At 38.2% G+C, this 144,179-nt stretch overlaps 8 protein-coding genes and 1 long non-coding RNA gene across 18 annotated transcripts in view; 4 read left to right on the forward strand and 5 right to left on the reverse strand.

Annotated features, from left to right (window-relative positions):
* The first annotated feature begins 1,257 nt into the window (after window positions 1-1,257).
* Window positions 1,258-50,219, forward strand: LOC6562344 (dual 3',5'-cyclic-AMP and -GMP phosphodiesterase 11). Of its 3 annotated transcripts, none has more exons than XM_032735722.2 (17): window positions 1,258-1,328; window positions 10,172-10,269; window positions 37,418-37,916; window positions 39,412-39,558; window positions 39,798-40,203; window positions 41,250-41,389; window positions 42,391-42,541; window positions 44,284-44,439; window positions 44,752-45,273; window positions 45,379-45,555; window positions 47,054-47,140; window positions 47,202-47,369; window positions 47,434-47,543; window positions 47,614-47,802; window positions 47,864-48,080; window positions 48,220-48,303; window positions 48,370-50,091. In XM_032735722.2, the coding sequence occupies exons 2-17, from the start codon at window positions 10,209-10,211 to the stop codon at window positions 49,408-49,410; spliced, it is 4,155 nt and encodes a 1,384-aa protein (XP_032591613.1). In that variant the 5' UTR covers window positions 1,258-1,328; window positions 10,172-10,208; the 3' UTR covers window positions 49,411-50,091. The 3 variants fall into 3 exon arrangements, with proteins under 3 accessions (XP_032591613.1, XP_001988525.2, XP_032591614.1); XM_032735723.2 differs by lacking the exons at window positions 1,258-1,328; window positions 10,172-10,269 and adding an exon at window positions 34,067-34,254 and having other exon boundaries at window positions 48,370-48,588; window positions 48,663-48,745; XM_001988489.3 differs by lacking the exons at window positions 1,258-1,328; window positions 10,172-10,269 and adding an exon at window positions 33,890-34,254 and having other exon boundaries at window positions 48,370-50,219.
* An 881-nt stretch (window positions 50,220-51,100) lies between these two features.
* On the reverse strand, window positions 51,101-66,190 carry LOC6562343. Of its 2 annotated transcripts, XM_032736341.1 has the most exons (10): window positions 66,002-66,190; window positions 55,514-56,085; window positions 54,702-55,437; window positions 54,353-54,628; window positions 54,067-54,284; window positions 52,440-53,981; window positions 51,908-52,316; window positions 51,691-51,844; window positions 51,384-51,628; window positions 51,101-51,323 (listed from the first exon to the last, which is right to left on the reverse strand). In XM_032736341.1, exons 1-9 carry the CDS (start codon window positions 66,037-66,039, stop codon window positions 51,389-51,391), a joined length of 4,185 nt encoding a protein of 1,394 aa, XP_032592232.1. In that variant the 5' UTR covers window positions 66,040-66,190; the 3' UTR covers window positions 51,101-51,323; window positions 51,384-51,388. The 2 variants fall into 2 exon arrangements, with proteins under 2 accessions (XP_032592232.1, XP_001988524.1); XM_001988488.2 differs by having other exon boundaries at window positions 51,101-51,628; window positions 66,002-66,189.
* A 5,786-nt stretch (window positions 66,191-71,976) lies between these two features.
* LOC6562342 (UDP-glycosyltransferase UGT5) lies at window positions 71,977-75,890 on the reverse strand. Its single transcript, XM_001988487.2, has 4 exons — window positions 75,741-75,890; window positions 73,568-73,826; window positions 73,040-73,486; window positions 71,977-72,943 (listed from the first exon to the last, which is right to left on the reverse strand). The coding sequence occupies exons 2-4, from the start codon at window positions 73,824-73,826 to the stop codon at window positions 72,054-72,056; spliced, it is 1,596 nt and encodes a 531-aa protein (XP_001988523.2). The 5' UTR covers window positions 75,741-75,890; the 3' UTR covers window positions 71,977-72,053.
* A 10,846-nt stretch (window positions 75,891-86,736) lies between these two features.
* On the forward strand, window positions 86,737-100,869 carry LOC6562341 (chondroitin sulfate proteoglycan 4). Its single transcript, XM_001988486.3, has 11 exons — window positions 86,737-86,902; window positions 91,582-91,778; window positions 92,126-92,356; window positions 92,444-92,625; window positions 93,055-93,643; window positions 93,701-94,729; window positions 95,263-96,671; window positions 96,735-96,888; window positions 97,005-97,668; window positions 97,752-98,655; window positions 98,781-100,869. The coding sequence occupies exons 1-11, from the start codon at window positions 86,824-86,826 to the stop codon at window positions 100,531-100,533; spliced, it is 7,191 nt and encodes a 2,396-aa protein (XP_001988522.1). The 5' UTR covers window positions 86,737-86,823; the 3' UTR covers window positions 100,534-100,869.
* A 216-nt stretch (window positions 100,870-101,085) lies between these two features.
* Window positions 101,086-103,384, reverse strand: LOC6562035 (protein grindelwald). The gene is made up of 3 exons (XM_001988485.3): window positions 102,654-103,384; window positions 101,608-101,901; window positions 101,086-101,533 (listed from the first exon to the last, which is right to left on the reverse strand). The coding sequence occupies exons 1-3, from the start codon at window positions 102,901-102,903 to the stop codon at window positions 101,355-101,357; spliced, it is 723 nt and encodes a 240-aa protein (XP_001988521.1). The 5' UTR covers window positions 102,904-103,384; the 3' UTR covers window positions 101,086-101,354.
* A 2,012-nt stretch (window positions 103,385-105,396) lies between these two features.
* LOC6562034 (mediator of RNA polymerase II transcription subunit 15) lies at window positions 105,397-118,121 on the forward strand. Of its 6 annotated transcripts, none has more exons than XM_032736455.2 (11): window positions 105,397-106,153; window positions 114,002-114,064; window positions 114,155-114,293; window positions 114,360-114,474; window positions 115,220-115,582; window positions 115,949-116,155; window positions 116,222-116,341; window positions 116,484-116,534; window positions 117,004-117,509; window positions 117,569-117,677; window positions 117,748-118,121. In XM_032736455.2, exons 1-11 carry the CDS (start codon window positions 106,078-106,080, stop codon window positions 117,874-117,876), a joined length of 1,878 nt encoding a protein of 625 aa, XP_032592346.2. In that variant the 5' UTR covers window positions 105,397-106,077; the 3' UTR covers window positions 117,877-118,121. The 6 variants fall into 6 exon arrangements, with proteins under 6 accessions (XP_032592346.2, XP_043070500.1, XP_032592347.2 ...); XM_043214565.1 differs by having other exon boundaries at window positions 115,220-115,453; XM_032736456.2 differs by having other exon boundaries at window positions 115,220-115,297.
* Window positions 118,009-118,710, reverse strand: LOC122322439. Its single transcript, XR_006246603.1, has 2 exons — window positions 118,417-118,710; window positions 118,009-118,176 (listed from the first exon to the last, which is right to left on the reverse strand). It is a non-coding gene; the product is annotated as an uncharacterized LOC122322439 (long non-coding RNA).
* Window positions 118,711-120,014: 1,304 nt separating this feature from the next.
* Window positions 120,015-136,604, reverse strand: LOC116805326. 2 transcript variants are annotated; one of them, XM_032736553.1, is made up of 3 exons: window positions 136,318-136,604; window positions 120,237-120,302; window positions 120,015-120,163 (listed from the first exon to the last, which is right to left on the reverse strand). In XM_032736553.1, exons 1-3 carry the CDS (start codon window positions 136,472-136,474, stop codon window positions 120,057-120,059), a joined length of 330 nt encoding a protein of 109 aa, XP_032592444.1. In that variant the 5' UTR covers window positions 136,475-136,604; the 3' UTR covers window positions 120,015-120,056. The 2 variants fall into 2 exon arrangements, with proteins under 2 accessions (XP_032592444.1, XP_032592445.1); XM_032736554.1 differs by lacking the exon at window positions 136,318-136,604 and adding an exon at window positions 123,376-123,654.
* A 4,964-nt stretch (window positions 136,605-141,568) lies between these two features.
* Window positions 141,569-144,179, forward strand: part of LOC6562030 (leucine-rich PPR motif-containing protein, mitochondrial) — a 4,934-nt gene continuing 2,323 nt past the window's right edge. The window contains exons 1-4 of the mRNA XM_001988483.3: window positions 141,569-141,789; window positions 142,117-142,645; window positions 142,709-144,023; window positions 144,078-144,179. The exon at window positions 144,078-144,179 is cut by the window's right edge and continues 1,602 nt beyond it. Of these exons, the coding sequence (XP_001988519.1) occupies window positions 141,650-141,789; window positions 142,117-142,645; window positions 142,709-144,023; window positions 144,078-144,179 (2,086 nt within the window). The 5' untranslated portion in view covers window positions 141,569-141,649. The remainder of the gene's footprint in view (window positions 141,790-142,116; window positions 142,646-142,708; window positions 144,024-144,077) is intronic.

The raw sequence follows: 144,179 nt of genomic DNA on the forward strand, positions 1-144,179 counted from the left end.
CCACAAAAGGGCATTGTTGACTGCCTGAGAGGAGCGAGAGAGGGAGAGAGAGCGAGTGAAATAGAGAGGGGGCAATTTGCAGGAAAGTACCTTTTTTTCTTAGAAGATTTGAGCAAAAGCTGGAAGAAGCAGTGCACGTCACAGCACCAGCACCCAGATGGGAGCGCATGCCTAACGCTCTCTCCCCCTTCCAATGTGGCCTCTCGCAGGGAGTAAGAGCGCAAAAGCGATGATCGTTTTTGGTTGCTGATCAGTTTACGCGGAGAGCTCGTCGCGTGCAGTTCGTTTAGTTGTCTGTCCGCTTTGCCGAAAGTTGAGAACGCAAAAGCAAACGAAGTCGCCCTCGCGCTCGCTGGAAACAAATATCATAATTATCATCATCATCATCATACTGATAATGATGAACTGATCCGGCGGCTGATCGTGTGTCGTGTTTGTGTGTGCGTTTTTTTTTCGTATCTGTAGAAGTTTGTGTTGTTTTAACTGCGGCAAAGTCAGGCAGCAAATAACCAACAACAAAACAGCAACAGAAGCAGCAGAAAAGAAATTACAAATTGTGAAATGAACTTTTGTATTGGGCAGCCCAAGAGGTAAACCCAAAATAAGAAAGAGCACAAGTAAAAGAGCAAAGTGCAAAAAGCAAAAGGCAAAAAGAAGCAGCTGAATCCACCAAAAACTGCGCTGTTTAATTGTGTCTGTGATTGTGTGTGTGCTTATACTAAAAAAAAAAAAACAATGTTTCTCTGTATTTGTTATTTGTTGTAGAAATGTTGTTCAAAACAAAACAGAAAGCAGAGAGCAAGAAGAAATAGTTAAGAAGTTTCCTAAAAATTTCCCCTAAAAACCTCAATTTGGAAGATCCGTGGTATTAATAATAATTATCTAAGGCATTGCAAAAAGAGCGCAAGCGAAAGAAGCAAAGAAATTATTGTGTTTGTTTGTTTGCTGCTTGTTGTTGTCGTCTCAGTCTCCCAAGCACGACATAATTTATTATACAGCGACCTTTTTTTTGTTGCCCCTCCAAAAAAAAAAAAAAGAAACGAGAAGAGGAAGCAGACAACACGCGAAATTTTCAAACGAAAGTTGCGACGAAAAAAAAATCAAATTTATATACTCGTTTAAAAAACCGAGTTCCTTAGTACGAAAGCTGTGCGTGTGTGAGTGTGAGTCAAATGTGAATTTAATAAATGCAAAATAATATTAATTATTATTCTATATATGCTAAATAAGCGAGTATTTTGTGCTTTGTTTTCTTGGTGTGATCATCAAGTGCACTAAATAATAATTAATTAGCTAATAGTTGTAACTAAAAACTGCGAAACTTTACGGTGAGTAAATACAAATGTTATTTTAGTTATGGAAGTATACTATATATATATTATCGGTAATTATGTACATATCATGTTATGTATATTTATCGAGAATAATATATATTGTCATGATGAATATATTTGAAGAAAAAAAACTCCCTTCTATTTTATTTTATATGCTTTTGTAGTTCTTTTTCAAAATGTGATTTCATTTGCTTTATTTCGAGTCTTTACAAGTGAAATTCTTTAAGTTTTGTTTACATTTCTCAACGAGACTTTGCTCCAATTTTTGTTTTTTGTATTGTATATATTCGAATAGCTGCTTGAGACTGTCAAACGTGTCTTTTTTCTGCCTATTCTTTTATTTTTGATTTTTAGCAAGCATGTAAAGCTCGTTAAGCGTATAACGGTACTTTTGAATAGGTGTAGAGAGAGAGAGAGAGATAGAGAGAGACGAGAGAGTTAAATGTGGGCTATATGTTATATGGTCATGAGATAACCCAGAAGCACTTATATTTAGACCCCCCCCCCTCCCCCTCTCCGCCACCCTTTGCCTCTCTTCAGTTACACACTCCAGCTGTTTGCCTCCTCAGCCATTAATTTTGAGACACGTACTCACTAAAATCAACTTTTACAGCCAGTTTTTATTATTATTATTGTTTTTTTTTTTGTTTGTCGTATGTGGAGAACTGAATGACATTTTGTTGCCTTGGCGCATTTTGTTTGGTTTACAGTTAGTTAATAAACGGGAGGGTGAGGGAGAGGGGTGGGGTGAAAAAAGTTAAAGCATTTAAGCTTTACGAGTTAAAAAGACAACGAAATGAGTTGCTAAATGCTAAAATGCAGTGCAAACAACGCCACACTCGCCGTCATAAGTTAACGCACAAGCCACCCAAAAATGCAAATAGATCGTGCGTTGACTTCCCCATGTGTACGCAAATATCAGTATATATATATATATATATATATATGTGTGTGTACTTAAGTGCCACGAGTTGGGGGAACTAGTCGAGCACTTCCTGCTCGATATCAATCACGCGAAAGGTTTCTAGCTGACATTTGCTTTCAACACTTGTTCAATTCCCAGTTGCAGCCAAAACGTGACTCGCATGCTAACTGTCTAATTAATTGTGCTTCATTGTTAGCCGCACTTTAAATACCCTGTTGTCATCATTTGAACTTAGAAGATGAGCTAAAATAACAAGGTTATTAGTATCTGAATTTGATCTTCTGTTTATCTGATTTCGAAGTTTTTAAAAGTTTGGCAGCCTTAAAACATAGCATATCCGATACAAATATGTATAGAATATATCTTAGTCGAACACTTCAATTTGTATATATGTATACATTTAGAATAGGGTGCCTGCTAGTCCATCAATCTACTTTCTTATGGAATCTGATTGCTCTTTACTTTTGACTTCTCTTGCCTTCCCTTCTAGTCTATAACTGTCTTTGTAATTCTTCTCGTTGGCTCATAGAATTTTTAATGATTATGATTATTATGATTGCTGCTGTAGGTTGGTAAAAATCTAATTAGCTCGTTTTGGGTGTATTTTATGGAGTGTTGTTTTTGTGGGCGCCCAGTGCAAATAAATTTAATCAAACTGTCTGTCTGTCTGTCTGTCTGCTTGTCAGTTTTGTCGTCTTTTTGCTTTTTGTGTCTGTTGGCATTCAGTTAGATAGCTTTCAACCGGAGATAAGTGAATGGCTTTTCATATTCTTGACATTTTTTTCGGCACTGAGCTGTGATAATCATTTTAGGCAGTTGGAATGCGAAAAACTCGATTTTTATATGAGATTATCATTTATTAGTGGTCATTTAGAGTGTAAACATAAATCGCTTGAAAGGCACGTTTATTGGAGCTGATGATAAGTGATATTCTTTAATTTTGAAGTATGTAAATTACTAATTAATTGATTGGATAGTGTTAGGTTAAACAGTAGGAAGTTAGTTGGCTCATTAGTGGGTTAAGGCGAAATGCGTGGTCATATATATCTATCTATCTATCTAGATCAGATATGAGTCCCACCATAAGCATGACATGGAATTTTATCACATATAAATGTAATAATAATGACTTGGGAATGTTTCCAAGATTGCTGCTTCTAATCAGCTATCTTTGCTAAGAACTTGAGTTGATTTGTCTTTTAATAAAGCTAGTCAAATTTGAGATTTCCTTTGCACTAACTTAAAATCTAACAATAATTAGTAACTATAAATTTAATTATCTTTTAAAATGCAAGCGAAGCGAACTAATTAATTCACCAAATTGTTTAGCCAACATTCACTAACACATTAGTATTAATTTAGTGCCAACAAAAACTGAGTATTTCTGGATTGTATTGGATATGAATGTGAGTTAAAAGTGGCACAGTGAAGTTCAAAAAATTTCCACAAAATGATTATCTAAACTAGTTTAAAAGAATTAATCATTTCACCGCTTACAGCTCGAATGAATCAGCTAACGAAGAACAGGTGCGAATTGTTTCTTGTAGCCAGTTTGAAGCTTCCTGCACTCGACTCGAAGTTGAAGTTGATTTGCGGAAATTAGCAGAAATCATTTTGAGAAATAACTTTAGACGTCATTGGGCGGCCACTGTTGACGTCACATGGAAATGCGTAAACTTTTGCACCCCACTGTTAATGAAGTGAAGTTGGCCAACAAACACACACACACATACATACAGACAGTTGATCAGCCGGTCAAGTAATGGCCATGAATCATGCATATCATCATCATCATTATCATTATTAACAGGTGCGCCAGTCAGACAAAATACAATATAAAAAAAATAAGAAGAAATAAAATCAACAGTTGACAAAGTTGGGAATCCACTCACGAACATTTTTCAAAAATTGATCCACTCAATCAGCATGTTTGTGTTAATTCGTGAAACGCGTGGCTTTTAGCATTCTTAAGCCGGAATTTTTATATTTAAGCAAGACTTTGTCATCTATGCATTGGGAGAAAAAATAAACATCATTGCATATAGATATCATTGCAAAAAAAAAGCGGTAAATCTTATGCCTTATGTCTTTTCTTGAGCGTCTATGCCAGGCTCATACTGAACGGAAAAGATTTTCGCAGAGCACTGGGACTTCAAAATACTGCCATAGGCTTGAGTTCTTTATTGTGAAGTGGGTAAAAACAACAACAAGTTTTTATTGAAATGGTGGAAAATGTGATGGCAAATAGTGAAATTATTTCGTTGCGGGTATTCCTAATAGGGAAACTTGCACAAAACAACCCAAAAGTAGGTTTGAGGAACATTCGTGTCTCTTTCTAGTCCGTCCAGGACTAAAATCCATCAATCATGTTTGGGCTGTCGTTAAAAAGAACACAGGCTAATGCCAAATCAATAAACTAGGAACAAGTTTGCGTAGTTGGTTAGAAGCTGGATTTCGAAAGGAAAACTAAATTCGATATCTGAGTCTATTAAGACCGAAAGGATATGCAGCTGTTATTCCGAAAATGAATTCGTTATTTGATGCTTAACGTTATTTCATTATTTTAAATGTGCCTTTTGCTAGCTTCAAATGTTTTTTATTCTATTTTTTAAATATACTCAAATACACGAAAGCAGACTGATATTTTAGTGATAGTTTTTTTCTTGTGCAGCTATGTATATATTATTCCAAGTGTAGCACTCTCTGCACATCTTTTTAATATCATGACACACATGACACACAGACACACACACATAGGCATTTTATCAGCACTAACAGCACAAAACAAATCTGCGCAGGCAACAAATATTTATCAGTTAGCTTATAGATATAGTTGTGTATAGTACATAACGGTGTTTATATGTATCATATATCTTATCTATCGTGGCATGATGCATGTCAGCATTTCGAACGACGCACATAACCGCAACTGCCCCTCTCTCCACCCTCCAACGTCCTACTTAATTCACATTCAACTGGTAGTCCCAGGGACTCCCAATTATGAGTATTCATATCGATCAGGGTTGCCATTTGGCATGCAGCAAGTGCTCACCTCAAGGAGACAACAACTAACCCATATCCATATTATTTATATTTATATTTGTATGTGCGCTCAACTTTAAGTTTTATGTGCGAAACAATTACCAAAAAAACAAAAAATCAACTGTTCAAATAATTGCGGAAATTTTGCTATTTCGTGTGCAATGCGCTTTACGAATGCTCTATATTTTAACAGATAAAATAAAAATTATAACAATACTTGAATCATCAAAATCTGCAAAAGTGTTTTGTTTCTTGTAAAGTTTTGAAAGGTAACCTAAAATTGATTGGAAAACAATGTAATTATCGCTCTAATTTGTCAACTTGGAATGCTACTTTGAAAATTAAATAAGTTTAACGTCAGTCGTATGAAAAGCACAAATATTTCCACTCAGAAAATACAGTTATTAAGCAATGACGAATTTTGGATTTTTCTCAGCTATACCGATCCTTATACAATTTAAGACCCACCGCAATCAAAATTGCCATCAAGTTCAGTTTATCTCTCTGTTTATGTTTTCTTAGAGTAAACAATATATTAAAATGCCGGTCATGGGATGTGCATATTTCGGATTGATTGATTTGTTGACCGGGCCAACTATCGTCATTGTGCTTGTTGTTGTTGTTGTTGCCTTGGCCAAGCTGTGAATTTTCTCGCTGCTCGTCTCTACTCTTCTCTTCACTTCCCTTCCCTCGTTTGGTGCTTGTCGACTTTGGTACAGACTTACTATTCAAAACGCCCTCCTCTATTCAAGTCTCACCTATATTCGTTTTTTATACCCTAGCAGATCTACTAGTATAGTCGACTTCAGGATCGGCCGGATAGGCTTATTATATCATATAGCTGTCATAGGAATAATCTGTCGAAAGATGTGTTTTAGTATGAAAATCTTTTTTGTTTTCCATGTTATCCTAACCAAACTCATTTAATATAAGAAGTCATCAACATAGGACTAATTTAATAATAATTATTACGAAAGTTAGATGTTGTTTGTAAAAGATGTAGTATTTTAAACCCGATAACGATTCTCCCATTCGTGCAGAGATAATAAAAGATGCAATAATAGTAAATATACGTTGGCTGTTTGCAAGGGTATTAAATATACGGCGTACTCTATAGGTAGCTGTTCTATATTGTTTTTTGTGATAATATTTGGGTGTTGTTTACCCATCATCAGCTGCTGTTTGCCATTTGTTATTTGTTGGTTTTGTGCGTTCGCAACAATTGCAACAATTGAAACCATAATTTTTTGTTGACGGTCTCGTGGTCTCTGCGCAGTACGTGGCTAGCCATTGTTAATATTTTGATTGTTGTTGTTGTTGTAGTCCCTGCTATAATTGTTAGTATTTTCATGATTACGCATTTTATCGGTTGGTTGGTTTTTTTTTTGGTTTTTTTTGTGTTATATTGGGCGATTTTAGCATGAGCAAAATGGTCAACATTTGATCAACAAACAAGAGCGTGATACGCCTCGCGCCTGTTCAAAATTATTATAAATTATAAGTTTAACATGATTTCGTGGAATTGAGGCCATGATAATGTGATTGCCGATTTCCTTTGTTAATACTATTTGTGTTGTTGTAGTTGCGGCATTTTGATAATTATAATTGGTGAAAAGTTGCTGCAGTTTTTATCGTTGCTTTCAATATTGATTTATTGTCAATCTTTTTTTTTTGATCTTGCGATCAAGAGAAATGCTATTTGAAGTACTTTAAAATTGAGTGAAAAAGTCAATTAGAGTGTGTGAAAATGGGAAAAGGTGAAAGCGACTTTTCCTTTAACTATAATTTTTATGACAGGTCTATTAAAATATAAATCTTGAATATTGAAAAGTTAAATCAATAATTATGTAAATGTGATATAATAAAAAATATAAACATGAAAGCAAAACTGAATTTACATACTTGTAAATAAATAATTATAAATGAATACTGATACCATAAAGTATTTAATTTATAATTTGTTTACCCGCGTTGAATATGTTAAAGAATTATAAAATCTCACATAAATTGAATTTCAGTTAAGATATTTGAAACCCTTTTAAGTTGAGTGCAAACAATTAGATTCCAAGCGGTTGCTATCAACTAATTATACAGTTAGATATATATTTTCAGTTAATTAATTTGCGGTTAACAATTGCCGGCATCTGCCAGTTGCAATTTGTTTGTTATTATTTTGTATCAACTATTTGTATGTACACGTATGTAAACAATGTGCGCAGTTATTATGTAGGTATGTACCGTATACGTTTAGATGTATGTATGTATATCTATGTATTTTTCCAATCCCTGAAACTGGCCTATAATAATCACCGAGAAGTTTTGATCGATACATTCGACAATTGGGCGCCACAATTAATAAATGCTGTGTAATAAATAATCAAATTGAAACAAGTAAGAATGCTCTTCTCGACAGTTAGCTCGATAGGCAGATACCCTGCACGCAATTCTTTGAATGATAAAATGTAAAAATACTTGATCAATTTGAATGATAATATTATGTCCAGATATATACCCAGCCGATTATAAAGATATGTATTTAAAAATGTGGCTTTATTTGTTATCGGAAATCGAATTGTACGGATATTGTGGCAGCGAATAAAGTAATCGATAAAATGAACTAAACTTAATCTGCGAATGGTCTGCGACAAATTGCAGTCCAAATTTGAATATTTTTCAGATAGACTTGTTTCATATAAATGAATAGACACGGATATGGCTAGACCGTCTCGGTCAGTATCAGTAACAGGATACTGATCAATAATACTAAATAATTTATTCTTCCTTCTATCTGTTACATACTTGTGCACAACTGCATTATACCCTTCGTGCACATTTGTAAAGAAACACAAATGTAAATAAACTGTAAAGTTGTATTTTCACTATAATTGTTTTATTTTTCAGTCTTTTTTTTCTTAATAACAAATTGCACAGCGTGAGGCGATTTACAATCTTAACTATTTTTCTGTATACCCTTAAAGGAAAGTTATATCTTATTTTGGAGCTTGTACGAAGAGATATTAATATTAATCTAGTTTTAGATTAGTAAATATAGTTCAAATTATAACTATGTGAAAACAGGTCTTAGTAAAGTTTATTGGTATTGGCAATAATTCACTTTCCAAATAAGCCAAATTTGATTTGATTTTTAGACACACTTTCCAACTGTAAGGGGATGAAAAACATTTGAACTCTTACTTTAGCTTGATGAATCTAATTCTTATTTGTATAAGTTTTACAGTAAATCGATGCCATATGTTTAAATCAAATATTGAATTTCACACTTGCCATATATTATTGCAGTGTATTCGAACTTCCACCGGCTGCAAATAACAATTATTTCTTCATTTTATCATATAATTTTTTTATTTGCTTCTAATTAGTTTCTTTTAATTATGTTTAATTGAATTCGGCAGCGTTGCTTTTGCTTCTGTTGTTGCTGTTTTTATTTTCTATTGTTTATCATCGCCTTCATTTTCGTTTTCGTATTCGTCGCCTTCCTCCTCCACTGTTCCTCAGTTTCTTTTAAAATTTCTTCTATTCTTTTTGTTACTTAGAGTCGCCGCCGTCGGCAACAACAGAAATCTAAACGCAATCAGTGCCCCCAAAGGGCCAGGGGAACAGAGGGGGATGTGTGTGGGGGGCAGTTCATTGACATTTCTCGGATTTGAGGGGCACAATTTGACTGCGAGTGGACATCGATTGAAATGCGGCGCAACAGTTGCCAGAGATAAAAAATAAAAATATTGTCAAGGTCGTTGGCGTCGCTGATAACAGCAGGCGAATGAGAGCGAGAAGTGAAGAAGAAGAGCCGCAAGCACAGCTGATAAGAGCAACAGCAGAAGCAGCTGCAACCACATTCAATTAATTGCTCAACTTAATATAAAGACGCAGAATCGGCGCTATATAGAATATCTAACCTAACCATTCAATTAAACCACATATTTTGCGCACTTCCACTTGACGACTTTGTAGTATTCATTCAATAAAGCATTTCATTAAAACAAAAAAAAAAGAAAACAAATTGAAAAAGAACCGTAAAATATTATTACGAATTTATGGCATTGTTTTTATGACGCAAACCACAATTGACTTCTTTGGAATGATATACACATGAGCATATAGTATACATGGTGTGTGATAGGCTGACTTTGGCACCGTCTTGATTGGTCTACCATATGAATCATAAAATTTGTGAGTGCGTATTTTCTTTAGAATTAATTTTTGAATTACCAAATATGAACAATAGTTTTCCGGTTTAAAGTCTTTGGCTAAATTGCTTAAACCTAAAAATTATATTAATATAATATTAAGTCATCAATGATTTACTATAATAAAAACCAATAGTTTTAAGTACCTGAATTACGACTATCTTTAGTGATCTGTCGTAGCCATTGTATGATTTTCAGTTTATGATGAGATGATTTTGTCATTGAAAAGCCAGCCAACTTTACATAATATTTCATACAAAATACTTGAAACCATTCAATCCCTGCATAAATTTTGTGTAACAAACTCTTCACATTTGGCCTAAACATTGTGTAGCCAACTCTTCAAGTTTGGCCTAATGATGTTTTTTGTCTGGGCTCCATTAATCAGCGCTGTCATTCATAATTTGGCTTTTGCAGCTTTATTTTTTGGGGTATTTCGATGGGGAATTCAAATTTTCTGTTGGCGGATATACTTTGCGGATATACACACAAAAATAATACTGGTTCACAGTGTTGGCGCCCAACTTTTTTGGTTTATTGGGGCCAATGTCAAATATAATTCGCAAACGCAATTAATCAGCAAATTTGGAAATTTTTTATGTTGTTTTTGTGTGAGCCTAAAATATGTCTAATGTTTTGTTTTCTTTTAACATCAATTACAGATATCCGGTTATTAAGGGAATCTATATAGATATAGAAATGGCCTCCTCACCCAATCAAGCTGCACCACCCGTTTTATGGCGTGCTCGTCGCAAGATTGGTAAGTATCCAATAATAATAATATATATATTTAAGTATATATTTTAACTAAATATAAATATAGTAAAAACATGTTCAGTCATCCACTGAATGTTGTACGAGGTTAGATTGAAATGTTATTGGCTCATTGAAGAAATTACTTTAAGAAGCAGATTGTATAATTATTAATTTACAGGGATTATTATAATATTGTTGTGAAGTTTGTAACGCTTTGAAGGCGACAGATTTGAAACATATAGTATTATTTATATATATGCTTGATGGGCGTTAATAATCGAGTCAAATGCTGTCTCTCATTTGTTTTCATTAGCATTCCTATAATTTTCTATCAGCTGATTGCTGTTCCAAGTTTCATCCACCTGTGTTTGACGCTGTCTAAAGCATTGTTTCAGCATGACAGCTCCAATGTGGGCTGTCATTAAATGCTTGTTTGCCCCCAAAATAAACTTTCCATTGTCCAGCTTTGTTTCTTTGGTCTTTAGTCAGGCGTCAAAGTTCATTGGCATCCTTGATCCTTGATGTTTTGTCCTTTAATTCACAGCATGTTTAAGCGTTCATTATCCCGGCATCTTTATCCAGTTTTTGGCGACGAGCAGCTAAACAAGAACTGCTTTGAATTACTCTTAAATGAATGACTTTTAACGTTTGAGTTTCGCTTGAACAAAAAGTTTCTGAGTTTATACGAACACACAGAGCGTATCTGCTGGTTGAACAACCTCAATATCTCTTCTGTTCTGTTCTGTTCTGTTCTGTTCTATTATTCTCATTAGCCCTTGTTGGTTTAAATATTAATGAACTTTGAGTTGCAACAAATTCAGAATGCGAATTGATTTTGTGAGTGGCAAGCAGGTGAAATATACTTTAGTTGTGCAACAAAGTTTGCCAATTGCCAAACAAAGTTTAGCGTTGTTTTGATATTTAACTAATTTACTAATAATATTTCAAATTGAAACCATTCGAAAAATGCAGTTTTTTTCTACATAAAATATAATAATAAGCTTCACATATGTAATGCTGCTTCAGTTATCGAAATTAATGTGGCCACAACCAAAGCCTGTCTGGCTTGCCACTATTTGTGGCCAACTGTTTTTGTTTGGCTTAAGCTAGACGCTTGACTGATTTGCAATTTGCATTACTCAACTTACTCAACTTGTGTGTGTTTGTGTGTTTTTGGCCCCCGATTAATGCGGCGAGGCGTACAATTTATCGCACACAGCTGAAAGGGTGGATATGAATTTTCCGATCAATGGCAAATCAGGATGGCAAAACAATTAAGCCAACAAACAAACAAACAAGTCGAGTGATTTATTGGCGCCAAGACTATGAGTTTGGGTAGGGGACAAGAGGGGCATTGTTGCTGAGGGTTAGCTGGATTTTACTTGAAACTTGTGCTGTGCACACCAATCACAGAAAGTTTTTATTAATCCAAACAAGCCCTAAAACCCAATCAAACAAAACTGAACACAAGCTACAGTGATGGCTCGATAAATATGATTTCTAAATATTTGATGTGCCTTAAAATTAAAATTTGTATATGAAAGAAATTATAATAATTAAACTCTCAACTAATATCAATGTATGCAGTTCCCAGTGTACAGTGAAGTGTGCCTCAAGTGGGGCAGATGTCATCTTGTACGCTTTGTCAACACTTTTAGCAGCGGAAGTCGCAGAAAGTTAGCTGTGCTTTGTGCCTTGTCATCATTTCCGTTTCCGACTCACGCATACAAACAAAGCCACACACACACACAAGCAAACAAAGTAGCAGCGACTGCGACAAGGCAAAAACAAATGTTGAGTTCACCTTCCGTTTGCCGTTGCCGGTAAATTGGCATTGAGCGAAAAATGCCAAAACTTTGCACCTAAAACTTCTCACTCAATTCGTATATCGTAAGCTTACCAAGCTTTTTGGCAAAGTTAAAGCTCTTGCGGGCGCACTTCGATATCGAAAAGCTTCAAACAGCTGTCAGCAGCGCTTTGAGCACTTTTCGCTTGTGTTTTGCCACTCAAAACTTAAAGCCGGTTTCTGTTTTTTGTTGTTGCTTTTGCTTTTGCGGTTGCATATATACATTTCTGGGCTTTGGCTTGGTCGTCGTTATTTTCCATGCCAAAACTGTAGTTGTTGTTGCTGCTGCTGCTTCTTCTGCTGTTGCCATAGTTGGTTGTTGGCTCACTAACGGTGCATTCAATTTGCTTTGTTTGCTGTGCTTTGAGTCATGCTTGAGCGCAGCTTTTGTTGTCAAATAAATAAAAGAAAAGAACGGTTAGCAACAGCTGAGAGGCTGTCTGTCCGTCTGATAACGAATACTACGGCAATTTTTAGGTGCTTTGCATTTTGAGCTATAATTTCGTTATTCGAAAAATAAGAATTTAAAGTCCGAAGTTTTTATAAACATTAAATTTAGTAGTTTGTTTTGAATATTTGCTAATTACATTTGCTAACATAATAGAAGCAATAATCAGAGAATGCTTTCTCATTGCTTTTGCCAACCTGTTGCGCATTGTCCAACTTTCAATTGGGGCACTAATCGAAATAAGCTTTTCCAGCAATGACAGATGCATTGAAAAAAGAAATACACATAAATTTACGAGTGTGCCCAGTCTTATTGGCACACAGAGAGCGGCAATCAATTACGGCCATGGCCACATTAGCAGCAGCAAACAACCACAACAGCAACAACAAGTGCTGCCCATTTCCCAGGTCGCAAGCACTTATACAAAAACTGATAAGAAATCTGGCAACACCAAAGCGAAAACTTACGCTATCAACAGAGGAGAATGTGGACGCGAATGCGAATATGAATGCGAATGCAATTGAAATGGCGAGCAAAAAACTACAAAGCAGAAACTACACACTAACACACAACTGCACAGAGTGAGCGGAAGAGAGAGAGCAAATGAGTGCGTGCGTGCGATAGACGCTAAAGAGAGCGCCCACCAGCTGAAGTTCATTAATCGCTCGGACAAATGTAAATAATACGCAAAGTCAAAACACAACAGCCATCAAAATAGGAAAACAAAAACGAAAAAGCGCTCAATGTTCTTTTGCGCTCGTTTTGCGTTTTGTTGATTTTAGGCGAATTCGCCGCGAGTCGCCGTCGCTGTGGCCCCACAATCTCGTTGAGCGCAACTCGTTTTTAGTATCTCTCAGATATTCGACGTGTTCGGTTGGTGCGCGACAACAAAAGCGGCCCGAAAAAAAAACTGCTTGAAAAAAAGAAACAAAAATAAAAATCAACTATTTCAAACGCAACTCAATTTATTTAGCTCTATTTTTCGGGCAGAGTTTTGTTCAAGCGAAATAAGCAACAACATATTATTCAAGTAAAAACAAGATGCGCGCGTCGTTTTCATTTTTCTTTGCGTTTTCGTTTCATTCTGCGCTCTAGCAAAAAAATACAGCAAAAAAAGAGCAGAAAAAAAGAAACGGAACGATCAACGGTCGCGTGCTCATTCTGCTTTCTGCTTCTTCTACTTCGAGCCCCCTCCTCCAATATCATTCGTGTGAGTGTGTGTGCGTGTGTGTAAAGAGGTGTGAAAATATATCTAACGAGTGAAATAATACAATAAGAGAGTAATCAACTAGGCGCAAAATTATGCACAAAAAGCCACGACGAAAAAATTCGGCAAGCCGCTAAAAATAAATGCAAATAGCACAGCAAACAAAAAAGTGCAAAAAATTACCAATACAATTCAAGAAAAAAAATGCATTTGTGAGTTGAAAATTTGGAGTGCAGTTTGCAGTTTGTATTCGAGTTGAAAGATTGAAAGCCCGACTCTCGGCGCTCTCTTCTACTTCTTGTTGTGTTTCTTCTTTTTTTTGCTTTACACAGCTGATCAGCAGCTGCCGGAGTTAGATTCGCCGCCTTTTCTTCTTGATCACCATCCTCGAAGCTGTGGCGTTGCCAGCTCGTTGCATTTTCTGCTCACTTTATCTTATTTATTTATTTTTTGTCTCTTGCGTGCAAAAAATACCGTCACTTAATTAATTGCACATAATTTTATTTAATGTGTAATATGTGTACATACATATATACATTTTATAACATCTGATGCTGATTTTACGACATTATTTCGACTTCTTTCTTCTGCATTTTTTTGGTGGCATAATAATTGTTGTTAATTATGATTATTTATGGAGCGCATAACATAATTTTGTATTAAGTGTGTGTTGTATTTAAGGTTTTTCCACTCTTTTGTTTGCACAGAGTTGACAAAGAGTGGCGGGAGTGTGAGAGAGTGGGCGAGGGCGAAAGAGTGCGCAACGCGCAAAAGATAAGCTGACTGAGCAGCAGCAACTCTCCTCTTCCCACTCCCCCACCCCTTTTGACTAGTCTCTCGACCACAAATACTTGCAGACAGGTGTGCTCAGTTTGGACATGTCTTTATTGTTGCTGCTACTGAGAGAGAGAGAGAGAGAGCAAGTGAGGTAGAGTTTATATATATGGGTGCACTTTAGTTTAGCTGTTGTTTGAGTGTATTTGTTTTAACTGCTGCTTTGACAAGTTTAGTCATTAAGTCTGTTGTTTTTTACATAAAATGTAACGGAAATGATTTTGTCGCACTTGCTCTTTAGTTACTGCATCTTGTATTCTTTTATTCTTGTCTCTTTCACTGCTTCTAGTTTGAAGTTTGAGTTTTGGAGCTTCCTTTTTGCTTTGACTTTGTAAATATAGCTTTTATTTTGAGTATTTTGAAGGTTATTGAAACGATTTTGAAAATGTAATTTGTGTTCGAGTTAATTGAAATTTATCGTACTTAAAAGTATATTCTTGTGTAAAATAAAATAAAATCATCATTTCAATTTTCAACATATTCGTCATTGCTGTAAATGATGAAATAGCTAGAATTTTGAGCACTTGACCAATTTGACAAAATTTCACCATTATAATCATCTTTATCACAGCAATATAATCATGGCCAATGCTTATTTTGACCAAGTGACGGCATTAAATTTGTTTGTTGTTAAAAAAACCAAAATAAAAAGAACCTTTAAAACTGACCCTTATCAGCATCTAAATAAATGTGTATTTGAAATCGTGCTAATATTCCTATATATTATTCCTCTGGCCATATAGGCCTGATAGTGCATACATTGGAGTCGTGTGAGTAATGTCAAGATTGTAGATTCAGCTGGATAACAATGGTAATTCCTCGTGATGATAATGACAGCCATAAACAGCAAGTCGTGTGCGAGCCAGATATGTAGTATATATATAGCATATAAACCTTATCATTCAGTTTTTACTACGACGACAACCTGAAGGTGCGTTCAGGTGTATTAAGATTCACGCTGGCAAAAAAAAAAAAAAAAAAAAAACTGCTAACTGAATTGGCACATTTGTTTTTGGGTCTAGACAATGAGATATATATGTATGGATTAAACACAAAATATGTGTGAAATTTTTGTTTAAATATAGTTAACAATGAACTCAAATATTTGCATAATGCAAATGTTTTAAAACACACTTGAATTGTTAATAGTGTTAACCAAATTATTTGAGTAGATTTTTATAATTAGTTTCCAATTCTTTCTGTGTTGGAGTAGCACTTCTTAAATCCAAACAGCTAATATTGAAAAGTCTCTTGAGTTATTTTTAAAATGAGAATAAAAATCTCTCTTATTTTCTATCTCTCTCTCTCTCTCTCCCCTATCTCTTTCTTTCTCATTCAACTTGATGGCTAATTACGGTCACAGACTCGATCCCGATTCCAATCCAATCCTGTCCGGATCGCACCGTAAATGTTCAGCTGTAATAGCGCTGGTGATGGATGGAGAGGGCGATTTTAATCGTAGATAAAAGGGGAGGGGTAGGGGATCTGGTTTAATATGCCATACAAAAGATACTTTGGCAAGTTGAGATTGCTTGACAACAACTTACATATATGGTAATTACAGCTGGATTATTATTGTGCGCCTTAAACAGCAAAATTGGAATGCGAAGGGGAACTGTCGGGGAGGCATAGGGGCCCCCTTGGGAATTCTTCCTGTTTTTGTTTTATTTTGTTTTTGGTAGTTGGAGTGGGTTTTGTTATTGTTTGCTTTGACAACTTGTTTTTGACTCGCCGCCTAAGTGGGTTAACAGTTCTTGTGTTAAAGTTTAACAACAAAAATAATAATAAATATATGCCTCTCTCTCTCGTCTCTCTCTCTCTCTCTCTCTCTCTCTCTCTCTCTCTTGTCTCTCTCTTGTTTCTTTTATTGCTCAACTGTTTTTGTTTAATTTATGCTAGCATTCTTTGACGTCAACGCACTTTTTTCTATTCACTTGCCATTATCACGATGATAACTCTTGACTATATTATTATCATATGATTAGTTTTTTTTATATTGTTTGTTTTTATGGGTTTTTAAATGGGCTTCTGCTGCGTTCTCACACATTTGTTGAACTTTATTTTTTTTTTGCTGTATTTGATGTTTCTTCTTCTTCGTGATTTTTTTGGCACCTTTTATTATCATTATATTTGGTTTTGGTTTTGGTTTTGGTTTTTGCTTCTTCCCTTTCTTGTTTTGTTTCTTGTTTTCTTAACAAATTGTCAATCAGCTGTTGTTGTTTTTGCCTTTTTTTTTTGTTTTTGTGGCACGTGTCAACATTGGAGGGAGAAAGATGCTTTAAGAGAAAGACGCGAGACGAAGAAGAATTTCAAGATTCTACATTAGCCAAGAAAAGAAAAAAACATGTTTGCCTCAAATGCATTTTGCACAAATTAAATATTTAAATTGTTCAACAACTCAAATAACATGATTCTTTTTTGTTGTGGCTAAATTAAATAAAAAACATACGTTTTATGGGATTTTAAATTCGATCATGGAAAGTTTTAGCTTATGATTAAAACCCATATTTTAAAATGGATTTCGGAATATTTGGCAACACGAAATCTTGAATATCGCACATATTTAAATAATTCTCAAATAGAAAGAAAGAATCACAAAAGCCAAAAATACACTGTATCTAGAAAGTCTTTTGACACGCGAAAAATTTAAATTTACACATATCTTTTGCAAATTTTTTGACGATTTTTTGAAATACTAAACAAAATAGTAAAGTAATTCTTTGATTCAAACCATATTGAAATATTTAAAGTCTGAAAAAATCATTTTTGTAGAGCCAATCCGGTTACAAATAAACTTTTACTGTTTGTTGAGACTTTCTTCTATTCGATATCACAGATAGGATTATCCATTCTGTTAAAGTCGGGAATCCTTCCCAGAGATAGAAAGTTGCTATATCCGAACAAAAAACGATATTAGATTGGTTGCAACTACTCACTAGAAAATGACCTCGAAAGCACAACAACAAAATTATCTTCAAATCTGCAGGGTAGCAATCAGAAATGTTGTTTTATTTATGTTGCTCAGATGATCGAATCCCCTTCGATTTCTGGCAGCGAGTCAAACGTTGTTTTTTATCTTACACAATTATTATGAGCACATAAAATATATAAAATATTGCCCGACTATTGAGCTACATATATATATACATATAAATATACATATTTGGAGATGGACAGTTCGATGGCTGGCAAGGTTGCCCCGTAAAATGAACAACTAGAATAAAACACATGTAAACATATGTAGAATATATCTGAATACATCTCCTCTTTGGATGGCATCCAGTCGTCGTCTATTAATTGCTCTGACTCAGATTTTGCTTTTTATTAATTACTGTGAATTGTGTTGCATGCAAATTTGACTGGAAATAATGGGTAGTGGGTAAATTTTGAGAAATTGTTGCGGCTGCTGCTGGGGTGATTTTATTGTGAATCATTTGAATGGCATTTCTTGTTAAGTTCAGTGAAACTTGCGTCATAAATCGAACTACAGCAAAATGTGTGCCAAATGGAATAGAAAATACAACAATAGCAAGAATAAGACTTTGATTCGACTTGCAGTTGCCCTGTAAGACGCTTTGGCAAGCGAAACTTGCTGCTAGCAAGTGGAAAATTACTTTTCAAAGAATCCAAATCGATTGTTTCTAATTATCAAAGTGCTCGAAAGTTTTTTTTATAGAGCAGATTATAAATACTCGAAAATATGTTTAAATCCAAAACAAATATTGCTTTTGGGCATATACCACCTCGTCACTATTTTAGTTACAGGGTAGTAAGCAAAGGCGATCGCTTTTGTGCCTGCAATGGTGGAGGAAATGGCGCTGCCCACGCGACATGCGACGTCGACGTCGACGATAACGGCAACAGCAACGTCGGCAGCGACGCCCGCACGCTGCCTGCTTTTATATGTATATGAATATATATTTTTTTTTTTTTTTGGGTCTCTGCCTCTGTTCGCTGTTCGCAGCTGGCTGCTGTCGTCATACCTGTGCTCTCTGTCTTTCGCTCTCTCTTTCTCTTCGGCTGTTGCTCTCGCTACCTTGGCTGTGGTGCTTAATTCGCCGCAAGCGACGCGCGCACTTCGCCGTTGCGGCTGCAGCTTATCAGGCAGCATGCTGCTTGCTGTCTCTTTCTTGCTCGCACGCTCTCTGTTATAGATTTGAGCGAAAAAAAAGAATTAATAAATCTGCATTAATGAAATGTACATATTTCAATATATCTAAATTTTTGGCAGCCATACAAACATATTTAACTAATTGCCAGATAAATGTGTATGTATGTATATATATATACACATATACATATGTGTAGGTATGTACACATATACAATTATATATTTGCTGCTCTTATACATAAGCACATCCCACACACATTGATTATCAGCAATATGACAATTCGTTTGCTCTCTCGTTCGCTCCAACGTCTTGCCCTCTCTGTCACTTAGTCTCTGTTTATTTATGTTTTTGCCTTTTGGCTTTTGTTTTGCGCTTTCTTATTGTATTGTTGTATAGCTTTGCTTTGTTTTAGATGATGATTATTATTGTTATTATTATTGCTGCTTGTTTCTTGTTTTTGTTCACATTTTTGCTTTGCTCTTTTTTCCTCTCGCGTGCACAGCTGATGGAAAATTTTCCAGCGCTTCAAATAAAAGTGTATAGAACTCAAATTGATGGTTTTAAATCCCAAACAGTAAACCTACTTGAGAGCAGATAGAGAAGAGAGCGAAGGGGGAGCAATGAAAGAGCGGAACGTGCACTGTTGGCGCCTCTATAAATGATTTTGTTGTTTATTTTTTGTAAGCGAAGTGCATTTTTTCATTTTCCTTATTGTAGTTGTTGCTTGCTTTGTCTTATTGTTAATTAGTTAATTGCCCTGTAGTCGCCATTTCAAAAAAACGTGAGGCTTATCAGAAGCGGGGAAATACTTGTCGGCTAGAGACCCTTAATAAATGATTAAAACTTGCCGCTTGTAAAATATGTTTAGGAGTGGAATTGGCCGGGGTTGTAATGCTAAAACTTGTTTAATTGTGGTTAAGCTAATTGATCTAGTAATTTTATTATAACCTTTTTTTATGCAATACAAATGCGGTGCTTTGGCATAGAATTTAATTAATTCATAAGTATTTGTCTTAAAATACTTAAATTTTACAATTTATCGATTAATCCCAAGAGAAATATCAAACGATTTTATTCGTTGAAACTTTTCCACCTTTTGGCCAATTTAAACAAGCGTTTCAACCAAATTGGCATTGCTGTTTGCTTGTTTATTTGTTTTTCATATTGTTTACATTGAGTGCCCTCTCTTTTCTTTTCATTCCTGTTGTTTTTTTTTTTTCAAAAGGCGTTTCAAATTTCAATTTCCTAGAAAACGCAACGTTCATTTTCGTTACAGGAAACCTTTTACTCGTTTTGGTTTTTACCAACTGTTTGCTTTCCTCTGTTTTTATTAATGTGCAACATCGTGCAATAATTTGATTATTGTAAACATATACACGCTGACAGACAGACGGACAGAGACCGCCCTCGAGGCATCGTCTTACAATTTATGCTGTGCTCGGCGGCATCGCAGCGAAAACCCAAATAAAAAATTCAAAATAAAAAACCCAAACAGGCACAACCCCAAACTTGAAAGTTGACTGTTGTTTGCCTTTGCCTTTGATAAATGCGAAAATGAAATGAATATATGTATATATATAGCATAAACATTTGAGGCCTCTTGCTTATGCTAGCCAAAAGGACAGACATACAGACAGACGACGACGACGACGCATATAAGCCAAATAAAAAACGGAATATAGAAATGTACAATATTCAATTGAGTTGCATTTTTTTGGTACGCTGTGTTTGTGCAACTTATTGTGAATTGAAAGATTATTGAAATAATTAACATGTAATTTTTGTTGATCTTTTACTATAGTTTCTCACCCACTTTCCAATATATTTTCCACACATCACATCTGAAAAACGCTGCTTGCTTGGTTTTTATGAGCGCCACAAAATAAACAAAGGAAACAATTACAAGTGCCAAATGAAAAGCACAAGTTTTCACATCTCGAAAATTCGCCATAAAACACAAAAAGACCCCCCTCCACCTAAACCTCTTCCCTCTAGCACATTTCAATTACCTATAAGTGAATGCATAAATAAAAAAAAATTCCAAGATAGATATATTATAATGCGAGATTTATTTGCGCACTTGCGTTTCATGGTAATGCGCTCAAATAAAGAAACTGATTTCATATCAATTGACGAAAATGAAGATCTTGTTGTTTATTTATATAGATAATTCACTATGATTATCTTCAATGAATTCTCATGTAAAAAAGTTTCCGTTCACGTTTATAATAGATATTCTGATATTCATATTGATATTGATATTTGAACTTTATTTATTTTGTGACTGGAAAACTTTATATTGATCAGTTCACGTAATGTGTGCGTGAGTTCAACTAATCAACAACTAATTAACACTTGATTAACACGAGACAACACTGTTGGGAATGACTAACTAATATTTGATATTGTGGGACTTGGAAACAAAGCCAAATCTATACAAAAATTTGGTAGCAAGTTGGCAACGCACAAAATTAGCTTATTAACGACTTTTAAAGCCTAAGCTAATTGCTCATAGGGATAGGTAAGGGTTTCCGTGTCTGCCTAACTGATAAAATAAAAAAAATAGCCCCAGTCGTGCGATAAGCGTAATTCTGCGAATTTTGTTTTGTTTTTAATAGCAGACAGCGAGAAGCATAGATAAGTTTTATTGGCTTAATGAAGCCGTTGTTGTTGGGATAATAACTGCAGGCAGACAATGATTAATTTGCGTGAAATCGAAATAATAACTATTGATATTTGAGTAGTTGGTTTGGACTTTACTGCGTAAGTCTTAAATCCACTTATTTTTTCTTATAAAAAGTTAGTTTGGTTTAATAAATCACTATAAAGATCTCAATCAAAAGGCTATCATCTACACCCATCAGAACTATCAGTTCAAATGGTTTTTTTGTTGCTTATATTCCTTACATAATCCAAAGTACCCCAATACTATAACTTACCTTTCCCACGCGATAGTCTCGGGACTGCGCCAACTGGCAGCTGGTCAATGATTTCCCTATTTGTTCGCACAAACTAAATGCCAAATTTTTCACTTATACAAATTAAATTACTATGCAGATAAAACACAAAATAATAAAAAAAATTTTAAATAAAATAAAAGTGGCAAAAACTCGCCAAAAAAAAAGTTTTTTAATTTAAATTGTTATAGTTTTGTGACTTTGTTGCACTTTGTGGAATAGCCAGCTAAAATAAACACAATGTATGTGTATGTGTGTGTATGAGTAAGTGTGTGTGAATGTTTTTGATTAGATTTTCACACATTTCGCATATGGCTAAAATATGTTGCGCATTATTTTGAAATATTCGCTTAGCGCTGATTATTAAGTAAGAGAGCTCTGATCGAGAGAGCTAGACTAAGAAATACCCTGATGATACATAGCGTTTATCAAAGTTAATAAATACCCTAAAATAAATACATAGCTTCTATCGATTTTTATCAATATTATGTAGGAGTTATCGATAAAATTAGATGTGGTATTCGAGAAGTTGAATCCCAAATTAGACGCCTCTAGCTTTTTTAGTCTAGAGTACATACGGACAGATAACCTCGACTATTGATATTGATTGAGAATATATACTTTAAGGGGTCTGAGATGCTTCCTTGTGCCTGTTACTTTTGCACAACTTTATAAATATGTATGCATTTCGAAATTAATGTCTGAAAATACTTTAAGACGGAAATTGCTGAGAAATTCTTTACTCAGGGTATTTCTACTCATTTTCATCATTCATTGCTTTGGAATTTGAAATAATAAATACTTTCATAATTCTAATTTGACGCAAAAATTTCCACTGGGCGTATGAGTAATTTTGCTTTGGTAAAATGTTTATTATTTATTTGCGTGCTTTTTTTTTAAACAAAAATTCTTTGAACTGCTTGAACGCATTTGTGACAGATTTTTATTGACAGGTTTGCTTTTCTTCAGGGTTTTTCTATTTTCCTTCTTGGTGTATTTTGTTGTATTTGATTGCCATTTGCTTGAGTTTTGCTTGAGTTGATTGCACGCCTCAATGCAAAGGACTTGGGGCAAAATGTCAAGTCAGGTGGTCAAGGTTGATGGCTGACTGAAATTTTGTTGAGGTTGCGGCACTCATTCAAGGAAAACTCAAGGCAAATGTGACAGTTGTTAATGAATGATTTAAATAATTGATGTGAACACATTTAGAAAGGGTTAGGCAAGGGTGTAATTAAGTTTGGCATATGTTACACGCAAAGGCAGAAGGAAGTTAAGTATATATACATATATTCTTGAGCTGAATCAAGAGTACCTCAAAAACTAATAGAACTTTATGCTTTACAATTCTCCTGTTTCGCGAATTTCATTTTCCCATCACAATAAAGACCACAATTTTAAGGATAAGGCATTCTAAATTGTTTGTTAATTTTAGACTTTATTCTTTTAAGATCTTGAAAGATTGATGATACTTAAAGATTAATCTGACGACATTAAAATTGTGCAGCAAGGCAAAAACAACGCAATTTGTCTGTCTATTAAAATGAATGAATTCGACAACAGCAAATTGCACATAGCTCAATTTATTTGCATGAAAGTCTCCTTTATATAATTTATTGATAATTGCAAATTGGTTAACGGATTAAAAAATTGCATGTAAAATGCAAATCGGTTTCATATGCATTTTAAATGATCAAATGCATTCTCGCAATATTCGCAATTAACGTGACATATTAATTAAAATCTTTAACAGTCAGTCAGACTGTCGCCCGATATGCCGCTTGTGTGTGTGTGTGGGTTTGTGTGTGTGCGCGGGTGTACGAAGATTGCTGTAGGGAGTGTGTGCGCAATCAGCCGATTAATTGAACTGCACCCAGCGCAGAACTCACAAACACTCATTCACACTCACTCCCACTACGCATTCACTATCCGCTTACAAGTCAATTACATGAAGATGTAAGCAGGGCATTTGAAAAGTGGAAGTTTGTCTGACTTTACAGACGTATATATAGTCTATAGAAAACTGTTGAATATTTGTGAGGCAGGCCTGGAAAATAAATTGAAAATTTATAAAATTTTATTTATTTACTTGATTTTTAGAAAATATTTGCAAAGAACTCGTATTATTTAAAAAAAATAAAACACTCCACCAAATTAAATACAAATAAAACGGATAAATTAATTTAAAAATGACAAATTTAAAACTATAAAGTTAAATGTGAACATCTTCTATTTGATATCTTTGTACTGCAACTAACATACCCTCTCTGCCATGTTAGTGTATACAATGTAAAGTAGTTCAGCTGGAAAGGTCTCTCTGTTTGGGGCGTCATTGTACTCGTGCACAAGAGTATTGTTGTGGGTGTGGCACTCTTGACGGGCAGCAGCCATTCACAGAAATTGCAGCGCTCGTCCGCACTCGAGGCTGGCGTCACTTTGTAGTTGCTGTTGTTGTTGTGCCTGTAACTGGACAATTATAGAGAAGAAGTGCAGAAGCAAGCAAATCGACTTGCAACTGCCACAATAACAACATGAGCTCGCTCGTATCATTTTCTTGTTATTGTCTTAGTGTTCAAAGCGCGAACGCGGTCCATTGAACGACTGAATGACTGAATGAATGAATGAATGAGTACGCAAAACAAATGACACGATAATCAAATAGCAGCAGCAGCAGCAACAACAAAAACAACAACAACAGCTAACGACTCTCGCACTCTCTGTTATTACGCTTACAAACTTGCGTAGTCCCCACTCCTTCACACCCCGCCATTTGACCCACCCGTCTCAGCCAAGACTTGACTATTTTTATTTTAACTGTTGCTCTTGCAAATGGCTAACTAAGGCTATCATGAAGTTGTAGATATCTGCAAATTACTTGAACAATAGAAAGAAATGAGTTGCTGTATGGGTAGACGAGCTATCGATAAATATCGATTAATTATCTATTTTACATGATGCCAAAGGCAACCCATTTATATATATTTTTTTCTTTTTCATTACGCATGTATGTAAGGCGCTGCGTATAGGGTATGTGCGCATCATGCACTCCCGACTAGAGCGCTATTGTTTTATACTTTTTCCTTTTTGCTACGTTTAGTTTTTGTTGATTGTTGTTATTGTTGTTGTTGCTGTTGTTGCTGTTGCTGTGTTTTGTCTCCTCACCCTGGTCAGAGGTTCATTGACTGCTGTTGATTTTAATGGTTGACTTGAACTGAATGCGAATGTGCAAGTGTGTGTGTGTGTGTGTGTGTGTGTGTGAGTGAATTTCTGTGTGAATACTAATACAAAGACGAGTATTTCTTGCTTTTAGCTTGCTTTTAATTGCTCAACTGATGTTGGCTTTAAGTTGTATTTGCTTTAAATTCAACTACAGGTGTGCTTATATACCTGTCTTTCTGTGTATGTGTGTGTGTATATGTGTGTGTGTGCTTCTCTGCTGAAAAGTATGCAAGGCATTTTGCTTGAGGCAAAGTGGCTGCCACTTGTGCAAGCTGAAAAGCCTTTGAATGGCTGCAGCAACAACTGCAGCAGCAGCAGCAGCAGCCTTGAAAGCAACCGACCGCAACACAACCACCCTCTGAACCACCCATTAAACCACCCACCCATCGGTCTACTGGCTGGGTGGCTGGCCTGATTCTTGAACTGCAGCTAAATAAACAACTACTTTATCTTCATTAGTGCGCGTGGAGCTGGCTTTGACGTCATGGCCAAGTGCAAGTCACTGGCGGTCAGCGGTTTTAGCCTTGTTGTCTTGCTGCTAATTTTAGTCCACCCAAAATTAAGACAAACAAGCCAAAAATATTTCCGCGAAATTTGTCAACTAATTGCAGACGATTTCCACGCCAAAAATAAACGAGAAATAACAAAGAAAAGAAAGATAAATATTCTTAAAATTATTTATACCAAATATATATTTTTACTGCTCCATAAACGGGGCTAATCAATTGCTTGGACTTTGTTTCGTATTTACAATTGTTTATTTGATTTTTATAATATGTTGAGCCATTTTCGAAGGGGGTTTCCGGCCAGCTCCCCAATCATAAACACCAGAAGGCTAATTAATAAAAAAATATAATAATATTTCCAATATTTTTTGTTTTGGTTTTATGTGGGCTGATTTATCGAATGTTTTTCTCTAGACTGCCTGCTGGGCGGCTCACGTTCGTGTTCACACGTATTTTTTTATTGTCACATAATTTAATTAATGATTTGTGTATCGAAGTTTACAGTGTTTGCAGCCCGCTCCCCCCAGAAGAATAAAATCAGTTTATATAGCATATCAAAAAATGTTGATAATTATTGTGTATCCCAACTGTGGCAGGAAAGAAAATCGTGGGCGTTGCAATAGTGTCATTAATTATTACTATGCAAAACAGTTTTTAAAATATATATACATTTATTTGCGACTATCATTTATTACTCAATATATTATTATAAATTATTTTTGGGGCCACTGCGACATCAACAGCGAAACAAGCTGCTCCTGTATACCTTAACACTATCCAATCAATTAATCAGCAATTTCCGTTCTTCAAAGTGTAAAAATATATCAAACACGCCACATGATCGATTTATGTTTACTCTGTAAAATGCAGCCAATAAATTATAATGTCATATACAAAGAAAAGAAAAGAAAATATCAACTGATAAGCTTCACATTAAATTGGGCCAGTCAATTCAATTTAATTCAATTCCCGACCTATAGCCGGTAAAGATTCAGATCAAGCAAATACTCGAATTTAATATACCTATTTAATGGCCGCAGCTGACAATAATTTTGCCGCAGTATTAATCATAGGAGCAAGTCGCCGCAAGAACAACAGATTGAAAATATTAGATAATATACCCAAGCACAGGGCTATGCTTAATGTGATTTTGGGCATGCGACACAGCTGTTGCCATCTCTCCCATCCTCCTTTCTAAACGAAGTACCCACTTCTCATGCGATTGCACACACACACATAAAATTGTTTAATCAAAATCTTAAATGTGCCATTTAAATTCTTGGCAATAGCCGAATGCTTTTTCCTGCCGCCCTATTCCAGTCTCCTTTCCCTAGGGACCAATTCAATAGCAGCAGAGTGGAGTCAGTCGTGAAGCGATGGACAAACAAACTAATTTTGCTGCCGACATGTTTCAGGATGTTGTCAAAGCTCTCTTCCTGTGGCTACGACCAAGTCAAAACTGTTGAGTGGGCGCAATCAGCCAGTGCCACGCCCCCCTCTCAACTGGATGTTGACCTCAACGTCGCCACACAGTGTGTTTGTCCGTTTGTCAGTCGAGGCACGTTTGTCATTGGTAATTTTGAGCATGTCATAATAATAACTCAGAACGCAATACAACAAAATGTGAGCAGACTTTGGAGCTACTTATGTAACTCGGATGCTCCCCCTTCCCTCTCTTGGCGCTGATGCTGATGCACACTGCAATTATTAAATTAGAAAAAATTATTTCGCATGTGATTAATTTCGTGTGAGATTAAATATAAAAGGGGAGCGCGTAATTTTGCTTTTTGAAGTATTCTTCATACTTTATGCGACTTACGTATATGTATTTACTTGCACAGCAAGTATTATATTTAAATTGTGTAGTGCTTTTTTCTTTGTTCATACCCTGTAGACTTGTGTACGGCTACAAAGGGAAGTTGGTCTCAGAGGCTACAGATTTTTATATGCTGATAATAATTAGTATTGTAGCCTATCTCTAATGCCGGAAAGAGTTCTGCACGAGTGAGTATGACGATAAACTAATTTAATTCTTAAAAATATAAATTAATTGAGTTCCCTGCTTAAACAGCTTTTGCTGAACAAGGTCAAGCTGTTGCGATACAGAAAATTAAATAAAAACAGCCCACAATTATATATAAATATTTGACAGGCGAATTGAAATTGCTCGATAAACAAATATGTACGCATGGTCTACATTATTTTAAAAGAGGTATTCCCGCAGTCAATCTTAATCATCTCATTTCTCACTTGTTTCTTGCTTCCTTTGGTGTCCAACAAAGCGTGGCAACAGGAGACGGGCTAACTGGAAGCTCAAGGCACTGGTGTAAACGAACAGCGAGCGGTGGGGCAAGAGCAGCAAATAAGTTTATGCGACAAAAAGATTTATGTTAAGAAAACTAGCTGGCAACGCCTTAGCGCCATTTGTCGCTTCTTGCTTTTCGCTTCTGCTATGCTTAAGGCTCTTTTGCTGCAAGCATAAAATTTCAATATTTCTTCATCTACGGGGAGCAGCTCGAGTAAAATTGAAAATCTTACTCAAGTTGCCTCGGCTGACAGCGCGTCGAGGCACCATTTTCTCGGGTTGTGTATTAAATTGGAAACGTGATAGGCGGCCAGAGTCAGGGGAGTGCAGGCAAACTGAATTGTTGAAGAAAGTTTTTGTGTTTAAAAACCGCAAAATGCCAACGAAATTGCTTAAAAATTGTTTATTTCCAAATAATTGCAAAAAATATATGAAATAATAGAAAATAACCGAATTGATTGCGCATACGGCGCGTGGCATACACTTTAACGATTGTGTATATGTGTGTGTGTGTAGGATCGAGAGGGGAGTGGACACACTCTCACCCCTCCATAAGCATTGAATACTACAAACCATTAAAATAGGCTATAATTAAAGTCGTTTCGCATGGAAACAGCAATTAGATTTTTGTTTCTTATGCGAAATTACTTATTCGCAGTGTGTGTATATGGTGTGTGTGTGCGTGTGTGAGAGTATGTGTGTGCGACAAATGCGGTCATTTAAAAAAGTAATCGAAAGTGGAGAAATACAATTTGGAAGGTCTCTTCTAGGAATATATAAACGCTGGGCATTAATCTCTGCTTGATGGCTTAATAAATCTCATTTTAATAAAGTTGTGTGTTCTGAGATTTTGCAGTTTATTTGAAGGGTTTTTAATAGTTAGACAAACTATCTTTATGAGTTATTTATGTTTTTGAAAGCCGATATATAATTCTTTTTGTTTCTTAATTCCAAATGCATTTAAGTAGTTATTTTTAAATTTTATTAATGGTAGATAATTTATTTTTATGGCATGCATTTTATTTCTTTAGGTAGCCGGTTGAGTTTCTGTTTTCAAGGCAATGCTTCCACCTAATATTTTTTATGAGATTTTCCGTGTGTGTTGCTTAGCATTTCCTTTATGTGAAGTAGCGTTTTGATAGCCAGACATAACAGTTTGGCTAACAGTTTGCAGTGACCTTCAATAATAGCACTTAACTAGCCGGCACTAAACACAAATGCATATAAAAACATATTTAAATAGCCAGTGGCATAACAATAAAAATGACTACATAAATTCAGACATATAGAGTATAGAGTATATATATGTCTATATATGTGGATATATATTCATGTTTTGATAGTTAGATGTCAAAGCCATCCGGCATTAGCCCCACTTACAGTCGCCAGCAGTCGCAAACAGACACGCGCCCTGTTCTCTCACACTATAGTTTTGTCATCCGTCTGTCCGGCTGTCAGCCTGTCCGTTTATCTGTTTTGTGTTTTTATGAACATCATAAAGCTGTAGTTGCCACACCCCGCCCCCTCTGTTGCGCCCACGTCAACGCAGCTGTACTGTCCATAAAATTGCACATTTAAAGCCAAATTGCAAATGGTCAGCAAAATGTGTTTTTGTTCGCTGTAAATTCCACGTACAATTTTCAATGCACGAAATGATAACTTTAAAAATGATGACATATGTGCCCAGGCGAGAGAGATGGAAAAACAGGTAGAGAGAGACAGAGAGTAAAAGAGAGAGACAGCTGCTCTTGTGGCATCGTCTGCTGATACATTGATAAGCGGCTTTTTATCAAGATGTTTACCCGCTTCTCGGCGTCTGCTTTAATTGTCTGGCTTTTGGCTATTGTTTCCCCCTTTGAGAGCCTTAATATGTTAATGCCATGTATAATACCATGATCACGAAATGTGTCAGCCATTGAATATGTATCGATTAGCCGCAACCAACAATGCGATATAATCATTAAAGTTTAGCACTTTAAATGGGAACTCATCTTAACTTTATGAAACTTTTCAAAGAGGTTTCATCTACTTTTATGGCTTTTTGAATGTAATTTGTTGAAAAGTTTAGACAATATTTTTCATTTCTATAAAGAGCTTTACTGAGACTCTCATCTTAAGGGTCTTTAAAATTCAACACCACATAAATATCATCTTTCTGTGTTTTATTTTGCCTATTGATATTTGCAAGTATTATGTAGCATTGTCATCTGCCAGACAGCAATTTTGTTTGAGTTGTTGGGTATGTGTGTGTGTGGCTTTTGCTTGTTGTGTGATAATAATTGAATGCACGAGCACAGCAAATGTGATAATGAGATTTATTGTTTATTTACACAATTATTATTATTAATATTTAAAGGCAGTAAGCAGCACAATTCGTCGATGCTGTTTAACTGCCTCTCTGTCTGCCAACTGCTGCCAGTTATGTGCTCCACTTTAATAAAATTGCTTCTTCTTTTTTCTTTTTTTCTTTTTGATACCCGCTCACAAATGCTGAAACGCGTGCTTCGGTTTAGTATACTCTTGCATTTTTTAGTATGCTATTTTTTTAATTTATTCACAGCCTCCCGTTAAAATTAACGCAATAGGTGTTTTTTATATCACGCATACGCATCGTTGACTTGGCTGAGAAAAATGTAGAAGCCAAGCGAAAGAAAAAGAAAAGAGAGTCTATCTCTATTTCTCATTCATAGTTGAAGGCTATAACTATAACAAGAGCAGCGCAACAGGTTATTGATCCAACAAATTGAGCATTTCATGCAAAATGCGAAATGGTTAGGTCCTGTAATGTCCTGCGTCCTGCGTTCCACTCCGTCGTCGTCCTACACTAATCGATGCTCAAGTTCGTGACGCGTTTCTCAACGGCGCCTAATGACACTTATGCCCACACCAGTTTTTGCACAGTATCTCTGAGTGTGTGTGTGTGTGTTGGAGTGTGTGTAGACATTGTTGTCTGTTTGCATTGCCACAAAAAAAACAATGAAATGACATGAAATGTAATGAAATGAAATGAATGAATAAAGGAATGAAAAGGTCGACCCCATTGAATGACAGGTACAAGCTATAGTTACTATGTATGCACTGACAAAAATAAAAAACCTAAGAAAAATAATTAATTATTGGTAATAAAGGTAAAAACATTACGTACATTTAGACTTCAGTTAAGGTCTGTGAGACTTTAATGAGAAACAATAAAGTTAAATTACTAACATTTACATATTGTTCAGCTACTAAGTTTGTTTTCTTTGTTTTTCTAAATTAAATTTGTATCCACTTTTTGTTATTGCTGGAAACATTTTTTGCAGTGCTGCATTTGTTATCTGTTAACTTGGCTTTGCTGCTCGCCAAACTGTGGCGTGCGCCATTAATGAACATCGTTTGCTTAGCCAGACACGGACAGGCGGACAGTGCCCGTTACGCCCCTCATCTCCACACTGCCCCACCATTACTTTTACCTATGCTATTGACATAATGTAAGCGAATGCTAACCGACGAACACCTACCCCTTCCCTTATCCCTACCTCCGCCCATTCTCAGTATTTGCTGTGTGTGTGTGTGTGTGTGTGCAACTTTATATATATTTCTGTGAGTGTCTGCGTGACGCTTTTGCGGTTGTCGCCATTGGCATAAAAATAGTTTTTGTGGTTTGCTTTTTTTTTTTGGTTTCAGTTTGTTTGTTGTTGTTGTTGCTGTGGTTGTTGCTGTGGTTAGCCACCGGTTGCTAGGGGTAGATTCGAGTGAATCCGAAGAGAGTACGGGCAGAGAGATACAGGAAAAAATAGATGCAAATCGCTTAAAAGTCGGCGTCTATGAATGCGGTGCGCTGTGTACGGGCAATGTGGCAACAAATTGCAAATTGCTGCAAGTTGTCAGTTGCCAGTTGCTGCTGAGGGAACTCCTCGGTTTTAAATGGTTGACTGCCAACTGCACGACAGATACTAATGAATATTACTTTAGAATATCTCTAATTAAAAAATTCTTGGTTTAATTACATACTCTTCGCCAGAAACTGTAGGAAAAAGTTTCTATCTTGAAAGTGTATTTTGTATGCTCAAACTTTGACTTTGATGGCCTTTGGTTGCTCTGTGGACTGTACGAAATAGTTATCAAGTTGTTGCTTCCTGAAATAGTTCGATGCAAAAACTTTTCATCGCCTGCGGCATTTTTACAGTCGGTTTGGCAGAGCATAACACAAATATTTTATAAATTCTTTAAAGTGTTTATGGCCTTAGCCAAAAGCAAAAAACCAATCTCCATTCGTTAGTGAATTCTCTTACTTTCTATAATATAAATATATATCCTCATATTCAGACTGTTAAACTGTCATTTTCCCGTTACTCTCTGTTTGTTACTAAAAATTCCATCTGTCAAGTGATTTAAATACATTTCCACAATTACATTAAAATCCTTTATGCTTTTATTCTGCTTGTGTCAGCTGACCAAAGGCAATTTCAGCATTTCAAGTGGCAAGTTGCAAATGCAGTAAATCGATGCTCATTGCAACTTAGCAATCAACTTGAGTCAACATCATCAATACCCCAACAATGGCGAAATGATGTTGCTACTGCTTTGTGGCCTGCCACATGCCCAAGTCCCTTCGTTGATAGCTCCATTGTTGTCGACTGCTCCTGCTGCCGTTGCAATGCTGCAGCATTGTAAAATTGGAAATTTTATCATTTCCGCTGTCAAACTATCAGTGAGTAAGAGCAGAAGAACGAGTGGCAACTGCCAACAAGTGATGCAACAGCTGGCAACAGCTGAAATTAAATCAGTGCACTGAAGATCTCTCTTCAGTCACTTCACGGGTGTTGTCAGCCAATGGATGGCGGTTTATTCAATATACCCATTGTCAAACACTCGGCTATTGACTGACAGATTGACGAACTGACTCACTGCTAGCAAGAAGAGTGTCTGGCTGTGTCGGTGTCTGTGTATTTGCTGTTTGTGACTTGTCTATTGTTTCTTTTTTTTCTCTCGCTTTCGCTCTCAATTTTTTTTTTTGTTGGCCTTCATTTACAAACACATTTCGAGTGGCGGCAAACCAAAAACCAAAAACCAAACCAAACCAGATGCTAACCGAACCAAACCGAATTCAGAGCACACAAATTTTCACCTCTGTGCAGTTTTTTCATTACCTGTCGGGCGAGCTTAGGGCATAATTGGGGTTATATGTTTATTTACAGTTGTGGATTTGTTGAAAATCCAATTTTAAAGAAAATTTCATATAATTTTAATATACGACAAACAAATACCAAACTCTTGCAAAAAGTGATTATTGTTTTGTTTGCTGACGTCTAATTAAATGTCACATTCGATATGATTTGTATATTGGTAATTAACAATATAAATCTTAACACAGATCTTATTAAAGTTATTTCAATATCACCATTTTTCTCGATCTTAACCATATGTGTACGATTTTCAGGTTCTTTTGACTGAAAAAGATACAATCCATTACTTTCATGTAAATTACAAGAGTATATAAAACAACAACAGGGTATTTTCACGTCGCATCCTGATCAAGTGCTGCCCTGTTTGCTCTTGGCTTACATGGGTTTGCGCTTGTATTTGGCTGGTTTGGTCCGAGCCATTTGTTGGCACTGTTGATTTTATTTAACTGACATTTCGGTGCTTGCCTACGTGGGTTTTGTTGCATTGTCTGTCTGTCTGTCTGTTTTTCAGCCAGTCACCCAGTCAGTCAGTCGTGTGGCTGCAACCCACACTTTACTCTCTGCCACGTGCCCCACGCCACACCTCCTCCTCCTCCGCCTCCGTCTCCGCAGCGCTTGTTGTAATGGTACCCAAAGCTTTTGTTTGTTCATCAATTGGCGTCTGTCTGCAATGCATTTGGGGTTGCGGCTTAAGTGTTAATTGAATTGCCCCGAGGCCAAAGCCGTAGCTTAAAGCGACAGAATGGAATACGAAAACTGCAGCAGGAAGCGTGTAAAATGAGTTTTATGCAAAATGAAGTGCGAAAAGTTGTTCTAACATTCTCAAAATTGCCAACAGCAGCTGAGAGTGTCGCAAAAGCAAAAGCCACAGCTCAAAACACTTAAACTATAAACTCTAAGCAAACAAAAACACATAATTCAATTAACAATAAAAATAAAAACATAAACAAAATTTATTATGCAAGTGCAACAAATTAATAACAACAACAACGACGACAAACAATACCAAAGTCAACAAAATTCGAAAATAAACATCAAGTTTCTGTTGTCATTTGGCGGCCATTTGGCGGCAACAAAGCCAACAAAATTGAGTCCTCAACTAAGACAACAACAACAAAAGCCAAAATCAGCAATACCAACAACAAATACAATTTTCGCTACGCGGCGGCTTTGCTTAAAGTTGACAAAATTAAATTCATTAAAACGGAGGGTTTAACATTCGCATTGCTTGCGGGCCCCATGGGCCAAGCGGCAAGTATGTGTCGATTTCGTGGTTGTCGCTACAAAAATAAGAACAAAAATAGCAAGCAACAACAGCAACAACAACAACAGCAGCAGCAACAACAACAACAACAAACACCAACGCATAGTCCGCAACAGGAGACAACAGGTGAGAAAAACAAACGAAATAAAACTCATATCAAAGATGACTTTGGCAAAAACTTGCTAGCGACAGTAAAATTTACGACACATAAGCGAGTGCAACATTTTTTCTAGCCCCATCGATCCGCTGTTGCCCACGTGTCACTCGTATAGCGTCTAAAGAGCAGCAAGAGAGGAAAAAAATGGTTCTCTTTTGCACATTTGCCAACTTTCAATTTGCATTTGACTTCAACAAAAAACGAAAACAAAAAATAGAATAACCAACACATAACATGTGTGTATCTGTCGGCAAATCTCATATGCCCTTTAATCTGCACATCAAAGAGAGAGGGTATTCAATTGCAACTGTGAGGCTGTTCCAATCTAGCCGAAGGTTTTTAATTTTAACCAGTTTGAAAGTTGAGCTGACGCATATTTCTCTATTAATTAGAGAGTCAACAAATTTAGCAAAGCGACTTTAATATGTATTTATAATTGTAGATTTTGGAAACAAAAATTAAAAATATGAACTTCAGTTTAATAAAGATTCGACTTTAAGTAGATTAAAGTATATGAAAGATTAACTTTATTGGCTTCTAGATTCTCATACGATATTGTATAGTCTAAAAAATTTGAAACTCACAAAAAAAATCATATCACAAGAAATCCACAATTTCTATAAACTCTAGCATAAATCGAGTATTCTTATGTTCTAAAAAATACCTTCAACTATTCCAAAATGAGTAACATATTTATCCTGTAGTCGTGCAACTCTGATAAAAATGTGCATATGTTTGTTTGCTGTTGCTTTTGCTACCAAAAGTGAAATTCCAAAGCAATCTTGTGTACAAATTTGCCAGAGCAAAGACTCTGGGGCCTGGGGCTGGGATTGGTACTGCAAAACGGGACTGTGAATGTGAATGTGACTGCGACTGTGACTGGGATGGGAGTGGAACTGGAAGTGGAACTGTGACTGTGACTTTGACTGGGATGGATGTCTTACATAAAGCTGACGCTTAATGAAACCGCAGCACAAAGTGCCAATGTTTTTTGCCGTTTCTGTTGCTGGGGGCGTGACGGCGCCCACTCAGCCATGACGCTGTCATTTGACTTTGAGTGGTTGAAAAGTGAGGGGTGGTGGCACTTTGAGTATTGCAGCCAAATGCTTTGCAGCAGCTTAAGCATGTTGCATGTTGTCTGTGCAAGGCAAATGCAGCTTAAAAGATTAAGTGTGGCGTATGACGCTGAAGAGCCAGAAGAGGGCCAGCAGATGGAGTCGGTGCAGGGGAGGGAAGAGGGTGACACATGCATGTAAGTGCTGCACTTGCTCATGTCTGTTTTTCTCTCTCCCCGCTCATATGCCCTGGTTGCTCATAAATTTCTCAGCATTAAGTAGCTGACTTTAAGCTGCTATTTGCAGCTTAAGCTCTCTCACAGAATAGGAAGCCAACAAAAATTGAGAACAACAAAATGGAAAAGGGAAAATATAATACCAAAATGAATGTCATCTGATAAGCTTCAATTTTCAGCAATAATTGTGGACAAAATATCTTTTCGCAGAAAGAAAAAGTAATTTAATATTTCGACTGGAATACTTTCACATAGCAAACTTCGCTAAACTGAAAGTTCAATTTAATACTGTGAAAATGAATTTGGCAACAATTTTGTCTGAATTTTATTACTTTGTTTCTCAGAAGAAATTGCAGAGGTAATACTTGGAAATGGTAGATTAAGTACCAATTTCACTGAAAGTTTGTAAATATTCATGAAATGATTAATGGTTAAAACACCTGCGATATTTTACTCTATTTGAAAAACGGATAATTTTACAGCTGTTGCTTAATCCAAGTTTATTGAAATTTACTTCTCTGGGATAACTGCCTTGTTGCATGCTACAAATTTTGGGGGCTACAATTGAAAAGCCAACCACAAAGGCCAAGCTCATAAATCTAAACCAGAAAGTTGACACAAGAAACAACAGCAATTTGTAAATGCTTCAGTTTGTCAACTTATCCGGCATAGTCAAATTAGCTGTTGACAGGAGCAACTCGTTTTATTTCTGCTTGTGTCAGTGTGTTTGTGTGTGTGTGTGTGTATCTGTCTGTGTGTGTATGCGTCTGTGGATGTGTTGTTTGGCTTATTCGGTTGCTATGCCAAAAAGTAGATAATAAATCAAATTTATACACCCCCTCTCAACCAGAGATGGCGCAACCCCAGCTGTTGAGCTTTCACAATTTGCACTTGGGTTGGCAGACTATAGCGCTGATATCCTTAGATATCCATCACAAGGATACAAGTATTTGTATCTATTTTTAGCACTTAATCAGGCGCACAATTGGCGCCACATGGGGTTGCAATGGTGGATGGCGTTGTGCGCCCCAGGGTGCCCCATATTTCTCGCCAATTGCCAATATTTCCGGTTAATGTGAACTTGACATATGTATATGATTTTAAGCCCTTTAAGGGCCAAGGCAGGCCTACCCTGCCTACCCGTAAAGTGTCTGATGAGCCTGGTGGCTTATTTATGCCCATTACGTATACGCAGCATGTGGCGAGCGACTTAAATGCTCTTAATTGTCGCACTGACATGCGATAGCTGGAACCAAGCAATTTAGCAAAATTTATGTATGTGCACAATTTCTGAAAAGAATATTTTCTCTGCGCTGCTAAAATTATAAATTTAAACAGCAAGCGTGTCAGTGTTTTTTCCACTTTCATGATGATGATGATGATGATGATGCTACAGCTATCCGGATTTGCATACAGTCTGGAGCAAGGGGTGAACCAACACTCACCCCTAGCTTTGGTGGGTTGCGTGTGACGCGTGACTTTTGCAGCGGGCTTAAAGGATATGTTGGCCATTTGCAATGCAAATGTTGTGCAATCGAATTGGAGCGTGCAGATCACATAAAAATGTCGTGGGGACATGCAAGAAAAAAAGCAGAAAAAGTGTGTTTTAAATACCCTAAAAGACAAATTGCAATGCGCTGGTCGAGAGTTCCCTATTGCGACATACCCTTGCGCCAAATAATTGAATAATCCAATTCGAGCAAATTCATTAAAATAAACTCAAACTGAGATGTCAAACAATTTTGATAAGCTTAATGATTTATAGAATCAATCAATACAAATCGGCTGCGTTATGTTATTCATATTAAATTTAATATATTTACCACTTTATTTTTGTGCAGGCCTGCAATTGCGGAGCATTGAGGAGCCGGCGTCGACGCCGCTGCAGTTGGCAGCTCGAATGCCTGCGGAGCAGGGGGGCACAGGGTACGGTATGAGTGAGCATAGTCTGCTCATTGCCACACGCACCGGTGTCCCCCTGCCGCTATCACAGCAACAGCAACAACCCGCCCACTATCACAACTACAACAACAGCAGCACTGGCAGCAGCAGTGTCATCAATTGCAACAGCAACATCAACGGCAACAACGGCAGCAGCAGCAACATCAATGGCAGCAGCAGTGGCTATGTTGCAAGCACAGCAGCCGCTTACCAACAGCAACAGCAGCAGCAGCAACAGCATTCGTACCATCAGCAGCAGCAGCAACAACATCAGGGGTATTCCCATCCCTATCACCAGACAGCATCGCCACATCATAGTCGACCCTATGATCCGGAGCATGCGCGCATGGAGGCATGGCTGGATGAGAATCAGGAGTTTGTACAGGATTATTTCATAAGGTGAGCTATCAACTTTAAGAAAAAAAGTTATTTAATATGATCTCGTTGTCAAGTTAAGATTGAAAATCGAAATTCTATTTAAAATGGAAGCCACAATATTCTGTCATAATTCATGGCATTGCGAATCCACTAAAGTTCTTGTGTAGTAATACATAAATTGAAATATGAATATAAAAATGGGCCAATCAATGTATAGTTTATATATGCTTTCCATACATTCACTGATTCAGTAATGCTTGAATAATGTGTGCACTTCTGGCGACCCTACGCTTTATATGCCCTTTAACCGATCTATTATTTAAATCTATGTAGATGACAACTTTATTATGGCAAATATTATATGAAAATATAAGTCGAAACTTGTGTTGTGTGTCGCTTCTGAAAGGATGTTTTAAATTGCACTGTTGATGCCAATGGCATAGTTTGGGTCATATATTTATGAGAAGCCATGCGGCTGGTGGCCGGCTTTTTCCGTCGTAAACCGGAAATTGGCTTTCGCACATACACACCATAGATACAAGCAGAGATAGTCCAGGCCAAATAGATAAAGTGTCTGTGTGTGTGTGTGTGTAACTGTGACAGGCACATTGTGTTTGTCGGCCTTTGGCTATGACACATAATAAAAATCACTAACAACTAAAACATAAATTGGGCTTTATTTTCATGGCCATCAGACTCAGTTTGTTGGCCGCCGCTGGCACTGAGCGTATGTGTGTGTGTGGCTAACATTAAACGAGGCAGAAAAAGGCTTCATTTTGTGTACTTTGCATAAGAATATGTCAGGCGCATGGACATTTAGTTTTGCCCACAAGCCATGTCCACACATATTTTTTTTCCTACACAGCACAAAATTCGTATCATATATTAAAGAATTTTTTTTTATTCTCAATAAATAAATACATTTTTTTTTTACTTCGAGCAGCACCATGAACTTCTAGAAGTCCACTTGGATTTAAATGAAATCGACTTGCTAATAAATCGAATTTGGTTATTTCTACTAAAATATTTTAGTGTATAACTGACTCTTTGAGTTGTCAGTTTAACAGTGTCCCAGTCTCCCCTTTTCCTTTCCTAACTTGCACTCCCCTTTTTTGCATAGAATTGTGTGCTGTGATTTCTAGAATTTTTATGCTGGTCGCGCGTGTCGCCCATGCCGCATGTGTCCTTGCAGCACAACCAGCAAACCCAACCATCCAGTAAGCCAGGCAGTCAGTTCGCTAGCCGGGAGTTGGCTTGCAGAATGACGCAAAAATATTTCGCTCGCTGAATATTTATGAGGCGCTGGCATTTTATTAGACAATTTCACCCCACACACACACATGTGTGTCTGCTTTTGTCGCATGCATGTAGAATAACATCTCTGACCAAACAAGCGCTTAATTTTTAATAGCATTTTAATATGTTTGCACTTTAACTCGCACTCACTCCCATTATTTATCTATCTTTCTCACACACTCTCTCTTTCCCTCTCTCTCTCTCTGTTTCTTTCTTGCAGAAAGGCGACTCGCCAAACAGTGGATGCGTGGCTGGTTTCGCATGCGACCAGCGCCGGCAACGATGTCATCAGCAGCAGCTCACCCACGCATCCCAATGGCCAGACGAGCAGCTCACGCGGCGGCTCCGGCGCCACAACGCCAGTGCGGTAAGTAATACAATAGTCCGTGGACTCTGTTGAAAAATATGCCCCAGAATTTAAATAATCGCTCTGAAAACTAGAAAAAGATTTTGCTGAAATGAGCTTTCTCTTTAATATCTTAATTCTAGTTAGAGCTTACACACGCTGTATGACGAAGTTAGAATTTATGAATTCAAGAGCATATTTTTTCATTTGATGCCTTTGCCTTGCACTTGTTAATATTATTGTACGCTTCCTCGTTGCAGCAAAATTTCGGCGCATGAATTCGAGCGCGGTGGCCTCTTGAAGCCCATTGTAAATACGATCGATGGAACGCTCACATTTTTGAGCATTGGACCGCAGATGGATAATACGAGCGGCAGCTGCGGCAATCTGCAGAATGTTGGCGGCATCGCAGCCGGTCAATATCAGTATCAGCCACAGCATCATCATCATCATCACAATCACAACAATCAGCATTATCAGCACAGTTATTATCAGGCAGGCGGCGCTGTCGGCAGCAGCAGCAGCAATTGTTGTACAACCATCAGTGCAACAAGTCCTGGCGGTAATCAGTATGCGTATCCTTATCATCATTGCATTCAGCGGCCGCAGCGTTTATCCCGCAACGAGCTGAAACAGCTCGATGAGAAGGAGCTGATTTTTGAGCTGGTTTGTATTCTATTTGATATCCATAATCGATATATTAATCATACTTGCATAAGACTCGTTAAATATTTCAATTAATATGCGTCATACGCCCCGTTGTACAATGGTGATTTCTTTATGGGCAGACAAAAGCCTGCCCCCACACACCACAATAAGCCAGAAAACAATGAAATGCATTTTTCCAACGAATTTTCATATTTCGTGTCGTCAACACGCTTGTGCGTCATAAAACGTGCGACATGCTGCACGTATTTTCATACTCAGTTTTTTTGGAAATTGGCGACTATTAAATTTAAATAAAAAACAAATGTTTATCCAGTGAACAAAACATGATGTATGCCACTTCAAATATTTATTTTCAAATGTAAAGTCTACGCTTCAGCTTATACCCCATTTCTTTTGAGACTACAGCCTTGACGTTGTTTTTTCTTTCAAATCTCAACACTGATATGTATACGCATTTGTGTTTATTTAAATTTATGTTTAACTTCTGCAATCTGTTTTAATTCTTGGAACCCACTACTTAGAATGTTTTCGCCAGAGCACTTGTTATACTTGTTTATATATATTAGTGATCTAGCTCAACAACTGACTTAACATGTCTGCTCTTTAAAAATTTGATTCAATTTGCTGCAGGGTATCTTTCAGTTCAGCAACATTGATGATCAGAGCAGTTTCTTAATATTGTTCCAATTGATTTTGCACACACCCAGCGTATATTTGCGGCAGCTGCTGACGTTGTTATCAGCAAACAGTTAAGAGACTTGGCCACATACACACAGGAGCGTGCTAAATTGTCACAGACGTCACTCAGTCATTCAGTCAGCCAATCATTTCATCAGTTAGTCAGTCAGTTAGCTTGTCGCCAATCTATTTGGCTGATTGGCAAGTTTGCTTAAGCAGAACCCACATTAAGTGCACTTGAAACTGACTCACTTATTGAGAAATTGCAATTTTATGGCACACTTTACTCATAATTCCGTATAAAACACTTGCGAATCGCTTTGAAGTAATGTTTTTCCGGTTGGTTTTTCCTGCTTTTGTTACAGGTAAAGGACATTTGCAATGAGCTGGAGGTGCGCACATTGTGTCACAAGATTTTACAGAATGTTTCCATATTGTTAAATGCGGATCGCGGTTCATTGTTTCTGGTGCAGGGACGCTATAGTGGCGCCGATGGACTCAAAAAGTGAGTACAACAACAAAAACAACAACGGAACACACAAAGTTAATAACCCATAATATAAGCAGTTTATTGTTTCCTTGTTCAAAACTGTCAAGTACCACGACTTCGTCAAAACTGACTTCTACAATAAAACTGCATTTAAATTTGAACACAACATTTTCACTCCAAATTAACTTGACATTAACTTAACTTAACATTAAAAATATTCACAGCTAAAACTTTCTCAGAACTGAAAACGGACTTAAATTTTGAATTACTATTTTAATTTTATGACAAAATAAAAGTTTGTTTTTTTACCAAACTACTTAAGCAGGTTTATACTTAAGCTCAATACTTGCATTATAACTTGTTTAAAAACAAACCTCAACTTAGCATTAATGTTGCATTAAAAATACTTATGACAAGTGCTTGACCATAACGCACTTTAAAATCTAGCAAATCTAACTTTCAATGACCTAAGGCGAACTGTAAATAAAATGCAGTTATAAATAGCTAGCAGCATTGCAACCAATTGACGCACCAATTTAACACTAACAGTTGCTGGAAATTGAATTTGGTAATCAGACAAGTGCTTTGCTAGCTGCTACTGGCTGTCAGCTACTGCCAAAATGGCGATGACTTCATTGGCCCAGAGCCATTTAGTTGCCAACTTTTAGCGCAGCTTCAACTTTGTCTGTGCAACATTTTTGATGGTATTTATTTTTGGCATTTTATGATTGCGCGAATGCATTTTTTGGCTTCATAACTGTAAAATATACGTACGAACACATAAACATACACATGTACACACACACATACACACACACGCATGCCATGTCCGCGGGGGCCATTTTGTGTGTTGTGTGTGTGGCGCCGCCATTTTGTATTTCTCAACTAATTGCAAACATTTTCGGTAAATTCAGTCGAGTGCAGAACATTTTGCTCGCTCTATTTATTTATTGTTTGAAAGGATGCTAACAAACTAAAGTGTATAATATTATATGGCTTTAACTATCGTTTTGCAGGTGCCTTGTATCGAAGCTATTCGATGTCTGCCCACGCAGCACTGTCGAGGAAATGGAACAGCAGGAGGAAGTGCGCGTTGCATGGGGCACAGGAATTGCCGGTCACGTGGCCGAGAGCGGCGAGCCGGTCAACATACCAGATGCTTACCAGGTCAGTTTGTAAAAAACGAAAAAAAAAAAACCTTAAAAAAAATAAATAGAAAAAAGAACCCAGAATGGAAAGTTTTCCATTTTCCGCTTTGCAGTCAGTATTCAGCTTCATCGTCATCTTCATCTGAAATGTTAGCCTCAGCTCGTATCGCTTTGACAAATTTGAATGCGATGCCGTCTGTGACCATAAATCAACTAGCTAACGAAACTTGAACATTGGCAAATTCGAGACTCACAAGATTTATGATGCAGGCAGTCAGTTGTGCTTGTGGCACTCACAACACAGCCCCATTCAATTTCCCACGCCCCCGTGCCACATTCGAAAATAGGAGTTTAAGTGCTGTAAATTGCTTCTGTATGCCCTGCAATCAATACAATTGTTTCACAAGGTTGTCCAAATAGTGGCTAAAACTTGCAGCAGTTAAGATGTTTGACCTTTGAGCAAATATTTCATTTATCTGTCTGTCAGTCGGTCGGTCGTCAGTCAATATATTGACAAAATAGAAGTCTTTTGTATGTACTTGAGAATTCTAAATATCAATGGAAAGCTAGGTATTAAGAAATTCTTTAATAGGGCACACAACTACTAGTCGAGCATACCCGTTTGCAGCATTCTGACATTGAGAAAGTTTTAACTTTGCACAATGAACTTACCTTCAAAAGAACACAAATACTCTGTCCATTTTTATTTTTGTGCTACTCCTGCTCAGAGGCAATTGGACCGTAATTAATCTTGTGGCCAAAAAACCACTAGTTCAGAGGAGGGAACCGATTTCCCAAGGCTATGTGTGTTAGGCAATGTTATTATGTCATTGCTGATATGAATTGAATACCTTTTAAAGGCTTTAAGCTGCGGGGCCAAACAATACTATTGCTCCCCAGTTGGTGCTCGTGTCTTTTATCTGTGCTGTTAAAGTCAACTTAAGGCTGGGCCAACAATCGCCTACAATAAACAGTTGGCAATAAGTGTGACGCATGTGCGAGACTTCTGCCCCCACTCTCAAGTGGGGTGGTGGTGGTGGTGTTGGCGGTGGTGTTGCTGATGATGTTAGCTCTTTGATCGAAACATTTTAGCACAATTAAGTAAATTTCGCAGACTGATTGACGGGCAAATAGAATAGCTGAGAGACAACTCTCGGCAGCAGCTGGCGGCAGAGCGCTGACTGATTGGAGCAGGGAGAAACTAAAAAAAAAAATAATAAAAAAATTCAAAAGAAGTTAACACGAGTTATGCGTTCTCCGCCTGACACCGTTTGTACGAACCACACAAAAATGCCAGTCAGCGACAATAACTTGATGACCTAGACAAATACCTGAATTAACAGCTTTAAATGGAATTGGAAAAAGAAAAGAAAAATAAGAAAAAGAGAGGGAAAGATTCTCATATTTCCTAGTTGACAGAAGTATGTCTTTTATGTCAGTCTAGACACATGTTTAGATAGAGGCATTTGCCCAAATAAAGTTATATTTAGAATAAGGTCTTCTATAAATATGTCTACTACCTATTGTCTAACTTTGCAGAGGCCACAAAGAATTTTGACAAGCGGCACATTCTCACATTCCCACATTCCTCACTCAGTAAACACAAATTGGCAAGCTTTGTTTATAAAGTTGTCAAACTTCTGCGGATTTTTGAAGTGGGTTTGTGCCCTGATTTCGCTGGGCAACTAAATCTGAACATATTAAATAATTCCTTATTCCACACATAATATAAATCCAATTCAACTTTTGCATCTCTTGCAGGATGAGCGATTCAACTGTGAAATTGATTCACAGACTGGCTATCGAACGAAGGCGCTGCTTTGCATGCCCATCAAGGATTCGGGGGGTGATGTGATTGGCGTGGCGCAGGTGATTAACAAAATGAATGGCGAATGCTTCTCGGAAATCGATGAAAAGGTGAGTACTGCTAGCATCATCAAGCTGCAAGACTCTTTGTTTCAATGGCATGTGCAATGGCAGTGCCAGTGGCAGTAGCAGTGTGGCTGACATATGTAGATTGCAATTATTTATGTATCAAAGAGAAAAATTTTGTTGAGTCATAAGCTTTTTGCGAGCATGCAATAATCCCATACTTGGCAGTGGAAATTGCTTTCCGATTATGACCATGTCGGCGCTTAAGCCGCTTGCCAGCACAGAAACTGACAGCAACAGCAGCAGCTGATGGATGCATGTCTGAATAATAATCCTTAATTCCATTCATTCTCGCAGGTCTTCGCATCGTATCTGCAGTTCTGTGGCATTGGATTGCGCAATGCGCAATTGTTTGAGAAATCTCAGCTGGAAATTAAACGGAATCAGGTGTTGCTCGATTTGGCGCGCATGATCTTCGAGGAGCAGAGCACCATTGAGCATATGGTCTTCCGCATACTCAGCCACATGCAGAGCCTGATCCAGTGCCAGCGTGTCCAGATCCTGCTCGTCCACGAAGCCGACAAGGGCAGCTTCTCGCGCGTCTTTGACTTTGAGGCCAACGATCTGAGCGAGGAGGAGGCCAATTCACGCACCAGCCCCTACGAGTCCCGCTTCCCCATCAACATTGGCATCACTGGCCATGTGGCCACCACCGGCGAGACGGTCAATGTCCCCAATGCCTACGAAGATGATCGCTTCGATTCGAGCGTCGATGAGAACTCCAGTTTCAAGCATCGATCCATACTCTGCATGGCCATTAAGAACTCGCTGGGTCAGATAATCGGTGTCATCCAGCTGATTAATAAGTTCAATGAGCTGGTTAGTGATTACCTTTTGCAAATGAATTATGATTCTAAAAAGTGCAAATTTAATATAACATAACATTTATATTCATGTATAATTTGTAAACCATTTTGCTTTTAGGACTTTACCAAGAACGATGAGAACTTTGTGGAGGCATTCGCCATATTCTGCGGCATGGGCATCCACAATACGCACATGTACGAGAAGGCAATTGTGGCAATGGCCAAGCAGAGTGTGACACTGGAGGTGCTCAGCTATCATGCATCTGCCACCATGGATGATGCTCATCGGTTGCGAGTAAGTTATTCTTCTTTTCAAATGGCACCCCAGGGTGTCATTCATTTGAGCGTACATTGGAAAGGGTATTGCATTTAAATGTTTCATTTTATTTGCGTGCACGCTTAATTTGTATGTGCGAACGGTTCTCAAGTCAACCAGCAACAACAACAACAATAGCAAAAAAAGAAGATAACTTGGCTCATTTACTTGGCTCATTTTTATGCCACTCCATAAATTCTTGTTGCTTGTGTTGGCCTTCTGTTTTGTGCTTCCATGTTTTTATTATTTTTGCGTGACAGTGGCTGAAACAGCCGGCAGAAGCAACACCAACCTGTCTTCCCCATATTCCCCTTCCCCGCAGAACTCTTGGCAAATGCGGGCATTCTGCCGGGCCCAACGTGTTGACAGTTGTAATTAGTTTGTTCGCACAAGTATGACAAAAAGAAACTTTCGCACACTGGGTAAGAGTATTTGTTAGACGTGTCCCCCCTTCTCTAACACAACATGAACAACAACAACAAAAACAACAACATCAACAGGTCCACCCACTCTGCACCCCTAAACTATACCCCTGCCAGACTGCCTCAAGTTGTCGCATCATTCTGTGTCTCTGTGTTTGCATTTGTGTTTGTTGTTTTGTTATTGTTGTTGTTGCTGTTGCTGTAGTATCTTTTTGCCTGTGGGCCTCGGTTTGTTGGCTCTCTCGACACTTTCAGTAATTATGCTGGGCTAAAATTATGGCCGCCTGTCTCCTTGTCAACCAACTCAACTGTCGTGGACAGTTACTATGACTATGCAGGGTTATTAATTTTAATTAAAATTATGTCATTCTATGCGCTACGTTTACCGAGAGCCTCGGCGATTATGCCATCACAACGCAAGCAAGTTAAGTTAACGAGTCGAGTGCGGGGCAGAGAAGTAGGCGTGAAAACCCCTTTTTTTTGCGGTACTGCATTACGGTGTTGGAGTGCTTTATGAGCTGCTGCTGCCACTGGTGGACATCAATTAACATTCCTCTGACAGCTGCTGGGCGCACGAGTTTCAGGTTCATATTTCTCGGTTCTTTTTTTTGTTTATTTTTGGCGGATTCCATTTTGACATTTTGGGTGCTGTAAATAAAAGCTGAGGTAGCCAAGATGAAAGCGTCGCAAAAATGAAAATAACTAAAAATAAAATAAATGCAAATACTGGGATAATTATGACACAAAAGGGTTGAATTTCACGTTAACAATTTAAGCAGAAGTAAATAAGGATCAGTACAATATAACATTTAGAATTTATGAATATACAAATTTAAAATTGTATTATTGTATTTTGAAGTCTTTTAAATTTGGAAAAAAGAGCAGTCCTGCTATAAATTAAGCTCACCTAAATTGGAATATTAATACGTATAATGAGAGTTTATTGATCTTCTAAGCCATATCATATTAAAGGAATATATATTATCTGTTATGTTATCGATTACTATTAAACCGCTATTTAATCGTTTACATTATTTCTATGTTTTTACCTATAGCGCCTTCGGGTTCCATCCGCTGTACATTTTCGTCTGCACGATTTTAAATTCGATGATATACACTTCGAAGACGATGACACGCTTAAGGTAAGTTTGATATTCGATCAAAATATTATGCAATTTTCTAATAGTCGTCTTTTTTTCATAGGCCTGCTTGCGTATGTTTCTGGATCTCGATTTTGTTGAGCGTTTCCATATCGATTACGAAGTGCTTTGCCGTTGGCTGCTCAGCGTCAAGAAGAACTATCGCAATGTGACCTATCACAATTGGCGACACGCCTTCAATGTGGCACAAATGATGTTCGCCATACTAACAGTAAGTGTGGCATACGAAAAGAATACGAATTATACAATTAATATGTACTTTTATCTCAAAATAGACCACACAATGGTGGAAGATCTTTGGTGAAATTGAATGCTTGGCGTTAATTATTGGCTGCCTGTGCCATGATCTCGATCATCGAGGGACCAACAACTCCTTCCAGATTAAGTAAGTAAAAATAACCACGCAGAAAATTTGATTAAACCCTTAACTGCTGTGTAAATGTTGCTAATTGTAGAGCATCTTCGCCGCTGGCACAACTGTACTCCACATCAACCATGGAGCATCATCATTTCGATCAGTGCTTGATGATACTGAATAGTCCTGGTAATCAAATCTTGGGCAATCTGTCCTCAGATGACTACTGTCGCGTCATACGCGTACTCGAGGATGCCATTCTCTCAACAGACCTCGCTGTCTATTTCAAGTGAGTGAAAGAGATTTTGTTGCTATAGTTATGGCTCTTACATATTGATTAATCTTTACAGAAAACGCGGTCCGTTCTTGGAGAGTGTGCAACAGCCGTCGAGCTATTGGGTTGCAGAAGAGCCGCGCGCCTTGCTGCGTGCGATGAGCATGACTGTCTGTGATTTGTCGGCCATAACAAAGCCGTGGGAGATTGAGAAGCGAGTGGCCGATTTGGTTAGCTCCGAGTTCTTCGAACAGGGCGACATGGAGAAACAGGAGCTGAATATAACGCCTATTGTGAGTTTTCTTTTGTACTGGAAATAATTATTACTGCAAACTAACAAAATATTTAACGAAATGGTTTTCTGTACCGATAATAATGAATAATTTAACAAATACATTTATAAATTGTCACACATTTGCCTTTCTTTTACAGGATATCATGAATCGTGAAAAGGAGGATGAGCTGCCCATGATGCAGGTGAACTTTATTGATTCAATATGCCTGCCCATCTATGAGGTAAGTTGTCAACTTACCACAGAGTGCTTAGTCATTATATATTTATTGTCCTTAACGTTCTTTTAGGCCTTTGCTAAGCTCTCGGACAAGCTGGAGCCACTCGTTGAGGGCGTGCGTGATAATCGCGGCCATTGGATTGATCTGGCCGACGATGTGAAAACTAGTCAGGATCAACCGCAGCAGCAGCAGCAGCAAATTGTGATAGCGAATGGTGACAGCAAGCAGGCGTTAACTGAGAATGATGATGTGGCTGTAGCTGTAGCTGTAGCTGAAGCTGAAGCAAGCGTAAATGGCCTGAATTTTGCCAAAAGCAGCTCAGCAACTAATAACAACATTGCCATCGCTTCTCGCCCCAGCAGCAACCAGCCCAGTGATGATGAGGATGAGGATGACAATGAGAATGAGGAGGATGAGGACACCGAAACGGATGTTCACACAAGGAATGGATATGTCGCCCAGAGCAGCCGTAGCAGCAGCTGTTTGTCCTCAAGTAGCTCCTCCACCGTCTCCAGCCGCCTCTCAACACCGCCGCCAACTGGCGAAGATGACAGCACTCCCGTTTCACCCTCAAAGACGCTCCAGGCCCAACTGGTGGCAGCCAATCTCAATGCACTGACCCAAGGCAAGGCAGCGACAGCACAAAAGCAGCGCTGCAAGAGCTGCCTTCAAGTGCGGAAGACGAGCTCGCTGAAGGGAGCGCTGGAGTTAAATGGCTGCTGCAGCAGCCAGCATAAGGATATGGCGCTATGTAAAAGCGCGCCTACAATTAGCCATCCACACAACCACAATAATCATTACCATCATCATCACCATCACCATCATAACCATTCGCATTTGCACCACAATCATCATCAGCAGCAGCACATTATTGGCGGCGGCATTGGCAGTGCCAGCATTGGCGGGAGCGGCCTCATTGGCCTCAGCAGCAGCGCGGACAGTGATAAAATACCAAAAATTGTGGGTAAAATGGGTCAACTGGAGAGTTTGCCATTTACAAATGGCCACAATCTGCCACTCTACCCACAGCATCAGCAGCAACAACAACAACAACACCACCACCACCACCATTTGCTGGCGCGTCGCCACTCGGAGACAGCAGACAAGTAAAATGCCAGTCGCCACAGCCCCAACTTTTGACTGTCATTAAACAATTATAATTTGTACATAGGCCACATTTCTCACATCCATTTTGTATATATTATAAAAAAAAAATAAACCACATCGCAACATTTGAGCACAACACAGTATCGTAAACAATACAAAACAGATAATAGAAAAGCAAGAAAAAAGAACATACCATACGCATAAGCAAATTGTGGCATAGCAATTTGATAATATAAAACTAAATAGCAAGATTCCTATAAATTATATATTTACAACTATATGTGTAAACTTATACTTACATTAATGTATATTTGACACTATCTGCTGTGTGTGTAACTTCAATTTTAGTTTAGTCCAAACATATATACTATCCATATAAATACGATACTAAAAGCAAAGAAGTCAAATTCTCTAGACACTTAAGCACAAAATGTACCAAAAATACAAAAAAAAAATGCAAATTAGTTAATTGTTGTTTGTCATGCGAGTTGTTGCAAATGCGAACAACAACACGATGCAACACGAAACACATGAAAAGTATTGTATTTTGAATGCCTATTTGTCATATGCACTGCGGCAATTAGTTGAATTATCTGTGGTTAGCACAATTAGCACAACAGCTTAAGCATGTTTAACAACAGCAGCAGCAGCAAGAACAACAACAAAAACAACAACAAACCAACAACATCAACAAGATAATATTAATATATACAACATATAAAATACTAAGCGCTTTGTATTTTTCTCTATGCGCTCTATTCGAATTTAAATAAATGTAATTAACTATTATAAACATATGCGATAATAATATATATAATATACCATCTATACATATACAACACATATGTCTATGTATGTATTTATGTAACAGAGTATGACTAATTTGGGGTTGGCCCACTGCAAAGCCCAGAAAAATGCAAAAGTTAATATCGCTTATTAAAAGCGTTAAACACCTGTGTGCAACTAAGAGCATTTCTAGCGTCTGTGTCTAACATCTTTTTTGTCAACAAACAAATTTAAGAAAAAACTAAATACATAAATATATATACATACATACATATATGCATAGTAAACCCTCTTTAGATTTAATCGTACTTTGTGAGTTTTGTTATTTATTGTCGGCATTATAGAGATCTTATCTAAACTACACAAATTATTTGCTGTAATGGAACCACGTTCAAAGAGCAAAACTAAATAAAGCAAACAATTATTTAAACAAACGATATGTTTTCTTTCATAAATAACGGAAAAATCAATCAATAAGTAAATCAAATAACCCAAATCAAAATGAATCAAATGTTCTCGGTTCCTGATAATGAGCTGAATACAAAGCATAATGTTAGGCTATAAAATTGAATGACTAGTTGGATTCGGTTTGATACAACCAATGTGTTGAAGCATACTTTTAGGGGATTCAATAATAGCTTCAGCGCTTACCGATTTTCGAAACTTAGAATCTGTGGTTGATACAACCAATGTTTTGAAGCATACTTTTAGGGGATCAAAATACTTTTCACTTTTCAAATAATAGCTGTAGCGCTTACCGATTTTCGAAACTTACAATCTGTGATCCGAGGGACATAGGGATAGTCCTAAACAAAAGATTCCTTTGCATGAAAACTTCCTCTTTCTCGGTTTGTTTATATTGTTTATATTTTTATTAATTAAGTACATATATTTGACAATCATACGGTTTAGGTAAAAAATATATTACATACAAATATAAAAATGCTAATTAGTTGTCGCTTAACTTACAATAGAATCACTTATTTGGGTGGTGCCGAAACAAGAATTTGTAATTTGCGAAGATTCACGAGCAATGCAATTGGTTGGATATCTTTTTCTAGTTTGAATAGTATCTAAGATTAGGGTATATGCTTCGGAAAAGTCTTCTTCGGGTAAGCGAATATAAGAAACTAAAGAACGCAAAAGTTATTTACAAAACAATGTACGGAAAGCCGGCTTTCTCTGGTCACCTCATTTACAAGGATGCGATGAACGGCGTCAAGTCGGGGAACTTGAAGAGGTTCTGATTCCGGGAACGAGTCACACGCGACTGGGCATGTCCCTGTCGCTGCTGTGGAGTAAAGCCCGAAGCCTGTTGCCCGGTCAAATAGATGCCGCATTGTGAATTGCACACCTCATCGCGCAGAATGGCATCCTTGGGCCACTGACGGATCAGCTGGCCGCAGTCCGTGATGCGCAACGAAGCGCACTGGGGCTGTAAATAGCAATGGGGATAAGTTAGAATTTAGAATATATTGATTTTGGGTAACAACTTACGCCTTCAGCGGAGCAGACGCAGCTGGTGCAGGGTGAGGGGAAGGCGGATTCGCCAACCCGCACATTGCGACTGCCAATTTGACAGCCTTGGACATTCTCGCGCCAGGCATTCAAATCAATTTGTGGCATGGACTGGCAGGGCACTCGTGGATTACTGTGGCAACACAATCGAATTAGTTGATTATTCTAAAAGGAATTAAAAACTATTTTGACTTACAGGAAATTGCTGGGCAAATCAAAGGCGGCACGCTGCATATCGCCCTGAATCTCCAGATTCTCACAGACGATCTTGGCCAGCGTAACCTTACGTAACTCAGCCAGCTGAGCCTCGGAGAATTTGACTTCCGGATTTTGATTCTCATACCAGAAGCGATCGCATTTGCGTAGCTGCCTGAACTGAATTCCAATGATGCATGCCAGCGTGGGTCCAACGAGGCCGCCTTGCAACGGACGCTCTGTCATGGCGCCAGGGAATAGGTCGATGTCATCCACGCTAGCATAGACCTTCTGGAAGCGATTGATGACTTCGGTAGGTATTTCGCGACTCAGATCCGTCCAGGTGGATGCACGCTTCAGATTGCACAGAGCGCGATAGTTGTTGTATGATGGAATACCATGATCACGAGCTATTAATAAAAGTTTTTCGGGAAACAATGTAGACTACTTATAAGAAAGCTCGGCTTATGATTTAAAATGTTGACTACTTAAAATCATCCTTTTTCCATATTTTACTGATTAACAAAACTTACCGCGTTGAATGTTGAGAGCAATCAGATCAATGCCGGAGAAGGGAATCTTGCGATCCTCAAACAGATGATTCGTCACCTCGCCGGTGATGAACTGATCCAGTGTTTCCATGGGCGTCGCGACTAGACCACGCAGAATCTCATCAATAATGCCTGGCTGGAGCAGGATGTCCATGCGGAAGAAGCCATCGCGCAACAGCAGAGGTGGATCCACAGGCTGATGCTGGACACTGAGCCGGGGAATATGTGGACGGAGGAGTGAGTGGCCAATGCGGAAAGCAGCAGCAGCAAACTCATTGAATACAATTGGACTGCACGATGGATTGTAGTCCTTGTAGTAGCCTTGTGGCAGTAACTTCAAGCCATAGAGATTGACAGCATTCCAGCTGAGAATGCGGGGCAAGAACTCATTGAACACTGTGTGCTGCACCTGGGCGCTGATGATACGACGGGTATGCTGATACAGCTGCTCCCCGTTCCAGTGTGGATTCACGCCGCGCAGACCCTCGACGACACGATTGTGCTCGCGTAGGAACGCTGTATGGATGGCAGTCAAACCTGGTTGCTCGGATGCGCGATCATCGCCGCCAATGAAGCAAAGACCGTTGCGAGATTTGCACTCGGGATGTGTGGCGCTTAATGGAAGCAGTTCCTTGCCGCGCACCGGATGCACCGTACTGTTCAATCTGCCGGAGAAGCCACGCAATTTATTCGCGATGCACATATTCTCGCCATACACCATAGAAGCATCCAAAAAGTGGGTATTCTGATTGATCTGATCACGCGGTCCGAGCGACTGCTGGCCGGGCAGGGATCTCATCGAGGGGAAGCACAAACGTTCGCCACTTGTTACATTTACCTCGGGATAGAAGAAGTCGCCGGATGGCACCGGGAACGGATTGCACTCGGGATGCACCGTCTGGCGGGAGTTGCAGGATCGACAACTGGGTATAGACTCGTGGAAACCTTTGTGAATAGGCGTTAGTGTCACATCGTGATCAAGAAACTGGGCAAACTGCATCACCATCAGTGAGTAGCGTGTGTGCAGATTCGAAATATCCGGATGTATAACTGTCGAGATCGTACGTGGATTTGGCAGTGGGGTGCCATTCACACCGGTTATCTTGGGCGCGGAGATGCCATCCTCATACTGTGCGGGCAAAAGACGTGAGAAGGTCGTCAAGGACTTTCCCCAATTAGGGTTGCGCAAATTGTTGCAACGTCCGGAGAGCGTACGGAATGGCGTGTTTGCATCACATTGTTGTGAGGGCTCTGGACATGAGTCCAGTGCCTGCAGAGATGCACCAATCAGTGAACTAATATCCACCGTTTGCAGGGTATCAGTCAGTTCGTTGCGATTGAAGGCATTCTGATTGGGATTAAAGATCTGACGCTTGTGACGCGTTATGGTGTTCAATGACTTGACAATCTCATTGGACGCGAGCTCAAAGATCAAGGAGGAGTTCGCCATAATCAGGGCAGCCCGATTGGCCTTGCTGAAAGAAGCGGCGGTACCATCGGGTGAACGAGCACTGATGCCGCCCTCTATAAAAAGATATGCAGGTAAATATTAGATATTAATTGCCATATATAGATGATCTTTCAGATTGAAGTTGTCAGTTTAACTTACGTGAACGCCACACTTCGTATTCAAAACGTTTGCGTTCCTCCAGTTCCAGCTTGGCGCGCTCGACGGCAGCTTCAATCAGCTGTGGACTCAGCTCACTCATGGCTTCCTTGGTGTCGGGTTCCACTTCGACGTGCTCCAACTGGATCTCTTCTTCGGCATTCATCTTCCACGGGCGCAGATCAAACTGAGGCAGCTGTGTGCAGTCCAGAACGGAGTTCCTACGCGAGATGGAATAAGGCTTATTAGGAAAAAGTAAAATATAGTTTGTTAGCTGGAGTGGACTTACAGATAGTTATCCTCACGTATGAAAGCCTTGGACTGTGCCGTTGTGACTTGATGGGAACCGCAGAGCAGACCAGACAGCGACGTCTGGCGTATGCTCTTCAACTGCTCAAGACTGAAGGATGAAGGTGGAATCTCATTCTCGTACCAGAAGCGATCGGTTTGCTTGAGCAGCTCAAACTGCTGCTGCATCAGACAAGTGATTGTGGGTCCAAACAAAGAACCTACAGCGGGATCCTCCAGCAAGGCACCTACCAGCAGATCAATATCCGCAGCGTTCCTAAAGAAGAGGTGACCAGGGAATGGTTAGGACTTGAATCATTTCTGTGAAGCTATTTGATATACAAACTCACTGATAAATGTCACGCAAATTGGTCACATGCTCCTCGGGAATGTTGGTCAGCTCTGCGAGATTCTCAAAGGTCACGTTGGCAGCGCCGCTTTGTGCGAAGCGACGATTGCATATATCCAAGCCATGCACATAGGAAGCAATACCATGATCACGTCCACGATGCACGGCCAGAGCCAACTCGGTCCAGCCCTCGTCATTTGTCTGGCTGGGCACCAGAGACTTTTGCAGCGCTGCAATCGAGAGTAGCTCGTGGGCGGAGCTCTTTTGGGAGAGCATCTCTGGGGGATACATGCTCCAGAAGGCAGGCATGGCACTGGTCGCAAACTCGTTGAAGATGCCAGCGCGTATAGAGCTGGAGTAGTTGGTGGAATGTTTCTCGGCGGTCAGTCTTAGAGCCTCCTTGGCCGTCGTCTCCTGACCCAGCACCAATGGCAAGAATTCGTTGTAGGTAATGTGCTGTATGGTAGCGGTTATAATACGCCTAGCCTCCAGGAAAACATCCTCCTCGGACCAATCCGCATTGATGTGCGCCAGCCGCTCGCCAATATTGTTGTGCTGTTGCAACAGTGCACGATGCAGTGCACCAGTGGCCCCAGCCACCTGGCAATAGCGACAGGACTCCACCTTAACACCACCGCTGATATACGTGCGCAGCTGATCGAATTCATGACGAGTAACGCCATACAATCCAGAGCCATCAATATACGCGGACGCAATGTTCATCTGCTCGCGAACATCTGCATTTAGAGCAAGAAATAGAGGTTAGCAAAAGAAGGAAGATAACTAATCTGTGTATATTTCAATATCATTTACGTTTCTTGCAGACCTCGGCATCGAAACCGGGTGCGGAGCGTTTGTACTCCTTGCAGTGGGTACCGGAGCGAACAAAGCATTGCTGCAGCTCGCTGGGATCCTTGGAGTTGGCCTCGCGTTGACAGCACTTGCCGCTTATGGGCAGCTGGCCCACCTCGTACAGATCGTTGGCCAACAGCAGGCCCCAGGCAGGCAGCATGGCAGTGATGTGATCGTGACGCAGCTCGCTCTCTACATGACGCTGCAGCTGCTCAATTACCAGCTCGGCGTCGGGTAAGGTGTGTGTGCCGCTAGAGCTGCGGGGCTGATTGACGCCGTCAGCATAGTCCGCTTGTAGCAGACGCAAAAATACATCGCCGCGTGCGCCCCACTTGCGATGCGATACATTGTTGCATTCGGCCGTTGGCTGGCGGAATTTGCTCGGCGGGCAGACATCATAGTCTGCGGCAGCATTGGAATCGCTCTGGCCACAGGGCTTCACAGAGCGAGCACGTTCCGAGTGCAGCGCATTGATGGCGCTATTCTCGAGATCCTCTGGTATGCGTAGCGTGAAGCTGGTAGCGCAAAGGCACCTGCAAATGTACGACAAACTTATATTGTTAGTATAATTGTTTTAAATAAATAATAAACCAATTTTGATGAAGGTAACGATAATTAACTATGACTAAGTCCAATTTGAGTGCAGCTTTATTTGAAAATGCCCCACTTTATCAGCGAGTGTGACCAAACATTGCAATTCAAAAGCACAAATGCAATCGATTGTCGATAACATGCAGCAAGAAAGTCAGCATGAATAGTGGGTGTAAAAGAGACGACAAAATTAAATCAGCTCTTAAATATTGTTGTCGATCGCTTGAACTTGATTATTATTCAATAGCATTAAAAACGACTATTTTAATATTGTAGTCAAATGCCTAGTTAATAGATGAGTAAAGTTGATTAAAATAAATTGTTATTATTAATTCCGGATTAGATAGAAAAACTTTGTAGTCATTTAAATTTACACAACGTTTTCCCCATCGCTTGATATCAGACCCATTATGATGAGTTCATGTTGATTACTCTGGCGTTTTCCAGCTTTTTTAATTGGCCGCCGTTTTTCACAGCGCCACCATTTGCTTACGCTGGTAATTAGACGCGCAGCATGCATGAGGCGAATAACTTAAGATCGAGCATCGCAAACCAAGCCGGATATGAAACTGCCGTCCCCCACCATTCGAACTCAAATTATGAACAATCATTGTTCAAGTGTTATACTCTGAAGAGTGCCCCCAAATATGACTGAGCAACAGACTACCTGACTAACTGGCTTATTATAGTGTTATAGTCGGATTTGGCTATTGTTGTTATTATAGTGTCTGCCATTAGGTTATTCTCCATGGGTCTTTTTGGCTGCCTCACGTGTTGAGGTTTTTGTTTTGTTGTCTTTGACATCAATATTCAAGTTGTTGTTGTTGTCTTTTGTTATTTCTTTGGCATTTGTTTGTCTCTTGTCAATTTGAGCAATTTGGTATGCTTGAGCAGCTTTGTCCGTTAAATTGTGCAACAATTGCAATTTATTGTGGGCGTCCAAAAAACATCCATACAATTCAATAATGAGCTCATTCATATGCCTATCAACCTATAGTGAAATGACGCATTTCCTCTGCAATACATTACTTATCCGGCATATACATATATGTATATGTATTTATATATATATAAGTACATACTTATAAGCATAATGACGTTTACCACTCGATAGAAGTACATTCAGATTTGGTATAATAATTATTGTATTCGTTTTTGGTTTCTGGTTTTCCTCAAGCATTTCGTGCACTTTAATTAGTTTTCGAGTACATATTTTTGTGCTGCTTTTGCATTTTTTTTTGTATTTATATTAATATGCTTTTTGTGCCTTTCAGCAATGTATTCAAGGTTGATTTCTTTCAGTTGTTTTAGTAAATAGATTTTTTGTTAGGAAAGTGAGGTGCATGCACGTCAACAAGTTTGTTTCCTAAGTCTTTTGTTTTTAGCTACAGATAAAGTTCGAAACACCTTTATCGATTATGTTAAAAATAACGTACGTAAAAAGTCCCCAAAAACCTGAATACTTGCAGGAATTCGAATGAATAGCTTGTTGTCAATAAAATTCATGAGTGTGAGTCAACAAATATTCTAAGTTCCAATAAGCACATCTTGTCTAATTCGATATACATTATAGCAATAACTTGAATATTTCGTCACAGTGCAAACAGCCAAAACATTCGCATTTCGACATTTCTTGCTAAAAGAAAAGCCAAATATACAAAAAAAATAATAAGGCAAATGCCACGAAAATTCGATTCATGCAATTTGCACGTCAGTTGCGATGCCCGAGCAATTGAATTGAATCATGTGCAATTGGCGAGTCTCACAATTGGCACAACAATATTGCACAGCACGAATAGCGTTTTATTTACTTATTTATTTGTATATATACATATGTTGGTATATGTACATGTATATGTTTATTTGCTGCATTGGCGCAGAACATGGGTAACAAATGGATAACAACGTTAAGGCAGTCACGTCGCATTAGTTGAAAGCGAAAGCTATAGAGAAGCTAAGCAGACAGCGACAGAGTGAATGAACAGCAGTTAGCCAAATAAACATGTGTTTTATAGTTTTATTTATGATCTCTTATATAAATCATTTGTGGTATTTGTGGGTGTGTTGCGGGTGGTGGGGTCTATATGTGGAATTAAAGTATGTCGCGTTTGGCGAATGCCAAAAACTGTGTCACACCTGACTTTGATGCTACCAGTCACCGACTACTACGAATCCTACTACTACCACAACAGCAACAACAATCAGCTTAAGCAGCTGTGTAAAAAACCGCAAATAGAAATGCGCGTCACACGCTACGTATGCGTTATTTAACATTTTGTTGTCGCTTATGACACCGTTGAATAGTTTTTAAATTGAGTGCACAATTTATTTGATAATTCAATTAATCGAGAGAGTTTATGTCTAAAAGCGAAAGTTGAGCAATCAATAATAAGATAATCCATTACAGACTTGTCTCTTTTCTGTGGCAGTTAAGCTAAGCTTATATTTATGGCGGGGAACTTTTATTATTAGGCTTTTGTTACCGGACTTCAGTAGAAGCTTGAACTTATTAAGCGTATTACTTTATACATTTATTTGATGGTTTTTAATGCGTCATGTGACCGGATTTTCAATGTCTACTCGACCGCATGTGTTAAAATTTGAATCGAATCGAATTGTTTTAATAACGTATTGACAGAAATATAATATGGAGGCGAGTTAAATAGGATGACGAGATAACTGATCAACAAAGAAGTACAGTTTTGGCAATAAGGGGTTGCGAGTATAATTTTAACTGATATATTGCTATGATAAAACTAGTTCTTAAATTTTGTGATTATTATGTTATATTTATTTGTGATATCGATCTACGATAGCAATAAAACCAACGATAGCAAATAAAAACTACTCTCAACTAGAGCATTCGTACGTTTTATTATTCTCATTATTATTTTTCTTTTATTTGCAAGTTTATTCACTGAAAGTCTGTTAAGTCAAAGATAGCAGCAGCAGCTCAAACGCATATTTGCATTTTATTTTTGCATTTTTACAATGCTCAGTCAGTCAGTTAGTCAGTCAGTCAGTCAGTCAGTCAGTCAGTCAGTTAGTCAATTGGCAATTACAAAAACACGTGAGAGTCTTAAATACCAAATGGCACATGGAACAAGTCAAACAAGTCAAGTATTTTTTTTTACATACAACTCCATCTGCTTCTGTTGAAGATTACCCGCTCAAATACTTTTAATGTTTGTTTTTAAAGATGGTTTAATATTTATTGCGTTTGAGTAATCAAACAATAGGAGATAATTACATCAGCAGCATCAAGCAGCAGGAGGCAGTCATAATCTTCATGATAATGATAATATATCATAGCTAATTGCGGTATTGTCCTCACATTTAATAAATGTTGTGCAATTTAGCAAAAATTGCCTGGCCAATTATGTTCGCCACTTACCTACAGTCACACAATATACAAATTAATTAAAATCAGTTAAGCTCAACAATTTATGCTTCATTTGCAAGTGTTGATAGTTCGGTAGCCATAGATTTAATCACGAATCGAATGCGAATTGTTGTAAACAATTTCATGAGCTAAGCGGGAACAACGAAATATGCTTACGGCCAACGGTATAGTTAATAGCTAACAGTTGTTCGTTGTTGTTATTGTTGTTTTTTCCCTAGCATACATACAAAAGACTTAGGCAACAATCTTGGCGCCAGTTGCAATAGTCATGCAATAACAGCAATTGCTTCAATACCTTTAAAGCGAGCAAAAAATAGGTGCAACAGCTAAAAATGGCCCTAACAAAATGATTAATAGGCGTGGCAAAGGTTTTGCAAATGCGTAAATGGTTTAATGTTGCAATAATATTGAAACAAAAAAAATAATAAATTTAAAAGATAATTTAATCTTTTGTTTGTAACGATATTTATTGAATATTTAAGCGTATTAAAAAAATAAATGAAAACAAAAAGATTTGAATACAGCTAAAAAGTATACTTCGCAAATGAAGCATGACGAATGCTATTGATTTGTGATACATTTTACATATTTTAATTAAATCTATAATTTGTATGAAAAACTGTTAAGAATTCAGGTGGCATCTGAAATATTTATGATATTGGGCCATTGATCATTAGCTAGTAAAGATTGTATAATATTACAGTTGAGTAGGAGAAGTATTTTAATTTACGGAAGCAGATTGAGTAGGCGCATTAGTTATGCGAGTCCGTTGGCATTTTGAGTTGAGTTGTTTAAGCTAAAGGCGTCGTTTTCATTATCAACTGCGAATGCGGCTTGGCCAAAATATGCGGGCATCAGCCTGTAGCCACATGACTACTGCCACAAAACCGACAACGGCAACGAAGTCAACATTTTGTACATATACATCTAAATAAGGCTTACACTCACTCATTGGCATCCATAAGCCATGACTCGCTGCAATTACTCCAAACCACGTAGCTGCATAGCGTCATAAGACTTTGCACATGATTTCCTACCACCAACACAGCAACAGCAGCAAACAAACATGTTTTCTTTAAAACATTAAAACAGCACCAACACAAACACACAAGCAAGTCACAAGACTCTTTTCACGACTTGCTGGTGTTGCTGCTTTTTTTTTTTTTTTTTTTTTTGTGTGTTACAAGTGAGTTTCTTGGCAGCCATTACACAATAAGCCAGAAAAAAGCAGATGTAACAGCTGCAGCAACAACAAACTATTTTTTGTGCCCGTGACTAGACTCTTCTAGCTTTGATGAGGAAACTCGGCTCAAAAACCGCAATAAACTGAAGTTTCAAGTGCAAACAAAATATGACAGTGGCCTGCATTTAACAACATTATTATCCATAGCAATGATGCAATTTGAGTTGGCGTTCATCGAATGTGGCTTCAAAATATTTGTTACATTGCCAAGACTTGCAAATGTTGCTGTTGTTGTTGTTGTTGTTCGAATGCAAAGCAACCAAACAGGCGTGAAGATCATAATTCATATACATATGTGTGCATACGATCAGTTTTTTTGTATGGCCAGAAAGTATACATGTTGGCCAAGTCACGCGTCTACCTCAAGCACACACACACACACATACATGTGTGAGTGTGTGGCTCATCAAGCCACAAATATGCGGGGCGTAACTTTCGTTTTCATTGCGAAAGTGCATACAGCTTGATATTGGTAGGCAGCGGCAAAGGCAATGGCAATAACTCTCATTTTGGCCCCTCCATTTTGTTGGCCTGTTTCTGTTTCTGGCCTAAACTCTGGCGCTGAATGCTAATAAACGCATTTCTATGGCAGATAATGGGTAAATAATATGAGCAGCTTAGCATGTCAGCTGATTACTGTCTGGCTTCAGTAACATCAAGGTCGCCTCTTTATCATTTTGTTGTGCCACATATTAATGCTGTAGCCACGAGCTGGCCACACAAAAGCGCCTCAGGTGTTACTCAGCACTTAAGTTGGTCGTGTGTGCTCCAAAACATTTACTGGCAGACTCAAGTGACAAAATTAAATACTTGTAAGCCCACAAAATATTCGAGAAGCATTAACAAAATTGTGTTCAATTATTGACGCACCTTTTGTGAAAACTTGAGCCGTGCCTGAGGCTGAGCATTTAGGTAAATTTGAGTTGATGAAATATGCAAAAGTGAAAAGAGTTGAGTATAAAAGTTTAGAAAAAAAACTGATGCTAGATTAAAGCGAAATTTAGCTGGAGTATTTAAATAAAAATAAACATATGAATGTGAATGCAAATAAGAGTAAGAAATATTATTTTTATGCAGTGCCAATCAAAATTATACAAATAATGCGCTCTGTTACATATTTTTTTACACACAGCTTCGAAAATTAAGTTGCCAGCTAAATTTGAGCGAAAATCAGGCAATAAATATGACAGTTAAGCTCATAGCCATCAAACTCAAACCTGTTCACTTCCCGCTGTTGGCATCTTCAGTAGATACTTTGTAAGAGACAGTCCAAGGTGGCTTTCAAATGACGGAAGCCCATCTGCCAAAATTCACAAAAATCACTGCAAATCAGCTCAAAGAAATAAAGAAATAAAATAAACTTAACGTTTTTTATGAAGAGCTAAGCAAACCTTTGCCACTATTTGATGGTGCTGTTGTTTAACTACCGCAAGCGACAACAACAATAATAACATAAACAACAACCACAAAAAAATATGCCCAGTCAAGCCTGTTGAGGGGCCCACTTCATCCTTAAGTTGATTACGTCTTTGTCGCCGCTGCCATATTTTGTGTATTTATTTTCGGTGTCTTTTTTTGTTGGTTATGTTTCGCTAAACCTCAAACAAAATTTCACTTTCATCTTTACAGATGCCTGGTACCGTTAACTGTCGGCAGCTGCGCTCTAAAGTCGCATCAGTTGTCCGCTGGTTGTTTAAATTTCTTTTTAACCCAAATAAACCAGTTGCTTGAGTTGGGCGAAACAAGATTTTTGTGTCTCAATGAAGTTTGTGTTTTTGTTTTTGGCCGATTTTATGGAATATTTTTTTTCGGGTGGCTGATTGTGTCAGAGACCCAGTCCAAGTGCCATGCAAACACTCTGAACTGCATGTAACCAGAGATCAGCAGCGAAAACAACACAACACAAGCATTTTTTTTTTTGGGGCGTCACCACGTATGTTACTGTTGTTGTTGCTGTTGTGCATATCGTATGCTATTTGGGTTAACCCGACAACTGAATAGTGGTCCGGCAAGCAAGCAAGGTAGATCTATATGCACATTTATCAATGTGTGTTTTTATTGCATTGATCAGAGCGTTAATAACATATATGTTCTGCATGTGAGTTGTTAAGAAAACTGGTTGGGCTCTGAAACTAAAGACTTAGGCAACGAACTTGCTGGCTTCTTGATTTATCTTTCATAACCTGTGTCCAACTGAGATCGCTCAGGGTCAGCTACTCGATCGAGTGCCTTTCACTTTGCACCAGGAAACGCATTCGGGAATAATTTGTTGGTCAGCTTTTCCAGTTTTGCAGTCTCAGTTTTTCCCTATTCGAAGTCCATTCAACTTTTTGCCGCATGCTTGCACAACGTTTGAATGCTTGCCAATTCTTCAGTCAAACAATCGAAGATTAATTGCTAAAGCCATTTAAACAGATAATCACAAATACCTAAGTTACTTTATAAATATCGAAAAAAAGAGATAAATGCTCAGCGATAGAAAAACGAGAAAAACTGAAAATTAAATTAGCAAGAATTATATCAAATAAAAGTCGACTGTTCTTCCAATCTGTATACAGATATATAGGAGGCACTCATTCGAAAACCTCACAAAAAACAACAATTCCAGAAAGTGGTTTATAGAAACCTTGAACTCATCGGTGTTCTGTTAATTAGGATTTTGGTATTCGCTTGCTAATTTATTATAAAGCAGTTTTTGGCATATCCTATTATTCATTGATTTAATTTGGTATTTCGAGTTTTTATTAGTTGTTTGATTTAAAATAAGCTGGCGCAGGCGCTATCGTTCTGCTATCGGAGAATGCTGTTAATGAATGAATTAATGTGTTTGCTAACAAATTCCCATTTTTGCTAACAAAAGAGAAATGACAGGAATGACAAAATTACCTGTTTGAATTCTGAAGAAAATTAAAGCATGAAATAGTCTATAATTTTTTATATATCGGTTTTTGTAAGTAAAACTTTACATGAAAAAATTAACATCTGAAATTATTTTGTTTTTGTTGTAGCTCTTCGTTAATTTGTTCCAAATTAAAATACTTCAAAATCGGCTGTATACGAACTCCTAATAAAATTTTTTATATATATCATTATTGCTGCTCTTAAAAGTGTCTCTTTGTTAGTTTGTTTAATCTTGAATTCTTCACCTTTATAGTTGACCTTATACGCACATTTTAATTTGGACAATTTAAAGTGCGTTTAACATTCATGAGCATTAGCATAATATGGAATTTGACCAGTCTGCAAGTGGCCAACGATCATTAATCATCACCATTTAATTTGTTGTAGAATGTGCAGACTTTAAAGCCATTTGAGAACGTGCCAACGGAAGCGTAGATCCGCAGACTTGTAAAGCCGACTACTAGCCAAGTTAACTTCCCCCTTTGCATTTGTTAGAGTGTTCTCCTTGATAGATTGCATAATTATACAAAGCATTAGAATTCGCATTGAGACAAGTTGAAATTCCAACTAAATACTTTGGCTACCGTTGCCCCTTAATTTTATTTTTATTAATATTCATGAGTGTGTTAATTTAAAGACAATTTATTATATTTGTTTTTAAAGAAGCAAGCGATCATATAATCGAACTCAATTTGAATTTCGTTCAGATGAACACCCAATTATTGGGCGTCAGACAAACTTCAAAAAATTAAAAAAAAAATAAAAATAAACATACAAATATAAAGTTTCACTTTCATTTCTCGCTGCACGCGTTCGGTGAAGATGCCCAACGAAAGAGAAAAAGTTGTTAACACAACGAAAGACCTTTTTAGAGGTTGTGGTTGTTGTTGCACTCGTGCTTTTTGATGCTTGTGTGTCGTGCCAAGTGGTTTTTGGAACGATTACCTAATCATGAGTTGATTTTTTTCTTTTCGGCTTGTTTCAGTTTTGTTTTCTTTGTGTGTTAATGTTAACAAAACAGAAACCGCATTGACATAATTTGGTTGCCATGGTTTACATAATTTGGCGCGAGAGAGTGCAGCTAATTTATAGATCTTCGGCCTAAATTGAATTAACGGCTCTTTGGCGACCAGCCAATTCACAAGCAGACGCCAAAAATTGGAAAGTTTTCAGTTTTCGCTCTTAGCTGCTAATCAAAGGTAAATCTATGCAAATCGCACTTCAATTTTGCTTGACTATTGCGCAAGTGTCATACAATTATAATGTACATACATATATTTATTTATTTATGTTCGATCATTGCACGACATTGTGGGGAGGGGTAAGTAGCCTTGGCCAGCTGTTTGGCAGCTGTAACTTCTTTGGCTTAGTCATCCAGCACCGCTTAGAATGCAGCCAATCAACTTGAATGCGCTGGCAAATTAAGCACAAGTGCTGATGATGCTGCTGCTACCTCTGCCGCAGGCGAAGTCGATGACAGCGCTGCTGGCGAGCCACTGACATTGTCTGTTTGACACACTTAAGTCACTTATTTCGACGTATGTGTAGAATTCTTGTTAAATGTTGACTCAAGTGCTTTACAGCCGAAAAATACATGTGTACAATTCAAACTAAATTTAAAATATTTTTGAAGCTTTTGTTGTTGCTTGACATTTGTTTATTGACTTTGTCAAGGCTTAGATGAGCCCAGATGAGCTTTAAATATGCTTTATTAAAGTTTTTGCAAAGTGACCAGCTTAATTGGAGCAATTGCGTAGGTGCCAAATCGAAAGACTTAGGTAACGAACTTGCCAGCAACAAGGCCAGCCCAGATCACGGGTCGGATTTGTGGGCGTGCTCAGAGGAATTCGCTGATGCTGAGGAATGCGTGACAAGGTGAGTTATTAGCAGAGGCTATCTAATCATTTTTGAAGATTCACGTTTTGAAACAACTAAAATTCGATTAACTTTTATTACTATTTCACTGATTGCTCTTAAGTCGATGATCTTGTAAAATAAAAATATATTTTTAATTCAATTTTAGGGTCCTTGGCTCTAATAGGCCTGAGTAAAATTTTGTTAATTTATTTCTCAAACTTCAGATATACCTTTGACGCACCCATCTAACTTCATATTTCGATTCAAGTATAACTCGTTATTTATACGCCGTGAGCTTGAATAAAAAATATTTAAATATTCTCTTTCTTATCACTGCATTGCATACTATACTATAAATATTAAATTGTATTTGCAGTTAATTTATGAACATTTTGTATATGTCTTCTTTAAACACTTGTCTTATAAATTTGTATATTCAATATTTCAAACTCACCATAAAATTAAACTTAGTAGCAGTCGATGCTTAATCATTTTAAAGCAATTTCTTGCTTTCTCGTTTTTTTCTCTCTCTCTCTCTCTTTCTTTCAATATCTCCCTGTCTTTAGTTGTGTGATGTACACGACGCGTTGGCTTTTGTTTGTATTTAAAATTACGACTTAATGATTTATAGTTAAACTTATTAGCTCTTTGTTAAGCAGAATAAATATATTAAGATTATTAAATTATATTTGGCACATTTGCAAATTGATAAACAATAAATATATTCGTATGTATGCGTGTGAGTTGCGATTTATTAATTATTTAATTTGATTTTGTTGATTTATTTTTTCTTTTTTGTTGTTGCTGTTGTTGTTAACACTTGAGTATAATTTGGAAGTTTGGTGGTTTTCAACAAACGTTAGATGTCGTTTTGCCAAAGAGATTGTAACCGATAATGTACGCAGCGATTTGAATCCTTTCGGTAATTAGCATAACGCAGGCGATGAAAAGCACAACATTGAAGCGAAAACCAAAGCGATAACGAGCCTATTTTGCACCAACAAATATATACACAAATATATCGAGAACGGGGTTAGGCAATAACGGAACGCGAGGCGCAGCGCTAAACCGAAACCGAATCTCAATGGATTTTAAGATTGTTATTATTATTATTATAATTGTGTGTGTGTGTGTGTGGTATCTAAGACCAGACGGAGCCGCACAATTGCACACGCTGCCACAGCAAAAACGTATCTGAAAGCTGCGATCACTGGTGGTCGGGCTTAAAAGGCAAAGCACTTCGAGCCAAAACGGATCCGCTTTAAGCTTCAACGCAAACCGGTATGCAAGCAGAGCAGCGAGCTTTTCTGCTGCCGGCAACTCTCACGCACACAAAAGCAAATTAATGTGTGTGTGTGTGTGAGTCTGTGTGTGTTTATGGAGAAAGTAAAAATGATGCGCCAAAAAACACTCGACTACACAGCATGCGGGCCCCAAACGAAAGCAAAATCAGGCCAATTCACTAAAATCACATGGGGCCAAGAGCGCTTTTGTTTTGCGGTCAGATAATTTCGGACAATCTTAGCTCATTTTTAGCCATATTGTTGGCACAAATAAAAGCTGCTGTGTACTCAGATATGTATATCTCATTTCAATACACACACAGCTTAACACCTTTTGTTTGCACTTTTTTGGTGTCTGGCGTCATGTGAAAGGAGTCACGCGCTTTGTGTCACTTATTATTATTTTTGTAATTTGCACACAAAAAAAAAATTAACAAAAAAATATATAAAAAAAACTGTTGTCAGCTTGCCAAAGACTATATACCCTTCGAGCCAAGAAACAAAAGTTTTCTTCTGGACGTTATTTTTGTGATAGGAATACGTGGATATATATCCGATAATGATAAATTTGCTATGATAATTTGCAATAAGATGGTTCGACTTAGAAAGCTTTAAAACTGTAAAAGCAGAAACCGATATTTCGGCAGAGAGATGAAAATGTCTCGACTCGGTAATTGATACTGATTAAGAATATATATATTCTCTATGAGCTTAGAGTTGTCTGCCTCAATGCAAAACACATTTCGTGATAAAATTATATTACACTCGACTAGGGTTTACCAAGAAACAACAAACACAAAGAAACCTGAGTGAAGCGGCAAATATTTATTACTGTCGAAGCATCGCAGTAAACAAGTTTCGACTGTTTATGGGAATGGGTCTTGAGTCGCGCTCTGTCTCTCGCTCTCTCTCTTTTTTCACTCCCTCACTCCATCCCTCTCTGTCTGGTAACGACTCCTGCTGTGTGATGTAAGCAGCTAGAGGGCTAAGCTCGGCAAAGGTCTCGCTGGCCAATTGGGCAATGCATATTAGCATTGCATTTTAAATGAAGTACATGTAATTATAAACATAATCTTTGTATGGGCATCCCCATAAACTGAACAGCTGTTTGAAAGTGTGCTCATATACTATGCTAATAGTAAGCTTAAATATTTTGTTTAGCATTTGAATGTTAATGTATCTTTCAAACAGTGGCGGCTAGTGACAAGAAATAAATTAATTTGGGATTGTCTGCTATTGCCAAGAGATACCATCGAGCTTAAGACTTGGCTAATTAAAATCATTCAAACTCGTCTAGACCTTAGAATGTGTGAAAAATGCGCTAGACAACGTCATCTGACGATTACAGCATATCTCCAAAAGTAATAAATCACCCTTTGTTATTCAATTTCCAAATATTCTTTGGAAGTTTTAACCGTATATTTTATACCTGTTGAAAATAATAATTTGTTTTGCGTAGAACTGGCTTTAGGATCGGAGCTTTAATTTGAAATTTTAATGCGTTCACACATAAACAGAGTGATTAATAAACATGTCAAAAACAAACTGCATATTAATTTTAGTTAAGCCTTGGCATAGTTTAAGTTCAAATTCGAATCAGGAAATTTAATAAAATTCTAATCTATTTATGAAATTTGCGTTGTAGAATAAAAAAAAGCAGAGAAAAACATTTCCTTATTTCGATTTTTACAATAATATATACTTTTGGTTATGAAAATGATCCCTCGGCAATTTGAAAATGATAATAGAAAGGTAACTTTTATATATTGCATATTAATCAAAGTTTCGATAGGCTCGACGATGCAGGTCAATGTATTTATGTTAATTTGCATCATGGCGCATTATGCTCAAATTATGTTTTGCATAATTTTCAAATGCACAACAGTCCACAAAAAAAAAATTAAAAATCAGCCTCATCATTTTCCAAATCGAATAACAAATAAACAAACAGAGATAGGGCAAAATGAGACAAGATATGCAATGTGAAGAGGGGCCTGACTTCATGGCTAATGGCCGCCCCTCACATGACCTTGCTGGGGCCTTAATTTGTCATCACAGCTGACCGAAAAAGAAAAAGAAACAAACGAAAAAAGGTGAAGATACGAAAAAAAAAAATGTAAATTACATTTAAACGATCATTTCTGCAATTCGCTTAATTGTGTAATTAAAAGCGCACAAACACGTTACAGCCAAAACACACCTGACAAAAAATATTTGATGGACACATATACAAATATTAAAAGACAATAATAATAATCATAATAAATGCCAAACATTAGCTATTGCAGCGCGTCACGTGCTCTCGACGAGCGCGTCTTCAGTTTGTTATTAGTTGTTGAACTTTTTATTTTAGTTTTTTCTCTTTATTTTTGTTTGGTCAACAGCAGCGAGGCATTGACAGCAGGAACCCAACGTATGCTGTGGCTCCAACATATTAAAATGGTACGAATAGCGCCAGCAACAAAAGCGGTTTGTTTACTATTTGTTATTGCTTTTGACTTTTATTAAATTCATGTGATCAACAGTAACTTGTTTTATTTCGAATTTTGTTTGCCACCAAAATCATCTATGTGAATATAATAAATGCACTGAAATATCAGAAATTTGTCGTATATGAACATTTGCTAATTTCGAATGCGGATATTGAAAGGCCTATTTCGAAATAGAGCTATCGTCAGAAGCTCAACTCAAGTCTATGCATCAAATGCCTTAATTCGATTTTATTAATAAACTAGTTTGTGATCAGAGTTTAAAGTGTTTGCTTAATATATTTTTTATTTCTCGTCATCATTGGTTCCTTACGTAAATTTCAAGAATATTTCAGCCGGTTTGGAGGCCTGGCGCCAAGTGTGATATAATTTGAACTTGATGGCGGCTCCTCTTCTTTCGTTGCCACCTCTTTGTAACTGCCAAGTGGCCTATAAAAAATTCAATTTTGAAGGTCTCAAGTAGAAGTGTACCTGGCACTCATCGCTTTCAGAATTACGACATCGCGAACTGATACTCTTGCCACCTTGTGTGCTCAAAGGTCCGGTTTTGTTAATGACGTAAACACATCCAAATATTGTTTAAATGATTTTTGAGGCAAAATATGCACACACACACTCAAAGCTGCTTAAATACCGTTAGCCCAACAAAATGAATTCCAAAATAACAAAAACTTGCCGCCGTAAAGTCAGTCAAGTGGTAAACATTGAGTATTGAATCTTTTTTTTGCGTATTTTGTAATGTTTTGAGTTATTATGTCAAAGTTTTGACAAGGGGCGGCCCGAAATGCGGCAAACACATTTGTGGGAGAGGCTCACTAATAATATGTACACTCAGAGAAACACATTGAGCCTATGCTCAAGTACAAGCGAATATAATTCTACAAAATAACAGTACATCTTTCTAATTAATAAAAAAAACACCAAAAAATCTAAAATTCGCAAAAATTAATTCTATATGGAAATTATTCTATTGATATCACAAGGGTCATATTGAATTAATAATATCGTTCATTGGTCTATGATTTTCGACCTTAGTCAGATTTTAACCGCAGTTGAACTCGATTTAAATGCAAAATTTTCATAATTTTTTTGGCGGAGTGCATGCGAATGCTAAAATTTTTAATTTATGATCGGACACCATAAAAGACATAATCCAAAACAAAAGCAATCACACGAAAAGAAAAAAATGTTAAAGATGCGCCAAATATGCGCACAGTCTCTTTTTTTTGTATTTTATTATTATATTTTTGCCACTCTGCTCAACCGGTACGGCCGGTACCAGACAGATCGTAACAACAAAATCGGTAAATATAAAAACAGTGGAGTCGCACTTGAACCTTCACAAGGTGACCGCCAGTGAAAGTATGAAATGCTTGTGACATAAACCCTGTGACGAAAGCGAATTCAAAACGGTAGCAGTCACCAGCGTGTAGAATCAGCCATATCCAATGGTTAAATGGATTGATTGATTGGATCAAGTGTCATATATGAGTCGATTTTCGAAAACAATAAATTTTTCGTCATGGAATCATACTACTTTCAAATTAAGACACACTAATTTTGCCCGACATTTATGATAAAATTCTTGCATTTTATCATTCTTACGGATAGCATATTAAATTAAAGACTGTGATCAACCTTTTGATCCTTCAGTCAGTTTACAGTTACATTGATTTCATAGCTTAGCTAAATATTTTCTATATGCTGGCGACAGCTCGCATTCGCAACAAAACTTGGCTAACAAAAGAACGTGCAATGCGGGGGCGTTTTATGAGTCTCGAATCTGTCTGGCAGTTCGTGATTGTTGCAAGCAATAATAAAAAAAAAATCAAGTCAAAACACTCGGCACAAAATATGCCATTTGTTGTTTATTTTTTACTTTGCCTTAAAGTTTTTCTATTTGCCTATTTCGACTTAATTAATTGGAACATAAATTATTCATAGAAATAGAAAAAATAGATAATGCTGGGCAACTGCTATGCCGCTTACCTTTAACTGATGAAGTACCGCAGCAGTCAATGAGAATTTTCAGACACGGCAAATCACAGTAGACAATCGCCAATAAGAACCACTTCATAAGTTGAGAATTTACTTTATTCGAGACTTTAATTCAATTGCTCGCCAAGTATCATTTAAATTGCTGAATTGAAAAATCCGTTACATATATACATTATTTTTGTAGACTCACAATTTTGAACATTACTAAAACAGACGATTGTTAATAAACAACCTATTTTTCGCAATAAACAGTTTGTATTGACAAGTTGTACATAAGAGTATGCAATGCTTCGTAACATTTTTATGTTTTTGCTTTTGATCAGTTTTCATTGCTGCCTAAAAGTATGCAAGCTTATTGGCAACTGAAACGCAAAATCTGCTCACTTTCAGCATAGCTGCGAGCGAGCAGAGACACTTCTGGTCAAAGAGACTGATGCTCCCCAACACATACTAAACTTACGCTCTTCATTTCGTTTGAAATTCAAATATATGAGATAAGTCATATTTAGATAAGCCAAAGATATTGACATATACTGGACAGATTACAATTTTATAAAAAAAAAGTTTGTAAGCGAAAAAATTAAAAAAGTTTCTTTAAAATGAATATTTTTATTTTCGCTTAAAGAGAAACAACTTGGAAGTTGAAATTCAAACAATTATTCATAGTTATATCACTTTTATTTGTTGTAGCCTTACACTAACTAAACTAGTAAATAAATTGCAAATTGAAAACCATTTACAATTGTTTCTTGACCTCCTGAGCCTGAGCTTTTGCTGCCGCCATAGACCACCATCTGTGGACCCTTCTCAGCATGCGCCAAGGCAGCCACACGGTCAGAAAGAGAGCCAGGAGTACACAGCCCAAAATATCAAGCAGCAGATACTGATAGAGTGGCAGAAAGGCACCTTGCGATTTCAGATGCCGCGCTCCCTTATGCCTAATGATGTACTCAATCCAGAAGCTGGCTTCATCCAGCGGATGCATGGGATTATCCCGGAAACGTTGAGACACCTCCAGAGCACTACGTTTGTATTGTGGTTCATAAATTAGAGCCTCAATATTGCGCACCAGATCATCGACAGTCAGCTTAGAAAAGACTAGAGAACGGGCATAACCTTCACGCACCGATTTAATGGTATTTCTATGCTGATCTCCATATAAGGGAATGCACAGCATTGGGACGCCCCAATATATGCCTTCCTGGGTGCCAAAGATGCCGCCGTGTGTGATGAAAACTTTCATATTCGCATGTGCCAGAATGTCATTCTGTGGCATCCACTTGCTTATCATAACATTCGCAGGCAATTGTCCTATGGATGCATTCTCATATTTCCACAGAACCTTCTGTTTGAGTTTGCCAAAAGCCTGTAGTATCTGAGCTGTCTTCTCGGGCGGCATATCAGTGCTCTTCATATAGGAGCCCAGACTGAAGTAGACAACGCCATGCGTTGCATTGTCCAGAAAGTTTTGCATATCGTGGGGCAATTCCTTGGCAGGCTGAATGTGCGCTCCGCCCACATTGATCAGGCCCGGCATACTGGGGCGTGGCAGATCCACACTGCGATGACTATTGATCAGCATCAGCGATATATTCCGCTCCAGGTCATGCACATGGGGTAGGGCACCTAAAAGTAAGGGTACAAACAAGTCAGTAACAAAGGAAAAAAAAAATTATAATAATTAAGTCAAGTTATAAAATATAACATGCTTTGAGCACTCACCTTTAATAGCTGCTCCGAAGTACTTCTCCGCTATCTGTTGCATTCTGGGTAGATACCACCATCGTCTCATAGCTGCATCATAAACGGAGAGATATGTGTTGTAGACACGTTGAGTAAAGGTCATCTGATCGGTGTGTGGCAGTAGCAGATGAGGTATGACCGACCAGGGTGTTAGGATGCCCATGGCATGATCCATATTATCAGCGTAGCCCATGGTGCCAATGGTGACCACAGGACACTTGAACTTCTGACCAAACATGAGGAATGCCTCGTGAAAGAACTGCTCTAAAATAACGAGATCATAGTGCTCATCCTGACTAGCGATGAGTCTTTGAACTTGCACATCCTGCAACGCATGCTCCGTAGTCATTTGACCAATTAGCCACCACATTTGCAGATTTTGAAAATCACTGGCAAAACGCATGCTGAATATGTTCTTCTTGGGAACTGTAAGGGAATACAATCGTTATTTTATTCCTTACTTATGCAAGCTTAATATATAGATATATTTATTTTTTTCATACTCACAATGCTTGGGTATATCAAAAGTCGGATTGAGAATAATCTCAGTTAGATTTTCGTGTGGCGTCTTCGTTGGATGATTGTTAATGCTGGTCACCTCGTGTCCACGCTTCAGTAGATCCCGCTGAAAGTGCTCCAGCCACATCCAGTGACTGGGTGCGGGAAAGGGGCCCATAAAGAGTATGCGATAAGCATTGCCACCTAACCCATTTATAACCAGCAGAAAAAGCCAGAGTAAAGATCTCGATTGCAGCTGCATCTGCATCTGCATTGGAAATATAATTGTCGATTATTAATAACAGATTAACATAAATAATCCGCTTTATTTTCAGTGGTTTATGTCATTATTTGCATACGCTGTATGGCTCTAACATGCAGTGCTAATTAATGTTGTTTGCTGTTAAATAATAAGCAGACATATAAGCTTATAAGCTTGTGTGTTTCCTTATTACGTTTTTCATCGGGTATTTGATTTAGTCAGGAAATGTGTAACACATTAAGGGATTAACCTGTACGACAAAGAATAATTTCGATTTAGACACATCTGCCATTTTGTCTAAGCAAGTATTCCAGTTTTAATTACGCCAATTATAGTATATGACAGTTAAAACATTGTAGCCAGTATATAACTCGTAAACGATGTCATTAGATCATTAATATCCATGAAAAATTGATTGCTGCATATACCCTTGAAAGTGGTATAATAACTTTGTATTGAGTGTATAAATTTTTAATTAGTTTGATAGCTATATAATCGAGCTGGCATAAGATCGATACGATCAAAATATTAGGTAGCATAAACAATTCATCAAAAGATATATTTAGATTATGTTTACCATATTCATTTGCCGTTTATCTGCAAGGGCATTCATACTTCGGTAGCTCAAAGACACATTTTTCTTCTTGTTTCTATTAAAGATTATAATTTTAACTGCTTTGATTGAAATGCAACCAGTGAATTTCATCATTATAAATTTACTCAACTAATTTATGAATTGCGAATTAAAAGCTGAATAGGCGAGACAGCATTCTTGACTCGAATTGGGAGTGTTCTTGATGTTGGGGCGGACTACGATCTGATTTATAATATCTGTAATATCTGTAATTGTTTGACGAGATTTATAATTGAAAAGAAAAAAAAATAACGTACAAAATTGCGCTAATTTGAGAAAGTGCGGCAATGCAATGAAAGCTGCTAATAACTCTCAATACTCGTGAAATATTCATACTCGCAAAGTATTTAAATATTCAACATTTCGCTGTTTGCTTAGCTGTCGCTCTACAAAGAAACATAAAGCAAATGAAACGCAATTCGACATTGAGTGTCGCACAAAATGTAAACAATATAATATATATATATATGTATATATATAAATATATATTTGTGTATGCATGTATTATAAACATATGTCTACAATTCACTTGAGTAAATTTTGAAAGTTGCGATTGGGATGACTTGTTTTTTGTTTCTGATTTAACTCACATTTGCTTTACTGTTATATTTAATAGCAGTTAGTTATTTATTTTATTTTGTTGCTATGATCTATGATTACGTTACGGACCAAGGTTTTTTGATCAATTCCGATGAAAACTTCACTCATAATTGCCTGTGATCTTAATGGCTAACCAGCTAATTGTGTAATTAAAGAACCATCTGTTGCGGCTTTAAAATGTTCATTAAAAAATATACATAAAAATATTAACAATTTGAGTTTTAGATAGATATCTATTATTGTTATTTTGTGCATTGCTGTAATATTAATATTATGTTATCTTTATATAGTATTCTGCTTTAATTATATTTCTAGAGTTTTTAACGTATTTCTTTCTGTTTTTCGATTTAATATCGAATTTTATCTCAAAGGAACAATTACTCATTTGAAAATCGAAAATTTCCGAATTGAAAATTTCCTGAATATAGAAGAATATAAAAAAAAGATATTGTAAGCTGGTTAAACACAGATTTAAACTCAGATAAATGTTTCCAAATATTGTATTTATCTTAAAATTATATTTAACTGCACTCTTTATTATATTAATGCTGAATTCTATCTATGAAGTTTAGTAAAACATTTTTTTCTTCCGGCTTTTAATAAACAGTTGGATGTAGCTTGAGTTTTACAAATTCTTGTTTGTGAGTCGCTTATGCATTGACGAATATTTATTAATATTTATTTACTTTTCAGTTGGTCACTTTATTTCACTGATCACGGCCACAGAAACAATGATAATGTTAATTTTATAAAATTTTTGTTGCATACAAAATAATTTGAATGACAAAAGTCAGCACGTAGCGTCTGCTGTGCTCAAAGGTTTAGTTATCACTGACCGCGCCGAGCTCCAACGCGAGCACCTTAACTTTTTTCTACTTAATTAGCTCAGCCGATTGCGACTGCTACTGCGACTGCGACTGCGACTGCAACAGCAACGGCGATAGCAGCACAAAGACAATTTGAGGCGCATAGAGTGTAAGCAAAGTCAAAACAAAGACAATAAATAACTGTATACGTTTGTCAATGCATTTTTGCTTTTGCTTTCCTGCTTTTGTGTCTGCTGCGATCAAGAATTCTGATGCAGCCCTGGAAACTGGAACGTGCAAACAAAAGCCTAATAAATGTGAGGCACATTTCGCTCATTGTTATTTTTATTATTGTTTTTCGTTTTCGACATTCTTTAATTATATGTACAGATGTCTGTATGTGTGTCAGTATTATTGTTGCAATTGATAGGCACACACTCACATACAAATCACAGCGATCGCTGCCAAATAATTGCAGTCAAACGGATCTTAATTGAACAATTGTGCACTATTCGAGTCGTCTCCCCATGTGACTGAGTCACGTGTCAATAATAGGATATAATCATTTCTATTTCTCTTTAACTCATCAGTTAAACCATGTACAAATTTAATTTGGTGCATGTATTGCAGCACATGCACACCTGCTATATATGTACCTAAAAATTAAATTCATTTTTTTCAATTGGAACCTGTTTTTTTGGCCATTGAACTTTTGACAAAGATGAATGGACTTGGTTCGGTTTGCAGCTTATTTGATCGTTGGCAAACGCTTGAGGATTGCATTTGACAGATGATAAGCGATTTTTATATACTCTACAGACGGTAGAGCTTGAACTTTTTTTGGCCTCATTTATTTGTAATTAATTATATCTTATACTTTTTGCCATAGTGTATTGGTGAAGACTAAAATAGGGTAGACATCACAATTTATTATTTAGCGTATATTTTGCATCTTTTTTACTTAAGCACGTTTATGAATTAAATTGTTACTGTACATATCTGTAGATCAACTTTTCGTGACACTGATTTTAAAATGTTAACAAGCCCCCAAATCGTTGATTATTTTGTTTCAGATTTCAAAGTACCAGAACTGAATTTTGGATGAAATTGATATTTTTAACTGGAAATAATATATTATATTCCGTCGCACTCACTTAATTTTTTAAATCATGTAAATAAATCGCAACTTTTTAAATAAATTTCCAAACCTGTTAAATAATTAAATAATAAGTTAATTTGAATTCACATTGATTTAAAGAAATACGACGCAAATTCAATACCTTCCGTCATTAAAAAAAAAAAAAAACACTAAACGGATTTCATGTTTTTCTCATAAAAAAGCTCAATTATTTCCTTTTCAGTGGAAATCGATAATAAAAACAGTTTGGCCAAAACCATTGAATATTTTTAGCGCAAATCGAGAAGATCGTGCAAAGTGTATAATCATAAGCTCAATTCAATGGAAAATCCAGCGGCAAGCGACATTGTTGAGTTGGAAACACATTTGCAGTATTTGCTGACTGATAAGACGGATAAGACTGATAACGTCGAGCAAACAAAAGCCGTAAAAGCTTAAATAATAATTAAGATTTAATGCACTTAAGTGTGAACAATAAGAAATAGTAGAAACATTGGCGACGATTGCACTGTGGCCATAAAAAGTCATATAAAACACGCAACAAACTCAACACACATGTAAAACGAAGCCCAAAATAAGATGCCGAAATACATATTTCAATAAAAATTGGCACGCTTCAGTGAAGCGAACCAGGAGGAAACTTCAGGCGGGAAACGAGCTTCGAGTCGAGTCGAGTCGAGGCAAAGCGAGGCGAGAGGTGGGCGATGATGGACTGCCCAACCCAGTTCAGACCTGCCCAGAAGTTGCCTCTGAAGTTGACTCGGCAAGACTTTGCGTGGCGAGCAAACGGCACTTTTGATGCAAGCGGAAAGTTCATTCATAAGCACCCAAGACACAAATGGTTGCCACGGTGCAATGAAATTGAATTGCGTGCAACGAAATGTGTCGTCCAACCAAAGAGACGTTGCAAGCAGACCTCGTCGCGTCAAACAGTGGCATAAACATACTTTGTAGCTAAGATAAATTGGCCTGTGCATACCAAGAGATATGCGATGTGTACAGCGAGCATTAAGTATCTCAGAAATTAATTTTTCAAACCTACAACTCATTTGTATCTAAAGACATTTATTACTGTATTTTAGTTTAACATCCAAACAATAGCTTTGTCAAAACTACAACGATAATTATGAGAGAGAAATTGCTTAAATTTTATGAGATGTATTTCAAAAACGTTAAATATCCTATAAGTCCCTCAATCATTAGTAAATACTCTTTAAAGTTCAAACCATATGAAAATTAATACATTTACCAAGCGAAAAAGATTCTTTATATTTTACAAACTTGTGAATAAAAATAATTTAGATTTTGTTTTTCATAATCGTTGAGTTTATGAAATGTTTTATGTTTTTTTTTTATTAAATTTTTAATAATTGTTTCATTCTATTGCTCAAAATCTCCATAAAAATATTGCACATTCAAATTTGTATTGGATATTCGATGTGTTCAATCTTTAACGAGGTGTAAACTACCAGCTACCGAAACAGATGATATCAATTGATGTACAGTTTTGAAGCCCACGCACTTGGCTCCATATGTGCATATATGTATCTGGATTGAGCCCAACCCAAATCCACTGAAGCCCACCCAACAAATATAGCAATTTGTTAGTTTGCGCCAATTTAATGTTTACTTTGCACTTCCAGCCCATTTGACCAATTTGGGCAAATCAAACAGATACGCATTGGGCTGTTAAAAATATAAAGACCTTTTTGTATGCTGCTGCCACCAATGCCAAATGTATCTACTATTTGTGCTACGTGTGCCCGAACATCAATATATCTGGCCATCAATTAAGCACAGCTCGCGTTTTCCCAGGCGCGTTTTAGATAAAGAAAACCACGCACTACTCACACCACCACACAAAAACGGCACACACACACCCCAATAGGGCACCCAAGCCCAAATGATGACACTGCCGTTTTCCACGGAACCAAAGCGCATACTTCCCATTTGTTCTCCAGGGTTTCGAGCGGCAATTAAAAATTTCACCAAAAGTAAACGTTGCGCATGATTAGCGCACGAATTCGAGAAATTGAAGCAAATATATATATATATATTTTTTATATACCCTGTACCTATGGAAAATTAGTAAGGGGGATATCATTAAGTTATGCGCACAGTCATTTGTCTGCAAATTTAAAAAGATATCAATGTTATTCAAACCCCGTAGATGTATCAAAATTGATATGTGTGCTGAAATCACAAATATTTCACACAGAACTGAATCAGAATCAGTTAAGTATGTAATACAGGCCATCTCTTAGTCGGGCACTCTTACTTATGTTGTTTTGCTTTGAGTTTTGATCAGCGCCCGCATTGATCGATCAGATCAGCACAGAACACTGTCAGCGGGTGGTCGGCAACGACAGCGGCTCGTCCAGAGACTCAGACTCAAACGCAGGCCTAGACTGAGACTCAGACAGAGACTGAGACTGAGACTGGAACTTGGACATAGACGTTGATAGTTGTGTAATGGGATGTTTTGTTGTTTTGGCAGGCCGTCAGCGTACGGCGGGCAGCTGTCAATGTGTCAATATTAATTTAATATGTCAAAAATAAAATTATACACAATTTAAAATTGAGTTATAATGGGCGACATGGGACCGCCCCTTAATAAAGTCGTCACAGGGTGGGAAACTCAAGTGGTTCAGGATATGAAAACACACAGAGTGTTCTGGCAATCAGGAACTCTTAAAGTGCCTTAAACTACAAGATAAGACCCAGCTGAAAGTCATTTTACCCATGACAATGACTCCAACGCATTTTCGATGCTCTTTTCCTAAGCCTAACCTATAACAATTTGTTAATGAGCAAATTACATGGTATTTGCTTATAAATTTCAAGTTCATTACCTCTACAAGAAGTGCATAAATTACATACACAGACACAGACACACACACACACACACACATGCACACACAGACTTTGGTTACACGCCCTAAAAGTGATTCACTACGTGGTATTTGTAAGTAAGCCCCCTTAGACCCCGCCAGTTCCCTAAAGAATTTCGAGCGTATAAACCAAGTGATAGGCCAAACAACTATTAAAACTGTTGATGCGTAAAAGGATGCACCCTTCGCGTAGGTAAGTGTAAGTGTACTTATCATTTCCTTTCCAGATACGCTGCAGAGTTGTCAGGTTTTCAAAAACGTTTCGTGTCAGATTTATTTTTGAATTAGATATAACAATCAAAGAGTTATTACTTAGTTATTAGATTCAAGGCGCCTATTATATCGCAATAGTAATTTTCTAGACCATCTCTATAAATAAAAAATAAGCTCAACTGTAGAGAAATCCATCTGACTTTAGCTTACTCCCGTTACTGTCCTCTCCTGCCCTGCTTACCTACTTAAGAACACTTTCATTTACATATAAATAATGATTCAATGTCACTGACGCAACTCATTATGAAACCTGGCAACTCTGGTTCGACAGCAGTGGCGCACGTGTGCATTGTTCGTGCTCCCTTGACTCGAATGGGTGCTCGCAATCATTCTCATACTCATACACTCGTATTCGGACAAGCATGTGAATATGTTCCAAATATTTGTGACTTCAACTATATGCATGAAGCTTTATCGGCGATTTGTTGCGCATTGCATTTGGAAGCCGTATTTTCTTTTGGTGTCTCTCCCCCGAGCAATTAGGAAAAGTGCAGTTTTATGTGTTTATTTTTACATGCCACACAGTATGCCACAGGCAGAGGAGCACCGCACCGCACAGTACACAGCTGTGTGGCCTAACCTAGATAAATATATATACATATACATATGCACATTCGATATGTGCTTAGATGTGTGTACATATCTGCATATTCAAGTGGTCGCCCCTCTGGGTGCAGCGGCACTCCTGCTCCTGGAGCTGCTCAAATTGTGCGTGCCATGAAGTCGTTCCTTGCCTTATCACACCCCGAAATACCACTAAGGGTTGCAACTGACGGGGGCGTGTAACCGATATCGAACACAAATAAACACACACACACAGCTGTTGGGTGCAGATATCTTCTACTTGGACTTGGCCATACGTGTATTTCAGATTTTCCGCATTTATTGTAATTTATTAATGAGCTAGCTGCCTTTGGTCACACTGATTTATGGACGCATGGGGCATGGGGAATGGAGCTTAGTGCCTGTCTGTCTGTGTGTCTGTCAGGTAGCACGGTGGGTATGGCTGGTGTCAAAGGGTTCATCAGCACGCCAAAAGGATATTCACACGATGCGCTCTGCTCGCCCCTGTGACGACTTATGTAACTTAATAGGCTGTTGAAAAATGGCTAGTAGATTTTTATCACTCAATATGCCCACACCAGATACACCAAACACTAGGAAATGTTCACACACACATTGTACAAACAGTACGAGAAACAACCAACACGTCGAAGATGACATACCCTTGCAGAATCCAATATAAGTGTACGATCTGAGCGATCTGTGAATTATGGGAACTACAACATATGGTAGCGTAATGAAAATATATAGATTCGGATATTCAGAAAAACAGAAATGGTTATTCTACAATAACTCAAAGATTCATGAACTCGACTCTTGTTACTAATCAAGAATATACTTGTAGACGTTACAGGGTCACATAAATTAATAATACCCTCGGCGAGAGTATAACAAACACACACACATTCGTTGGCAAAGGAGTTGACGTCGTCGCCGAGGCAAAAACAACATGTGGCAATGGCCACAGCCAAATTGCATCCACATGTGTGCCTCGCACTCGCCCCACAATGTTGATGATCATCATCAGCCACAGCAGCAACGGCAACGGCAACAGCAACAGCAACATAAAGTAGGGGCAACAACTGAGGCAGCGGCACCGCTAAACAAATTGAAAAATTTCAAGTCCTCAGCCTCTTGGTGCTCACAATTGCTCAATCGCGCGATTTTCGCGTGCTCACTGCCAGCAGCCACACAGAAGATTGCAAAGGGAACCAACATCAGTTGATGATCATCAGCTGGGACAGAAGTACACTGAGTACGAGCTGCAGTAAGCTTAGTGCTCATATATTCCAGAGATGCGCAAGTGGCTGAATAAGTGCCTCACTTGTGACTAGATACTACTGAAACTAAGAAGCGAGCTCAAGTGAACTATTATAATTATAAATTAAAAAGCACGATTTTTCTATCTAAATTTAAATTAGTTAAAATACAAATTATAAGTTGAAATTAATAAAATATAAATTAATTAGTTTATACATTCAATTCATTTACATTATTTTTTATTAACAAATACATTTGACTAATCTCTCGATATTCTATTATTGGTGGTGCCACCTTTGCAGTCTCCGCACTCAGCAGATACAATCATGATTCGTATTAAGCATAATTTATCAGATTTTTCTTCTGAATGCACCCAATGAATCAAATTAGGGCTAAAAACTATTTTTAACAGATTTCACAGATCTCTCTTTACTCAAATTAATGTCAAACTGTAGGAAGAAATAGCTGAATAACCTGAGAGACAATAGCAGTGAGTGACTTTACAAACAAAAAATAAATAATGAAAGGAATATTGTAATAATATAAAATAATACTAGTACTATTCGTTCATTCAATACACATACGCTCTATTAATTTGCAATAGAGCTCATCACTGTTATCTAGATACATTCATACTTATTGGACTGTGCTCGCCTTCGCCTTCGCCTGCGCCCGAGTTCGCTGAGCAGAGGAGCGAGAAGTGAACGCGCGTAAAAGTGACTCGCGGGTGCGCCGTGGCCTGTCGGATTGTCGGGGTCTGTCGGGGTCTTTCGGGGTCTGTCTGACTGTCTCACTGCGCATTGCGCACACTGCGTGCGGAATTTTCTTTTTTCGAGTTCGGTTCGGTATTCGGTATTCGGCATTCGGTTTTGGGTGCCGTCAGTCTGTGAGAAAACGTCGGGCAGTTTAGTTCGTTTTGGGTTTGCTTGTTCGGTGATTTTCGTTTGTTTGCCTGGACAGCGCTTTTCGCTCATCGAACGAATTCGAATACGTTTTCTGTTGCTGCTGTTCTTGTTGCGGGTGGCGGCAAACGTCGCGGAAAACTCTGCGCACCCTGAATGTGAGTGTGCGTGTGTGCCTGCATATGTGTGTGTTATATTCTGTCTTGTGTGTGCCTGTGCAGTAAGTGGAAAAGCCTCACTGAGCCATCCACCGCACAGTTAAAAAATTTAATTTATTTTTAAGTTATTTATTTTCCTGGTTTCTCGAATTCGGTTTTCGTTCGCCGCTGTCGGCGCTTTTTTTGTCGTTTTTATCAAGAATTCTGGATAAAAAGAAGAAATACTGAATGGAAACGCTTGTTGAAGTGAAAATGCAGATGCATGTGAAGAAATGTACACAAGATGTGCACATATACACAAGAAATCCCCACACTGCTTCCCAGTGCAAATTGACCGTGAATTTGGATGCTGTTTGTTTGTGTTGTGTTTGTGCTAAGAGGCATTCGAGATATATGCATAGATATAAGTACATATGTTCACTTATGTATTTGTGTGCCACACATGTGATCTCGCTAATCGAAACCGTTTCCAAAAAAATCAAAAATAAATAAATACACTTAGTGAATCAAATATCTAAAATACAATCAATTTAAAAAAGGAGAGCACTTGAAAAACGCAATACTTGAATACACAAATTCATAAATAAATTTAAGCAATACTATAAAATAGTAATACCAAACCAAGATAATGTTTTCCATTAAAGCATGAAAAGCTAAAAAGCACTTTAAAAGACAAAACAATCCAATTTTGATGCACCAACAAATGCTAATATATATAATATATATTTATTGCCAACAATACTCCCACCAAGAACTGGACACAAATAAGTATTCAACAAGCATATTCAATAATGACTCAAAGGTCATTCAGTTTTCCAAATACGTATACTTAAACAGCCAGCGCATCCACTGCCAACTTCAGCTCCATTTGCCAGTATGGGAAAGTGTTGAAAATCGGTGTGGGAAGACGCCTACAAAGAAAAAAAAAAATAGATAACTCCAAAATAGCCGCAGCCCAAAGTCTTTTGGCTTATCAAATTGATTCCGACTACTAAAAGAGCGGCAAGCGATAGGCGTTTTGTTTTGGGTGCCACTAATTTTAATTACCATAAAATATATATCTGGCTGACATATCTAAAAATTGTTGGTAGAACTTTCTCAAAAATGCAGCTGCACATACTTAGGTGACTCGACTCAATTTAGGTGTCTCCTTTGCATCTGACAGATACATTTATGAATTTTTATGTAAATGTTCGAAACACGTGCCTGTCATAAAACTCTCCCAACGATTGTCACTTTTGGATGCACTGCGCCACTCCGCCTCCCGACAGGCATTTCGAATTGTGTTGGGGACATAAAACTAATGACTGCCAACCACAACGCCACATAAAAATCCAAAATGAGCAAGCAAAATTAGTTGAATGAGCGCTAACAAGCCGAAGGGCTGAACTGCAATTGACCCCTTTCAGGATGTCGAAGGAGAACCTGGCGTCGCTTTTCGCATTCGCCAGCCTCTCGAGCTCACATCAAACATAGACATAGTTTACGTGCTGAACATACACTCAGAGAAAAATATGTCCTACATAAAATACAGACATAGTAATACATTCTACATTGGAAACTTTCGATAAATCGACCTTGTAAATTAGAAAGGTAATAATTGATAATATTTGATTGAAAAAGAAACGCCCCCAAAAGTATGTCAGCTTTCTCTATGCTATGCCAAATATTAATTTAAAGTGTATTCATAATACTTATGCACCGATCTCGATTCCCGATTCCCGGTTCCCGACTCTCCATTTCCCATTCCCGACTCGACGTCTACGTATTTTTAGATGCCCAAGGCGTAAATAATTCATTTTCCAGTCACAGTTGTTGACGTTCGTCGCACGAATCTTGCACAAAAGTGGCTCCAAAGCGGCAATAACGGGAAATGCTTCGTCTTTCTGTCTCCAACGCCCTCCCCTTCCTTCCTTTTCTCCAACTAACATCCCGTCGGGGCCTTCTTTAATATCCCAAGGGATTTGCGTTCGCGTCACTGTTGATTTCCATCTAAACTTGAAGTGTCTGTGCGCCCTATTTGGCCTTTTTGATATCTTTTTGGAAACTTACATTTTGTTTTCTATTTTTGTTATTTTTGAAATTGCAATTTTCCTGCCGGTCAGCGTTGCACTGAACTTTGACTTGAACATTGCAAAATCATCATGAACTAGAAATTCCACTTTACCGCAAAACAAAACAAAACCAAAGCTACAAACAAAAAAAAGGAAGAGAATGTATCATATACAATGTTAAGCTGCGTGGCATGCCACTTAAGTAGCTTTTTATGGGCGTCTCTCACTTGGCCCAAAATACAATAAATTTTACTCAGCGCCAGCTTCGAATCGCTGCCGCTGTTGGTGCTGCTGCTGCGCAGTTTGAAGTGAAGTGGAAGCGCCTTAAGAATAACAACTGCGGGGTGTATTGGGCTGCAACTCAATTAAGTGTCCATAAAATATCCAGATACGCTAATCAATGATATATGTATATGTATGTGGCACTGCAACAAATTGGTCTTTGGGCTCTGCCAAGCGAAAATACTCGACAGCAATGGTGGATTCATTTTTCAATATTATCAAAAGATTGGCGCCCCAAATACAGTTTTGAGAACCGAAATAACTCATTGGGACAAGTTATCGTCTATCCAGTTATACATAAATAAATCAAATAAATCAGCAACAATTTACAAATTCAAATTCATTATATTTTAAACAACTTACTTTAATAAGTGAACTCAAGCCATAAAAGAATATTAGTTCTAATAATTATTAATACTTAACAGCAAAAATAATAAACTCTTCGCCAGTGTAAAATAAAATGAATACAATACTGGTTTTTAATTCTTTAAAATACCATTATTCAAAGTATAAGTATTTTATTTTATAAATTCCAAATATTACTATTTAAATCAAAACTACTCAACAAAAAAAAAAACGAGACCGATAAAACTTCAATCGAGCACAAATTTCCAACGTCAGCTGTTGATAAATGTTTGACTATTAAAATATTTAATTGTGCCTTTAAAACTGATAGTAAAAATAAAAACAAATTAAGTGCCTTGAAAGTAGATGAAATAAAATTCAAAATGAATCAAAATAATCAGACACAACTATTATATATACAAGAAATTTTATATTTTCAGTGCGCGTAGAAAGAGATAAACATAATTGGAAACTCATCGTTTAGCAACTCAGCAAAAAAGATGAAAAAAGTGTGAACAATTTAAAATGCTTCAACAGCAAATTGAAACGTAATCAAGCAAAAAAGTACAAGAAATATACCGATCCATCCATATGTGCATCGGAAGGCAGAAGAAGAGTAAATCCTATATAGACAGCATCAAAGCAGCCCCATTGGACTGTCTGTCTATAAGTGTGACTGTTCGTCTAACTGTCTGTCCGTCTGTCTATCCGTCTGATTTGTCTGTGTGCCCCCCTAGTGCAAACGCATGAGTTCTGTCAACGAAATGACATGCAGCATCTGTCTATGTAGCCGTAGTCGTTGCCGTAGACCAGGACGTGCTGCTGTGCCTCAGTTGTTGCTATTTTTATGAGCACACTGCTCCACACAGATACTCAACACACACACACACACGCGCATACACACAGACGTACGACGACGACGGATGCGTGGCCCCATGAAAAATCAATTAACACGCAGAATTATTAAAAACGACCAAAACAAAAAAAAAAAAAACAACAACGAAAAACGACGAAGCAACTCCTGCTGCTGCTTGCTGCTTGCTGCAAACGAATCTTGGGGCCTGTAATCTAAGAACTTCAAAGCAGCTGCAGCGCAATGTTGCGCCTCTGTGGATTTCGATTTGGATTGCTCCTGGTGGCCGTGCAATTGCTGCATACGGCAATGTCTATGAAAGGTAAGCCCAAGCAGAACAGTTAATTAAATGTTACGCTCTTGAAATCGCAGTCAGTAGCTGGTTAACCGGCAAACAAAAAAAAAAACTAAACTTAATACTTACAGCTGGGGCATATAAACATGCGATTTATCATGGCAAATGATCAACGCACGATTTATGCTCATTACAAATATGGCCAGACACGAATTGGTCACAAAATAATACAAAAAAAGAGGAGCTGCGACACTCGAGCAGAAGCAGCCAATGTGCAGCTCTAGAGTCTGCAGCTCTTTTATTTTTTTGGCAGCAACGTGGGCAATGTCCAAATTGCATTTACTTAGCTGCCAACAAATAAATAAAAGTCAAAATAAAGAGTTGCAAATGGTGCAGAGTCAAGATACTTTTTTCCATCCTTTTTTCGCGTGCGCTGCATGTGTGTTAAATGGCAGGCACTGTGGGCAGCATTAAGCCCAATAGAAGCTGAGTAAGCGTAGAAAGTTTTTGAAAGAGAGCTTCTCCATGCATATACAGCTCACATACGCAATGCAACCAGGCCTCAGGGATCTCGACGTGGGCAGCTTTCCAAAGTTTACCAATCTATGTAAAAAACCACTTGCTGGTGTGAAATTTGCAATGTGTAAATATCTATATACAAAACAAAAAGATTTACTATAGAAATGTTTAAATTTAGTATGTTCATATTATAAACAATTTAGTTAAATATTTTAAATGGCTTGACTATTTAAAAAGCTCTTTAGTAATTTTGCTGTTCCAGCAAGTTGTGTAATTTCTTAGCACACAATAAATTAAATACATTTAAAAGAGATTTTTGCCCACTAACCTCAAACTCAAAATAGATGCTGTGAAGAAATTATTTTCTAAGAGCTTGCAGAGAAATTTCCGTTCAACAACTTGGCCTTGACGACTAGAAACATAAAATGTTACTAAGCAATATTGTAATTTGAAGCCATAAAGTGCCTTATTTTTTTCGCATTTGCGATAAATTGTTACATAGTTATATAATTTGCTTGGCTAACTTGAGCAGTTGCTGCATGCTTGGTCTTGTGCCAGTTTTTTTTTTGTTTCTGTTTAGGGCGCAACTTTCTCAAGTGCTGTGCGCGTTGCATGGTAACCGCCTTGGTCATAAAATCCAACTACTTAAGTACAATGCGCCGTCGCCGTGCACTTAACGCATTTTTCACGCTTGACATTTGACTTGGGGCGCACTTTTGTCGTCGTCGTCAATGTTGCTGTTCTTGTTGCTGTTGTTGTTGTCGTCAAAGTCTCCTCACTTTGTTTCCATCTGCGCAACTTACGCTGTGGCGCACCACAAAAGCTGGCATGCTCTTAATTCTCATCACTACATATATACGTATAAGTATATATATATACCTATATATGTTGTTTGTATCTATACGCGTATTTTGGGCTCTTTGGTCTTGGGCGTAAATGTAGTTTTAATGATATTTTTAGTTGGCACGTGACGTCACTTTGGAAGACGTGTGAATCATTCGCAAACAGTTGCCGCGAATTTTCCTCAATTTAATGTTTGTTTTTTTGCTACATTTGAACTTTTATTTAGACTACACGAAATGTTTTTTATTTATTTGCACGCGCTCAGCGCATTGTGCCAATTTGAACACTTTTCGTGTGGTAGAAATATATCTGCAGCTCAGTAGCTGAGTATGTGGTGCACCATGTGCTCGCTTGATTATTCATTATATATGTTTCTTCTTTTTTCCAAAATAAATATCAAGATGCAAGCGCTAACTGGCGGCTAAAGTCGTGCAGATGTGCATCTTGCATTTATGTATACTTGAAATTCATTTTGGCGACATTCTTTTTACACATGCTCAATGCATTGTCATCATCACCACCGGAATTGAGTCATGAGAAAAATTGTCTTTATGACTTGTCGATTGCATTAGCTCGTTTCTCGTTTCTTGCTTTGTCTGTTGTCATTTGTTTGTTGATAGTCAAAAATAAAAAAAGGCCAATAAGCGTACTTATAATTGAATTCTATGCGGCCCCAGGGTCTAATTAGGCTCCAATGCGTCTCTCCCCGCACATTCTACATGTTTATCTGCTGCGGCCATAAAATGGGGCAGCTCTAAAATGAATGGGGTTTTCAATGTATAATGCTATATGCTCAAGGCGATTTTATTTGATTTAAATTGATCTCTAAAGCCGTATAATGAAGCCATAAAATGTTGGGTATATTGCCATCGAGGGGAGCAAATGGTTTTCTCTGTGTGAAAGTGTTATCAAGCAACTATCTTTCAGTAGCTTGGCTATCTATAAAAATCTACTAGTAATAACGAGCTGAGAATTGAGTAGTTATCATGTGTTAGGAATTGTGATTATCATGCTTATGATTTCGTGTCATAAAGGACTAATTATTTAAAGCCTACCACTATACAATTCCCATTTGCAGCTTTGACAACTTTGTCTTTCTTACTTAATTGTTATTAAAATCTATTATATCTCGTTAAGCTGAAGCCATACTTACATAACTCTGTTCAAGCAATAAATTTGCCCGCAAGCTTATTCAATAAATAATTTCAATAATGATGTTTTTACCATCATATTATTTCCGCCAATTAGTGCTGGTTCATAAAAACTGCAGTGAAACTCCATAAATTAAAAATGCAACTTGTGGCAATTTTAGTCGGAAACACGTTGCAAGCACACAAATCACCTATCCAAGCAATAAAATGTCACATTACAATCGAAATTAACTAACAAAAATGCATCACAAATTATAAATTGTCAATGTCGAGATAAAATGTTGTAATGAATGTCACATCGCAAACAAATACAAACGAACATCGAATACCTGAAGCCCACCAAAAACGCATTAATTAAATCGAAAGAAAATGCTGCTGTGTGGCCGTCAAAGCCAATGCATAAAATACATATAAAATAAAAAAATAAAACCATATAAACTCGGCCAACTGAACGACTGAATGTGACTTCTAACTCAAATAAACTAAGCATTAGCCATAACATAAATACCTCTTCCTACCTTCTCCAAAGTTGCCGTAGCGAAAGATAAACATAAATTTCATGGAGCGGCAGTTGGGGATGTAGACCATGTCACATGCCGCTTGGGCAAGTTGCAACGCATCTGTTGCCATAATTCTTGCAACGCGCTACTTGCAGCCAGTTATGGCACACGAGCAGCAAGGGGAATGGTTGGAGTGCTGCGGGCAACGTGGGTGTTGGCTGATGTTAACGTCTCATTTGTTGTGCGTCGACATTTGAGCTGACTGCGAATGCAAATCGAATGCTACTTCCTGATAAATGCACTTTGTTTACAAAAAACAAATGATAAATAAAGTGTGCTCAATTTGCGATTATTTGACTTAGAGATACCCTGTATAAAAGGCAGAAGAACAGAGGAATAAAATCAGTTATTAAAGTTGAGAAGTAATGTAGATACAAATGCTTAGCAACATTATGATACCATTTAATATTGCTCAGTTTGTTAAGTTTATACTGGAAGGGTATGCAAACTTCGGCGTTACCCATTATAAATGGGTTCAGATCATGATAAACACCCGCGCATCTTTTTCAGTTTTGCTTTTGCAGCAATAACAAGAAGAGCATCTCTTAACAGATATCTTTAATGTGGGTCAACGCATTGAGTTGAGTTTGGGAAAGTGTTTTTAGGTTTTCCGACACTTTTTGACGCCTGATTGCTGCTAATTGGTGTCAAAATGACTCTGCCAACGCAGGCGATTCAGACGCCGATGCAGACACAGTCACAACAAAAGCAAAAAATGAACAACAACACAAACAACAAAATTATTTGTTTCTCATTTTGCTTTGTTTATCTTTTGGACTGTTGTCAGTTTATCTGTGGCGTCTGCAACATTTGTGTGCAACTGTTTAATGTTTATTCAAGCAGCTCAAAAATATATGTTTATCTATTTACATTTCTCCATGTGGGTTAGGTCAATATGTGCATGTCAAAAAAAGATTTGGTAGCATGGCTTATGCTACAAATCGATGCCAAAGTTGAGACATTCGAATATTTTGTAAAACTAACAAACTAAAGCCGTAAAATGTGACAACTAAATTCTCGATTTAATTTATTGCACAAGCCCAACACATTTGAGCAATCGCAGAACATAAATCATGCAATTGCCTTGAAAATGCGTTGTTTAATAATAAATGCTAATTAGAGAAAATCATAAGTAACGAATTGTGTTTACACTTTCATTTTTGAAATTTCAATTGACACTTGAAGGTTGTGTTAAAAATAATAACTTAAATGCATAGCTTTTAAAAATCCAATTCTAATTGTCCAAGCATTTAAATGAACACAAACAAATTGTGATACCCTGTCAGAGAGTATAACAAGGCTAGAGCAGAATGAGGGCACACGAGCTAAACAAGACACACAGCTAATTAAGCAAATCAAGTACAAGATGGATCTATAGATAGATAGATAGATAGATAGATATATCAGTATGCAGATAGATTGACTGACAGGGTGCACAAACAGACAACTGACTGACAAACTGACAGCTGGCCAAAAAGCCCTGGACAAATTAGAGCTCGTATAGTTGCTTAATAGGCAATCAACTCACTTGTAGGTTGCAGCATGCCAGATGCAGCTCTAAAAATGTATTGCATATCTGATGCAATGCCCATTTTAATTTGGATTTATTTTGTTGATTTTATTTTTTATATAGTTTCTCTATTTGGCGATGGCTATGTGTCGATGCCGCTGCAGGAGGGCAAAATGTCAACGAACATACGCGTCAAGTTTCGCACCAAACAGGAGAACGCTTTCCTCTTTCTGGCAGCGGGTCGGACCGATTACTGCCTGCTGCGACTAGAGAGCGGAGTCATCAGTTTCAGCTATAAAATCGAACGGGATGTGGTGCAGGTGAGTTGGTTAACCAGTTAACCAGTTGCATACACAGCGAGAAAATGTCAACCAGATGCTTGAAACTTGAATTTGAATATCGGAAAACTAAAAAATACAATGTATTCAAATATTAAAACAATTTTAATTCAAATAATGAAGAAACGCAATTCAAAAATTGTATTTTTAAATTCAGTAATCGTTTCAAGAATAACCATCCTTTTTTCTTGATATTTGAAGACTTGAATCAAGCACATTTTTACACCATTCAGTGCTTATCAGGCTTATCTTAAGAGCGAAATTTTTCTCTTTGTGTACGCAAGCATCCGGACACATTAACTGGTTGCCTTTTCCCTGTTTCCTTGCAGCTGCGCTCGCCAAAGAAGCAAAAGCTTAACGATTTGGAGTGGCACGATGTGGCCGTGCAACGCTTCGAGAATAATGTCACCTTGCAGGTGGATGGTCACATTATGCGCAAACAGCTGCCAGCCGATTCACCGGCTCTGAATGTACATTTTGGCACCTTCCTCGGAGGCGTTGGCGATTTTTCCGCCGAGTTTCTCAATGATGTCATTGGCTTTCGCGGCTGCATATCCGATGTGAGTGGCATACATTAACGATCGCCAACTACATGTGAACTAATCGACTGCGTGGATGGCCTCATTTCTCATTTCTTTTATGGACAGGTCTTCTATAACAATATCAACATCATAAAGCGTGCCAAAGATCGCACAGGCCACACGACCAGCACTGGAATCGCCTGGATCTGTAGCAATGAGTTCGATGGCGGTGTTGAGGACAGCATCAGTTTCTTGAGCAATGATTCGTTTGCACTCATGCTCAAGGAATCCCATGCCATGGGCGAAACGTAAGTCGAAAATAGAACGATTTCCAATTTCAATATTCGTGTTGGAATTCTCTCATTAGAATATATTTAAAATAAAAAGATAATTGCAATTCTACAAACTTAGCATAAGTATCTTCAAATTATAGAAATCTCTTCTGAAGTAGTTTTGTTTCTTACAATTTAAATAAAAAAATTGTATTTCAAAAAGTAGAAATTTTTCAAATTTATCTTTCATCTTATAAGCTTATCGAAATGTATTTATTATGTACGTCAGCAATATGTAGATTGATAGAGGATTTAGTGAATTTTAGTCAAACCAAGTCAAGTATATTTTCTACTTATTTAAGGGATATTAATTTGGTAATTAAACATCAGACTATGTTTGTTAATACATAGTCAGGTTTAACGAGCCTCTTCAGTCATATACAAAGCATATAATTATCATTACAGTCTCTCATTGCAATTTCGCACGATGACGGAGTCGGGCACGATGTTCTTCAATGGTGGCTATGACTTTGTGCTGCTGGAGATTGAGGATGAGAAACTTAAGCTGACGTTCAACAAGGCCGGCAGTGTGGTGCAGTTTGTGACAAATGAGACCATCTCCGATGGCGAATGGCATCGTGTTATGCTGCGCTATAATGCCGACATGGCGGAGTTAACACTCGACGATGCCCAATTGCCGTATCGCGGCGAGCATGCTAATGAGACAAAGGCGAGCATTAATCTCGAGAAGAGCGTCTTCTTTGGCGGCGTCCAGGAGGAGATGCGTCGTCGTCTCATTAACAAGGGACTGCGCATCAATGAGCTCAGTTTCAAAGGTTGCATGCGAAAATTGCAGGTGAATAGCCTGCCCCTGGGCTTTGGTCAGATGACCATCTCGCGCAAGTTATCACTGAACTGTGTGTGGAAGTATCCTTGTGTGGAGCACAATCCCTGTTTGAAGAGCGGCATTTGCAGTCAACGTGGCGTCGATGAGTTCATCTGCTACTGTGATCAATCCTACTGCATTAAGGCTGATTTTCAAGGTCCTTTCAAAGTGAGTTATTTGCTTTCCCACTCAATCACATTTACTTACAGTCCTTTACATCTACAGATCTTCACGGAAATCAGCCCGGAGCTGGAGCTTCTATACGTTTCACCTATGCAACTTCTAGAGGGCGGCACCGCCTTCCTCTCGCCTCATATTATTAATGTTCTCCTCGACACTCGACGCTATCCCAGTCTCAATGAGCAATCGATTGTCTTTCATGTGGTGCAGCAGCCCAAATTTGGACAGCTCCTACAATACTCGGCGGAGAAAGCCAACTTTGTGCCTTGTCGCACATTCTATCTGGTGGATTTGGCAACGGATAAACTGAAGTATGTGCACAATGGATTGGAGAACTTCAATGATCATGCAACGCTGGATATGCAAATCTATGGGGATCAGCACAAGATACCAGAAAATATTCTTGGCAAGCATCGCTTCCTGCTCCATGCGAATATAACAGCTGTAAATGATCCTCCCCAGCTGCAACTGAACTCCCACAAAATCCTGAGAGTCATTGAGGGCATTGAGCGAATACTGGATGTGGATCTGTTTAATATAACCGATCCGGATAGTGAACCAAGTGATCTGATCTATACCATAATGCCATCAGCGAATTCCCTGGAGGCCTTTGGCCGCTTTATGGTGGGTGGCATAGACACGATGACCTTCTCCCAGGCGGATGTGAATTTTGGCAAAGTATCATATTTGTACAATTCCACTGCAGCGGAATCCTTTAGCTATCAGCTGCTCATGCATGTCTCCGACGGTATTGAGACAAGTGATACGGTTTATTTGCCTGTCTCAGTGCATCCTCTCGAGCTGCGTGTGGTCAACAATACGGGTCTGATTATGATCCACAAGAGTTCGCTTCTATTGACACCCGCTAATCTCTCCATTGGCACAAATGCCGTCGATGAGCACATTGATATACGCTATGAGATTGTGAAGCCACCGGCACATGGTGTGCTGCAGCGCTTCCGACAGATTGATGGCACCTGGGTGAACGTGGAATGGTTCACAGACAGCCAACTGCTGCTGGGCCACATACGCTATCTGCACAGCAGCGATTTCCCTTGGCAAGACGAATTTAAGGTGTGTATATGTGTTTTATTATTGGCTTTAAGCCAAACTACTCTTTGGGAAATTACTAAAATTACAGCAATATTTTATTAGCCAACAATGGTATTTAATTGTTAATTGGAGTAGAAAGTAATACGGAAATTGCAACATATATGCCTTCATTTATTGTCTTAATTTTAATAACTTGGTCAAAACTGAAGAGATTTGTAAAAACAATATAAAAAATTATAATTCCAAAAAGGGCTTTAGGCTTGTCAAAAGTAAACCGATTTTTAAAAAACATGGATTTTTGATTAAGATTTAAGCTATAGAATCAAACTACAACATTTCTGTCAAGGATTTATTTTAAAATTATTATCCCAACTAATGATTTTAGGGATGAGTGAAAACTTTCCGCAACCATAATTTTTTCAAATGTATTCCGATTCTTCAAAGCTATGGTTTTTTGATCATGATTTGATCTCTAGAATAGTACTGCACTTAAAGTTGAAAACGCAATTTCGAATAATAAATTGTATACATTATGTTTAACCTCCAACTCTCAGTTTATTGCCTCATTTGGCTTTGTGATGACACAAACCTTTGACTTTCGGATAACGTTCACCCGGCTGCGCATTGCTTCGAATTCGCCCGCTGTGATTGCAATTAATGGAAGTCGTGAAATTCTGCTGGCGAACAACTTGCTGAACTATGAAACGGTGCCGATTGGCAGTTTTCCACGCAATGTGATCTACAAGATCACCAAGCCAACGAAATACGGTGGGATCTATGTGGAGGGGTCACGGAAGGCGGCCAAGGAGATGGACTCATTTACACAGCAGGATATAGATAAGAGGCGTATACACTATAAGACTCATCACAGCTGCTATTCGAGCTACACGGATCATCTGGAGTTTGTCGTTTCCGTGGCGGAGTGCGATGATCTTGTCGGCAAGCTGCAAATCATATTCGATCCACTCGAGGAGCTCACTCACAAGCTGCACTATCAGCAGTTCGAGGTGTTGCAGGTGCAGGAGGGCGAACGAGCTCTGATTACGAAGAATCACTTCGAGATACGCTTCAACATCTATGAGAGTCTACAGTTTCAGGTGTCGGTGCCACCACAGCATGGCTTAGTTTGTGTCTATGATGAGCAGACGGGCTTGACGACACCCATTGAGCTGTTCACCCTGGAGCAGCTGTTCCGCAATGATGTCTACTACTGTCACGACGATACTGAGTCAACTCTGGACGGCTTCGAGCTGCTTATACTCTCGGGAGATGAGACGGATCTGCAGTTTGTAGCGAATATGGAGGTGCGCATTAAATTGGTCAATGACAATGAACCCTATCGCACCGCTGTGGAGCGTGTTTTTCATGTGGTGCGGAATGGCATACGCACTTTAAATCCCACGGTGCTACAGTATCTTGATGCGGATGTGAATACGAATCATACGGATATACACTATATCCATGTGTCTAGCACGAATGGTGCCTTCTATAAGTCGGGTCACTTTGTCGACAGTTTCAGTCAGGATGATATTGCCAATCGCAGGATTATGTTCCAGCACAGCGGTGCAGATGTGGGCACTGCTTCCTTTATTGTCACGGATCGGGAGCATGAGGTTAATGGTCAACTGGAGATACGCGCCTCGGATCCATTTGTGTCCATGCTGCCAGCGAATGCTTCGATTGTCCAGGAGGGCAAATTTGTGATACTCAAGAATAAGGATTTTGTGCTAGAGACCAATTTGGATATGAAACTAGATGAGATCTACTATGAGGTAATCAAGCCACCCTCCTATGGCATTCTCATGTACCTCAGTGGACAGCGCGGTGGATCGGATAGAGAGAATAATACTATAATGCAAAAGGTAACCAATTTCACATCCTTGGGCAATTTTACGCATTTGGATATTGAACGCGAACGTTTGGTCTATTGGAATACAGAAATCGCATCGATGGATAAAGTGAGGTGAGGTTGTACTGTAGAAGATAAATGTGTTTTGTAATCTTAACAATCTTTGAGCTTTCTTAGATATCGTGTGCACATTAAGAACATAACGGCTGAGGGTGAAGTCATCTTTAGGATATATCCCTCAGCGTATTGGGAGCCACTCCATGTGAAACAGAATCACACGCTCTACGTTGAGGAATCAACGAGTGTTCTAATCTCACGAGATATTTTAGAGGTAGGTTTTGGTTAGTTTACTCATTGATTGATTTGCCTAGATATCGTCAACAAGTTTTTTCAAATCAGAGCTAAATATTGACTTAAATATTAATCTGCTTTGATCTTCCTGCCAAGGTCGTGCATCCAAACATCTCCCCTGGCGATATTACGTTCCTGGTAACCTCTTCACCCATGCATGGCTATTTGGAGATGCAATCGATGTCCTTTGATGATGAATATAACTGCAAAGTGTTCGATCAGTCGTCGGTGAATACGGAAAAGATGTTCTATATACAGGCGGGCGTTAATCAATCATCCGATTACTTTGTCTTCGATGTGACCAATGGGATTACGTGGCTGCGTCAGCTGATGCTCAAGATAGTCATCATTCCCGAGAAGCTTTACATGCACACTAACATCATCTCGGTGGTGGAGGGGAAGACGGTTCAGTTAAGCTCTACAGATATACAACCCTATTCGGAGTATTATCGTGGCAAGATCTTGGAGTATATAGTCACCATAACGCCCAGTTCGGGTCACATTTTGGCGGGCAGTTCAAAGGTCAAACGGTTCACACAAAAGCAACTGGAACAGGGCAGCATTCAGTATGTGCACAATGGCAGCGAGAACGCAACGGATTCCCTGACAATGGTTGCCATGGCCAGGAACAAGGAGAGCGTCCCCTTCGAACTGGAATTGGCAGTCGTGCAGGTCAACGATGAGGTGCCCAGGATGGTCACAAACACAGGTCTGCAGGTGTGGAATGGCGGACGATATGTCATCAAAAATACAGATCTATGTAAGTTGACTCATCTCAGGTCTTTGCTAACTTGAGGTTTTCTTTATTTCTACTATTTATTCGGACTTAACCTCTTCTTGTAGTGACACAGGACTACGATACGCCACCGGAGAATCTGACGTATATAGTGCATCACATTTATGGTGGATATTTGGCCGAGAAATCGACCACGCTGCACAAGATCGAACAGTTTACACAGGCGCAAATAAATGCAGAGAAAATATACTTTATACACGATGCGAACTCGCGCAAGAATGAGTTATCCTTTGTGGTCACCGATGGACTCTTCAATACCAGCAGCCAACTACTCAATATCGAGATAAAACCGATTGAGATACTCGTCGAACGAAATGAGAATCTGCATGTTTTTCCCCTAACCAAGAAGCAAATATTGCGAGATCACTTGCACTTCAAGTGCTCGGATGAGGAGCGCGAGATACGCTATAATGTGACAGTGCCTCCCAGTCTGGGTCGTATTGTCAATGAGTATCTGGGAAATGGGTATGCCAAGGAGATTAGTGAATTTACGCAGACCGATGTGGACAATGGACACATATTCTATGAGCACACGGCTGTCATTATGGAGTTTCGCATCAATGATTCCTTCTACTTTGATGTCATTGCTGAGCGAAGTGATCGCTTGCTAGATCAGAAATTCAATATCGAAATATCGGTATCCTCTGGTGGCTTACTCCGATTTTTGCCCGTTTCCAAATTAACTGTCGATGAAGGTGGTTCGGTGCCCATTAAACTGGATTTCTCTAAGATTTTGGAGTATTTGAAGACGCGGGCGGGCATCAACAATCCGGAACTTTTCATAGAAGCAGCACAGAAGCCAACGCATGGCAGCATTGGACTCGGTCATGAGTTCAAGTCCATGCAAAGATATCATCCCAGCGACTTTTTCACCAAGAAGGTTTATTATATACACGATCATACAGATACCCTGGAGGATACCATACTAATGGGCGTATACTTAACGCAGGGGTATGTTCAAGGCGTAGATTGATGTGTTCTAAGGGAATATTCTGCAGAAAAAATCGCATTGCTAACAATTCTTTCTTTAAAATATTTTGTATAATTTATTTCATGTTTTCTTATTCCCATTGCAGCAACATTTTTCTGTGCAATTTGACGATACCCGTTTCAATCAATCCCATCAATGATCAGCCGTTTCAGCTGATCACCCACCTGCCTCAAATGATGGTCGTTGAGGGGGAGAATCGCACTATAACAAGGAATTCCCTGCTAACCGAGGATAAGGATACACCGCCCGAGGAGATTATCTATGATGTGATGAGCGGTCCGACGCTGGGCGTGCTCAAGAAATTGAACAATGATGGCCAGGCCGTCGATCTGTTGGCCTTCTCCAATCAGTTCACACAGGCGGACATTAATAACGATCGCATTATCTATGTGCATTTTGGCATGCCGCAGTCCACGACATTTTGCTTCACTGTAACCGATGGACAATTTAATCCTGCCTATGAGATATTTACGATTAAAGTGGCGCCCATAAGTTTGTTGCCAGCTTCCACACAAATCCCGGTCAGTCTGCAACAGGGAGCGACAAGCGCACCCATGAAGCTGGAGCAGATTGGCCTGAGCACCAATGTAAAGATGGATCGCTTGGCATACAACATAACCAATTCTCCACTATATGGCATTATCCTCTACAAGCATCAGCCGACTTTGAGATTCAATCAGCAGCAGCTGGAACTGTCGCAGATTAGCTATATGCAAACGGATCTGAATCGTTCCAATGATACGTTCCAGGTTAGTTCCTACGTGCCTGGCACCAACTATGCCGCCCAAGTGGACGTTGTGGTCAATGTGGAGCCGGTAATACAAATCAATGATATATCGATGCGGGATGCGGAGTCCAGTACGAGTTCGGCGGGGGGAAAGATTAGATTGAGCAGCTCCCTGGTCAATGATAATCCACTCTCGCTGAAGCTAAACAAATTCAATCCCAAGTTTGTCATCACACGGATGCCGGCGACGGGTCAACTGAGAAAGATTATACGGAGCAGCAGTGCTGGCAGCCCCGTCTCCAATCCATCCGATGCCCAAAACGATCGCTCCACGACCATCTTCTCGTACAAGGAGCTGCGCAGTGGTGTCGTCTATTTTGTGCCCCATGCCTCAGTAGATGACACCGAATCGGATAGCGATAGCTTTGACTACCAGCTGCTGATTAAGACAGTGCAACCGGCTCAGGCAACCGTTCAAATCGAGTATCGTGCCCAGCTGGAAGATACGGAGACAGTGCATCTAGGCAAATCGGATATATCCATAAATTATCTGGCTGTTGGGCTTGCCTTATTAATTCTGCTTATCTTTTTGCTGACCGTGTTGTTGCTATTGAAAATGCGAAACATGCGCAAGCGTAAGGCGGATATATCGAAGGATCAGCCGCCACCGTTGCCTTGTCCACCGGATTTGACATCGGTCAGTCCACAGCATCATCATCACCATCATCATCATCAGCAACATCACTATGCCAGCTCCGAGGCGGACTCGGTGCCAGCCACAGGCAACTCAACGCCATTGCCGGGCTTCAGTAATATACCGCACTGTAAGATAATACCCGTGGAATCATACAAGCACGAGTATCCGGACTACGATCCGGATGAGGATGAGACGGATGATCAGTGTGATCCGCAGCAGATGATGCTGCCGCAACGCTACAATCCCTATCATGTCGATCACGATGCCTGGAGCTCGTCGTGCGACATGGCCAACGATTTCGCTGGCTACGCATCCGTTCCGCAGAGCGGCATCTCCATATCCGGTTCGATTAGTTCGCCTCCGTCGGCGCCGCCCACAAATCCGCTGCTGCGCCGCAATCAGTATTGGGTCTGAAGATGATATCAACTGGAATCGGCACATCATTTAGTCCATAACTATCTATTTATTTAGGCATAGATTTATACCGTACGTGCTTAAGGCTGACTTACGATGAGATTCGCACGATTTTAGCTGTAAGCAAATGGACTTTGTTAGTTTTTAATGAAGCATTTGATAACAATATATTACATTTAACATATCGGAAAGCCATCAAATTAAGTTGCTTATACAAATTTCGCTATGCATGCTATATGTTTGCATATAGGAGTTATACTCGTTAGCTATAAAAGTTTCGATCAATTTCAATATTAGTCCTAAGTCTTAATTTGAATTGCGAATTTTTTTATAATAAATGACAATACTTTTAAGCAAATTTCAAATTTGTGATGTTTTCTTTTTAACTATGGCTATAGAATCACTCAATCAAACCTAAAACGGAACCGTTAACAGCAATAAGCCAATTGAAAATCAAAATTGGTACCGCCAAATTGAACCTGAACCGGAGCCAAAGTTCGATTTGGCTTGGTTCCCAGTATAAAATGCTTACTCAATCAAAAACACAAATCTTATTTAAAACTTTTGGACTTTATCTAAAACGTCATATTATTATACATATTATAATCGATATTTATTGTATATTTAAGGCCATTATGTTATTGAAGTAATTACATATTATAATACAGACAATTTAGTCTGCTCAATGACATTATATAGATTGCATATGCAATTATTATCAGCGGTTTATCGAATAATTTGCTTACGTATCTAAAGTATTATAAAATATCACTAGTTTCAATGTGATGCACACTGTTTTTGAGAATGACAAAAAAGAAAGCTCAGAAGGCAGCCGTTGGGGACGCCTTTTCAGCAACTGGGGTTACAACCATCGCCTGATTATCGTAGCCATATCCATAGCCGATTTCCGTGACAACCGTTGTTGGTGTTGTGCTATTCTCCGCCGGATAACGGGTGCTCACCGGCGTCGCTAACGTCACCACGGAGCCCTCAGCTGCGCCTAGTTGTAAAAAATGTGAATAGGTTTTATATGAGTCAGGTAGTTCGGTCATACATTGTTGCCACATTGCTTACCTGCCACACTGTAGATCTGGGAAGGCGCCCGCTCAATGTCACGGTTAATGGCATTCAGATTCTGTATGGTTGTGGCATTGAGATCCTTGCCATTTGCATTGCTCTGATGCGGCTTCGACACCAGACGGGACAGCAACTGACGCATGCAACGCTTGTGTTGCAACCAATTTAGAAACTTTGCCAAATAGCGTATGGCAATCAATATGATAATGATGCTCACCAGCAACAGTATCAAATTCTGTTTGCTCTGTATGTCGTGAATCTCGGCCTTCAAAGGCTCATAACTGTTGTAGGCTATAAATTCAGATTGATATCAAATTAAAATCGATTAATTTCTTGGGTAATGATAATCAATTTCTTACAGAATTGATATTGTTTCGAAAATGGAAGAAAATATAATCTTGAATCTTGAATATAACCATTTGGCAATCCTCAAATTATTTCTGTTTGATTTTAATTAATCTTCAAATCATACTATTAAGAAAAAACAAACAACCAAAAAACAAAAGAATATTTATATATTTCAGGTATTTTAAGGTATTCAAAATGAAATTCATTATTACTGGAATTCGTAGTTTACAATCTACGTAGTTTAATTCGAAGCTTCTTTTTCGCTACCGTACACTGAGAAAATATATTTAAATACTCATTGATATATCTCTGCACTTGATCCGTTTTGAAACTATAATCAAACTATGATTTTAAAATGAACTATTTGAATCTTTCTATAAATTTTGTTTTAATTCTCAGCAAGCATAATTAAAAGCTTCGTATTTGTTGAAAACATTTATCAAATTAAACAAAGGCTTGTAAACCTGCTAATTTCAATGGCAGCTACTTTAGATTCTGTTTGTATGTTTGCACACTCAATAAACAAATGAGCTAACCAATTGTTAAAACAGTACAATTAACTTGGCTTCGAACCCCAGTCGACTTGCAAACAAACTATGGAAAAACCAAACCAACACGTAATTTTAATTGTTGGCCAGTAAAATACTGTGATGTAATTAAAGAAGAATTGTTAATTGTTGTATTAAGATGCTCACCTGAACACTCCTTGGTACAGGTGTCCAGGTGATAGTTATGCGTGTTGGCATCACAAATGCTCGAACAGGGCATACAGCTCTCGGCAAACATGGAACAGTACTCATCCACGGGATGGCAGAGTTTGCCAAAGCAGGTATCACGACCAGCATTGTTGGCGCCACTTTGTGGATTGGCCGAGACGAGCGAGAAAGTTGGCAACAATGCTGAGCCAATGCTGAGCGAAAGTGAGCGCAATTCCTTGCCAGACATTTTGTCAGTTTTTATATATATATACTTGATTAGTTAGATAGTTTCAATTACTATGCACTTGTTACGTGACGTTTAAGAAGCGCTGCTGCAACGAATTCTTTGCAGCCACTTGGCTATGATTCATAACTTGGCCAAGCTTCTTTCTTGTTATTCAGTTGTTAACTTCGTTTTGGGAGTGAGTCGAGCGTTGAGTCCAGGTTCAGCTCCGTTGAGTGTATGTGGTAGCAGCGCTGTGTGTGTGTGTGTGTATTAGTATGTCTGTGTGAGCCGCTTTATAAACTTGTTTCACTTGGCTAAATTCCAACACTTTTGATCATTTTTCAATCAAACACAAATTATACGCTTCTTTTCTGTTAGTTTCTACACCTAATTTTACACTTTTTACTTATTTATTCTTAACAAAAACAAAAATGCAGCCCTTCTTATCGAGATGTTTCTTTGTCAGCCCGCAAGCGACTCGCTCTGAGCCACACTCAACTCTCAACTGGAACTGGCAACTGGCAACAACGTCGATCGCTCGTTTGAGTATTACCAACAACCGCTCGATATATGTATGTGTGTGTCTATGCTGTGCGTATGTGTGAGTTTTTTCAGGTACTATGGGACAAATAGAAATTTATACAACATGCAATTCATTTGTTATAAGTGCGTAGACATAAATTTGTTAGCAGATGCAAATTTTAGCATGGCTCTAGGGAACTGTTTTTAGAATCACTGGCAAATGTGCCATAAAAGCAAATATAATCAAATCAGTTTTTTGTCCAATAAATTCGAATTTTACATTTTTGTTATTATAATAAATGGAGCCTTCAGCCTTCATAAATTTAAACTAAATTATATTTATCGCCATATTCTTCATTCCTTGCGGATACAATAATATTTGCCATGATTTTTGACAAACAAAAATGAATTTAACCAAAAAAACCATTCCTTCAGAAAATTATATGCAACTTTAAGAAATGCATACAATTTTTTTCTTGATCATTTTAAATGAAAGCGACCACTGTATATAGAAATAGTAGCTCGAAAGAAACTCACACATACCCATAGAAAATGGCAAAATGTGCTCAACCAGTTGACTTGACTTTTGTTTATTTTTGTTTACCGATGCCTCTCACGAAAGTATCTTGTATCTGTTGCTGCTGTGACTGGCAGGTAACTGATTTCCAGCTATGCACAAGTATAGGTTTATTGCTTTTGTGTGTACCCATGTATATGTATGTGTATGTGTATATGTGGGTGTATGCAACTGAGATTCGTTCGTTTGTAGTTTGTTTGAATTTGAGTGGAGTGAATATTTTGAGTGCTTACTTTGAACCCGGCTTTGCTACGAGTATTTACAATCAAATGGAATTCCCAATGATGTTGTGCCAATAAAAATGTTTGGAAGAAAGAGAAAGCAAGAGAACGAGAGAGAGAGGGAGATAGAAAATGATAGGTGAAAAGAGTTGCAATAGAAAAACGTAGAGGAAATGAATAACTAATTATTTGCCGAGCCAAAATGTGTGATAAGGAAAGATTCGTTGACTCATCTTGATCTCCCCAATCACCTGCGCTTAAGTATCTTTTTATGAATGAAATTTCGTTGGAATTTTACGTTATTTATATATGAATGACACAAAATTCAACAGTTCACATCGGTTCATAACAACCTTTTCCACATATAAGGAAGCTACAACTTGACAGCTACTTGAAACTAGCATTGACACATTGTAAAACGCATCTTTTTCTTTTTGTAGTACTTATAAACATAGGTGTACAAGCAATTGACGTCATGTGTAAGCAATAACAATATGATGGCATAATTATTTTTGCCATATTTATTTGTATTTCAGTTGTTGTTGTTGCTTGGAAGTGAGCAAACCAGTTTTGAATGTAAAACTGTGCACAGTTTGAAATATGGTGTGGAACTTGACTACGGCCGACGCATGTGTGACTTGACATATAAAGAATATGGTATAATAGGAACAATTCAAATGCTTAAAGAGTAAATAACAATTATTATTGTAATTATTATTACACAAAAATAACATCAGATATTTGTTTATAAATGAAAATTATATAAATCAACTATTCGACTAATTCTCCAAATTCAAATTATATTTAAGTGCTTGGCAGCACTTTTTGCTCACAGCTATCTCTCATGCTCAAATTTTATTGGCGGTTGACTATCGCTGAACTTATCGATATATCGATGGTTTGTTTAACTTGCTTACTAAATTAGTGCAACAAAATTATAACAACAAATTTAATGTGGCTTTGTTCACAGATTTTAATGAATCCATTTTAAAACTCATATTTAAATTGATATGTGCGGCATTTTCAATGCATTTGCTTTAAAAAATTTAAATACAAATATAAGTAAAAAGTACACTTTATTATATACAAACGTATTTGCAACATTCAAATGAAACTATCGATATATCGATATGTAGCCCATTATCAAGCCATTCATCTTCATGCCCGCATTCGTTGAGCGGCTTTCGCTGTTGCATGAGCTGTGAGCGCGTCAAAAGATCCAACGACGGACGTGTATTTTGTTCTGCCAATTAAAGCAGTCTGCTGCTACGACGAAGCTAGTTCTTTGCGCGGAGCATAACACAACGTAAAATTGCAGCTGTCCGCGACGCGCGCCTCTTATTGTGTGCGTGTGTGTGTGTGTGTGTACATATTTGTTGTTGGTGTGAATTTTATAAATAAATCGGTTGGCGTGAAAGTGAAATGCGTTGCAAGTAACATAACTAAACACAAGTGGATGCCCCTCCAAGCCCCCTCCACACACACACATGATTAAGTGAGCGACGCAATTAAGTGAAAAATTTCTAAAATAAAAGAAGAAGAAAAAAAAACAGAAACCTGGTTTCAGGTTTTCTTCTGCCAACATTGTTGTTTATCTATTTGAAAGCGAAGCGCTCGCTTTCAACAAGTTCAACTCACCGACGCCAAGCAACGAACTGGAAGGCGCGGCAGCATCAAACTGAACTGAAACTCAAACCAGAAACTGAAATTAAAACGCAGCACAAAACCAACAACAACAATACCAACAACCAAAGCAACTCGTCCTTGAGCTCATATTTTTAAACACCTGTTCAAGCGCAACAGCGGCAACAACAACAACAACAAACATTGGGAAGAGAATTTTGCGTTCCTCTCAAAAAAAAAGAAAAAATAATAATGAATAATTTTACAACCACAACGGCCGCTGTGCCCAAAAAGGAATCACTGCCGCGATCAGGACATGTTAATGAGGGTAAGTACAACAACAACAATAACAACAACAAAAGCAACAAGAACTTTACCAACACATTCTTTCTGCTTGTTGGGTTTCTTTGGCTGAGTGAGCACAGTAAATACAGCATATATATTTATAATTTTAAATGAATTGGGTTCTGATCTGTTCCGAGACATGAAAATTTGTGTCATTTATGTTGGGGTGCGCTTCAAAGGTTGCCTTGTTTTTGTTGTTTTTTATCGCTTAAGTTCTGTGCAGGAAGTCGCTCATTGAGCCTCAGTTCTAATTGTCGCTTTAAGTACTACTTATAATAACAGGTTTGATACCAGAGCCGCAAATAAACAATTTTAACACACCTACTTGAGTTAAGTTCACACATCGAAGATTCTTTAAAGGCGATGAGGAAGTATTGCTGTTTTCCCTTAAACATCGACATAATATTAAACAAGAAGTTCGAACAGCAGTAAATAAACATATATTGATAAAGAGTTAATTCCCTTCCAAGAAGTTTATCATTTACGGGTAAAAAATAATTTGTATAAAAATTTGCATCGCATTTTGAGTATATTTTAAGCTTATTTACACATGCATTAAGCATACCCAAGTACTGATCTCTGACCATCTTGAATAATTTAAAGTGTTTGAATTATTTCAAAACTGAAATACTTTGCCAAATGCTTTGACACATGTGAGGACAACTTTTGGTATTTTTGCTAGAAAATATTAATACCGCAAGCTGTGATACAAAATGCCCATGCACAGTTTAAGTCAGTTTTTAAGTTCGTTTTAAAAGAGCCTTTTCAAATCTTTTGTATGCCAAAACAATTATGTAGGCAGTTGCTCTGGGCCTGGTGGCTTTTAGGTGGGCAACTCAAAAGCTGAAGCCAAGTGGAGACCTCTTTCTGGCACTTGCACATCCTGTCGCTGGCAAGTGAATCATTCGTGGCATGCATACAACAACAACAACAACGACAACAACAACATCAAAATGCCACAAAAACTGCAGTCAGTGAGGCAGCTCTGGCATCTCGTCATGCAACTGTCGACTGTTTCATTCTGCTCCTTCAGCCTGCTACCTCCCCTCACCCTTACCTTCACCCAGTCTGTTTGTCAGCTGCAAGAAAAAGAGGCCAGCAGTTGAGTTGAGGCACACTCAGAAAAATGCTCTATAAAAACCATTCTGAATTCTTGTTTTATTAAATTAAATGTATCTTAATTTAGGAAATTGGCATTCTTAAAATATGTCTAGAAATTGTTAAGGATTAGAATTTGATTGAGATATTTATTTCTTTCTTTTTACCAATGTAAACTATGCCGAAATATTTTAAAACCAAACTCCATCAACACCAGTCAAGAAATTTAGTACAAATCCGTTTTGTTCTTTCTCTGAGTGTAGTGCACACATTTTTCTGAGAGGAAACGCGAACGCTTGCAACATGGGGCTGCTGTTGCTGCCACTAAAGTGGGGGTCTTTTTGTCTTTTGTGTTATGCGTGCTTGGGCGCAAATGAAGCGGTTGCCTGCAGTTGTTGTAGTTGTCGCAATTGTTGTTGTTGTTGTTGCTGCTGTTGGCAGCGACTAACTGTCAGCTGTTTGACTGCTGCACGCGCGTATCTTAAAGATACAAGATACATTTTTGCATGCCTCGTCATTAAATGGAAAGTGCTCAGTTTATTTTGTGATTTGCTGCACCGTTTTGTGCGTGTTGATTTTCCCTTTCAACCGAATTATGGATAAGAAACACAAAAGGCATCGTTTGTTTATTTTCATCAGAAAATTTCGTTGCTTTATGTTTTGCCAGTTTGATGTTTGTTGTTGCCGGCTGCCGGCTGAATGCTGAATGCTGGCAGCTCATTGTTTTCGTATATCGTTTCATGAAAAACTTTCAACTCAAATTGCGCCAAGTCGAGAAAGAAAGTTCGTTGGCTTAGCTCAGTTTCTGTCTTTGTTTGGAACACTCATTTTGATTAGCATAACAATAATTGCTGACTAAAAACCTCTTCGGTTTGCTTCTGCTTTTGTCACAGATGTCGTAACTTTTTTAATTGATTGCGGTTTTTTTTCTTCGGTTTTTGGATTGATGAAGCTTTTCGTCTGGCTTTGGACGCTTTTCGTTATTGAGCCCAATTATAAATAAATATCTTGTCTCTTGATATGAGCTAACGAGCCTGCTTGAATTTATGTAAATATTTTTTATTTGTTATATAAGTTGTTCATCCATAGCTTTTTTGGTTGTTGTTAAACGTGCTATAATTTGTTTGTTTAGTTTTCTGACTCACATGTTCATAAATTGCCCGTATTAAGAAAATTCACGCTTGAATTCGAGCCACTCAATATTTCTGTGTATTTATGTATCATTTTCAAGTTCGCTAAATGGTTTATTAACTGGTTTTATTGCCTATATCGTTATATTCATTAGTTCACATTCATATTTTATAATATATGGAATTTTTTTGCAAGCTGCGAACTGTGATTCTTCAGCTGAAGGCAATATTCAAACAATTAGCATAGCATAAACAAATTTAGATTTTCTTTATAAGGCAACTAACCAACGTCAGCAAATTTATGTTACTACAAAATTTCACTTATGAAATTACAGTACTTTATTTAACTAATTAAGTGCAATTACTATATGTAGTACAAGTTTTTGATATGCTTTTGATTTGATAAACATTTGCTCGGCTGAACAAATGAGAACCACAAACTAAGCAAAACTAGTCGCACTTTTTAAGTATCTCAGCTCTTAGGCAGGTACAACACACACACAGAAACAGATACACAACTATGTTGGCAGATACAAAATCATATTTGCCGTAATTTCGGAGAAAGTTAAAGTCGGCTCGTAATGGGCTCTTTGTTGAACGCTTGAGATGATGCCGTAAATATGAAATTACGCTAATTTTTAAACCAGACACTTTGATACATAATTATTGGGCATTCTGCTTTAGTTTTCTTTGCCTACTAAATCAGAGAGAGAGAGAGAGAGAGCAAGAGAGACTTGCTCTTGAAGCTGGCCAATCAGCAGTTCAATCAACCAATCAATCAATCAATCAATGAGACTACACTGCAACCCGTTTAACCGGCAACATTCATTCAAATTGCTTGCCGCATAATGAGCTAAATTCTTCCCACAAAGAAGCTGCTGCTGCTGGTTATCAACATCTTTGGCCATGGCTAAGGTCAATGCTTGGTAACACAATGCCCACACACACACACACACACACACCCGAACACATGTGCACTGAGAGAATACAACAAATGTTATCTGAAATTGACTTTGGTAAATATATTTTGGTTTTTGTCTGTTAGAAATTTTGCAGCGCTTTGAGCAGTTTCTTCTTGAAATCTTCGATAATCTTCGCCAAGTGTTTTAGATAATAAAACTGCTCGTTGTTTTCTCAGTGTATACGTTTGTTGTGCTGTGTGTTGCATCTTCTGCTCATTTCTGTGTGTGTTTGTGTATCCATCAGCTGCAACATTCAAATAGTCAACGTTGCAACGTTGCGTCGCATCGCGTCGGCGTCGCCAGCCACATTTTTGTTTGGGTTTCGGTTTGTGGCAACCAGCCCCTTTATATGTGTGTATGTATTTAAGTTGTGCGTCTGTCTGCCTCTTGGCCACAGAGTGGCATGTTCAACAACCTTGAGTCAGGTTTTTCCACTTTCAGGCCCGCTAATCAATGCAACATTGCAGCGTCGACAAAACATTTTTCCTGCATTTGCTGCTGCTGCTGCTGCTTCTCCCATGCATTTTCCAGCCTCGTGAAACGACTTTCCAATTTGGTTATCCGTTCAGTTTTTTCCATAGTTTTTCCATACACATATGTCTTGCATATGCATCAAGTTTTTAATATTTTACATATCCGATTTCGTTGTGTAACTCTTCACGCGATCCACACACACAAAGCGAACCATTCATGCATAGACCGCAATTTTGAACTTGCTCGCTTGTGGGTGCCTACACAGAGAGAAACAACAACGACCACCAGAGAAAGAGAGAGAGAGAGAGAGAGAGAGCGAGAGTGAGAGAAGGTTAGGTGGGAAAAATCATTGATGGAAGCCACACAACATAAAGTGGCAAAAAGCGAACCGCATACAAAGTGTTGGCGGTTTTTCAAATGCTGTGAACTGAAAATGAATTTCAAATTGAATGCACAACGAAGGTTAATTGATGTCTGCATAGGAAGAAATGCCATTGAAACTATACAGGTTGAGTGTCTTCAATTTTCCTGCGCTAAAAATCAAATTAGGCAAATATTTAAGCTGATAACTTAAATTTTAGGTTGATCTATTTTCATGCCAAGAAACTTTTTCCTTTTACAGAATTTCCCTTACTCTAAAGCCAATTAATAAATGTTAAAGTAGTTTTGATAAATCGTTACTTAGAATTTGTTAGCCATAAAAGATAAACAGTTAACTCTCCGCGATCTAAGCCAGCTACTCCAACGATCAGCTGATTGTGCCAAAAATCAAGATGTGTGTTTTGTTTTTGCGCTCGAAATTCTTGTGAACGCCACATGACGCATGAGTCGGTATTCAGGTATTCGTATTACGGTGCCTTACTAACCCGTTCGCAGAACTCTTTTTGGCCAAGTCAATAAACAGCGACGGCGACGGCGACGTCGACCCACATTGCAGTTTGTAGAATGGGTGTCACTTTTTCTGCTGTCGTTGAGGTTAACAAAAAGAAACCCGTTCCGGGACAAGGCAAATATGTATTTCACAATACATTTCCCATGTCCGCCCAGAGAAGAACAATAAATCAGCTGTCAATTATAATTTGTTTTTTTTATTCTACCTTGCTTATCAATGAGTATTTTTTTTTTGTTGTATTTGTGACACAGCAGGAAATTAAAAGAATTTGAAATTTGTGGCGTCGAATGCACTTTGGGTCGCTTATGGTCAACAGCTGTGAATTTGAAACTCATTTCCAGTCACAAAAACAATTCTACCAGACATATTTGCAATAATTTTTAACTGCCTTACCCATTTCCTGTAACTCGTAATGGTAAAATGGAAAATAAAACACTGAAAACAGAAAATTTATTTAACGGCCAGCGTGAAAAATACAGTAAGTTGATTTCAACATTTGCTGACCAGTCAAAGGCAAAGTTTAGCTTACAAATTTATTTATTTTTTTTTTTACCATTTCATACGCTGCCCGTTGTGCATAATAACGAGCAAGTGTTCTAACTGCGAGCATGCCCAACTATGCAATACCCTATTTAGACTTCAAAACAAATTCTATAAGATGTTTTCATAAGCATATTTTAAGAATATCATTTTAATGATTGTCGACAATCATAATTGAAATACTCTTCTCAAATTGACTTGCTTGCAAAATTGTAATCCAAGTTAAATGAGATATTGAATCCCAATGTTGTCCATCCATGACTTAGTATTATTTGAAAGAAAACAATAATCTTGATTAGAAAGATATATATAAGATGCTTGACCCTTTTTACCCATTCTCAGTTTTTATTTCGGCCACAAAAACAATATACTCTCCGGCATAATTATATTTGTAGAGTAGGCAAAGCTGCACTTTAGCTGTACATTATGAGGCAAAAGCAAAGCGCAAAGCGCAAATGAAAGAACAGCACAAAAGTCTTTGTAAGTAATATGTACGCTGAAAGCACAATAAACACATGCCAATGCTGGTGACAGTAGGGGAGGGAAGGGGAGCGGCAGGGGCAGCGGGAGTACCACGTATGCCGGAGTCGGCAAAAATGTGTAAGACGAGCGGTGCCAACCTGAGCTGAGCAATCACGCCGAACCGACATCGAATGGGGCACCAGAGAAAAAAGATACTTCTTATGCACAGCAGCAGATACAGTTTTGTTGAAGACTTATGCACAAGCACAGACACAGATACAGATACAGATACAGATACAGATACAAATATACAGGCATACAAACACACAGACTTAGTGAACTTATGCAAGTTCTTATTTATTTTTGTGCAGTGAGAAATCAAATGCAAAAGCAAGCAGCTAAATTGATTATGGCTGCAAGTTTTTCTTTTTGTGTGTGTGTGTGGAAGGGGATCTCATTGCGGCCATTGTGGCACAACTTTGTGGCACTTCTCAGCGCTCTTGCACTTCCGCAAATTGCAGTTAATTAAGCAACTGCAACTGCAACAGTAACAGCAACAGGAATAGCAACAACAAACCATAATTCAACTAGGGGCAAGTTTTTTCTAATTGCATGATGACCGGGAAGAGAGTCCCCCAAGTCAGAGTCAAAGTTCAACTAATTGCCGACTGACAGTTGAAAGTCAAAGAACCTTAAGAACCTTTAAATTAACGCGATTGCATTCGAGTGAGACTGTGCGTGTGTGCGAGTGTGTGTGTGTGTGTATGAGTGTGTGTGGTTGGAAAATTACTATAAAATACGTTCACAGATAAGAAGACACCAACAGAAATGTCAAAATTGTGGTGTAGTAATTTGAGAAAATAATGAGAGAATGTTTTGGCTGTCAATTATAATCATACTTAATGACAGAATGGAACAGCAATCGTAGAGATTGAAATGATGGCTCTTTAGTGCAATAGTTGTAGGTATGACAAACGAGTTTATAAACTCAGCTATTTATTACTGACGCGGTTTTTTCATGCGCTGCTACCTACTTGAGCTATTGTTGCTGCCCCCCTCTGAGCCTGTAACTCTTCCATCACTACAAATTCTTGAAGGAATGTCAGAATCTTTGTCAAGTTGCTGGTTTTGGAATTGATAAAATATTTAGTTACTTATTTTTACGAGTCAACACATGCTGTTTTAATGTGTTTTGAGGATTCCGATTCAGTCACAAAAGTTTTGTTAGGTGACTTCGTCTATTCTTCTTGATTGCTTAAAACTCATCATTCGATCTTTCTGTTCTATTTCTGATTGAAATTAGTTACTCAGCCAAATAATCTTGATCCGAGAACTAAGCCAAACTCGATTAAAAATATATTGTACTCCCCCGAAGAGGTAATAAATCATACGCTTTACTTTCATTACTCTGCTTCATTTGCCACAACTAGAAGCAGAAGAGATGATTCAGTCAAACACTTCAGTATTTAGTTTGCTGCCACTTTCGTCTGGCACTTTCCATTTTACAAAACCGCCACAAGCAGTTCAAAATTGTAGTTTATAGAGTTTGCCCTGAAGCAACCAATTACCAAGTGCTCCGCGACTAATGATAAATGACAGCGAGGCATAAACACAGACAGCAGCAGCAGCAGCGGCAGCAGCAACAACAGCCACAAATGAACCACACCAACGACAAAATTACAACAACCAGAAGCCCCTTTTCCTTGTAAGCTGACAATCAACGAAATTCTAGACACACACAATTAAAAGTGAATTTTTTTGTACCACGCTTTCGCTTATCAGCAAACAACAACAAAGATCTTAGTGCTCCGGCAAATCGATCAAAAGCTGACATCCGCAGCGGTTGCCCCTTCGGTATTTCATGTTTGGAGTTGTATTTAGCTGCATTTCCGTGGAACGGGCATCGAGCATGTGCATCTTCAATGGAATGCCTTTGTTTAAGCTGTGACCCCCTCCAATCTGAAGACTCCGTACGTGACTCATCGGGTTTTGAATTCTGTTATTTTTTTGTTTCTCTCTCTCTCTCGTATTTTAAAGTGGAATCGTACGATTATAATATGTGGAGCTTCATTAGATGCGGCCCAAGGGTAATTTGATAGGCTTAGTGACTTTCAGAGCATGCATTAAATATCAGCTTGTCCGTTTAATATCTTGATGACTTGTAATCAAGTTCGCGAGCGGCCACTTTATGACCAAGCCATCAAAAGGTGATTAAAGCCAACTAAATAACTAAAACATCTGCTGTGTTCTCTTCTCGCCTAAACCTTTTTCAGTTTGCAAGGAATGGCTCGTGCGTGAGGACGGCGCCCTGGCCTACAAGCTGCAGTCCCAGGAGAGTAAGTTCCATCACAAGCCTAGCATAATATTCGACTGCATTTTTCTACTAAATATTTTCTCTTTTTTTTTGTTGATTACTGTGGCTGCAGTTAACGACTTTTACAAGGGCAATCGGTACAGGAATGCGGTGGTGCGCGAAGATTTCCCCACGGCTCTGCATGAGCAAATCAAGGAAACGGAGCAGGCCCAACGTCAAGTGGAGGCCTACCGGAGACGCCTAACCGAACAGTAAAAGTTTTAATGCCAGGCATTTTATTTGGTTTTCCACTATTAATTTTCATTTTCATCTGGCAGGGAGGAGCACGATAAACGCGTTGCCAAAGAAATTGCCGACAAACTGGAGCGTGATCTGCAGGAACAGCAGCAGGAGGAGCTGCAGCAAAGCGAACTTATAGCACAGAAAATGCAGGTGGGCCAACTGCATACACAAGAATGTTTGCAGGCTAAGAAATTAAGTTAAATATTAGATTCATATGTGCACATTTGGCCATGTCGTAACAGGCTAAGCTGCACCCACTAAATAAATATTTTTATAACCTGAACTGTAATAAAGTTGGAAGAAAGCATCTCCGACCCCAAAGGCCGAGGCAAGTTAGCCATGTCCGTCTGTTTGAACAAGTCGACCTCACAGACCATAAAAGCCAGGAAGCCCAGCTCCACTCTCTTTAAATAGTAATATACCAAAGAGTATATTGTTTCCACAAAAAGATGCATTTTATTTGTTATTTCATGTCTTCCATAATTGCCGCTGTTTTGGGAATCTGCAACAAATCGATTTTTTCAAGGGCAATAAAATAAAATAATTGACAGACATATTATTGATCAAAAGTTATTAAGATCAGATTAGATACACAGATTTTATAAAGACCTTTATTCATATTTAAAACACTAACTGTTGTGTATTCTCCTAGTCGGGTTGACTCAGATTAAAACACCTAAATTACATTAAGTAGTATTAGGTCCTTATCTTAAGTGAAGCGTTTAATGGATGCAGGACTTTTTTGTAACACTAATTATAAACAAAGAACCAATTACACGACATAAAATAATAATTCAGTTAAATACGTCCGCAAAATGTGGACTCTGCCATGCTATTAACATGCTAAGCACACACTTGGAATAATAATTAATAACTGTCTGTCTGCCACTTGCAGGAAATCTATGTTAATCTGCCGCCCGTGCCGCCGCCAACAACACGGGACAAGAGCCGTCCGCCGCCACGACCAGCCAAAGCAAGTATACGACAGCAACAGCTGCAACTGCAACAGCAGCAGCAGCAACAATCCAATGGCAGCCTTGAGCCCAGCACCTCACAGCAAGCTAGATATCACAGTCAGCAGCAGCAGCAGCAGCAACAGCAACAACACTTTTCACAAACAGACAACTATGTAGGACTATCGCTCATACCAAATATTGTTGATAAGCCAGCAACAGCAGCAGTAGCAGCAACAGCAGCAGCAGCAACTAGCACACCCAGTAGTAGACACAATGCACAGAACACACACAATCAGCTGTTGGTGAGTGATGCTGAGCATACGCCATCATCATCGCCACAGCAGCATCAGCAACAACAACAACATCAACAACAATTACAGTCACGTTTCCATCATGCACAACAGCAACCACATCAATCAGCACGTCGCATTGCACCACTAAACATCAGCACCACATCACAGCACACAACTAATCATGCAGCTGACATCGATGAGCTGGTGGATTATGCTGATGTTGCTGACAGCATACGCAACATGTCAGCAACAACAGCAGCAGCTGCCGCAGCAGCAGCACCAGCATCAGCAACAGCCAATGTTATCGATGCAGCAATGCCGCCGCAACGTTCTGCATCACATGAGAACTTACTGCGTTCCGAACCCAAATTTCAGAAACTATCACCGGAGAAATACGATCAAATGGTTGGCAACTTTGCCCTGGGCAATTCGAAGGCGGCCGAGCGTCACATGCAACAGCATGCGGATGATATTGAGCTCTATGTGGATCCCTGTGACTATGCCAGTCTGCGCGACATTGGAGTGCCACCCGAGGAGATACACGAGATGAGCAAGAAGATCAAACAGGAACAGAAAGATGAGGTGCCGTCTGATCAACATCCATAATAGCCAATTCAACACATTGTTCATATCTATAATATTTTGCAGTTGCTGGCACGTCGCCTGCAGGCCATTGAGAGCAAGGATAGCGTGCGGCAGGAGCAACGCGATCGCTTGCTGGCCATCGAGGCACAGGACAAAGAACTCGCCAAAATGCTGCAGGAGCGCGTAAGTTAAATAAACTGAAATAAAGTTACTTTATTTTTAGTAGGCAAAAACAACTCTCTATGATTTAAAGTATTTAATTGCACTCCTAAATAAACATTTGGCTTAACAAATTAATTAATGCACTGTCTTATTTTATACAAAGTACGGCAAAAATATATTCAAATTGAGGAAATTCAAAATTTCTGCAGTTAAGGTAATCAAATTTGAATTTTCAGTAAGAAAATTTATGAATGAACTCATAATTTAAATGGTTTATCAACTGGTTATTTGAATTAATCCATTCAGTCCATTTTATAATTAGCGATTGAAATTTTATGAAATAAAATCATCTTCGAAAACGTTCTCATCTCTAATTTTCCATCGAGCGATGTGTTAACTTTCATCTTTTCATTGAAGACCTTAATTTGTAATTAATTTTATAATTTTTGTTATATTTGTAATAATTTATTGCAAATGCCTTCATAAAATACATAAGAGTCTATGATAAAATGATTTCTCTATTCAAAGTAAAGTCAGATCATAAATGTTTAGATTAATTATAGTAGTATGTAAATTCGAATTATTTGATTAATATACGCTATATTTTTGCCAAAAATCTATTGCGTGCATTGACTGAAAATAAGCTATATTTATAATTTTGAATTGATGTAATCTCATCCCAGGAGAAAGCCAAAGTGAAGCGTGCCAAGGAGAAGGCGCGCCTGCGCAAATCTCAGCAGAAGGATGTCATCGGAGCCAATGGAGTTGGAGTGAACGGCTTGTTGTGTGGCACGAACGGATCGTCCCATTGTGGCCCACTGATGGCACTGCCACAGGACTGCATGTCGTCGTCACAAACGCCAGCCGATATCGATGTGGAGGCCTATTCCAATCCGATTGATGTGCTCAACAACAGTCGCGAGCAACGTCAGCCGAATGGCACTCTAACCAATGGCAGTCTGACTCGGGACAGCAGCTCCTCCACACACGGCTCTATGCAGCGGCAACAGCGACAGGCGGCCGCAGCAGCTAGCAGTCTGACACGTGGCGAGGACGACATCTACACGCTGCCCGTGGACAGCTGTCGACTGGCCGGAAATGGACAGCGACCCATTTCATTGCATTTGGCTGCGGAGACAGTGCAGCAATTGCAGCAGCAGCAGCAGCAACAGCATAATTCGATGACGCGGTAAATTTGTATTTTCCATTATCCATTCCTAAAGTAAAACTATATTTTTTTTAATTTAGCTCGGAGAACTATGGCTCGGAGGCGGGTTCACATGACAGCACACTGTCCAGCGGTCATGATGTGTCGCCGCACATGAAATACTCCAAGTCCGGCAACTTTGGTATATATGTATTTAAAGCATCCATTGACAACAACTGCTCTTTATATTAATATATTTGTTTATGTCAAATGTATACAGATCCAAGCTCCAGTCCCACGCCGCCTTATATGCCAATTCAGGGTACGCGCCGATCAAATTCAAGTGAAGATCGTAAAAAGAAATCGAAGGACAACAAGTGCACGCATCAGTGAAACGGCCTTTAGATAAACATAAACACACTTTATCTATATTTTTTATATGTTCTCAACGATTGTATCAGAGGGACAATGAAATTGTTCCAGCTCACTTTTCACTTCTCACATTTTTTCATATTCACATCTCCAAATTAGCATTTAAACGTAGTTTTTACATAAGCTTTATTATATAATCCTTTGTTGTGTATGGTGTATCAGATAAAAGAGAATCCAACTTTTGGGTTTTACAATAAATGTTTCTCGAATAAGTCCAATTAACAAGTGTATTTGTATTTGATGTATGTGAACGCAGTGCAAATATCGTCAGTTTAAACTGCAAAGAAATAAAATATTCATTATTGGTTTAGTTGTTAACAGAAAAAAGAGTTAAAGCATTTCAAAGAGTCAGATTAGATCTTTTCGAAAACCTACTTTATCGAAAGAATATTTCAATTTGAACAAATCTCTAAAAACAAGAGAGTTTTTATGCAAAACTTATAATTATTAAACAATGGTTTGTTGTTCCCTTGTTACCGTTGTTGATCATTTTTTGTCAATGAATATTAATACTTACAGTGCTGTATTTGCCAGAGAGTCTCTCCCAAGACATGCTTCATATTCATCAGCAAGTTGGCAGATCTACAAATTTCATCATCGTCACTCAGAACTTCAGTTCTCTGCTGGGATTATTCAGTAAAGACTTTACAAATTAGATAAGGAATCTATTACACAAAATGCTTTACCATCCCTTAAGGAATGTTCCAACCGTTTTGCTTCTTGTTTTGCTTTTTGTTTTATTGTTTTTGTTTTTTTTTACTAACATCAGCAAGTTTGCGTCCAATACCGGAGATCAAAACTTGTGAAACTGGTATTAAAAGTCACAAGTTAGGGTCTCAGGGAATCAGCCATACAAACATTTGCACATGTCACTAATACCAATGTGTAAATATGCAGTGAATTTCATATGAGATCGATTATGATATATATTTGCCTGTATATATAAATATATATATACTTTTTTTTCTTTTCTATTTTTCAATTTCAATAAATCACTTTTACACACACGCACAAGCAACACATACACACACACGCACACACATTGTATGGCTGGGATTTGAGATTCAGTGGTGTTTTTTTTTTCAGTGTGTGAGAGGGTTTCGTTCTATGCTGCTTATAGTCAAGCAAAGAAAGCTAGCAAGCTGTATAGTATGGTAGATAGATACTACTATACAACCTACTACCTCAATTTGCCAGAGAGAAAAAGGTCCTTGGTGTAGTCCTTTTTGCTTGCTGGTTTTTGTTTTTTGTTTTTGTTCTTGTTTAGGTACAGGTTGGGATCATCAGCTCTTATGGTTTTTATATATCTTTGGCAAAATAACAAACAAAATGAAGCAACAAAATCTTGTGGTTGTGGTGCAAAAACATACAATAATTGGGAGTCTCAGAAAATACTTGTTTAAATTAATCACCAATTCGATAATTTTCATGATTTTATGCGAATTTTTTATTTTGCCTGTTAATAAAAGCAACAAAATATTTTGAATATGTTTTTGAATTTATATGGTTTATGATTTATAGCACAATATGAACAAATTTAATTATATATTATATATTTAAGGCTGTATGTGCAAGAGTTATTATTATTTATTTCTATTTGTGTATTTTTAATATACACAAATATTTTATTTATATTAAATGAAATGCATTTTGCTTTATATAAATATTTAGTTGTTTGGGTGCATTTATATTATTTTTCCTTTATGATTTCATGTTTGTTAAGTTGTCTAAAATTTTATTATAGTTTTCTTGTGTTTTACTGGCTTAGTTTGATTTTATATTTTTGCTTTTTAGGGTTATGTTGTTTCTTCATGATTATAACATAATTATATTATTGATTTTGAATGTATTTGATTTGAATTTTTATGAACATATTTTTATAATATTAAGTTATGTGTTATTATTTAGTTCCTTATTGTTTGTTTGTTGATAAAATTTCATTTATAGTTCTTTGTTTTCTCTGTGCTTTTGTTGCTTTACATATTCTTGTTGCTTGATATGTTTTAATGTTTCTTTTGTAGTCTTTTGTTGCCAAAAACCAGTTGTTTGCATTGACAGACTCCCATAATGCCGGTCTTGTAACAGATAAAAAACAGCACAAGTTCGGATTTACGGGTTTCTGTTAATGGTCCATATGTAAGTATGCACCATTTCTCATTATTTGATTATAATTTGATATTGGCTTATATGTGAGCCGTGAGTATTCCACATTTTCTCCCCATTTACGATTGTTGTGAAATTCGTTTTTCCTTTGTGCAGTGGAGCTGAAAGAAACAAAACGTTTACTATTCATTTTAATTCATTTCATTCATTCATTTTAATTTGAATTCCTCTTACTGCGACCAGGTTCAATGAAGAGAAGTATTTCCTTTTGCTGCACCTTTTGAGCGCATCGTGTTGCAACTGTAAATATAAAGAAATTGGAGTATTAGTTTATTTTTATTGCCAATATTTGCTGCATTCGTTTTGGCTGTAGGTAAATCTCTCAATAGATTTCTCCTCTGGCCACGTAAGCCGTTTGCTGCTCCGTTGTTCTTACTGCAGCAAGCTGCAATTCAATTTGCAACAAAGATGGAAACTGCATTACATATTCATAGCCATTCCCCCCGCCCCCCTCTCCACCATACCAACTCAAAAAAAAACAACAAAACAGAGATGCAAACGAAAAATCTGAACAGAAATTCAAAGAAACACACACACACTAAAAAATTGCACACCAGATAATCAAAAACTAACGGTTATAGCCATGTGAATATACATATATAGAAGTACATATATGTGTTTATCTAATATATATATATGTATATACATATATGTATGTGTTAGCTTTAGTTTGCTACGTTTTTGGGCAACTTGGCGTTGCGCTTCCTGAACGGCAAATGCTCGAAACAACAAAACTCAAAACTCTGAAATGCGACTGAGCAGCGCAGTCGCTGCGAGCAGCACGGTCTGCTGCTGCAGCTGAGCGTACCTATGTGTGTGTGTGTGTCTCTGTATCTATCGTATGTTTTGACTAAATGTTGCTTATGTTTGTTGTGCCTGCTGTTCGCTGTTGTTCTTGCTTGCACACACACACACACATACAACAGCGAGACGCTGCCAAAATGCTGCTGCGTCTTCACCCATTGGTGGCAGCAGCACAACTCACACACACACACGCACGTAACACAAACGTCGCGTTCTGTCTGAGAGCAGTTCGTTGGCTGTACCTATTTTGGCCAGGACCTGCCTCAACAAAATTTCGCACAGTCAACAACAACGACGGCGTCGACAAAGGCAGCGATAGCGGCAGCGGCAGCGACGTCAGCGCTTTCTCGTTTCCTTCCTACTTATGTTGCGACGCTGCCGTCGCGCGCAAAAAAAAATGAAAGAAAAAACCGGTAACAGCTCAGTAAGCAGCGGCAGCGCGACAGCGAGAGCTTTGTATTGCCATTGCCCCGCAATCGGCAAAAGCTCTCTTGTGCTCTCTTTGCACTGCACTAATGCTCTTATATATTTAAATTGTGCTCTTAGCGCGCATTTGTTTACTTTTTGCTTGTTTTGATTTTGGTTTTTGGCCCGCATTGCACTCATTTAACTGCTCCCTACACAAACAAACAAAAAAGAAACAAAAGTTTTTGTCATTTCATAAGCTGTAATTATTTTGGGATTTTTGTGTTTTGTGTGCTTACTGAATGATAAGCGTTGGTCTAAAAGTAGGCACATTAAGCATACGCCAGGGGAATGCCAGAAGTCGATATCTTTTACAGCCATTTATGCAAATACAATGTCGTAATCGAAATTTGCATTAAAATGAGAATAATACTTAAACGCAGCATTGTGCAAATTATATATTGCGAATTCACTTATTTTGCACATTAATCATCGATTTCCACGATTCAACGGCGAGCAATCATGTGCAAATTTTTGCATGAAAATCGAACTCGAGGCTATTAATTTTAATTTTTAATGGCCGACCCTTTGTCTGGGTCTGTGTGTGTGGGTGTATTTGTATTTGGCCGCTGGTCACTTAAATTTGTAACTTGATTGTTCAATTTCCGTGCATTGTATTTTTCATTATTAATATTCACATATTAAAAATTGAGTAGGAAATAATTTAAAATCAATTTATGAACAAAATTAATATTTAATTAATAATATTTATTTGTTTTAGATGTGCGCCACATTTTTCGATAATAAAGAAAAATTATTAGTTAGGGAATAATATTTTTTTCTTTTATATATGAGCGTATTAAAAAAATACTTCAACAATGGTCTTAATATTATTTGTGTGTTTAAGGATTTTTTAATAAATATACTTTATAGACATAAATTTAATTACTTGAATAAAAATAATTTAAAGCACAATATTCAGCAATTATCTTTTATTTATATTTTTATTTTATTTATTCAGTCCCTTTCAATGCAATCCCGCAGGGCAAATTCCCAATTCTCCGCCAATCTCAAAAAACCAAGGCCAACAAGGGTTTCAGCATATGAAAGCCAATGTCACACACACAAAAACACACACATAAACACACACACACACATACACACACAGTCATTGGCACCTACACAAAGCTCAATTGCACAAAATTATGCAATACGCCATTTGCAAGCGCGCGCTCTTAAGCTCGCTGCATTGCTCTCTTACACGCTGTCCCTCTCGTTCTCTCTCGCGCTTCCCCCTTAAACGTTTGCTTGCTTGCACGGTGCTCTTTCAATGCCATTGTCATGGGAGTTGCATACATAGGCAACATACACACACACACACATACTAGCAGACAAACTGTGAGATAAGCGGCACATGCAAGCAATTCAATTAGATGCCGTTTGTTGCTGTTGTTGCTTTTGTTGTTGTTGTTGTTTGTGAATGTTGCCTACTCCGTTTTCTTGGTTGTGCGACGGAGCCACAGACAACAACATGGCGCTGCGCGTGGAGAGCTGCAATGGAGACGTTGAGTTGAGTTTTGGCGTGGAGGCGACGACTCTTCTGCCATTTGAAAAATCCCAGTGGCGAGTTGGGAAGTTGGCAAGTTGGCACAGGCAAAGGCAACGGGCAAAGGCAAAGCCAAAGCCAAATGCAGAGTTGATTAACCTTTGCGCATTCTGTTTTGCAACTTCATTCGTACTGGAGCATTGGAGCTGCTGGCTCTGCTCTGCCGGTGTTGCCATTGCTCCGATTTAAATGCTGCCTGCTGTTGGAGTTATATGCATGCATGCATGCATGTGTGTGTGTGTGTTTGTGTTCGTGTGTGTGTTTGTGTTCGTGTGTGTGTGTGTTGGTGTGTGTGTGTATTTGTGCGTTTGTGTTTGTGTTAGTGTGTATTGGTGTGTGTGCTTCGTCTCTGTCTGTTGCGCTGCCTTCTTCCATGTTCGCAGTCATGTTAGCAGCCATTTTTAATAGCCATATGTACACACACACACTCATACATACACATACTCATACACACACATACTCATACACACACATACTCATACACACACACACACATACCCACTACGTGCATGATTGTATGCGTCTGTTTGGCTGGGGGTCTGTGACGACTTTTTTTCGGCTTCTTATTCTGCTGTGTGCTGCTATGTGCGGCGCGTAGTTTATGCTTCATTCACACTAAGCTGCACTGCCACGCCTCCAATGCGCGCCTCGCCCCTCGCCCCACACTCTCGTTCTTCTTCTTTTTTTGACTTTGCATACTTCGCTGTCTACGCTTCAATATTTTTCGGCACTCTTCTCCATGGTTGCCAATTGGCAAAGTTTTTAAATGTACCAAACTTACTTTTTGTTGAAAGCATAATTTTTTTGTATAGTAAATGATATTTTTATAAATGTTTTTATTCATAATTTAAATATGGAAGCATCTTGTCCAATTGGCCAAATTATGAAATGTACCAAACAGTAAAAGCAAATATTGCTTTTGTTGAAAAATATACTTTTTATATGGTAAATGTAATTTTTCTAAATGTTTTCTTGAGCAGTGAATTTTTTATTTTGCATACTTTGTTCAAATTATTAAAAAAAAGTATTATTTTTAGTTTAAAAAGTATCATTTTTATTTAGTAAATGTAATTCTTCTAAATGTTTTTCTGACTAATGAAATATTGTTTTGCACAATCTTTACAAATATGAACTACATTTATTTTGTGGTTTTTACGAAAAAGAGCAAAAAATGTACCAATGTAAATATTAAAAAAATAATAAAAAACCCAATTGTACCAGTTTTGGTACATTTGTACCAAATGTGGCAACCTTGCTCTTGTCGCCGTGTTGGTAATTGTAATTGAAATTTGGCGTTGAAGCGAGTAAATGATTCCTCTCGCTCTGCCTGCAGACTCTACTCTCTTTTGCTGAGTCGCTCTCGCTCTCTCTCTCTCTCTCTCTCTCTCTCTCTCTCTCTCTCTCTCTCTCTCTCTCTTTCTCTCTCTCTGCTGCCGCAGTCTTTTGCATGTTGTATTTTTATTACAGTTGCTGGGTTTTTTGGCAAAGCGGTTTTGGCGTTTATTTTGTCGTTTCGCTTCCTGTTTGTTGGTGTGGGTCATGGTTGTCGTTGCCTTGTCATCGCGACGCTCTCTTACTTCTCTCTTCGCTCTTCTCTCTTTTCTTTCCCGAATTTCGTGTATGAATGATGCTCCTTTTTACGGTCTTCCTTTTCCTTGCACACTTCACTTCACTCTCCTTGACGACTGTAGGTCTGGGTCCGAGTCTGGCCAGTCACTTGCTTTGCTTGTTATGACTCTGATGCTCTTTTGTTGCTCCGCAAAATTGCACAACATTGTCCCCCCACTCATTCTTTTGTGCAATTAAATCATAATGCTGATGTGTTTCTGTGTGTGTGTTCTGATTTGGCATATATATATGTGTGTGTGTGTGTGTGTGTTGCGTGCAGTGAGTCAGTTTCCTGATTCACTATTGATAGGGTATCATTTAAGCCGTTCACCTGTTGGCAGAACTAAAACACATTCGAGGAGAAGTTCGACATCAATTTTGGAAATTTGCTTGTTATAAAACTAGTTCGATTCGATCGTTCCAAAAACTTTTTAATAGAGTAAATCCAATTTTTGTACAATCTTTTATTTATCTATGTAAAAATTTTTACTGATTTATTTAAATTACCAGAAAGTATCACAACTATTTTTTTAAAATTAAAATTAAACTAGTAACTATAAATATTTCTTGTCTGGTTTTAGCCCAGCAAAACAGGTTCAATTTAACCGTTTTGAATTGCCTCTAAACACCTGTTATACTGAGACCGAATCGGTTTTATGGCACCATCAACAACTGTGCTAATCATGCTCAATATCAAAGCATTGCATATGCAACTCTGTGTGTGTGTGTGTGTGTATGATATGGGTGCATTTGCTTGGTAGCAAGTTGTGCTAGGGCCTCTTTTTGTATAAATTTTTTTTTTTTTTTTGCTGCCTTTTGTTTCTGTCTGAGTCTGTTTCTGTTACTGCTGCGTGTTGCCTGTGCGTTGTGTCTGTCTCTGCATCTTCTTCTGTCCGATTGCGATTTGTATCTTCGCATTCGTTTTTCTTATTGGCTGCTGTTTATTTGCGCTGTGCGTTCGTTTATTGAGTTTGCTTTATGTCTGCGGGGCGTTCAATGAACTTCTGCACCGCCTGCTGCTGCTATTACTGCTGCTGCTGCTGCTGTTTGCCTCCACGCAGACAATGCGATTCTGAGAGAATCTCCGGCGTAGAGTTGTCGCCCATCCAAGTAATTGTCAACCCCGACCCGCCAGTCCCCCGCGCCATAGCAAAACTTTTCCTATCGAGCGATTATCGAAGGAAAGCAGAAAAGAGCTTAAAAAAAGCGCAAGATATTGAAAGCGCAGCGCAGAAGATATTAAAATAACTTGCAAGACACAATAAGGCAGCAGCATCTGCAGCAGCATCATCAGCAGCATCATCAGCAACAGAAAGCAGAACGGGGAGAGGCAGCGAGTGGCAGAGATAAGCAGCTATGGTTATTTTTTTGTGCTGCAGTTGCCTGAATATAATTTCATGTTATGCCAAAGCACAAAAACAAATACACGTGTCGCTTAAGCTGTGTGCACTCAGCAATGTTGCCAATTACGCATTTTTCCCGCCAACTCTAGCTTCATTTGAAAGTGATCGGCGGGAATAATTGACGGTTTTAGCGCTGTTTTATTTTATTTTAGCTTCTTTGTAAATTTACAATTACAATACATGAGCAAGCGCAAAGTCATAAAGTTTGTAGCGCTCATGTGAGATTTTAAAATAAATTGTAGCTTTTTTCAACCAAAATCTAGCTTTTTTTTGCAGCTCAAAAGTTGACAGCACTGGTGTGGAGAAGAGCTTGATGACGAAGTCACAGCAAAAGGAAGGCTGGCAGAAGCAGAAGCCGAAGCAGACACAGACGCCGACTGCCGGGGCATGTGGGCAATGCGAAATAACATAGAATGACGTAGCAAAAGCAAAGCAGAGCAAAAAGCAGCAAGAGCAGCAGCAGCGACAGCAGCGGCGGCAGCAGCAGCGGTGGCATCAGCACATAAGCGAAGCCACATGCAATGCAATTTCAAAGGTCAATGACACACAGCGTGCAGCGCAGCAGAGCATTAAGAGCGTAAGAGAGCGCACACAAGCAAGCAGCGAGAGCAGCAAACAAAAGCTTTACTCCTATAATTTGGCGCTCTCTTTGGCAAGCTTCTCACGCTCTTTGTGCTTGCAAAATATCCACAAAGTGAATTTTGCACTCGATTCTCTTTTTGTTGCTGTGGCTGCTTTTCATTCACACACAGGAAATACGCAAGCTGTCGTTGTTATTGTTATTGTATTTGCTGCTGCTGTTGCTGCTGCTGTTTGTAATTTTTCATTGTTGTTGATTGCATTTTACGTTGCTTTGCAACTGTGCAATGCAAAGAACTGACGACTGACACCCACACATGTTCCACAATTCACTCAGCCGCTATTCCAAAAGAGAGAGCGAGAGAGACAGAGAGAGAGAGAGAGAGAATATTCCTTAAGCTTTTCAGCCTCAATGAGTTATGAGTGTGGTTGTATGTGGGTGCGCTCATAAATTATGCACAAAGTAAAGAAAGCAAAAATGCAATTATTTTCATTAAGAGAATATCTTGCTCAGCAGATGAGGAAGCGCATCACTTAAGCTGACAGCAAAAGTTCTTCCCAGCTGAGCAGAGCTGAGCGCCAACTTTGGTTAATAAAATACAAAGTTTACTAGCCCAAAAAACTTTCGGCTGTTGTCAAAAAATATTTAGTTATATAATTTATAGCTGCTGGGTTAGCTCATAATCAACGCCTGATTCGCTATCTCGCTCAGTCTAAGCATTGTGGTATAGTGGCAGCTATCTATCCCGCTCGCTAATATTCAAACTTTGAATGCACGAAGAAAGAGAGGAACTATTGGGAGATAGATTATTTAAAGCGAATCGTTGGCCATTCTTAGTTTTTTTTTTATACTTTTAGATTTGGAAATACGATAAGAACAAATTTTCAAATGGTTTTTGTTGTTTGTATTCTTTGTTTTAATTTTAATGATTTCTTGAGAAAAATTACACATGACTTTAAAATGTTTTGTTCTGTTAGAATTTCCGTATGTCAAGAGCTAGACAACCAAAAATACACAAATCAATAAATATTTGATTTAAGTATAAATATATCAATATATCACATAAAAGAAATGAATCAACAATTAATAATCAAATAAATTGAGTAACTCGATGATCTTAAATCGGGTTAATCATACGATTAATATTCAAATACAAAAATATGCAGAACAAGAATGTTAAATGCAACAATTACATCTATCTGCAAAGCAATAAAAAGGTCAAAGGACATCAGGCGTGAAAGCAATCAAGCAAACAGACAGTTAGAGTATTCAACGTTTAACATTCGACACAAAAGCACAAAGTCGGACAAAAACAAAAAAAAAACGAAGAAAAGAGAAATAGCAACAACAAAAAGAACAAGAATAACAAGAAGAGGAGGAAGAAGAGGTAACAAAGCGTTTACCGCACGCTATTTCATCTCGGTGCTTTCGAGGCTAACGAAAAAAGTTAGGTTAGGTTATGGACGCCGCCACATGGAGTGCAGCACACCAAGTGGCAACGGCGCAGAGGAGGGGTGAGACTACATGACAACAGAAACGGGTTCAAAATCCTATGCAACATGGCAACACACACCAAACACAAAAGCAACTAGAGAAACACACACAACACACACGCACACAAGGTAGACGAACCAAAGTCGAATACAAACTCGAAACAAACCCCTCTTGACCCCCTCTCTCTCCGTGCACCTTAAATCCCCAACCGTGTTTGCGACTCCAATAGAGCGTGGCTTGGGCAGTTCTGTTTGGCTCCAGGCAAGGGACACGAGGCCGCAAAAAAAACTCGTTTATTGACGTTGCAAAAGGAAAAAAAACAGAACAGAACAGAACAGAAAAGAACAGAGCAGCGCTAAAATGCAACGTCATCGTGCGCAGAACAAAAAAGCAAGAGGAACGCTTTGGCACCCCTCCGAGGCACAACAACGCGACGATATATGCAAGAAGAAGAAGCATCAACAGCAGCAGCAGCAGCAAAAGAATACCAATGTCATTTTGAGGATCAGTGTACGTTGTTAAACCAGAATTCACTACATTATTATTATTTTTTTTTTCATCACTGGCGATTTTTTGCCCCTGATCAAATATTTATGTGTTGACTGAACTTGTGCTCATTATTGCGCAAGATACCCTGTAAAAAACTCATTGAGCATTAACAGCTTAGCTTTGAACTTGAAGACTAGTAAGTATCGATTTTAATTGGTTTTTCCTCTTTTTATTATAATGTAAATAAGTCTTTCCAGTAGTCAACGAAGCTCAAAAATATAGTAAATGGTATTTGGCAAGTCTATCATTTTGCGAATTTGGACAGTTTGTAGAGTTGTGTTTGGTATAAGCCCCGTGTTTAACCTGGAGTGCAATGCGCTGAAGCGTTAGTCCAATTAGTGAATGCAAATCTAATTACGCATACGCCGCGTGTTACCAAAAAAAAAAAATATATATATATAAACTGGTTTACCCATTGATACAGAAGACTGGACATTTGCAGCTGGCCTTTAAATGCTGCTGCTGGCCAACAAAAATCCAACGGCTTTTCATTTGTCCCGTTTTATACACTTGCCCACTTCTTGCAACCTGCAAAATGTTGTTGTAGTTGTTGCATTCAATTGGCTTCTTGGTCAGCAACAGCAGCAGCAGCAGCAACTTCCGCCTTTGCGCCTTAGAGTAATTCCTCAAGAGTTGTGGCATAAATTAGCTTTACCGTTATGCAGTACAGATACAGAGAAAGAAGCGAAAGAGAAAGAGGAAGAGCAAGAGTCACCTGACCATATAATTTGGTAAGCAATTTTAAAGACAAAAATCTGTTGATTTTTATGGGATTTGCGGCCTGGTGCGGCAAAGTTTGCAAATAACCTGAGCACCTCGGCCAATTGATGTAGCATGATTATTATAGCAAAAGGGCTTATATACATAAATATATATATTTACGTATATATATATGTAAGTATATATGAAGTGAGCTGGTGAAACTGATAGGCAGCCATATCTGGAAATTATATGTAAAAGATCTGAAAGTTTATGCACAAATTGAATTTGCGTGGTATTTTTTCGTGATTGCAAGAAAAGAGGGAGCAGCTTTGTTAAACGAAAAAGAAACAAAAGACTTAGTTAAACTGTTAAAATACATATGTAAGAAGGCTATAGTCGAGCCAATTGATTAGATCTCGGTCATGTTAGTCCGCACTGATTTGAAACTGAAAAGCAACTTAAAATGAAATGAAATGCTGATGTAATTTTTAATTTTTCTGTGTCAATTTCTAATGACTGCAGCTTAAGCGGAACAAATAATAAAAAAATTAAACAAAAAATATAGAACATAAAATGACTAAATGTTAAATTGTTAAATTAAGACGGCGCGACATCAATATCAAAATGGCGTCCAACATGCGGCTAGCTATTTAAACAGCAAATTGAAATTAATGAGTGAAAAAAGTAACGCAAAAACCAAATAAACAGCAATCAAAAAGTAGCACCGCAATAGCAACAGCCAAAGCAATAACAACACAAACAGCAACAACAACAAAAACAACAACAGCTTTGACGCCTTAGCAACACAATGCGAACAAATATTTAATAGTGTGACAAACCGATTGACGGCCATTTTGCATATGCTAGAACTGTACAGAGAGCGAAAGAGTGAAAGAGTGAGCGGGAGAGCGGGAGAGAGAGCAGATTAAGTGGTGAGAGTGGAAAAAGACAGCAGATAGAAAGAGAAGAAAACTTGTCTGTGTATATCGAAGGCAACCATTAGATGATGTAATCCAATAGGAGAGTTTTATCATAAGCATCAGCGCTCGAAGAAGCCGGTTTTTCGTAGCAGTCAGCTTTTGTACGTTTCTGAAATTTTGAAGATCTGTCTAAAAATGTATTTGATATCTTACGCACGTCGAAGATTATATTAGATTGGACCGTAGTCAAACTGTCATCATTTAAATGTACATTCTTACTATATATTTAGAAAATCGATCGATGAAAGCTCTATGATTTTTTGTAAACATTTTAGGTGATTATTAACATGCATAGCCGGGGAAAAAATTTGTTAAACAAAAAGAGCTCATCTTCGACCGATCGTTCCTATGCTAGCTATATGAAATCTTAATGGGATCTTAATGATTTTTTTCTTCAAAATATTAGTAGTATAATAACACATATAAATTATGATTTTGATTAACATAAAAGTTTATTTTACAAAAACCGACTGTTTCTATGGAAATTATATAATATAGTGATCTAATCCGGCCAGTTTCGTCATATGTATGTACTGGTTACACAAAGTTTTAACAAGCTATATTCAAAACAGGGGAACTAGTTCGTACAGACAAAAGAACAAGCTAAAAATAAACTATAAAAGTAGAATACTTCGTTCTACCTTTAAGAGTAGTTCTTGATCCGGTACAAGTCAGAAAATACCTATTAAAAAACACTATTTAAGTTGACAATAGAACTAAAATATTAATGACTTAAATGATGATATTAACATATTCAATGCTGATTACCATTTATCTTATCTGAAACTTGTCTACAACAATAAGCAACTTATGTTCAAAGTACAACATTTTTAGTTTAGTAAAACTGAAGATCTAAATATTCTCTCTATAGATTTCCGCTGTACTCTATTAAATGTTTGTCCTATACGTTTTTACATTCTTCTTCTTTTTCTAACAGCGACAATTTGTCAATCTATGCAAGGGCCATAAAATGCTGAAAGGCCGTAAAACAGCAGCGAGGCAATATTTTAAGCAGAGCGTCGCTTAATTCTCATTGGTCAGCTGCAGTGTCTGAGAAGAGTGGTCGGGGTGGGATGGGGCGGGGCAGGGGTATTTCGTTAGTAGGGTGTCGCATTGAATAGAAACGGAAACAAAGCGTGCGTTGGTTGAAATGGAAGTAGCAGGGGAAGTGGTAGGGCAAGTGGAAGGGCGTATTGTTCCAGGGGGCATTTTGCCATTACTAATGAGACGCAGTTGTTTAGTATGTGTGTATGTTTGTGGGTGTGGGTGTGTGTGTGTGTGTGTGGCTGTGTGTTTGCGCTTGCGAATGTGTGTCAGAAAATATGCGAATATGACATAATTTAAATGAACGGATGACATTCATTACAATGCATTTGCAATTGCAATTGTTTTCCAGAGTGTTGCATTCTCTCTTTCTCTCACTCACTCACTCTCTCTCTCTCTCTCTATCGCCCTCTCTTTCTCAGTTTTGAATGACTTATGTAAATAAATTGGTTTTTGTTAGGGTTAGTCATGACCTAACGATAGTTGAAAACAAGTTGAACTGAACTAGGCGAATATGTCAGACTAGCAGGTTACCCTAGATTAAGGTTTCCACAGTAAGAAATCGGTCAAAACTGAACTGAATTTCAATGCAAAACATTTGGCTTTGGATTTTGGCTTCTACGTGAATACAGCATTTAAATATGAAAAGACGATTTCCTATGAAAAGTAATAAGTGAACAGATCAATTTGTTTTGTGGAACAAGAGATTTTATAAGCGCTTTACTTTCACAGGTGTAACAGAATAGCTGCGCAAACTGATTACACCTTTATAATGCATTCACAGATGCATTGTGGGTAAATTAAACACCCCCCTCCACGGAAGGCTGCGTTGCATTTAGTGTTACGCTCTGATAACGTTAACTTCTGCAGCGTGTTAACCCCTAATATAAAGTACTATTGCAGGGTAAAAAAAAAAAAATAGGTAAAAGGTATATTTTGTAGCTGGTCCAAATCCAAGACACAAGCGCATTTACAGAAGTCAGTGAAGCGAACCCAGACGATTGAGCCCTAAGTTGCCAGTTAGTCCAAACACTGCAATTGGACTTATAGCCATGGCCAACAATTAAATGCAGCTGGGAGCTGAACAGAAACGGCAGCTGCTAATAGGCTGCTGAGTGCATCGAGCAGGGATTATGCTCGGCATGTTGGTTCATTGATGACAAGCCCGGAAATGTGCAGAAAATGCAGGTGACAACCCACAGCCCCTCCCCCTCCCCGTACTACTCATACACATACAATTTGCAAAGTGCATGCAGCTTAAGCGATTCCAATTATGGCCACCATTTAGTGTGTTATTGTTGCTGTTCTTGTTGGATTATTGCCTGTGGTTAGATTTGTTGCCCTTGACCAGTATTGGCATTAATCAATGGACTATAAAATTCGAATCACGTTTTGTTAGTCATTAAAGCTGAGTATTTGTTATTTATTCTTTTAATTGAAAACTATTAGAAAGTTTATAAGAAACAGGGCATTTATTCGTATATTATTACACTGGGCGAAAAATTGTAAACAATCGAATTTTATTGAACAGTTAAAACTATAGTGAAATGAATTACTAAACTACATTATGCAGATTTAAAAGTGATGCGAGAAGTTTTATGAATACATTTTTATTATTCTTTTCTTATACACTTATTAGGTATTGGGGAATTTTGATCCACCTAATGAAAATCGATCTATTATATCGAATTAAAATACAAACTTAAAGAACTATACAAATAGTTTTAAGAATCAGGCAAATAAGTTTAGAAGTGGACATTAGTTGGCAATTAAGTATCAAAAATCGAAGCGTTATATTTACCGAAAATAGAGCAATGCGGATAAATTCATGTTTTTCTTATACTGGTTTCTATAATAAGTAATTAAATTAATAGAATTGCTTGTTTAACCAACAATAAGCAACAAAATATAACTTATCTTGATCACCTGATGCAAATAACGATCGTTGAAATCGATCAAAACTAAGGCGTAATTAAAGAAAACAAACGGAAATGAATTAAAAAGTTTGAATAGCTCAAAGCAACCACAACAACAAAAAAGAGAACAACAAACCGAGCAACAACTGAAACTTGAGCAAACAGAAGACAGCCTGAGATATGTTTGCCAATTGAATTTCAAGTAAATATGAATACACATAGAGACACAGATACACACACACACATACACACATACAGATAGAGATAGAGAGAGCTGCTCAAACTGTGTGTAACTAAATGCTGTGTTCTTAAAACTGTAGCCAAGTCTGTAGTTGTAGCTGTATCTTGTGCATCTGTAGTTGTATCTGTATCTACACTGTATTCTTTTCCGTGCCTGTCTCTGTCTTTGCCTCTGTGTGTATCTATTGAATGCATTTTACGCTTTAAAAGGAATTTTGTAGTTTATGGCTGCGGCAACAGACGATATAAAGTGCCCACAGTCCCCCACTGTCCCTAGCCGTCCTCTATTAGTCTCTATGACTGTACTCCAAGAGCAGCAGCAGCAGCAGCAGCAGTCGTCGCGATGCCAACGACGTCATCAGCGCCATTATCAACGCCGCGACTCTGCAGCAATGGCGGCGATACCTCTGCTTATAGGAGAAAAAAACACACACAGACACACACGCACACACAATAGAATGGCACGACTATGTTACATACCCTATAGAAGCATGGACCACTTGGTCAGTTGTAAGTTTTGGTCTTATAGCCTTAGATTCTCGCATGTTTAAAGCATGTCAAGTTAGGGACAACATTCTGTACATTCAACATTCAAAATTTGATCCGAGATATTCGTATCGATGGCTTAAAAAGTAGGCCAATATCAATATCACAAAAGATAGTGAAACTATCAACAATGTAAAATTGTCGCCTACCATTCTTAAATCACGTTTCGAATTTTACAAATTCGTTCAGAGTATTTTACAATTAAAGAATTTCATAAAATTTTAATTATAAAATTATTTAAGCATGAGCAAAGTCCAAAAAGAACCTATAAATTGGATGCTCATGATAAGATGTCTTCAAATCCAAAGTTCTTTTTCAAACATCTTTTGCGTTACATTTTTCCAGCTATATGAAATTGTGATCTCATCCGACTGATTGCGACATGTGCCCAAAGTCTAAATATGAGCATATTTCAAGTTTCATCAGTATTGCAACAAAACCGATCAAGCTCACATAGCGGGGCAAATGTATTTGCCTATTATCGACTAGACTTTTAATGATAATCAAGTATACGTAAACCTAATAAGGTCTACTTCAACACGTTACACACTTAACGAAAAAATCATAAAACCCACTGCGAGGGTGTTACAGAAAAAAAGGGCTCAAAGAAAAACTAGTAACAGCCACAACAAGAACAACAACAATGCAATAGTTGTTGCCATTGCATCTGGCGATTGGCGAGTTGTTAGTGAGTCAAGTCCGCCACTTTTTTGTGCTCTTTGTCTATCCGCTCAGATACGATTTGATTGCATTTGCCAGTTGTCCGAGCAACGGCTTAGCGCACAAACAGTAACCTTTTCCAAACATTCAAAGGCAACTGGTGAAAAACATATTTCAATTATAAGCTTCTCAGTTTGGTTTTTCTTTTTATGTTTATGCCCTTATACAAATTACGTATACGCAGTGTTGAATAATAACCAGCACAAAGGGTTAGCTGAACGGAAATGTTGAGTGCACTATAGCAAAAAGTTAGTCCTCATAACGATGTAAAGCAAAGCACTGATTTAAACTTTAGCTGCTTTTGTTGAAAATACAACTGAGTTCAATTTAATGGTTTTCAATTTCATGCAAATTATACATTTATTAAGCATTACATTTAACACCAGGTAATTAAAATTATATTAGTCAAAGTTCTTTGCTTTAATGATATTTTTTTATATTAGATCGAACTACTATATCCCATAGCTCTAAGAGCAACAGTCGGTCGGAAGATAATCTCTTATATGATAAACTTTTTTGCTAAACACGAGATCCGAATCAAACTCACAAAATAAACTGAAATGCAAAACTAGTCATAAAAAAAAACTGCTAAAGCACAGAGCATAAGATTAAGTGATTTTCAATAGAGTCATCATATTTCCTACAGCGGTTTATTTATTGAAGTCGCTGTAAACAATTTAGCTAGCCGCTTCATCCACAAACAAAGAGAGAGAGAGAGAGAGAGAGAGAGAGACGCGAGCCAATGGAGATGCGAAGACAAATCAAATTGCAAATGCAGCTGACAGCTGAGGCGTCGTCACTGCAACTAGAAACCACAAGACAAACACACACACACACAGACACACACCCACGCATACACGCTGTATCAATGTCAAAGTATGCAGAGTTCGCTAAGCAAGGACATGTGGCAAGGAGTGGGAGGAGGCGGAGGTTGCAATGAAGTGCAAGGGAATCAATGCTTCACTGAATTGACATATGCAGCTACTCGGAACAAGAGCAACAAAAACAAAAACAACAACTGGTTTCCAGCTGTGCCCAGTTATATATCTGAATATATATACACATATATATATATATATATATATATCTGTTTATGCATATTCGATTGTGTGGGCAGCCAGCGGAATGCGTCCATTCAAGGGCAGAGTTTTCGGTTCCCAGTTGGAGCTCTGAAAGCTCTTGCTCCATTTTTTAGGGGCTGCATGCTATAAATAGATGCTAGCTGGCTGGCTGACTGGTTGCCTGGCTGGCTGCATGCCTGCATGGCTGGAGCAATGTTCTAAAATACATATGCAAATGTGTAAATTCACCACACGGCGTATACGCAATACAATAATGCACTGAATTGAATATCATAGTATTCCTATTTATCAGAATGTCACAGCGGACCCGGCCCCAATTGAAATTTAGAACCGTAAACGAAATCGAAATCCGACATTATCTTACGGCCGATTAATATTAGCATTTGATAATTCAATTAAACTAATATGCATTCATACGATTTGCACTATTTGCTATTTCTTGTTTGCTATTAACTTCTTGTGAATTCTCCTCACGTTTGCCTGCTGCTTCACATTTCATAGGACGTGGGTTAAAGTCAACTTAAATTTATTTCATTGTAGCTGTTATTCACTGTATTTGTGCAGGCTAAAACTCACCACACACAGGCCAAAAGCGGCGAAAAGCAAATGCGCGTCCTTGCACTGTCTCCCTGTTTCCTGTTTGCCGCTGCTGCCTCTCCCAGTCCCTGTCCTTGTCCCTGTGTCGGTGTTGCACTCTCCGTTTGGCGCGGCATCCTCTTTGCACTTGAACCATTGTCCTTAGAGCCTCAAAGGCGATGCCGACAGCAAAAACAGCTGCTATCCCTTTCTCACTTGCGTTGCTTTTTACCGAGCTGCGCTTCGGTTTTTTGCTTCTTGCTAATAGTTTTTCATTTCTTTTTATTTTCCTTTATATCTATTTTGTTGTTTTTTCTTTGGGTATTTTTACTATGCAATTTGTTTTTATTTGTTGTTAGTTTTTTGGTCTTGAAAAAAAATGCAACGCGTGCGCAGTTTCAGATTTCCGAGTCAGTTTTGCATTTTGTTTTTAATTGTTGTGTATTATTTATGTAATTGCAATTGTTTATACACACATACATACACACACACACAAGTTTATTTGTATGTGTGTTTGGATAGTGGTAAATTTGTATTAATTTATTTGTATGTATTCTGTGGTGTTGATTTGATTTGATTTCGTGGCAAATGCCAGATGAGTAATTTGTGTATGTGTGCAGTTCTATAGTATATATAACTGAAAGGTTTCCTATTCTTTACTATATGTATGTATGTATATATGTGTAGCTATATGTTTATAATAGAGCAATTCAAGGTCGTTTGCAAGCCCGGAATGCAAAATTTTGTAAATGACTCATCGAATGCATAAATAACTTATACAATAAATGGAGCAATTCGATAAGAAGAAAATTTACAAAAGCCTCATACGTTATTGATAAAATCTCACTAAAAATTGTAAATCACTATTCATAAGAATAAATGGAGAAAATGTTTCTATTTAATTATGTGTTTGCCAAAAAGATAGTTTGCTTGTAAATGTTGTGTATATTGATTGAAAATACGGTATACAAAATTTAATCTCTTTTCATAAATTTATAAAAAAAAAAAAAAACAATTTATTATTATTGTTGATTTTTTTCATTATCAGCGGACGGCAGCGGAGTGCATTCAACTGCCGTTTGAGCATGACGCGCATATTAAATTTAAGTGTGTACACACTTATACATACGTGTTTTTATATACGCGCATATAAATAAATTATAAAATTTAATACATAACTGCGGAAAATAAAGAGAAATAAAATTGAGCCAAGAAAAAATGCTTGAAATGCTTGCAAATTTTCTTGTTATTTTCACATTTGATTTTAAATGCTGTTTTTACAATTTAAATATATATTTTTAGAATAATTTCTCAAGTTTTTCCCCTATATTAAGTTTATTTTCTTCATTTTTTTTCTTTTTGTCTTTTTTTTGCACCCAAGCAACGAACAAAGCGCACAAATACAAGCAAACAGTGCACGGTGCCTGTGCGCCGATTGCATTGGTATGCGTGTGCATGTGCATGCGCAGTGCAAGCACAACGACAGCGACTGCGACGTCAACGTATTTGCTTTTTCATTGCTGACGCTTTCTTGTTGTTGGTTGGTAGGGTAGCACTGTTGTTGTAGTTGCCTGCCTGCTTGCTGCTGCTGCTGCTTTTTTTTTTGCTGTTTTACTTATTCGCTTGCCTAGCTGCACTTGAATGTGTGAGTGGTGAGTGTGTGTGAGTGAGTGAGTGTTGTCTGTGTATTGGTATGACTTCATTTCCTTTGTCGTAGGTCATCGTCAATGCAGAAAAATGCTTTTTATTACGATGAAATTTAGTGTGTTTAATTGCAGATTGCCTTTTTGGATTTTATTTTATGTTACTCAATGTTTTATTATATTATTTATAACAATTTGTACATTTTTATTTTTCACTTGAGTTTGTTTATTGGATTTTTTTTTTGGGTTTTTTAAACAATTTGTTAAATTTTGCATCACATAAAAATTGGAATTTTTTTTTTTAATTGCAGTCTGCCGCTGCGTACCGTACATTTCAAAGTCGCGCTTCACACTGACAAAAGGGTAGAGAACTTATTCTCCAACGTTTGGCCAGAGTTGCCATTTTTCCCCACTAAAAGAGCCGATGCCGATCAAAGTCAACGCGTCGACGTCGCCGTTGTCGTCGCTCGGTCGTTCGTGCAATTGCAAAAGCAAAGAACACAAAACGAGCAGCCGGTGGAGAGGTGCTGGAGGAGAAGGAGGAAGAGACGCCAACGCAGCCAGCAGAGACCAGCAAAAATGGTAATAAAAGCAAATGAATCGCACCAAGTGCATCCAAAGCACACAGAAACACACACACATGTACATCCGTACATACACACACACGAAAATAATCAGACAATTACACACACGCACACGAATGCGAGTAGTGGAAGCTCGAAGTGCCGGCCGCCTTTGCGTGGCGCAAAATGTTTGTGTGTGTGTGTTGTGATTGCAATTTTCATCTGTCTGCTCACACACATTCACATACACACACACACCTCACACCCTCTCTCTTGGGCTCTGTCGCTCTCTCACTCGCTCATTCACTTAGGCAATTGTTGTAATGCAGTCGCGCACTTGCTGACGTCTTGCTTGCATATATGCGTGTCCGTACGTGTCTACGTGTTTCTGTGTGTATGTGTTGTAATCGAATGCAATGGATTTTTATCATCTTCAGAAGGTGGCAACGATGGGATGCTTACCAGTGTTGAAAAATGAGCCGCCCACAGACGTAGCGATCGTAAAAGTACAACGCACCTGCAATGCAAATTGCTGATGGAAAAGAGCGAGAGCGAGAGAGAGAGTACACACACACATACAACACAAAGACAACAGGAACAACAACAACAACGGGCAACGGCCCAACGGCAATGTAACGGACGGCGGCGATGACGACGCGAAAAGCCGCAAAAAGCCGTGAAACGAAAAATTATGCCCGAGCACTTGAACAAAACCAACACACAAATACAAATATAATTACACGTACGAGTACAGGAACAAGTAAACTTTGCAAAGTGAATGCGACGAAAATGGAGGAAGAACAAGCAGAGAGCGAAAAGCGCAAGCGACCGCGATGTGCAACGAATCTTTCGCAAATGAATGCAACCAGCGACGCAGGCAACAAAAGAAAGCTGTACCATGGGCAGCACGGCTGAAACTTTACTCAAAATTGTACGCAATGATACTTTTCGCCTGTTTCCATTGTTGTTTTATAATTTAAATATTAAAAAAATTCTTATTGACTTTATATAACTTTTGACTCGAATTATAGTTTGGTTCCAGCTCAGCGTAGCTTCTAATTGCTACATTTTTTCGAAGTTAACTTACATTTATTCCACAGTGCGCCGCAGTAATGGAATGACGTGCCATGCAAAAACAAAAAGGCCATAATCTTACTCTTTGGTGACGGCGCTGCAAAAGAAAAGAGAGCGACGAGTTGAGTTTCTCTTCGAATCGTATCCCTCAATGAGCTGATTTGCGGTTGCATAAACATTGCCCCTTCGAAGCCTAACAGAGTGTTTCGTTTAACAAAATGCAAAATGTTAAAGGGGAGTTCCCATTCGCAAGTAAATTTATGAATTCGCAAAGCTCACTTTGCTAACGAGCAATTTTGTATAAGATTCGTAAAATTAAATGAATATGTAAAAAATGTTTTGACTATAACATAAATTTATTTTCATTTTTTTTTTTATAATATTCTAATATATGTAAGTGTTTTGATTGAGTGGTACACAATAAATAAATCAAAATAATGAACTCGTGAGTTTTGCATGAAACAATTGCAAATGTTGGCAACTCTGTGCCAAGCAAGCAATTGCAGAACGCACGCAAATATTTAGCTCGCGTTCTCTCACTCTATCGCCGTATCGGTGTAAACAGCTTTTGGGCACTTGCTTCCCCCATTCATTCGTTGATCAGTCGGTGCGCTGCTGACTTTGATGTCATATGCGTTCCTATATTGGAATTTCTAGTAAAATTTCTTGCATCAGCTATAAGCAAAGCGTTCAGGAGCTTCCAGCCAGATGATATAGTCGTGACGTTTGTTTGAAATGTTGAAATCTTTAATATAAGTAATCAAACTGAGATATACAATATTTTTGTGTATACAAAAAATATTATATGATAAATTAAGCTTTTTGTCGTTGTAAAATTTAAAAAAAATTTCAAAACGAATAAATGTTATTTTTAATAGCTTTATTTCATTTCTTATATGGTATGCATGTAGAAAGTCACCAAGCGAAATTAATAAAAAAAAAATGTAAACTCAATTTTTAAATGCCCAATGTCTTATAGAATGTTTTTATAATTAATGTTAGACTACATCTTAATGCTGATTTTGGTTCTGTATTTTCATTTTTCCTTTTTAAGTTACACATCCGTATCCACTGTGTTCCCATCCTCCCCTTTACAAAATATATATGAATTGTGGATGTATTGTACTACGTTTCGTATTTGAAAATAATATTTTAAATCATTCCGATAGCAATAAATGCTGCAATTTTAAAGGCAGAATCGAATTCTAAGTTATACTGAATAGACCTATACATATTATTGATCAACTACCCAAATTGCCTCAAGATCGCATAAGAAACACTCAAGTTATAGTCGAAAATATATTCTCATATTGATCTCTATTCCATCAGCGGTCGCAACCATTTTGCGTATGCATGAATATGAGCGTGCATGTGTGAGAAAGAGATGGCATGATAATGTTTTTGAGTGTATTCTGCAGAGCACCATTACGTTACACCGTTACGATTGCATATACGTATATATGTATGAATATTCACGTGTTCATCGACAGAGCGCAATTGCAGACTTGCTCTCACATTTTGGTGCAAAACTTTTTAGAGGGAAATTTTCCAATAAAACTAGAATATATTTAACAATTGGGTTCAGGGTATATCGTAATCCAGCTCACTCGACTATAGCACTTTTAGGTTAGGTTAGGTTATATCGGCAGTCAGCCTGATTGTCTGACACTCTTAGACCATATTTGGCACGTTGTTGCTACAATGCTTGCTTACCACTCAATTCTATATAGATGTTATCATCTGATGGATTAATTTGATGGATTTTACATTTAAAGTTACTACACAAACGTACCGCACTCATTTTCAAACACTGCGAGAGAAGCGAAATATGTCGTTGATGTAGATCTCTGTAATGTTATCGGCGCATAAGGCGCACCAAGCTTTTCGCAAGGTTTTTTTAGCTCACATTGCGTTTAACATGGTCACTTTTGCGCTTAGGGTATTTATGCACTTGTCGCCTACGGTCACACCGTTACATCACTTTGTGTGCGCTGCTCTCGCTGACGAAATTTGTGCTATTGTTTTTATTAATAAATATATAGTTAATTTACAATGGCATCCATATTGCGAACGGGTAAACTGTTGCGCTACTTCGCTGGCTTCACGCGTAACGTTGTCGTCAACTCAGTGCGCGACTGCGAGAGCAACAATCTCCTACAATCGGCGCCCTGCATGTGCGGACAGTTCCAGAAGTAAGTTTCGAAGTTTCTCATTCTCTTTCTCCCTCATTCCGCCCGGCATTACGCAATGCGTGCGTTTATTTGTGTAAATAAATGCAGCAAAATGCAATTAAACTAAGCAAATTTGCTGGACAGCTGTCAGGTAATTGAAGAATATGCCATCTGCGGCGTATTTCAGTGAGAAAATTGTGAAAATTCTTGGCACATTTGCATAACCTCAAAGTGCACATCATGTTTTGGGGTACAGAATAAAAATGTTAACAAAGTAAAGAATAAATATATAGATTTAATACGTAATATATACTAGCTCTAACAGATTTCATTCACTCCTCCTCGCAGTGGCTTTGCTAGCAATGCAGCAGCGACGAAGGCCGAGCTGAGTCTGGACAAGCAAATCCGAAGATTGGATCAGGATGCACGTCGGATGGGTCGCATTTCGCGACGGGATCTGGAGGAGGTGCTCGACGAGATACGCACTCATCGAACGGCGACAAGTTCGCAATCGCTGCTCGTGATACGGTGCTGTGGCAATCTGGTGCCCGAGGAGTTGCCTGAGGTGCGCACCGCTCTCGTCCAGGAGATCTGGAAGACACTTAACGCTCTGAATGTGCCCATGGATATCTCGCACTATAATGCCCTGTTGCGTGTGTATCTGGAGAACGAACATCAGTTTGCGCCCACCGATTTTCTCGCCGAGATCGAGGCCAAAGGCATTGAACCCAATCGGGTGACATATCAGCATTTGATAACCAGATATTGCCAGCAGGGTGACATTGAGGGGGCCACGCGGATCTTGGAGTTTATGCGTGGCAAGAGTTTGCCAGTCAATGAAAATGTTTTCAACTCATTGATTCTGGGACACTCGCAGGTGAGAAAAATGCTCGAAAATGTGATTTTAATTTTCTAATTATTTAATGCAATTCTTTTTTAGGCCAACGATTTGGAGTCTGCCAAAGGCATTCTGGGCGTGATGCGGCAGGCGGGCCTGGAGCCCAGTGCGGACACATATACGACGCTGTTGTGCGCCTTTGCGCGACATGGCGATATCGATGCTCTACAGGCTACGCTCGCCGAATGCGAGCCAAAGGAAATCATATTGCTGGACAAGGATCTGCTGGATATTATCTACACACTCACGATCAATGGGCATGGCGAACACGTAGATGGACTGCTAACCAAGTTGCGCATCTCGGCTGGTTTCAATCAGGATGCAGTTAATATTATACTCCGTTTGGTGAACAATGGCTATGAGGATGTCGCACTGAAGCTGCTCCGTTTGATGCCACGCAGCACGCGTGTCAATGGGGAACTTGTCGATGTGGGCGCCTTCTATATACGCCAGCTGGTCAAGGCCAATCGTCCGGTGGAGAAAATTCTCAGCATTTGTCGTACGCTGAAAGCGGAGGGTCTCAATCCCAAGGCACTGACAATTGCCACGGAGGCGGGTCTGACAAATGGTGCCATGAACAATGCTCTGCCCCTGTTGCAAGAGATGAAGAATTTGGGTTTGCCGATTCGCCAGCATTATTTCTGGCCTCTGTTTTGCTCGGTGGACACGAGTCAGGTGCTGGATATTGTGCGTCGCATGCAACAGGAATTTGCACTGAATCCCAATTCGGAGACCATTCGGGACTATGTGATCCCCAATCTGAAGGAGAAGAACTGGGAGCGTATTGTGACCGTGCTACGCGATGCTGGTGTGCCCAATTCCACGGCAGTTACATCCGCCGTCTATGCGGCGCTGAGCACCCATCAGCTGGCGGATGCTGCCAAGATTATGGAACAGAATCGTGCCTACTATGTGCCTATGCTCTTCCGCCAGCCACTCATCATGGCGCTAGGCAGTACCAATGATTTTGCCTCCTTTATACGTTGCGTGCGTCAGATGCACGAGGGTCTGCAAATACGCAACGGCGCTGTCAAGGATTCGGTGGAGGAAACGGAACAAGTCGCGGCCAACGTGGATGTAGAGCGGAATACGCCCGATGTTGTCGGCAGCATTGTGTACGAGGCGGCCAACTATTTCAGGCGGGAACGTGTGCCCATGCTGGAGAAGATACTACAGGGTCTGGTCAAGCAGGGATTATCCGTGAGCAGCACAACGGCAACGACGCTGTCGGAGCTACTCGGCTCCGAGATGACGCCCTTGATATCCGAGCAGCTGGGCAAACTCAGCTCCGGTGAACTGGAACCCATCCCACTACCGAATAGCGGCAAACGCGCCTTGGACACGCTGACCATTGATGGTGAGTTGGAAATTAGTATGTCTTTGGTTTATAAATTAATCAAACATTTTACAGAATTGGAGCGCTTCATCAAGAACGTGGAGGCGAAGGGCGAGAATGCCAATAATATTAAGCGACAGCTGCTCAATGCCTGCTTCCGTTCACAGAATCTGGAGA

Source organism: Drosophila grimshawi, unplaced genomic scaffold (genome assembly GCF_018153295.1).
Source record: "Drosophila grimshawi isolate 15287-2541.00 unplaced genomic scaffold, ASM1815329v1 contig_1377, whole genome shotgun sequence".
NCBI classification, from domain to species: Eukaryota; Metazoa; Arthropoda; class Insecta; order Diptera; family Drosophilidae; genus Drosophila; species Drosophila grimshawi.

Bases quoted from the DNA above. Each gene is read 5' to 3' on its own strand.
- LOC6562342 (XM_001988487.2), bottom strand. From the start codon at position 73,826: ATGCAGATGCAGCTGCAATCGAGATCTTTACTCTGGCTTTTTCTGCTG. The intron at 73,487-73,567 runs GTGAGTATGAAA...ATTCCCTTACAG, and splicing joins TTTTGATATACCCAAGCATT to TTCCCAAGAAGAACATATTC. The intron at 72,944-73,039 runs GTGAGTGCTCAA...CCTTACTTTTAG, and splicing joins CTTCGGAGCAGCTATTAAAG to GTGCCCTACCCCATGTGCAT.
- LOC6562343 (XM_032736341.1), bottom strand. From the start codon at position 66,039: ATGATTAAGCATCGACTGCTACTAAGTTTAATTTTATG. The intron at 55,438-55,513 runs GTAAATGATATT...CTCTAAATGCAG, and splicing joins TGCCGAGGTCTGCAAGAAAC to ATGTTCGCGAGCAGATGAAC. The intron at 52,317-52,439 runs GTAAGTTTTGTT...TTTTATTAATAG, and splicing joins TGCTCTCAACATTCAACGCG to CTCGTGATCATGGTATTCCA.
- LOC6562034 (XM_032736454.2), top strand. From the start codon at position 106,078: ATGAATAATTTTACAACCACAACGGCCGCTGTGCCCAAAAAGGAATCA. The intron at 114,065-114,154 runs GTAAGTTCCATC...CTGTGGCTGCAG, and splicing joins CAAGCTGCAGTCCCAGGAGA to TTAACGACTTTTACAAGGGC. The intron at 116,535-117,003 runs GTAATCAAATTT...ATCTCATCCCAG, and splicing joins TCAAAATTTCTGCAGTTAAG to GAGAAAGCCAAAGTGAAGCG.
- LOC6562341 (XM_001988486.3), top strand. From the start codon at position 86,824: ATGTTGCGCCTCTGTGGATTTCGATTTGGATTGCTCCTGGTGGCCGTG. The intron at 93,644-93,700 runs GTGAGTTATTTG...TTACATCTACAG, and splicing joins ATTTTCAAGGTCCTTTCAAA to ATCTTCACGGAAATCAGCCC. The intron at 96,889-97,004 runs GTAGGTTTTGGT...CTTCCTGCCAAG, and splicing joins TCTCACGAGATATTTTAGAG to GTCGTGCATCCAAACATCTC.
- LOC6562344 (XM_001988489.3), top strand. From the start codon at position 34,104: ATGGGCCAAGCGGCAAGTATGTGTCGATTTCGTGGTTGTCGCTACAAA. The intron at 37,917-39,411 runs GTGAGCTATCAA...TCTTTCTTGCAG, and splicing joins GTACAGGATTATTTCATAAG to AAAGGCGACTCGCCAAACAG. The intron at 44,440-44,751 runs GTGAGTACTGCT...TCATTCTCGCAG, and splicing joins TCTCGGAAATCGATGAAAAG to GTCTTCGCATCGTATCTGCA.
- LOC116805326 (XM_032736553.1), bottom strand. From the start codon at position 136,474: ATGGTTCAAGTGCAAAGAGGATGCCGCGCCAAACGGAGAGTGCAACAC. The intron at 120,303-136,317 runs GTGAGTTTTAGC...TTATATTTACAG, and splicing joins CCGCTTTTGGCCTGTGTGTG to TTGCAACACGATGCGCTCAA. The intron at 120,164-120,236 runs GTAAGAGGAATT...TGTTTCTTTCAG, and splicing joins CTTCATTGAACCTGGTCGCA to CTCCACTGCACAAAGGAAAA.
- LOC6562035 (XM_001988485.3), bottom strand. From the start codon at position 102,903: ATGTCTGGCAAGGAATTGCGCTCACTTTCGCTCAGCATTGGCTCAGCA. The intron at 101,902-102,653 runs GTGAGCATCTTA...CTGAATTTATAG, and splicing joins CTGTACCAAGGAGTGTTCAG to CCTACAACAGTTATGAGCCT. The intron at 101,534-101,607 runs GTAAGCAATGTG...TTTTACAACTAG, and splicing joins CCAGATCTACAGTGTGGCAG to GCGCAGCTGAGGGCTCCGTG.